The sequence below is a fragment of the Cetorhinus maximus genome, chromosome 8 (genome assembly GCF_964194155.1).
Source record: "Cetorhinus maximus chromosome 8, sCetMax3.hap1.1, whole genome shotgun sequence".
Classification (NCBI taxonomy): Eukaryota; Metazoa; Chordata; class Chondrichthyes; order Lamniformes; family Cetorhinidae; genus Cetorhinus; species Cetorhinus maximus.
This window is the reverse complement of record NC_135886.1, coordinates 98,267,947-98,412,125: the sequence shown is the minus strand read 5'-3', so window position 1 is coordinate 98,412,125 and position 144,179 is coordinate 98,267,947. Positions and strand designations below refer to the sequence as shown.

The following is a 144,179-nucleotide window of genomic DNA, read 5'->3' as shown; positions in this document are numbered from 1 at the left end:
AGCCTTATAAAGGCTCAGCAGCACATCCCTGCTTTTATATTCTAGTCCTCTCGAAATAAATACCATTTACCTTCCTAAGTACCGACTCAACCTGCAAGTTAACCTTAAGAGAATCATGGACTAGGACTCCCAAGTCCCTTTGCATTCCAGATTTCTGAATTCTCTCCCCATGTAGAAAATAGTCTATGCCTCTATTCTTCCTACCAAAGTGCATGACCTCACACTTCCCCACGTTATATTCCATCTGCCACTTCTTTGCCCATTCTCCTAACCTGTCCAAATCCTTCTGCAGCCTCCCCACCTCCTCAATACTATCTGTCCCTCCACCTATCTTTGTATCATCTGCAAACTTAGCCAGGATGCCCTCAGTTCCTTCATCTAGATCATTAATGTATAAAGTGAAAAGTTGTGCTCCCAACACTGACCCCTGCGGAACTCCACTAGTCACCGGCCGCCATCCTGAGAAGGACCCCCTTATACCCACTCTCTGCCTCCTGCCAGACAGCCAATCTTCTATCCATGCTAGTACCTTGCCTCTAACACCATGGGCTCTTATCTTACTGAGCAGCCTCCTGTGCGGCACCTTGTCAAAGGCCTTCTGGAAGTCCAAGTAGATAACATCCATTGGCTCTCCTTTGTCTAACCTACTCGTTACCTCCTCAAAGAATTCTAACAGATTTGTCAGGCATGACATTTAAAGTTCAGCCGTGAGCACACATCTCAGTGGTTCCAGACCATGACTACTGCTAGGGAGATGTCCATGAAAGGCTAAAAGACTGCAGCCCTCAGGTTTAGTGACACATCACAGTTACACCTTTTGGATGCCATGGAGACCCGCCGTGATGTCCTCTACCCCACTCCAGCTGCAGGTTGGGCAATGGCATTACCAACCAGGCTTGGGAGGCAGTGCCAGTGGTGATCAATGCCAATGCTGCACAGAACAGGTTGGCCATCCAATGCAGATGGAGGATGAATGATATCATTGTGCATTCAGGGCATGGCAACCATATCATCACTCTAAACTCACACAGTCAAGCCCAGCACTAATATTTATTAGGGAAGGAAAACTGTCGTCCTTACCTGGTCTGGCCAACATGTGGCTCTAGACCCACAGCAATGTGGTTGACTCTTAAGTGCCCTCTGAAATGGCTTAGCAAGCCACTTAGTTGTGTCAAACCGCTACAAAGTCACAAAAAAAGAATGAATCCAGGCAGACCACCCGGCATCGACCTAGGCACCAGAAACGACAATGGTAAACTGAGCCCTATCGACCCTGAAAAGACTTTCATATGAACATCTGGAGGCTAGTGCCAAAATTGAGAGAGCTGATGTGCGGACTAGTCAAGCAACAGCCTGACATAGTCATCCTCACGGAATCATATCTACCAGATAATGTCTGAGACACCACCATCACCATCCCTGGCTATGTCCTGTCCCACCGGCATACTGGTATACAGGTGGGAGGGAGTTGCCCTGGGAGTTTTCAACATCGACTTCGGACCTCATGAAGTCTCATGGCATAAGGCCGACATGGGCAAGAAAACCACCTGCTAATTACCATGTACTGCCCTCCCTCAGCTGATGAATCAGTGCACCTCCATGTTGAACACCACTTGGAGGAAGCACCCAGGGTGGCAAGGGTGCAGAATATACTCTGGATGGTGAACTTCAATGTCCATTATCAAGAGTGGCTCGGTAGCACCACTACTAACCAAGCTGGTTGAGTCCTCGAGCACATAGCTGCTAGACTGGGTCTGCGGCAGGTGATGATGGAACCAACAAGAGAGAAAAGCATTCTTGACCTCATCCTCACCAATCTGTCTGCCGTAGGTGCATCTGTCCATGACAACATCAGTAGGAGTGACCACCGCACAGTCGTTGTGGAGATGAAGTCCCACCTTCACATTGAAGATAACCTCCACAGTGTTGTGTGGCACTACCACCATGCTAAATGGGATGGATTTCAAACAGCTTTAGCAACTCAAGACTGGGCATCCATGAGGCCATCAGCAGTAGCAGAATTGTACTTGAGCACAATCTGTAACCTCATGGCCCGACATATCCCCCACTCTACCATTACCATCATCCCAGGGGATCAACCCTGATTCAATGAAGAGTGCAGGAGGCCATGCCAGGAGCAGCACCAGGCATACCTAAAAATGAGGTGTCAACCCGATGAAGTTAGAACGCAGGACTACTTGCTTGCCAAATAGCATAAGCAGCAAGTGATAGTCAGAGCTAAGTGATCCCACAACCAACGGATCAGACCTAAGCTCTGCAGACCTGCCACATCCAGTTGTGAATGATGGTGGAAAATTAAACAACACACTGGAACAGGAGGCTCCACAAATATCCCTGCCCTCAATGATGGAGGAGCCCAGCACATCAGTGCAAAAGATAAGGCTGAAGCATTTGCTACAATCTTCAACTAGAAGTGCCGAGTGGGTGATCCATCTCTGCCTCCACCAAAGGTCCCCAGCATCACAGATGCCAGATTTCAGCCAACTCAATTAACTCCACATGATATCAAGAAACGGCTGAAGGCACTGGATACTGCAAAGTCTATAGACCCTGACAATATTCTGGCAAAAGTACTGAAGACTTGTGCTCCAGAACTTGACGCGCCCCTAGCCAAGCTGTTCCAGTACAGCCACAACACTGGCACCTACCTGGCTATTTGGAAAATCACCCAGTATATCCTGTATACAAAAAGCAGGACAAATCCAACCCTGCCAATTCCTGCCCCATCAGTCTACTCTCAATCATCAGTAAAGTAATGGAAGGGGTCATCAACAATGCTATGAAGCAACACTTGTTTAGCAATAACCTGCTCATTGATATCCAGTTTGGATTCTACCAGGACCACTCAGCGCCTGGCCTCATTACAGCCTTGGCTCAAACACAGACAAAAGAGCTGAACTCCTGAGGTGAGGGAAGAGTGACTGCCCTTGACATCAAGGCCGCCTTTTACCAAGTGTGACATCAAGGAGCCCTAGCAAAATTGGAGTCAATGGGAATCAGGGGGAAAACGCTCGACTGGTTGGGCTCATACCTAGCAGAAAGGAAGATGGTTGTGGTTGTTGGAGATCAGTCATCTCAGCTCCAGGTCATCACTACAGGAGTTCCTCAGGGTAGTCTCCTCAGCCCAACCATCTTCAGCTGCTTCATCAATGACCTTCCTTCGATTATAAGGTCAGAAGTGGCCATTCACGACTCCTCAGATGCTGAAACTGCCCATGTCCAAATGTAGCAATTCCTGGACAATATCCAGGCTTGGGCTGACAAGTGGCAAGTAACTTTCATGCCACACAAGTGCCAGGCAATGACCATCTCCAGCAAGAGAGAGTCTAACCATCGCCCCTTGACATTCAATGACATTACCACCCACTATCAACATCCTGGAGGTTACCATTGACCAGAAACTGAACTGGACTAACCACATAAATGCTGTGGCTACAAAAGGTGGTCAGAGGCTAGCAATGCTGTGGTGAATAACTCACCTCCTGGCTCCCCAAAGCCTGTCCACCATCTACAAGGCACAAGTCAAGAGTGTGATGGAATACTCCCCACTTGCCTGGATGAGTGCAGCTCCTACACATTCATGAAGCATGACTCCTTCCAGGACAAAGCAGCCCGCTTGATTGGCACCCCATCCACAAACATTCACTCCCTTCACCACCGACACACAGTGGCAGCAGCATGTACCATCTACAAGATTCACTGTAGGAATTCACTAAGGCTCCTTCGACAGCACCTTCCAAACCCATGACCACTACCATCTAGAAGGGCAAGGGCAGCATATAGATGGGAACACCACCACCTGGAAGTTCCCCTCCAAGCCACACACTCTGACTTGGAAGTCATCAGTGCCAGGCTTCACAGACAGAACCACATCACTTTTAGGAGAGCTCACGGCACGTCTCTACCTAGCAGGTCAGCCATATGTGGGTGGCTTTTCAATGGCTGCAGGACCAGGGCTTGCTTGGCAAAGTGGGGTGAAATGGCCTCAGGCAAAGGAAGAGACTGCAGGGAGAGAGTTGCACTGGGGAAGGGGGGTAGCCCAATGTGTGTGTGGGGACACATGTTGATCTGTGCAAGTGGCACATAACGCCGTTCCTTCACTGTCGCTGGGTCAAAATCCTGGAACTCCCTCTCTAACAGCACTGTGGGTGTACCTACACCACATGGACTGCAACATTTGAAGAAGGCAGCTCACCACCACCTTCTCAAGGGTAATTAGGGATGGGCAACAAATGCTGGCCCAGGCAACGATGCGCACATCCCATGAATGATTTTTAAAAAAACACACACCCACTGGCCTCTCTCTCACTGCCAGCTCAAGGGACATCACCACCCATTCTCACACACATATCCTCACATGTCCACCTGGCCTCATTTCCTATGGAGGCTGCCTCCTCAGCCCTCATCATCTTGAGGCCACTTGCACAGATCAACATGTGCCCCCACACACACATTGGGCTACCCCCCTTCCCCAGAGCAACTCTCTCCCTGCAGTCTCTTCCTTTGCTTGAGGCCATTTCACCCCACTTTGCCAAGCAAGCCCTGGTCCTGCAGCCATTGAAAAGCTACCCACATATGGCTGGCCTGCTAGGTAGAGACGTGCCGTGAGCTCTCCTAAAAGTGATGTGGTTCTGTCTGTGAAGCCTGGCGCTGATGACTGTTAATGCTGACCAAAGCAAGATAGGCAAACAAATCTTGAAGTCCCGAGCGAAGTGCAGCCCACCAAGTGCACGTCGCTTATGTGCTGTTGTGAAGCACATCGACGTGCTTTCCCGCTGAGGGCGGACGATTCAGCTGTGGTGGGGGGCGATTCCAGCAGGCAGGCCTTACAATAATATGCTGATGTATTCCAATGAGGTTCCCGACTCCGATGGCGGAGAACATGGCCCGCTATCAGCGGGCTGAGCGGATGACCGTGAACTGGTTTCACGCCACTGTGAAACCGATCACGCCATATTGTCTCCTCACACCACTGAACATGCCCGACACCGGCGGGCACGGAAAATCCTGGCCATTAGCATCTCAGCTTACCCAACCAATTAAGGCAGGAGGGTTTCACTATTTAAAGGAACCCTGCAAAGGTCAGAATAGAACCATCTATAATTGTGAAAAGAGAGACAAAGCTACTTAAGTCATGGAGTCTCAATGAGGGAAGACTGCTCCATGGTATTCTGATGCACCCCTGAACAGTAAGCGATAGCAGTAAGGGCCCACAGGGAGATTCTGTTCCAGTGAATGGGAGGAAGAATCCTGCCTCGGAGATCAAGGAGGAATGGCTGGAAATGGCTGAGGAGGTCAGCAGCAGGAGTGTGATGCCTCACTCCTGGATACAGTATGGCAAGCGGATCAGTGACCTTATCAGGACGGGAAAGGTGAGTGTCAAACCACATCCAAGCGCAAACCCCCTAAGTCTGACTGCACCAGCCTTCTCCTCTACATCACTCCCCAGGCCAACCTTGCAAGCGCACCCAATCCTCTCTCTTGAAACATCTTCTCACATCCCCATCTGACCACCAACACTGACACTCGTCCTCATGTTAATGCAATGTCAGGCCCATTCCTCACAGTGATCCTGCGCAAATGTCATTCTTTCCTCTCAAAACATTTCATTTCTCTGGCTCATAACTCTCACCTTTCTCCCCTTGCAGGACAGAGTGCACAAAATACCAGCAAGAGGCTGATAACCAGGGGCCCTCCAGTCATTGTGACCCTCACTACTTTGGAAGAGGATAGACTGACCATACGCAGAGTCTCTGTGTGAATGTGCACTGTTCTCCATTGGCAATGGCGAGATGGGGTGTCCCTACTACCTGATGACAGAATTAGACTTCACACAACCACATGGCACAACATTCACTCATGTTGACTTTACGTCAGCGGACAATGAAAATTGATGATCTGCACAGTGAGGACTGAGAGCGCTTTCACCTTATCAGCTCTAATCACACATCACAAGTGAGCAGGTGATAGATACAGCAGGAGACGTTTTGTTAATTTAGTTTAATTGTTTGAACCCAAAAGAGTTACAGCAGGAGAGAGTTTCCGTTAGAGGCTGCAGGACCTGTCAAGCTCTGCTCAACTTAAAGCAGATATTGTGCCTCGGAGAGTTACCCACAGAGAGGAGAATTCTAGAGCAGCAGCAGAAAACATGTGAGGTCCAGTTAGCATTTCCAGAGGCACTGTGCACCATTGCAGTGAGATTAGAGGAGTCTGTCTGCAGCATAAGTGCAGTCTCAGACCCTGGTGTTGATGTCCAGAGAGAGCGGCAACTTGCACCAAGTCTCAGGCACAGTTGGTAACCAAGTGTATGCTGATCTTCAATGGCCTGGAGGAGAGCCTTGCCTTGGCCATTTAGCATCCCGCTGAAGTGTAGCATAGAGCTCGCTAGCCCTTGGCATGTCAGGGAAGTGTGGGTGTGCCATGAGAGAGATGATGAAGAAAGGAGACAGGGAAGTGTTGCGGGGAGGGTGTTTGCTCCACCGAGCTTCACATGCTGCCTCCTGCGCCGACGACTGAGCCTGCCCCTGCACATTTCCAGTGGGGGCTCCATAGGCATTAAACCCAGAGGACATGGGCCATAAACATCTGACTAGTCAGAGAAGGGGAAGGAGCAGCCTGTCTTTAATTCCATTGAAACCACAGACGTTTCATATGTGGGAATGATCAAAAAAGGAAGCAAAAATTGCAGTTGTACAAAGGTAATTATTAGATGGTTAACATTGAATGGAAAATTACATTTTAACAGTGTATATACACCACAGGTTATATTAAAAAGGCCCATTCCAGCCATCCCCAAGCTTGCCTGTCACCTGCCCAATTGTCTTCAGCCTTGGGGAAAATGGTGGAACAAGAAGCTGAGCAATAGGTATCAGTGAGAGGGATGGATTGTTGCCTGTGGGAATATTTTGTGTGGGGGTTTTCGGGGTGGGGATGTGTACAGTGAGTTCATCATTGATATACGAGATGGCTGCACTACCTCAGATTAGCTGAATCGTGCCTGAACAGGCCCATCCTGAACATCCCTGGCAACTCAGTGAGGGGCTGCAGGTGCCCTTGCTACATCAGGTTCCTCCTCCTCCTCATCCTGATCCTCCTGTTACTGCTGCACTTCTCCCTGCTCCTCCAAAAATGCAGAACTGGCAGCACTTCCCTTTTCCTGGAGCTCCAGTCCTCTTTGCTGTGCCATGTTGTGCAATTGGCAAAGCAGACCGCTTACTGGTGCAGACTTAAGGAAGCCCAGCACCACTCCACCCCCCACTCCGATCTGTCCAGACACTTGAATTGCATTTTAAGCATCCTGATGGCTTACTCTGTGACAGCTCTTGTGCTTGGGTGGCTTCAGTTGTAACTTTGCTGAATGTCAGTGGGAGGGTTGCTCATGGATGTCATCAGCCACGTCTTTAGAGGGTAGCCCTTGTCTTCAAGGAGCCATTCAATGACTCTGCTTGGAGGTGTGAATATCTGCGAGAATGAAGGCATTATGGCAGCTTCCTGGGCATGGATGATAGTCTTTTGGTGGTAGCTGAGCGTTAATAGAGTCAAATCTCTTTCACTGGATGAATGCTGCTGATTGATATGAAGGAGCCTTGATTGCCATGCCATTCCTGAAAGGCCTGTCTCTAATATTTAGGCTACATATCCTAGTCCTAGTCTCCGCAGCCACCACTCTTTATTGACCCTACCAGTTTCCCTTAACATCTTGAAAACTTCAAACAAATCTTAATCTTCTAAATTCCAGGGAATATGATCCTAGTTTGTGTAATCTCTGCTTGCAATTTAACCCATGGAGCCCGGTAAATCTACTCTGTACTCCCTCCAAAGCTAATTAATATATCCTTGCCCGGAACCATTCACTGTGCTCCAGATGTGGTCTAACCAACTCCTTGGGGGAGAATTTTACATCCCACGGGTGGGCGGACTCATGCCTGACCTGATCGGGCATAAAATAGTGCGCAATGACGTCGGGTGAGCGTCCCGACATCATCACACACTCGTGCGATATTTTGGTCAGCAGGCACGAGCAAGTGCTGGAGCTGTGCCTGCCATTAATTAAGAGGCCACTTAAGGCCATTAAAAAGCCAATTGAAGGTGGTTTTTCGTTGTCCGTGTGATTTTGCACTCATCGCATGGGCAAAATGGGCAGGCGGCCAGCCAACAATTTCAAAAGTCTCATCCACGGGCGGGTTAAAGGGAGTGAGCACCATTGCCAGTGTCAGTAGTGGGGAGTTTGATACATAATTTGCTGCTGGTGACTTACTGGTATTTGGCAACTTCATCTCTGTTTGAGGCTTCATTCTTAGCATTTCCAGGCTTCATTTCCGGACTCTTTGGTGACTCAAGGCCCCCAGGGGATTCAGACCATGTGGACCTTTCCGGGTATCAGACGGCCTTCCATTACTCTGGTAATGGGGACTGTGGTCTCCGCTGGTGGCACCTTCTCTGAGGAGAAAGAGAGGAGCAGAAGGGAGAGGAGGCCATGTGTCCCTATGCAGCTTCCATGGGAGGGACCTGTGAGAGGGGAGACGCAGGCACTGGGGGTGCAGGACCAGCAGGTAGTCCAAGGCAGAAAGGGCCGCCGAAGACGCCAGTATCCTACTGCCAGGATTTACAGGCAGCGATGCAGCTACCTCAATATGCCTGAGGTGCAGTGCCAAAGGAGGCTCCGCCTCTCAAGGGAGACCGTGACATCCATTTGTCAGATGATCGGGCCTGAAATCAGCTCTGAATTTGTGGGTGGACACCCCATGCCAGTGGCTCTGTAGGTCACGGTGGCCCTCAACTTCTATGCCTCAGGCTCTTTCCAGGAGTCAGTGGGGAATCTGTGTAGAATCTCCCAATCAGCTGTCCACAGTTGCGTCAAGTTGGTGACAGAAGCTCTGTCCAGGCGAGTACTGACCTTTATTCTTTAACGTACAGATGAGACCAGCCAGGCTGAGCAAGCCAGAGGCTTTCAGTGATTGCTGGGTTTCCCCGTATCCAGGGTGCCATCGACTGCACACATCTGGCCATCAAATGTCAGCCGGGTGCTTTCGTCAACAGGAAGGGATTCCACTCCATGAATGTGCAGATAGTGTGTGACCATAGGATGCAGATTCTGCAAGCTCCATTGATGCTTACATTCTGAGACATTCCCAGGTGCTGAGGCTCTTCACTGGTTGGATGGCTGCCCAACTAGATGGATGGCTGCCGGGTGACAAGGTCTATCCGTTGAAGAGGTTGTTCATGGCGCCTCTCCAACACCCAAGAACAGAGGCAGAGAAGCTTTACAATATGAGCCATGCCTCCACAAGGACGGCGATAGAGAGGACCATAGGTCTTCTCAGGATGCACTTCCGATGCCTGGACAGTTCAGGGGGAACACTACAATACCCCCTCAAGAGCGGATGTCACTGATAGTGATTGCATGCTGCGTTCTCCATAATCTGGCACTGGCAAGGGGAGACCCACTGGAGGAAGTGGATCTTGACACAGCTGCACAGGCCACAGGGGATGAATCCAGTAATGAATCAGAAGAAGAGCGCTGAGGGTGTGGAGGCAGACCTCAAAAACCTCCAGGGAGGCAGGGGCACCAGGGACGCCTTGATCCAAAGCTCCTTCAGCTAGGCTGCCAAAGATCAGCTTCAAGCGCAGGCCAGAGCTGCCGCCTCCATCCCGGATGTCTGAAAGGGCCCTTTCATTTGAACCCAAAGAACACTCAGTGTCTGTGCAATAAAGTTCAGAGCCACTCACGTCCAGCATTACATACTGGTGTGCCCTGCACCAAAAAAATAAAAAGGTGAAGCATACAAAGACCATGACAATACAAACAAAATTTGCCTTTTTTTGACAATTCAAAACAATTTACACAACCTTCTCTGGTCTTCACTCCCAGACCAGTATAGATAAAGCAAACATAAGTGAACAGAAAATCACCAGTAAACTGTTCCTCTTGTGCTCATGGTGTCTTTAACTTACATTTCTGAGTGCAATGTCTAGGTGTTCCCCCTTCGCTGGCACCGGCATTGGAGACAGCCTGCTTGGCTCTGCTGTCCTTAGTCTAAATAACCTTGGCGGTCATCCTCTGGCCAGTGGAGCCTGTGCTGGCCCCACCTGGGAGCAAGTAGCCAGTGCCGTGGCTGGCATCTCCCCAGCCATCGCAGCCTCATCAGATGCCATGGTCACTGGCAGAGGGGCGGAGGAGCTGCTGTTGTCATCCAGAGCGCCCTGAGAGGAGCCTGCAGAGACAACAAGCAGCTCATACGCCAACGTGAGGCTGCTCTGGATCTCCCTGTTCATCATTGATGGACGGGCATCTAGCTGGGATACCGGGTGCCTCATCCATCTCCCACACTGGCACTGACCACCTGAGTCAGTGCCTGAGTGAGGGCTTGCAGGTCCAAGCGCTACGCCTGGAACCCCTGATTCTGTCCCTGGAGCTGCCTCTCTATGAGAGTCACCGCTCTCTCAATAGAGGAGGCATTGTGCTTGGCCATGAGAGTCAACGCAGTGCTCATGCTCCGCATGAACCCCTCCACAATGGAGACCATTGCATGCATACCCTCATGGATCTCCGCCAGATCCTCCAGCACATCTCGCTGGACCTCCGCCTAATGGACGACTCCAGAGTCTTATCGTCTGCCTTCGGCTGTGCATTGTCCTGGTCCCCAGCAGTCCTCCTAATGCTGGCCTCCTGGGCACTCTCTGCCTCCGCCTGCACCCCAAGTGAGTGTGAAGTACCCTCACCAATGTGCACCAAGATACTGGCCGCTGATCTAATGCCCATCGAGGTGCTGGTATCTGCACTGGTGCCTGCTTCAGAAAACAGGTGTGACGCAGGTGCAAGTGAAGCCCGATGGTCCTGCGGCATCAGGGGTGGCACTTCAGGGTCCACAGAGCGAACGCGTGCTGGCGAATCTAAAAGGGAGAACAAGGACATGTCATTAGTTTAAGTCATCACACTGACACGGTGCCTGCCAGGCACCCTGGTGAGACATTGGAGGTCTCCATCACAGTGCCATTGTCTTTCAATGATCAAGGGCAACTTCAGGTTCGAGGTTCCCATCAATGAAGGGACTACACTAGAATGGTTGCACAACCCGAATTCCTCACCCCTGTGCACTGTGCTCATAACTTCGTCTGGCACCCCGGCCTCTTCACGCCCGGTTGCATGGGGAGCGTGCCAATTCTCAAGCTCGAGGGCGTCCTGCCCGAACCTGCTCTCTGCTTGGTTATGGCTCGTCTTCTCCTGAAAGGACAGAGGAGCATTGGTTAGTCCACTCTCCACCTCCAGCGCCATTGCAGCCTGGCCAATCCCACCTGAGGAACACTTCGCAGGGCTCTTCCAAGTCGTGGCTCTCGAGCCGCAAGGCACTCAGCCCAAGCAGCCAGGGCTCACCACCTTGGTCAGCTCCGGCATCATTGATAGTTGGCACTCAGACTGTAGCATCCCTGAGGTCGATGGGGTAGGGCCACACCTTAATCCTTCTGCACACTGACCCATGCCAACATGGTAATCACCCTTCCTGAGCACAGCAGATCATTGAAGCGCTTCCGGCACTGCACTCATGTGCGCCACACCACATCATGGTTGCTCACCATTGCTGCCACCTCCCCCCAGGCCCTTTTGGTGAGGTGCAGTGGTCTCCTTCTCCCATCTCTGGGGACAAGGGTGTCCCTCCTGGCAGCCACCCCTTCCAGCAGGATGGCGAGGCGCTCATCCGAAAAGCAGGGGCCGAGTGCCCACCCGACCTGCCCTCCCGCCTGCCATGCCTAGCCACACGTGACTCCATAACTTCAGTATTGACAACTCAGTGGAGACGTTCTTCTGTGGCAGCCTTCCAAGGGCTGCCTGGATCGTTTTTAAACCGGCCATCGGGTCGCCATTGGACCCGGCAGTTGACAGGCCCCCACCCCCGCTCGGCCCTTCCCGACCAGTGACAAGCCGCGTTTCACCCTGGGTGGGCCTTAATTGGCCCACCAATGTGAAATTATGGTCGGGGGTCGATCGAGGGCGGCAGACCGTTTCCCGGCTGCTCCCAGGCTAGCCCACTGCACCCGCCCGACAACCTCAAAATCCTGACCTTGATGCAGTTGAAGCATGATTTCTACTCCCTTATTTTATAGTCCTCTAGATATAAAAGGCAGCATTCGTTAGCCTTTTTAATCATGTCCTGTACCTGTTCATGACATTTTAGTGATATATGTACCGGGACTCGCAAGAGGCCTTTGGGCTTCCACTCCTTCTAGCTTTTCACCATTCTATCCCTTTTAGGTTAAAAATGTCCCCATGGCGTCTACATGACTCAAGAAGCAGTGTATGCCTTGACTTATAATTGTCAATGATACATCAAATGAACAGAATATGAATCCTTGCATTGTTATTTACAATGCATTGGCAATGACGGAATGATCAAGTACAACAAGATCTGAGGTTCAGTTATACTGAGGATGAAAAGTCAGGTAGATAATAAAATTAAAAAGCAAATAGGAAAAAATATATTTTTTGTTCATTCATGGGATATGGACATTACTGGCTAGGCCAGTATGTATTGCTTATCCCTAATTGCCCTTGAGAAGGTGGTGGTGAGCTGCCACCTTGAACCACTGCAGTCCATGTGGTGTAAGAACACCCACGGTGCTGTTAGGGAGAGAGGTCCAGGATTTTGACCCAGCAAAAGTGAAGGAACAGTGATATATTTCCATGTCAGGATGGTGAGTGGCTTGGAGGGGATCTTCCAAGTGGTGGTGTTCAAATGTGTCTGCTGCCCTTGTCCTTCTAGATGGTAGTGGTTGTGGGTTTGGAAGGTGCTGCCTAAGTGCTTGGTGAATTCCTGCAGTGCATCTTGTAGATGATAGACGCTGCTGCTACCGTGCGTTGACGGTGGAGGGAGTGAATGTTAGTCGATGTGGTGCCAATCAAGAGGGCTGCTCTGTCCTGGATGGTGTCAAACTTCTTGAATGTTGTGGGAGCTGCACCCATCCAAGCAAGTGGAGGGTATTTCATCACACTCCTGACTTTTGCCTTGTCGATGGTGGACAGGCATATCCCCCACTCATCCTCTACCACCAAGCCAGGAGATCAATCCTGGTTCAATAAAGAGTGCAGGAGGTAATGCCAGGAGCAGCACCAGGCATACATAAAAATGTGGTGTCAACCTGGTGAAGCTACAACACAGGACTACTTGCTTGGGAATCAAGCGATGAGTTACTCGCCGCAGGATTCCTAGCCTCTGACCTGCTCTTGTAGCTATAGTATCTATGTGGCTAGTCCAGTTCAATTTCTGGTCAATGGTAACCCCCAGGATGTTGATAGCGGGGGATTCAACAATGGTAATGCCATTGAATGTCAAGGGACAATGGTTAGATTCTCTCTTGTTGGAGATGGTCATTGCCTGGCACTTGTGTGGCACAAATGTTACTTCCCACTTGTCAGCCCAAGTTTGGATATTGTCTAGGTCTTGCTGCATTTGGACATGGACTGCTTCACTATCTGAGGAGTCACAAATGGTGCTGAAGATTGTGCAATCATCAGTGAACATCCCCATTTCTGACCTTATGATGGAAGGAAGGTCATTGATGAAGCAGCTAAAGACGGTTGGGCCTAGGACACTACCCTGAGGAACTATTGCAGTGATGTCCTGGAACTGAGATAATTAACGTCCAACAACCACAACAATCTTCCTTTGTGCTAGGTATGACTCCAACCAGTAGAGGGTTTGCTCCCTGATTCCCATTGACCCCAGTTTTGCTAGGGCTCCTTGAGGCTACACTCGGTCAAATGCGGCCTTGATGTCAAGGGCAGTCACTCTCACCTCACCTCAGGAGTTCAGCTCTTTTGTCCATGTTTGAACCAAGGCTGTAATGAGGTCTGGAGCTAAATGCCCCTGGCAGAACCCAAACTGAGCATCAATGAGCAGGTTATTGCTAAGCAAGTACTGCTTAATAGCACTGTTGATGAGTCCTCCCATCACTTTACTGATGATTGAGAGTAGACTGATGGCTGGATTGGATTTGTCCTGCTTTTACTGTACAGGACATACCTGGGCAATTTCCCACTTTGCAAGGTAGATGCCACTGTTGTAGCTGTATTGCAACAGCTTGGCGAGGGGTGTGGCATGTTCTGGAGCACAGTCTTCAGTGCAATTGCTGGAATATTGTCAGGGCCCACAGCCTTCGCAGTATGCAGTGCTTTCAGCTGTTTCTTGACATCACATCAAGTGAATCAAATTGGCTGAATACTGGCATCTGTGATGCTGGGACCTCCAGAGGAGGCTGAGATAGACCATTCACTCAGCAATTCTGGCTGAAAGTCTTGCAAGTGCTTCAGCCTTATCTTTGCACTGATGTGCTGGGCTCCCCCATCAATGAGGATGAGGATATTTGTGGAGCTTCCTCCTCCAGTGAGTTATTTAATTGTTCACCACCATGCACAACTGGATGTGGCAGGGCTGCAGAGCTTAGATCTGATCCGTTGTTTGTGCAATCACTTAGCTCTGTCTATCACTTGCTGCTTATGCTGTTTGGCATGCAAGTAGTCCTGCGTTCTAACTTCACCGGGTTGACACCACATTTTTATGTATACCTGGTGCTACTCCTGGCATTCTCATGCACTCTTTATTGAACCAGGATTGATCCCCTGACTTGATGGTAATGGTAGAGTGGGGGAATATGCCAGGCCATGAGATTACAGATTGTAGTTGAGTAGAATTCTGTTGCTGCTGATGGCCCACAGCACCTCATGGTTGCCCAGTCTTGAGTTGCTAGATATGTTCGAAATCTATCCCATTTAGCATGGTGGTAGTGCCACACAGCACGATGGAGAGTATCCTTAATGTGAAGACGGGCCTTTGTCTCCACAAGGACTGTGCGGTGGTCACTCCTACCGATACTGTCATGGACAGATTCATCTGTAGCAGGCGACACATATTTCAACAACACATCAGTGGGAGTCAAATGGATTATGTTTTTAAAAGTACACTGCTGAATCAACAGAAATAAATCATTGCAAATCATTCCAGCTGTCTCGAGGTCAATTGCAGCAAATTCAAATCGCTGCCCAACCTGAGAGTACCTGACTCAGCAGAGAGCAAGAGTCAAATCTGGGAACTGCCTAGGCTGGTGTATTTACTCACTTAAAGCTGATTAAGGCATTGCATTAGCTCCAAAGTTTCTTATGTCCAAAGACAGTATTATACACTAGCATGAACTGAGCCAATCCAGGTGGTCATTAGAGTCAATGAACAACCCATCAAGATGAAGGTCGACACTGCAGCATCAATATTTATCATAGGGGAACATACGTTCAGACACTTGAATAAAGGAGCCCATCCTTTAAGTTTGGAACAATCGGACACTAAATTAGAAACATATACGGGCGAAGAAATAAGAGTGAAATGGATATGTCAAATCCTGGTGTAGTATGGGGATCAGTCTGAAAATTTACCCCTTACAGTAGTAGCTGGGGTGGGCCCCAGTTTAATTGGTCGCAACTGGCTCAAAAAGATTAAATTGCAATGGGCCGAGATTTTCCAAATCAGAACAAGAAAATTACAGGAATTGTTACAAAAGTGTACTTCCATTTTCAGTGACGAGCTAGGTGGATTCATGAGCTACAAGCCAAATTCCACGTATACCCTAATACAACCCCCAGATTTATCAGAGCCAGACCAGTCCCTTAGACTCTATGGGAAAAGGTCAAGACCAAGATAAACAGGCTGGAAAAGTTGGGTATATTACAACCGGTGCAATTTTCCAAGTGGGCAGCACCCTTAGTACCCGTACTGAAGCCAGACCAAAGTGTTCGCTTATGCGGTGACTGTAAGTTAACTGTAAACAGAGTGGCCAAACTTGATAGACATCAAACACCGAGGAGTGACGAATTATATTTGAAATTGTCAAGGGGCATCACATATTCAAAACTCGACATGAGCCACGCCTACCAGCAAGTAGAGTTGGATGAAGGCTCTAGGGAATTTGTGATCATCAATACACATCGAGGGTTGTATCAATATACTCGACTACCCTTTGGGGTCTCATCAGCATGTGCTAATTTCCAACGTACCAAGGAAAATCTGCTTCAGGGACTGCCCCATGTCATTTTTTATTTGGATAATGTCTTAGTCACTGGACAAACTGACGAAGAACACTCAGCTAATTTGGAGGAGATGCTGAAATGCTTCTCACAAGCGGGGTGTGCTTGAAGTGAGGAAAATGTCTATTCCAAGCCATAGATGTAGTTTACTTGGGCCATAAGGTCAACGTGCAGGGCCTGCATCCCGTGGAAGAAAAGGCCAAGGCTATTCATGAGGCACCTGCACCAAGAAACACTACATAACTAAAGGCCTTCTTAGGCATGATAAACTACTATGGGCAATTTCTTCCAAATCTATCAACCATAATCCATTATACACATTGCTTAAGAAAAACCATAAATGGATTTAGCAAGCTCCAGGATGCGTTTCTGAAGGTAGAGCAATTGTTAAGCTCAACAGCCCTACAGGTCCACTTTGACCCAAAGTAAGGACTGATTTTAACTTGCAAGGCATCCCCTTATGGAGTAGGGGCTGTATTATCACATTGGATGGCGGATGACTCCAAATGACTCATTGGTTATACACCTCGCACGCTCAGTGCTGCAGAGCAATGATATTCTCAAATTGAGAAGGAGGGCTTGTCTATTGTGTTTGGTGTTTGGAAATTCCATCAATACCTCCATGGTCGCCTTTTTCACATTATATATGACCACAAGCCTCTGCTGGGATTATCTGGAGGGAATAAGGCGATACCCTCCATTGCATTTGCTCGCATCCAGAGTTGGGCACTGATGTTGGCTGGTTACAAATACATTTTTATTCACCGATTGGGAAGCCAGATCATACACGCTGATGCACTGAGCTGCCTCCCCCTGCCAGATAACAATGTGAAGGTTCCAATTCCCCAGGAGCTTGTCTTAGTACTAAATTTTTTGGATTCCTCCCCTGCCCAGGCTAAACAAATCCGTGAGTGGACAAGCCAAGGTCCACTTTTATCTCACGTCTGGGAGCAGGTCTTGAATGGATGGTCAGGCAAGCCAAAGTCTGATGACATGAAGCCCAATTTCAATCGCAGATATGAGCTCGCCTGCCAGGATGGCATATTGCCCTGGGGTACAAGGGTTATCGTGCCCCCGAGAGGGCAAAGGCCATTACTGGCCGAATTACATAGCGCTCACCCTGGCATTAGTAGGACGAAGATGCTCACGCACAGGTACCTGTGGTTGCTAGGAATGGACACAATACCAGAAGACAAAAGCCACCCGCCTTAGCTCCATTGCACCCCTGGGAATGGCCACGGCAGCCATGGGTGTGCCTCCACATCGACAACGTGGGGGCCCTTCTTGGGCACCATGTTCCTTTTACTAATAAACGCCCACTCCAAGTAGATGAATGTCTACAAAGTCTGGTCACCCACATCTGCTGCCACCATAGACCGTTTGCGACATAATTTTGCAGTGAACAGGTTACCAGAGGTGCTTGTGTCAGTCAACGGGACTGCATTTGCCGGCGGGGAGTTCCACAGGTTTACAACCCTTAACGGAATAACTCATATGAAAACCACGCCTTATCACCCGCCTCTAATGGTTTGGCTGAGCGGGCAGTCCAAACTTTTAAGTCCGGGATGAAAAAGCTGGACAGGGATTCCATCAGCACCAGATTGTCATGGTTCCTGTTTGCATACTGGACAATGCCACGCACAACTACCGGTATTGCCCTTGCTGAATTACTAATGAAGAAACACCTCCGCACCCGCCTAATTCTTATCAGTCTGAATGTAGAGGGAGTGTGGAGAGAAGCCAAGAGACCCAGAAGGCTAGACATGATGGTCAAAATCATGAAAGAAATTTCACAGTGGGAGACACAGTTCTCATGAAGAACTTTGGAGATGGGCCCAATTGGTTATTAGCCGAAGTGAGTGCAGTGACAGGACCTTTCTCCTATAATGTATCGGTAAATGGCCGAATAATTAAATGATACGCGGACCATCTCCAGAGAAGAGAGACAGTCCCACCAGAAGGAATGCTCTCTTCATTTGTGTTTGAGCGTGCACCACACGTGGAAGAATTGCCACATGATTTGGAAGTACCGGTGGGGCCTGTTGGACCCGAGATGGTTGAAGACACAAACTTGCCCACTTTGACCGAAGAGCCTGATGGACAGTTGATCCCTGAGAAGGGGGTCTCGGAAAAAAACAGCCAAGGCCGTTGAGCTACAATTCTCAACAAGCCTCCTGAGAGACCTGACTTGTAAATAGTTATTCTTGTAAATAATTGGCATGTTGTGAAGCTTGTCAGTTGTATTTTCAAGTAAAGGGGAAGGGATGTGGTAAAGTGGAGTGCTATGTACCTTTAAGAGAATGTAGTTAGTTGACCATGTGACTGAAGTGACCAATTGCTACACAATGTGGGCTTCTTGGGTAACTGTAAGTCTAGGTGATTGAAGAAGCACAAATGGTGTTGGTGCTCTGTTCTTAGTTCCAATAAACCACAAGTGTTTGTTCAGTTAATCGGTCTCTGCCTGTATTGTTTCAAGCACCAACTAATATGTTAATGTCAAGGGCGCAGCTAGCATTCACCGGACAAAGTGAACTTGATGAGCAAAAACATAAAAGTTGCCCTGCAACCTGTTCTGATACTGTTGCCTAGTCCTTAAATAAACTGTTTGAACTTCTTCAAAGAGATGCTGTTTGTCTAGAATGTTCTATGGTTTGAATTGCATGATAAGGAATTCCACCATGTTCCAGTTGTTGCTTGAAGAAGTTGTCTTGTGCCAAACAAGCTGTGGTTTTGTGGAAGTTTTGTTTGTTTTTCAAAAAGAAATCTTGGCTGTTGTCAAAGCACTTTTTTGCAATGAATCAAGAAGCTCCCCAATTTTAAATCACATGCTGTCCCTGAGCAGGAATTTACTCTCTATCAAATTAGTTGCTTGCTTTAGTATAGTTCACTAGCCTGCCTGAATTGAGTGGTGAGTTCAACATTACACTTTGAACTTCCATGGTGTCTTAAAAGGACTCTGGTTCCAGAAAGATCAATTAGTAATTGAGACTCAACTGATCAGTTATTTATAGTAGCAATTTTGACTCAGCACTCCCTGAGAGTGTGCTGGAGGCATATTTAATCCTGGATTTCAAAGGGGAATGAAATAAATATCTGAAGGGAAAAAATATATTGCCGGGTTATGGAGAAAGGGCGGAGGAGTGTAACTAGCTAAATTGTTCTTGCAGAGATCTGGCATGGGCTCAATGGGCCAATCGGTCTTCTTCTGTGCTATAATCATTTATGATCGGATTGGTCGGCAGCTCCAGAGGGTGGGAATTCCTCCCAGTGAGGGGCTGAAGTCCCACTCAGTCATTGTTAATCCTCCCTGCAGCACTTTATGGCTATGAGACAGGTTGACATGGGGCATGTTGGCTCCACACTGACTTTGTTTATTCCACCAATGAATTGGTGTTCATACAGTTTGCCTTTTCTGAAAAAATTGGAAAGATTTTCTTGCCTCATCATTTTTGTGATGCTTTAACTCCCTTGTTGGTGTAGGTTTCCACAAATAAACAAAAAGGAGGCTCGAGCAGGAGAGTAGCCAAAATCTGAAGTGCTGAGCCAGAAAGACTTAGAGAAGGGAATCAGTGGCAACTAAATGCTATTGATGTTCAAGCAAAGGGAATATATTGTGGCAGGGAGAGGAGGAGAATGTACAGGAAGTCAGCAGAGAACAAAACAGCAAAGGTTGGGAGTTAATGTTTATAACTGCAGGAAGTATGTAACTTGTATCGTTGTGTAGACCATTTTGACTGTTTTGACACTATGGCCACACCAGTTAGTTCTTCTTGAGAACACTGTTCCGAAATCCATATAACAATAACATTGGCCGGGATTTTGCAGTCCCGATAATGGCGCCGTGTTCAATATTCACCATTATTGGACATCGGAGAGGCTCTGCAACACCCAGAGTGCGAGCATGTAAATCTGGGAGTTGTGGTGGGCCAACTACTACCCCTGAGAGCTCACTGCTTCTCTCGGCAGGCATGGAACCAGCATGAGTTTGGGCTAACAACAGAAAATGCTGGAAAAACTCAGCAGGTCTAGCAGCAATTGTGGAGAGAGAAACAGAGTTAGTGTTTCAGGTCCGTACGACCCTTCTTCAGCTTCAGCATCTCCACAGATGCTGCTAGACCTGCTGAGTTTTTCCAGCATTTTCTGTTGTTGTTTCAGGTTTCCAGCATTTGCAGTATTTTGCTTTTACCTATGAATTTGGGCTATTTGTCCGCTAATTAAGAATTATTGGCCCGAATTTTGCGGTAACTGCTGACCATGAAGTAAGATCTACTGGGAGATCTAGTGACCACTCTGCTGAGAATTTCTCCTCTCTCACCAATGTGGTACTGGAACTGGTTGCAATGTGCTTTACTGCAGATTGTGGAGCTGTAGCCATACCATCCAAGCAGCCAATCACATTAAAACATTTTCGCACAGACATCCTGCCCCCAAACAGGAAACGAAAAGCATTGAAAATGAAATCACCTTTAAACATTCTTACATGGAATAAATTAAAAATTGGAACTCACACACAGGGTGAAGGTAGAAGTTAAAATATCCTGAAAAAAAGTCATTTTTTAAATTGTTACTAAGAACAAAACTTAGCTTGTAAAATCCACTAATTAATAGCGCTCCACAAATCCAGAATTATTTTTTCAGGGTCTGTTTTGTTGTCTATCAAATTTTATTCAAAAGATTTAATTTTTTCAGCAATAGCAGGGTCTCTCAACACAGCCCATGTCAGAGCCCTGAGTGACAGACAGCAATTTCAAGATTTCCATGCTCATCTACACATGCCTAACATCCTGAATCTACCATCAGCTTCCTAATGACGGTGGATGCTGACAGTTCACCATCAACACCATCCCACCCACCCCCGCACTGCCCCTCCAAGATCTAGCCCAATGTAAAAATTTTAGACCTGGCATTTTCAGGCATTAAGAGGCCTCATCTCATTCCAATAAGAAAAAGTCGAGGGGACGGACACATCTGTGATTAACTAGAAAGATTAAAGGTAGTTTCAAACTTACAGAAAAAGCATATAGTTGTGCAAAGATAAGTGGAAGGCCAGAAGCTTCGACAGAATATAAGGAACAGCAAAGGATGACTGAAAGATTAATAAGGAGGAAAAAATTAAAGTATGTGAGAAGGTTGGCCAGAAACATACAAAACAGGTAGTAAGAGTTTCTATAAATATTTTTTTTAAAAGAGTTGACAAAGTGAGCTCTTAGTCCTGTAGAAAGTGAGTCTGGAGAACAGATAATGGAAAACAAAGAATTGGCAGATGAATTGAACAGGTATTTTGCATCAGTCTTCACTATAGAGGATACAAGTAACATCCCAGAAGCAGCTATAAATCAGGAAATGAAAGGGAGGGAGGAACTCAGGAAAATTAAAATCATCAGAGAAGTGGTACTGAGTAAATTGTTGGATCTGCGGGCTGACAAATGCCCGGGTCCTAATGACTTCATTTTAGAGTCTTAAAAGGAATGGCTAGTGAGATAGTTGATGCATTGGTTTTAATTTTCCGAAACTCCCTAAATTTGAGGAAGGTCCCATTAGATTGGAAGATGGCAAATGTAACTCCATTATTCAAAAGGACAGAGAGACAGAAAGTGGGAAACTAAAGGCCAGTTAGCTTAATGTTTGTCATAGGGAAAATGTTAGAAGCTATTATTAAAGAAGCTATAGCAGGGCACTTGGATACATTCAAGATAATCAGACAGAGTCATCATGGCTTTGTGAAATGGAAATCATGTTTAACCAACTTATTGAAGTCCTTTGAGGAAGTAACCTGTGCTGTGGATAAAGGGGAACCAATGGATGTACTGTACTTAGATTTCCAGAAGGCATTTGATAAAGTGCCTGAGGGTCAGAGAGCCGGTGCAGTGGGCTGAATGGCCTCCTTCTGCACCGTAACAATTCTGTGATTCTGTGAAGTGCCACATCAAAGGTTATTGAGGAAAATAAAAGCTCCTGGTATAGGGGGTAACATATTGGCATGGATAGAAGATTGGCTGGCTAACGGGGTAACAGAGTAGGCTTAAATGGGTCTTTTTTCAGGCTGGCAAGATGTAACGAATGGTGTGCCACAGGGATCAATGCTGGGACCTAAACTGTTTACAATTTATATAAATGACTTAGATGAAGGGTTAGATGGGATGGTTGCCAAATTTGCTGACGACACAAAGATAGGTAGGAAAGTAAGTTGTGAAGAGGACATAAGGAGGCTACAAAAAATATAGATAGGTCAAGTGAGTGGGCAAAGACATGGCAAATGGAGTATAACGTGGGAAAATGTTAAATTGTCCATTTTGGCAGGAAGAATAAAAGAGAAGCATATCATCTAAATGGTGAGAGATTGCAGAGCTCTGAGATGCAGAGGGATCTGGGTGTCTTAGTGCATGAAGCACAAAAGGTTAGTATGTAGGTACAGCAAGTAATTAGGAAAACTAATATTTAATATTGCAAGGGGAATTGAATACAAAAGGTCATTTACATGAATGCATTTTAAAGATCCTTTCCAGTGCGGGCCTCCTCATTAAGCATTTACAAAGATACGAACAAGGAGCAGGAGTAGGTCATTTGGCCCCTTGAGCCTGCTCCGCCATTTAATAAGATCATGGCTGATCTTATCGTAACCTCAAATCTGCAGTCCGCATACCCCCGACAACCTATCAGCCCCTTGCTTACCAAGAATCTATCCACCTCTGCCTTAAAAATATTCAAAGACTCTTTGAACTTCCAAACGAGCAATTCCCATGCTCCCCGGAACCCTCTCCAAAAGTCTCTACCTGTGAGTTAGAGTCCAAGACTTACCTGAATAGTTACCCAGGAAATGTTAGATAGAAAAATCCTTATCTAACTCTTGAGCAGGAACATAGGAAATAGGAGCAGGAGTAGACCATTCGGCCCATCAAACCTGCTCCACCTTTCAACTAGATTATGGCTGATTTTCTACCTTAACACCATTTTCTCACACTATCCCCCATATCCCTTGATACCCTTAATATCTAGAAATGTATCAACTTCTGTCTTGAACACACTCAATGACTGAACCTCCACAGCCATCTGGGGTAGAGGATTCCAAAGATATACCACCCTCTCTGTCCTAAATGGCCTTCCCTTATTCTGAGACTGTGTCCCCTGGTACTAGAACCCCCAGGCAGGGGAAACATCCTTCCTGCATCTACCCTATGGAGCCATGTCAGAATTTTGTATGTTTCATTCTTCTAAACTCTGGAGAATACAGGCCCAGTCTCCTCAATTTCTCCTGACAGGAAATTCTTGTCATTCCAGCAATCAGTCTTTTGAACCTTCGTAGCACTCCTTCTATCCTTCCTTAGGTAAAGAAAGGAAAACTACAGAACGAATCCCCAATCACTCACACTGACACTCTTTACTCCCCCCTCGAAGTCTGACCCCCCCATCTACCCTGCTTGACTATCCCTCTGACCCTTCGACCACCCCTTGATTCCCTGACTGCCCTTTGACCCCTCGACTACCCCCAACCAATCCTGCTAACCCAACCCGACTACTCCTCCCACCCACACTTGTCCCCGACCTGCCAACTATCCCCTAAACCCCACACCAACCCCCCAATCTGACTCGGCTATCCCTCTAAACCACGCTAAACCCCATCCACCTGACTAACCCCTCCCTGACCAGACCTGACTTTCCTCCACCGCCCATTTATACCTTAACCCGACCTGACTGGCCCCAACCTGAGTACCCCACCTGACCCAACTACCTACACACTTGCCCACCTATGCACCTCATACACCTGCTATCCTACCCAGCTACCACCCTACACACCTGCCCTCTACCCACCTGCTGCCCTACCCACTTGCCATCCTACCCTCCTGACACCCTACCACCTGCCACACTATCCACCCTACCCACTTCACTCACCTAGCTGCCCTACCACCCTGCCCATTCACTTGTTCATCCAAAAAGGGGCATGGCTTGTCTTCCCCGGGACTGTACGCTCCGCATTTCTGAAGAAGCCAGTCTCAGATGAATTGACCAGAAATGCAGAGCATTGTTGAGACATTGAAAAATTTGACCAGAGTGGCAATCTGGCAATGATCACCCCTTCGTGGAAGATCTGGACCATTGATTTGTATATTCTTGGCTGTCTATCTATTGTTTGTGCATATTGTTAAATTGCACAAATATCCATAGCAACAAACACTTAAATATAATTGTCTCAAATGACATGAGTAAGGGTAAGTAGTTAGTGCCTCTCTTGCATATATGTCAATTGTAAACAATGCTCAAAGGAAAGTAAATCATTGGTGGACTTCAACATTTTGGGAAATCACTAGTGACGAAACACATTTTATTAATGGTAGTGTAAAATATATGAGTGCATCCTCGTACACAGCATACAGTTCTTCTCAGTGTCACACTTAATTTATGTCACAGTTTCCTCACCACGCTAAGCTATTTTTTATTCTTACATGGGATGTGAGTGTTGCTGCAAGGCCAGCATTTGTCACCTATCCTAGTTGTTCTTGGGAAGGTGGTGGTGAGCCTGCAACTTCTTAAACCTCTGCAGCCCATGTGGTGTAGGAACACCCACCGTGCTGTTAGGAAGAGAGTTCCAGGTCTTTGATCCAGCAACAGTGAAGGAACGGCGATATAGTTCTAAGTCACAATAATATGTGGCTTGGAGGGGAACTTGCAGGTGGTGGTGTTCACATGTGCCTGCTACCCTCGTCCTTCTAGATGATCGAGGTCATGGGTTTGGAAGCTGCTGTCATAGTAGGCTTGGTGAGTATATGCTACCCACTGCTGCCAACATGCGCCAGTGGTAGACGAAGTGAATGTTTAAGATAAAAACAAAAAACTACTGCGGATGCTGGAAATCCAAAACAAAAACAGAATTACCTGGAAAAACTCAGCAGGTCTGGCAGCATCGGCGGAGAAGAAAAGAGTTGATGTTTCGAGTCCTCTGTTGAATGTTTAAGATGGTGGATGGGGGGCTGATCAAGCAGAATGATTTATCCTGGATGTTGTTGAGCTTCTTAGAGTTGTTGAAGCCGCATTCATCCAGGGAAATGGAGAGTATTCTATCACACTCCAGACTTGTAGATGATAGACAGGCTTTGGGAAGTCAGGAGGTGAGTTACTCGCTTCGGAATTCCCAGAGTCTGGCTTGCTCTTTTAGCTACTGTACTTATATGGCTGGTCCAGTTCAATTTCTAGAAAATGGTAATTTCCAGAATGTTGATGACCTCACAGTAACATGGAAGTTTCTGCACAAATAGAGCATAGGTCAGCTTCTTTACGTAACCACACTTGTGCAGCTGCACAATACAATTTAATGGTTCCCACCCATTTCAATGACTAGGCTGCAAACAACAAAAATGTTAGAGGGACATTGGTTGCTGGTACTGTAGTAAGTCTGATATAGAATAATTTCTTAAGAAAACTTAATTGGCTAGTTGTTTTGCTGCTTCACATGAAAGGAGTGTTTGGGCCCTTGGACGTTGAGGAGGGGGGAAGTAAAGGGGCAGATGTTGCACCTTCTGCGGTTGCATGAGAAGGTACCGTGGGAGGGGGTTGAGGTGTAGGGGGTGATGGAGGAGTGGACTCATCCTGGGATTGCACAAAAGGAGCTCGGAGGACTGAGAGGGAAGGGCAGCTCTTGACAGTCGCACACTTGTTGGCATCATGGCTGGTAAGAGGTGGTCGTGCTATGTTGATAGCAGCAATCATCAAGGTGTTGGGTTTTTAATCACTTTTCATCAAGATGGTGCATGCACTCTGGGAAGTTTTAAATGTTAAATTTGGAGAGGGATTATTTTCTACTAACTGGCGTCTAGGTGTTTTTTTGGTTGCTTTACAGAAACCCGCTATAGATCCTTAGAGACGTCATTAAACAAAAACTAAATCCAAAGTTGCATTCAATCACATCGATCTTGAGTTGCTGACATTATTTATGTTTTAGAATTTATCCACCAGTGAAGCTACACTGCTATTAAAAAAATACTTTATATTGCTCAAGCCTCACAAAATTCAAACAGGAGCAACAAACCATACAATGGAATTCCCAGGTTGCAGGTACTAGTTTGGAAACCCTTGCTCTACTAACCTGGGGTGCCACTTTTCAGCATTCCCTGGAACATTGGATATTGGGGCAAACATTTAGCAGGTGAGATAATGAGGTACGACTCTGTTATTTTCTGTAAACTGCTGTAAACTTCACTGAGGAAACCTACAGACTCATCACTCTAGATGAATATCATGGGACTCAATCTGTTCAATCCAAAAGATTCAGCCAGCCTCCTCTGTCTTCTTAAAGGTTAAATATCTTTAATAAAAATATTGTAAAACTAGCAGAGACTCGTAAATCAGTGTGATCAAATTAGTATACTTTACTAATTCCTTTATCTCATTCACTCCCCCCCATGTCTTTTTCCTCTCTCCCAAGCTTTTTCTTCCCTCTCATGCCATCCCATTGCAAGCCATTCCATCTTTCCCATGCCATCTGTCTCACAACATTCCCATCCGATCCCCTATCCCACCCCTTCTTCCTATGTCATCCCCATTCCCTACTCCATCGCTCTCATGCCATCCCTTCCCTTCCTCTGTTCCATATCTCCCATGCCTTCCCTAATGCCATTCCCCTCCTCCTATGCCATCTGCCATGCCGTTCCCCTCTTCCAATGCCTTCCCCCATGCTGTTTTCCCTCCTGCCCATTCTGTTCCCTGACCCTCCAGCAGGGTATGTCATTGTTGGGCTCCCCTTAGCTTCCACTGTTCTCTTACACCCATCAAACTCCCAACCCACTGCCACTGCCACCAAATGTTAACATCTGCAAGTGCCTCATGTGCTCCAATCCTCTGAATGTCCCATGTGTCTCTGAATGTCCCAGACTCCACCCACTAAATGAACCCATCGACCTGTCAAAATAGTACATACAGAAAAACCCTGCATATTATTATTATTATAGATTATTGTACCTAAGGTGTAAAATAATCATTGCTCAAAAAGGTTTTGCATTACACTTACAGCTATAATGTTAGGGGTATCGTAGTGCAGGGGTTACATTCCTGGTCTCGTAATTCAGGGGCCTTGATTAATTATCTAGAGAATTGAAGTTCAAATCCCATTACTGTTGATTGATAAAAGGAGTTCATTTTTAATAAAAAATTTAGAAATAAAAAGCTGATATCAATAACACTGATCACAAAGATGCTGAATTGTTGTAAAAACTCAACTGATCTCCTTCAGGCAAGGAAACCAACCTATCTGGCTTATATGTGACTCCAACCAAACACTACTGTGATTGACTCTTAACTGTCCTCTGAAGTGGCCACTCTAACTGCTTTGTGAAGATGACTCAGTGTCATTCTTCTCAGGGTTACTAAGGCTGAGCAATAAATGTTGGCTTTGTCGATGAGGCCCACAACTCAAGAATGAACATGTGACAAAAGTTGCCTTGTGATTGTCTCAGTTTTATTCCATTTAGGAGTGTCACAACCATTAAAGTGACCCAAAGTTGCTTGTCACTCTAGCAATGCTTGAGCAGGTCTGTATGTGTTGTGACAGCAGAACAGGAAGTTCCCAGGTTAATACCTGGTGTGTGATATCGCTTTTGTGGCAATGAGGCTACTTAGGGTTCAGCTCGTAGAAATAAAAATACCATTCAAGATTACTGCTTGAGTGAGTGCTGCTTGGTGTTACTGCACAGCTGATGGTAAATGCTGAGTTGTTCAAATCCCAAAGGGAAACTTGAAACAACTGCTATAACTTGTTTTGCAATTTGTATAAATTTTGAGATACGCACCTTGAATTCAGTAGTAATAAGACCAACAAGTCTTATAGGTTTTTACAAAGCGAGATCAAACATTTAATAATAAGAGAAATGATTTTAAGCACAAACATAGATTTACGAATTACTACTGTGGCAACTTCTAAATCCCCTACTTAATCTGATTCCCAGTTACACTTTCATTAGGGCAAAGGTAAGACACATAAAGAACCAGGCAGGGTGACACACAATATCCTGAACCAGTCAAATTCAAAGTGAGTTTTCTTAACTTCAGTTCTTTGAAAACAGAAGCTCTTAAGGCATAGATGCTGAAGGCTTTTCACACTTGTTAGATCTTAAAAATGCCTACCCTTTCACACAGCCTTCGCTCCTTTATACATATTTTCCCCTTTGAATGAAAATTCCCATTGTTTCACTATGTCTTCGGACTTTACTTTTCTGAATAATAAAAATCTTTTATAGCATTAAATTTTACCAGTAATCTTTGGGAAAAATAAACACACTGTTTCTAAACTTCACCTGGCTAGGTGACACCTTTCACCCCTCCTTTGAAAACAATTTAGTCTGGTTTATTTAAAAATGCAAATGCCCTTTTACACCTTACATTCTAAATTTTCCCCATGTTTACCATGTTTACATCAAAGCCTTCAGACCAGCTGCCTTTAATCCAATTAAGTATCTCTGCCTCTTTCTCTCTCTCTCACACACACACACACACACATACAGACACAGATACCACTATCTTACACTAAATTCCAATAAAATTATGAGAATGATTATATCATCTGACACTTGGACTGTGTACGGTTGGCCAGCAACCCAGGTTGGCCACAATTCTCCATGCAGTGGAATTATTCACTAATAGGGCAAAAAAACCTAGAACACAAACCCAGATACATGAGAGTGGGAATAAAGGTTAAGAAGGAAATCACATAGTGAACTCTTTTGTTAGAAATTTTTATTTGCGTCATCCAAGCGTAAGTTGAGACAAAAAGGAAATGAGTTTTGCAATGAACATTAAAGAAATAAGTATAGTTCCAACTTTTAAAAATGACAGATGAGGGAAGTCAAAAGACGCAATCATTGGATGGGGAGTTAATGCATATTACTCACACCAAAGCTTCTGCTAAATATGTCCCCTTTAATAACTTCTTTAAAAAGCTGGTGATAAATTTTGGATTGAGATGACTGATCCTCTCATAATTGGAATACTCTAGATCAAGTTGAGTTATTAACATTTGGGATAAATTCAGACTTTGGATGTCCTTGCAAGGAACATGATGGGTAGGTGCCATGGGAAGGGGAGTAGATGATGATAGAAGGAACCAGGGTGTGGGAGAGGGAATGGTTCCCTCATGATGCTGCAAAAGAAAGAGGAGATGTGTTTGGTGGTGGCATCGCACTGACAGAAATAGCGAAGGGTGATATGTTAAATGTGGAGACTGGTGGGATGGAAAATGAGAATAAGGGACCCTGTCATAGTTGTGGGTGGGGAAAGAGTGACAGCAGAAGTGTGAGAAATAGGCAGAACAAGGACCCCATCAACCCTTGAGGGTAGTCCTCAGTTGAGGACAAAGGAAGACATTTCAGCTGCATTGGTTTAAGAGGTGGCATAGAACAAATGCAACATAAAACCGGAAGAATGGGTTATTAGAAAAGTCACAGCTCTGGGTCAGAAAAGACAGAACAAAGGGAGAAAAAAGTCAAAATATAAAGAAATGATGAGGTCAGCGATGATCTGTTAAAAATGGTTTGATATTTGGTGGCAGAGTCATGGTCCAGGGTGATGGAGGAAACGGTGTCAGACCATTTGTGTTACTTCACCACAAGGTAGAGGCCTGCTTGTGAAGCAACAACAGTGCTGCCCTTGTCAGCAGGTTTAATGACAATGAGGGTTAACCATAAGAGTGCAAGGTGCAAGTTCAGAGGGACTCTTTCTGTCGCATAATCTTACCAGCAGTCTGCTAATTTAGCAAGATGCTTCACTGGAGGCTCGAAAGGTGAAATTTCACAGCCTGTCACAACAGGTAACATTATGGCATGTGATCTCCAACTTAGTCAGAGAGGCAGATCTTGTGAAATGTCTTATAGATGGGAGAAGACATGCAGAGGTGAGCCACGAGAAATATTATTGATTGAGGCACAGCAATAACATTGGCCATGATCCAGGGCACTTACAATGGAATATGTGGGGATCCACTCCAGGTGGGCATGAGCAAAGGAACACATCCATGGGTGGAATTTTATGGCCCCATTGCAGTGGGGGTGGGGCTGTAAAACACGGCGAGCTGTTCAGAAGCCCACTGACTTCAGTGGGACCAGGAAATCCTGCTGGTGTAAAATTCCGCCCCTTGTTAGCACTTCACCCAGCTCTGCGTTTCAATTGTTGGGTGGTCGCTCATGTGGTACAAGCTGCACATTCTGTCTTTACTTTTTTTCATGTTCTGTTTCTTTGTACTGAATGGTCTTGCAGGCATTTGATCTCTTTGGCTGTCCTTGTTTGACATACACCAGCGGACAATCAGGAACCTTCAGGAGCCTCTGCATGGTTGTCTCGGGGGTGGGAAAGTAGGTATTTATGTGCAAGTGTTATTGTTTTCTTCCATTGTTATGGTCCATGAGGGGTCTGGTTCTCCCAGTATGACAAGACACTAAGAAGAGAGTTCCTCACGTGAGGCATGTGGAACCATGTGCAGTCAGGGGTATATAAGGTTCAAGTACTCACTAGGCTGAGGTGAGGTGGAGGGGGTGCTGCTGGTGGGTGATGGTGGGGTGATCAGTGGTGACATGAAGCCAATATTCTCATGCTCTGTACTGTGACAGTTGAGAGGTGCTTTTTGAATGCATTTATCTTGTTGATGCCTTTATCTATAATTGCTGTCTTGGCCTGATTGATGCAGGATCCCATTATTTAGCGAACACACCCACAGTCACAGCCAGCATTTCAGCTCGTCACCATGGCATAGAACACAACCCATCCCCTGCCAAAATTGTCCTGCACCATCACCTCATACAGAGGGTGGCCTTACTTGTTGATTATTCCTCATCAATGAGCAACAGTTCAGGAAAGGTCTCCAGACTGGAATGCATTGTCAGTGTCACGAACCTAATGATCTGGATGTTAGTTGCTTCCAGGTCTCCACACACCATCGGCAGATTCTGCTGAATCATCATTTGCTTTGATCCCTGTCTTTGTATTTCTGATGTCCCTCAGGGTTACAGTCCTATTAAATATCTGCCTAATACACTCCATCAGTTTCTTGTTCCCAGCCTGCAACTTGACAAACTCTTCTACCTTCTGCATTTCATCCCAGTTCAGTTGTCATCTCCTGCTGTGGAGCTCTAAACATTCCAGATCCAGAACATGACTGGAATGTACAAGCTGGTACAAAGTCATACACAGCCTGTTCTTGGATGCATTGAATTTCAATGTCATGATGGCCTTGCAGCCCATGGCAAATAAAATGGAAAACCAATGTACAATCCAGAGATTAAAATCTACGAGGTTCTCCATTTGAGTTTGGACCTAAGTTTCTCAAACCTTCAGCAGAACCTCTTTCCCAGTTGTGCATGTGTCAATGATTTGACATCATAGACATCAACACCTTAGGAAGGCTGCAAGTAGATCACAGGTGAAGCAGAATTTGGTGGTCAGTTTAAGATCTAGAAGTGGAAAAGAAATGGATTATTGTAAGGACGGGGAGTGGGGGGGTGGGTGGGGGGAGGGGAGAGGAAGCGTTGGGGGGGTGGGCAGCGAGGGGATGGGGTGTGAGGAAGTCAATTCTTGGCCATGATACACAGTGTAAGAAGATAAAGCTGACAATCCCAACAGCTCTTGGGCAGTAGCGAGAGCCAGTGGATCTCTAGAAGGACCTGAAGAAGTTGAGAGCCATGGTGATCTCCAGTGTTCTGGTATTGGGTCTTAGCTTATCCTGCAGTATGGTGCAGAGATCAGCGACAGCCTCCCTGGAGCTGCAGTCTTTACTGGCACTGCCACTGGGACATTTGGAGAAAGTTCAGATTGGGCGGTACAGTCTCTCCTGGGGATAGGTTCTTCTGTCCATTGGAAGCTGTTGCCATGCTTTTCTATACCCTTATCCACCCTGAGGCTAGATCTGAGGCTCCTGATGTGCTCCTGCTGGTGCCTGTATGGACCTGCCTCCCACTGAGCTCCTAACCAGGGGCCCTGAAGCCTGGTGAATGAGGCCAATAGCCTTATGCCTTCTATCTAGATGCCACCACCACCACCACCCTCCCACCAACCCCCCCCACCCCACCCCCCAGTCAAACCGGAATAAAAGCAAAACACTGCAGATGCTGGAAATCTGAAATAAAAACATAAAATGCTGGAAAAACTCAGCAGGTCTGACAGCATCTGTGGAGAGAGAAACAGAGTTAACATTTCGAGTCCGCATGACTCTTCAGAGCTACAAAGAAGTAGAAGTGTGATGGAATTTATACTGTTTAAGGGGGAGTGGAGCAGGTGAAGCTGGATAGAAGGTCAGCGATAGATGGTGGCTAAGGAGAGATTGACAAAGATATCATGGACACAAGACAAAGGGAGTGCTAATGGTAGTGGTGAAGACTAAAGAAGGTGCTGATAGTGGCATAAAGGTGAGAAAGCAGAATGTGTTAATAGCAGAATAATTCCCCAAATTGTTACCACCACCTTCACCCCAAACCTTTCCCTGAATTATTTCTTTGGTGCAAATGCCATTGCCCCTGTGTGACCCTGGCAGCATGCCACTGCAATGCTGGCACCTATTCTTTCTTCTGTCATCATTTGCCAATGCTCTCTGTGCACCACCCTTTCTGCCACAGCATGCTGGCTCTGCGGTGGCTGGCTGAGAGTGCTGGCACTGAGCTCTTGCTCCCTTGCTGCCTAATCATGTGAGTCTCTGAAGCCCGCGTGGTCTCCGTGCACCATCAATAAATCCGAAAGACGCCATGAAATTCCAGCTAAGTGGACTTTTAAGTGACTTAACTGGTGTTCCCCACCCCACCCACCCACCTGCCCCCGTGTAGATGTGCGAAGTCCGCCCTTCATGATTGCCACTGTTGGTAAAATCGAGAAGCGACATTGTGATGTTGGACTTCTGAGCAAACATGGTCTGCTCCCATTTTACGCTCTCCCCTTTTATGCTCTCCCCCATCTCACCACTGCAACATCCCCCACACCCCCACCACATCCAAACTCATTTCTAAGTAATCCAGTAAAATTCTGACCTCTGTTTCTCTCTCCACAGATCCTGCCCGACCAGCTGAGTATTTCCAGTATCTTCTACTTTCAATTTTGAATTATTTTGTTTCATATTTTGCCCACAAGACCTAAAAGCTGTTAATTCATTTCTTCAGTTTTATTCTATATCTTTCAAACTGCTCCTGAGAGAATAACGAGATAGATGACCCTCTCCCTCCTCTGTCTTGGTGCCTTTATGTGAACGATCTATCAGATGGCACATGTGGGTGTTCAGGAGTGCTTTGTGTCCTAGCTTTCCATCTCTACCTGTGGAGAACCAGTTAAGGAAATAACTGCAGCAGTATCAACACTGGGACACAATCTCTGCCAAATAGCTTAGCTGTTCTTCTGTCCAACTAATTCTGGTAGGGGATATTTGCCAAGTTATTCTCTGAAAGCTCATTAACAAACAGCAGGTGGCTATAGGTTAGGAATGTAAGGCGTATGTAATTGTGAGCACAAGTGATAACTCTAATTTCTCTCAGTTACCATTGTAGAATTGAGTGTATTTATTGTACTACTGTGATTTCTGTAGCAGTTAGCTAGTAAAATCAATAATTCTGGTGGATTCCCTGCACACAGAGAGCTAGCAGAGATTTAAAAGTTCATGAGAGCGTGAAACTGATCCATGAGATTTCATGGTCTATCCCAGTACATAGCATGTTTATTGTGAATACATACATTAACATTTTAATGCATCAATAAATATGCTATTTGCCATCACAGTGAAAGGAATAAAACAAAGGTTTTAACTTCTGAAGTATCTTTGAAGCTACCAAATAAACTGTGACATATTGGTGCAGCTGTGACTCTATGATGTACAAATTCTCAGTAATCTCCACTTCAGTTTGAAAATAAGTCATGAGACTGATGACTGTCTGGTATTTGTCAGAAACCTGTGATATTCCTTTTGATCTGTTGGTTTCTGATGTAAGAAGTACAGTGATGTTGTTTTAATGTGTGCAATGTGTTCATCCCAACAGACTGCTAAAGATTGGGCCTCCTCTGACTCACTGTGTTGGCGAGGTCCCTCTTGCATTCCTTCCGGGCTGATTCAGCAGTGAAGTCATGGGAAGCCGCATCACAGTGAAATGAGACATTGGCAAAATATATGCAGTCAGAAGTTTCCACCTTTTAATTTTTATATGCATGTCATCAAATAATAAATCTTTAATTATAAATATTTCATTGCCCATTATGTCTACCTAAAATACTGAATAAATTACAAGGTTTTAAGTTAATACATAAGGTAATTTTGTATGTTAAGAACAACGGCCTATTCTATTAGAGAAATGCCTTGAATAAGACTTGGCGATGTAAACTTTGTAGTAGAAGAACACATTAACAAACCTGAAGCAGATGACTAGATTATCAAACAGTACTCTAACAGCAGGAGCTATTAGCAGAAAATATTGGAATAACACTGAGAGAGGAGCTTTCTCAAAGCCTGCAGCAGAAATGTCATAACTGGTGACACATTCAGCTTGTAAGATAATACATACTGTGAGCGCAGCAATCCAGACAAGCATACTAGTCCTTCTAGCGTGCCTTACAGTCCTCATACAACGTGACTGCACAGGGAATTGAGTTATGAGAAAAGCTTCTAGGCTGATGCAGCTTAATATTAGAGAACTGACGTAGGAGTTCACTGTCAGGAAACTGTGAATGAGGCCACGGATGAAGTCGTCTGATGCGAATTTGACGTCAACCATTTGGTAGCAAACCTCAAACAAGATGGCAGGCACCAGCATTGCATCTGCTGCTGCCAGGTGAGAAATAAAGACTGCCGTGCTCTTCCTAGATACAGCCTGAGACAAGAGCAAGACTGAGACGTGGAGTGTTCCAAAGGCCCCTGCAGCCAATACCATGATATTTGTAGAAGGCAGGATCATGTACTGTATGTATTTCACAATGAGGTACCTCTTCAGGATAGGCAGGTAATCTGTGTGCTGAGGAGCCTTTGACTGTATAGAGGCCCTGTGAAAAAGAAAAGAAGTTAATTTCTTCTCAAAGATGAATTTGATTTATGATGACCATTTTTAAAAGTTCTTTGCCTGATAGCAATTTTTTTGAAGAAAATCATATCCCCTGTTCTGCATCGAGACATCACTCACATTTGCAGCATTTTTTCAGGGTTAGGTTGTAAAAAGATCTCTCAAAGTTTGTGAGGAGACCAGGCGATTTACATAATGTACTCGAGTGGTTGATATCACATGTATTTTAACAAAGAGCTTAGTCCGGCATGTTCTGTTACATCACCCTTGAAGCCATTGAGTCTAATATCATCAAATCAGTTCATCCCTTTTCCTAGACCCTCCAGTATTTGCTTCATGGTGTCAGCCATGGTTCAGTGAGGACACTCTCATCTCTGAGTCAGAAGTTTATGGGTTCAAGTCCTACTCCAGAGATCTAAACACAAAATCTAGGCTGACACTCCTGTTCAGGGTTAGAGGTGCTGTATTTTCAGTGAGACTTCAAGCCGAGGTCATACGTGGTCTCTCAGGCGGATGTAAAAGACACCATTCTATGATTTTGAAGAACAGAAGGGTATCCTGGCCAATATTGACACCTCAACCAACATATTTAAAACCCATTTTTTGGTCATTATCACATTGTTGTTTGTGGGAGTTTGCTGTGGGCATTTTGGCTGCTGCATTTTCTACATCACAACAATACACTTCAAAATTAGTTACAAAGTGCTTTGGGACAACCTGAGGTTGTGAGAGCCTCTATTTAAATGAGAGCCTTACTTTTCTTTCTCAGACAGCACCAGGAATCATCCATTCCCGTGATTCCAAAGGTAAACATTTCAAGTTTAATATACATTGTTCACTTGGCATTATCATTGTCCAGCAGTAAAGGATGAAGCCATGAGGGTGTTCTTGACACACATTTTTACTATCTGTAGGATTATTACTGTGCCTAGTTTAAGAGGGAAGTCTTGTGGTGCAATGGTAGCCACTCTAACTCTAGGCTAAATGCTTTGGGTTCAAGTCCCACTTCAGGACTTGATGGTCATGGAAGCTATGTTTGTAATGTGGTCAAACAGGTTTATTTCTAACCTGTCAATTTTTCCAATATGCCCATATATTAGGTGGTAAGAAGAGGAGAGTTTCCTGGTCAGCCATACTGTAGAAGGCAGTGCAAACCACTGCAGTATTTTGCCAAGCATAATCATGGACCAATCCAATGGAAATCCATGGTCCCCAACATTCTCTCAGGCATGGTACCTGGAGGAGTTCAAGAAGTCCAAGTTTTTTTTTTGTAGAGGATGCTGATCCCAAGGGTTGCCTTTCAATTGGGAGAAACACACTCCAAGTCACAGCTAATTTTTTTGCTAGAAGCTGTACAATTCCTGTCTGCCGATATTGAAAGAAAAGATCAGAGCTGAATGAAGGAAAATAACATTCTAATTTCCTTCTCTTTTAAAAAAAATGGCCCTTTGCATTATTATGCCCCTGTTAGTTATTAAAAGATCTAAACTCTGTAAAGCTAGCAAGAGCACAGTATCAATAAGATAGATTTCTTGTAAATTTCCCTTTTTGAGCTTCTAACAATGTTAATATACATGTAAGACATCGAGTCAGCCAATGCTATCTAGGTTGGCAGGAACGTGGATTGTACTCCGGCAGTTGGAAATGTTAGCTTTTTAACATTCTGCTGGGTTTTTTTTTCCCCTTGCTGTACATGAGTAGGAGTACAATAACTATTCACATCTGTTTTCTTTGGAATTTGATCAGAAATAGCTTTATTTTCCACATTTGAAATGCAATTTAAAACTGGCTGTGGGACCAATTGCATCTAACTTAGAAAATAGTAATCAGACACAGGTCTGATACTTGGAACTGTAATGAGGAAAGTGAATCATCGCACTTCTTCTGTGAATTAAAATTAAGAAAGAGAACTGAGTCTAATAAGTGCAAAGAGATCTGAGTTATCTAATAGCTTGAAGTAATGTAATTAAAAGTAATACCTTATACTCACAGTCATGTAATTAAGTAATCTCTAAAGGGAGATGTTGACTACGATCAATACAAAATGTGTTTTGTTTCTTAACCAAAATAAATATGTTTGAATTGGTATGGGATTGAGGATTTCCCCCTCTGCCTCTCTAACATTGGAGGAACCTCCATTTACTCACTTAAATGAGGTCTGTGCTTAAATCATGCCACAGAGAGGGAAATACCCAGAGGACATTCAGTTCCACGAGAATTTCGATCAGTCCACTGATGTATTGGTTAAAATGTCTGGTTTTCTTGTGTGTAATGCTTATTTGGTGATCCAACCAAATATCACTACATTTCTGGCTATGTGAGATGGATCCTATATGTAAGTGCAGTGCCTCACCCTGAGTGTGATGCTAACAATTCCAGTCTGTCGGCTCCAATTCCACCAACTCCTACTCACGCACAGTAGCATCCTCTTTAAGGCCCAAGGTGATTGTAAAACCTACCTTATCCCAATTTACAACAGTGAGTGAAGAGCTAAGTTATTTGTGTGTGTGCGCGAGGAGCATTGTGGCACTGTGTGCACATGGAAATGGAGCTGGTCACATGGTTTTCCTGCACCCTTGGAATGCCATTCTGCTAGGTTTCCCAGCGGCCTCTTTGCGGGGTCCCTCTCTTTCAGATACTCAGTATCCAACTGAGGGCCCCGGCATCGCGCAGGGGGTGGCTCCTGAAAGCCCTCCTCTGACCCCCGTGCCTCCTCTCCCACAACCTCTATCCTGTGATGCTCACCTTAATCACCTTTGGTTTAGGATCCTATGATGACCTAGGGCCTCTGGTGGGTGCAGTGCCATCAGCTTCCACTGCTCCTGCTGGCGCTGGTGGCATGAAGAGCTGCTGCCAGGGACCTCAATCGCAGGGAAGGCCCATCAGTGACCACTTAAGTGCCTGAAAGGCACTTGATTCTGTTGGGTCTCCTTCACAGAACTGACAGGGAATTCCCTGCTGGTTCTCGGCCAGTGGGAGAGGACCCATCAGCTTGACAGAATCCTGGCCACTTTCTCTCATACACCCAAACTCGACCACCTTCACACATACACTCACACACCACTCTCTCACATATACACTCTCTCATACAGCCTCACACTTAGCCTCACACACAGGATCTCTGTTACATACTTTTTCACTCTCTCACTTACTTTCTCTCACACAATGTCTCTCACATATTCTCATCCACTCATTCTCACACACTCTCTAAGACATTCACACTCTCTCATACACACTCTCTCACTTGCATATTCTTATGTCCACACACACTCGTAAACAGACACACATACTTCCACTCTTTCTCACAGATATACCCCTGAATTTTTGGTGACAAGCCTTCCACACTTTGCCAAAACAGAAAAGTAGGTGCTGCAATTCACTTTCTGTATCATTGAGACTAGTTCACGAGCTGACAGAAGTTCTGGTACATTAGAGATCAGTCGTCACTTTAAGAACTTCAGAGAGCTAATGGTGATGATATTAATGATATTAGCCACTTTGGATTGTTGGCCAAATGACTGAGTTTTCTGCGATTAAAACATAATACAATATTATTTCATTTAAAACTATCGCAAGACAAATTCTGTAGTCGGAACAAACAGAAAAACAGAGCTAACATAATGCTAATGGTCAGAGAAAGCAATAAGCACTTACACTTTCTTTTGACGGGAACATGCTTCACATAGGTTGCTTAGGTCATCCATTTCTTCATAACAGTGAGGTTTCAGCATCTGTGAAAGATTTTCTTGCATTCACTTTTATATGCCTGTCATCTGGTGTGGGCAGTGATGATGTCATCAGATCATATTATGGTTACTGTTCTATCGCTTCCTCTTGCAAACATTAAATGTTGGCTGGCTTCCCACATTCTCAACCAATCCCGATCACCATGTATTTTTAGACCAGCAAAGCAAATCGCAGTCCTTGATTTTCTTTCCTTAGTTGCATAAAGTTAAAGTACAAAAGTTTCATCAAGTTAATTCCAGCATGCAGGCTCAGGACATGACTTAATCTAGATGAAAATTTCCTTTTGTTTTAAAAGCAGTAGCAATGAAACTATTGGGATATAGTTTGCAGTGGTAGGGCACCCTTGGACATTAAGGTTTTAGATATTTTTTGCGTGGCAAGTTGTAAAAAGTAGGAGCCAATAATGTCACAATGAGGAAAAGCTGGCATCTGGCACCTGGATGAACAGGGCAAACGACTGTGTATCTCCTTAACCAATCATATTGAAGGGTCGTGAAATTAACTACACAAGACTGAGAAGGAAGTGAGTGGGTGAATTCAATGTCAAATCAGATGCAGAAAGAAATAAAGAGAGGGAAAGAAAGATTGGATTAAGAGAAAGACAGAAAGGAAAAGTTCTTCTTTAAAAAAATTCTAAATTTGACATTTTAAAAATCTTCACATCAATTAATACATGAAGGAATGAGGCTCCTCACTTTTAATGGTTAATTTTCAGTGCCAGGGAGGTTGAGCAGCAATGATTAATACTTATTAAGTCTTATATCTCATCTATATGCTGCCTCTCAGTGATATCAACCAAAAGCATAGCATTAATTTTCACGTGAATGCTGACGATGCCCAGCTCTACCTCACCGTCACCTCTCTTAATTCCTCCACTGTTGCTAAATTATTAGACTGCTAATCCGACATTTAGTACTGGATGAGCGGAAATTTCCTCCAATTAAATTTGGGGAAGACTGAAGCCATTGCTTTTGGTCCCCGCTCCAAACTCTATTCCCTAGCTACCAACTCCATCCCTCTACCTGGCAACAGTATGAGATTAAACCAGTCTGTTCGCAACCTTGGTGTCACATTTTGTCCCAAGATGAACTCCTGACCACATAGTCGTGTCATCATAAAGACTGCCTATTTCCATCTCCGTAACATTGCCAACCTTTGCCCTGTCTCAGATCATCTATTGCTGAAACCCTCATTCATGCCTTCATTACCTCCAGACTTGAAGATACCAATGCATTCTTGGATGGTTTCCCGTATGCTACCGTCCATAAACTTGAAGCCATTGAAAACTCTGTTGCTCATGTCTTAACTTGCAGTAAGTCCCATTCCCCTATCACCCCTGCATTCATTGATCTACATTGGCTCCTGGTCAAGCAACATCCTGATTTTAAAATTCTCACCCTTGTTTTCAAATCCCTCCATGGCATCACCCCTCCCTATCTCCTCTAGCCTCTCAACCCCTCAAGATATCTGCACTCATTCTGGACCCTTGTGCACCCCTAATTTTAATTGCTCCACCATTGGTGGCTGTGCCTTCAGTTGCCAATGCCCTAAGCTCTGGAATTTCCTCCCTACATCTCTTTCTCTCTTTACCTCGCTTTCCTCCTTTAAGACACTCCTTAAAACCTTCCTCTTTGACCAAGTTTTTGGCCATCTGCCCTAATATCTCCTTACCTAGCTCAGTGTCATATTTGTTTATTTTGTTTCCTCCTGTGAAGGCCTTGGGATATTTTATAACGTTAAAGGCACTCTATAAATTTTGTTGTCAGCTGCTCTCAGTTGCATCCCCTTGAGGTTTTCTTCACATCTGGATCCTCTGAGAAAAGGGCTCAGTCTTTTCAGTTCTTTTCACCTCACTTTCTTTCAATGTTTCCTTCATACCTCCAATCATGAGAACAGGTCAAACATGGGCAAGGAAACCTCCTGCTGATTTCCATGTACTGCCCTCCTTCAGCTGATGAATCAGTGCTCCTCCATGTTGAATACCACTAGGAGGAAGCACTGAGGGTGGCAAGAATGTACGCTGAGTGGGGTCTTCAATGTCCATCACCAAGAGTGGTTCGGTAGCACCACTGCAGACTGAGCTGGCTGAGTCCTAAATGACATAGCTGCGAGACTGGGTCCACGGCAGGTGGTGAGGGAACCAACAAGAGGGAAAAACATACTTGACCTCATCCTCACCAACCTGCCTGCCACAAATGCATCTTTCCATTTCAGTACTGTTAGGAGGAAACACTGCACAGTTGTTGTGGAGGCAAAGTCCCGCCTTCACATTGAGGATACCCTCCATCGTGTTGTGTGGCACTACCACCATGCTAAATAGGATGGATTTCTAACAGATCTAGCAACCGAAGACTGGGCATCCATGAGGTACTTTGGACCATCAGCAGCAGCAGAATTGTACTCGACCACAATTTGTTACCTCATGGCTTGGCATATCTATCACTGTACCATTACCATCAAGCCAGGGAATCAACAGTGCAGGAGGGCATGCCTACAAATGAGGCATTAACCTGGTGAAGCTATAACACAGGACTACGTGCGTGCCAAACAGCATAAGCTGCAAATGATAGACAGAGCTATGCGATCCCACAACCAACGGATCAGATCTAAGCTCTGCAGTCCTGCCACTTCCAGTCGTGAATGGTGGTGGACAATTAAACAACTCAATGGAGGAGGAGGCTCCACAAATATCCCCATTCTCATTGATGGGGGAGCCCAGCACATCAGTGCAAAAGATAAGGCTGAAACATTTGCCAAGCGGATGACCCATCTCGGCCTCCTCTGAAGGTCCCCAGCATCACAAATGCCAGTCTTCAGCCAATTTGATTCATTCCACGTGATACCAAGAAATGGCTGAAGGCACTGGATACTGCAAAGGCTATGGGCCCTGACAAGATTCCAACAATAGTACAGAAGAATTGTGCTCTAGAACTTGCCATACCTCTATCCAAGCTGTTCCAGTACAGCTACAACACTGGCATCTACCTGGCAATGTGGAAAATTGCCCAGGTATATCCCGTACACAAAAAGGACAAATCCAACCCGGCCAATTACCGCCCCATCAGTCTACTCTCCATCATCAGTAAAGTGATGGAAAGGGTCATCAACAGTGCCATCGAGCAGCACTTGCTTAGCGATAATGTGCTCACTGATGCTCAGTTTGGGTTCCGTCAGGGCCACTCAGCTCCTGATCTCATTACAGCCTTGGTTCAGACATTGACAAAAGAGCTGAACGCCAGAGGTGAAGTGAGGGTGACTGCCCTTGACATCAAGGCGGCATTTGACTGAGCTCTAGCAAAACTGAATTCAATGGTAATTGGGGGGAAACTCTCCACTGGTTGGAGTCATACGTGGCATAAAGGAAGATGGTTGTGGTTGTTGGAGATCAATCATCACAGTTCCTGGACATCACTGCAGGAGTTACTCAGGATAGTGTCCTAGGCCCAACCATGTTTAGCTGCTTTGTCAATGACCTTCCTTCCATCGTAAGGTCAGAAGTGGAGATGTTCGCTGATGATTGCACAATGTTCAGCATCATTTGCGACTCCTCAGGTACTGAAGTAGTCCATGTCCAAATGCAATATCCAGGCTTAGGCTGACAAGTGGCAAGTAACATTCATGCCACACAGGTAACAGGCAATGTCCATCACCAACAAGAGAGAATCTTACCATCACCCCTTGACGTTCAATGGCATTACCCACTATCAACATCCTGGGGGTTAGCATTGACCAGAAACTGAACTGGACTAGCCATATAAATACTGTTGCTACAAGAGCAGGTCAGAGGCGAGAAATCCTGTGACAAGTAACTCACCTCCTGACTCCCCAAAGCCTGTTCACTATCTCACAAGGTACAAGTCAGGAGTGTGATGGAATACTCTCCACTGCCTGGATGAGTGCAGCTCCAGCAACACACAAGAAATCTGACACCATTCAGCCCTCTTGATTGGCGCCCCATCCACAAACATTCACTCCCTCCATCACCAATGGACAGTAGCAGCAGCAGCATTCTACAAAATGCACTGCATGAGCTCACCAAGGCTCCTTAGACAGCACCTTTCAAACCTATGACCGCTACCATCTAGAAGGATAAGGGCAGCAGACAGATGGGAACACCACCACCTGGAAGTTCCCCTCCAAGCCACTCAGCATCTTACTTGGGGATATATTGCCATGCTTTCATAGTCGCAGGGTCAAAATCCTGGAACTCCCTCCCTAACAGCACTGTGGGTGTACCTACACCACATGGACTGCAGCAGTTCAAGAAGGCAGCTTACCACCACCTTCTCAAGTGCAATTAGGGAGGGGCAATAAATGCTGGCCCAGCCAGTGATGCTCACATCCGATGAATGATTTAAAACGAATTCCAATTTATTGTTAGTCTGCTCATCCAGACACACTGAAATCTATGTAGACTGTGACTCAGTCTCTGGATTTTGCTGATTTTATAAAGCCCTTGAATGGTCTGTAATCCCATTATCCAGAGGCTGTATTAAGATTTGTCAGATGGAACAATACAAGTGCCTCAAAAACTCAAGGCATTGCAGTAATTAGTATCTTAAACAGTTTAAGCAGTTCTATGACTAATTAACCATGCAAATATATGTCTACATGCCCATTCAGATAAAATACTGGGCTTTGTTTCTCAATGTATGTAAAATAAACCTGTCAATGTGAAATATATGAGCCAGAGCAGGATGTTGTAAGCTTGTCAAGTTACTGGGTTGCTCTTGCATTTTCCCGATAAATGGTTGTTCTAGTGTTCATTGTTCTCGCACAGATTATGTTTGCTTTCAGTGTTTAAAGCAGCCCCAATTTGCTTACTCCAGCCACACCTCTGCTCATGCGCATTCCCTCAACCTGTCCAGTGACCCAATTTCAGCAGATCTTCAGTCAGTAAAACTTTGTGTCATGGCTCTCGCCGTCCATTCTACTGGCACTTTGGGGGTGGACAAGATTGGGACTTCAGGTTCTTAGGAAACTCAGGAAACTTAGCCACATGAAACGGCTAGTGAACTCCTCCAAACTGTTAGCCATACCATACTGAGGGCTTCAAGGAGACTCAAATGACTCCACCAGATCATGCTGAGCCCAATACTGATGCTCTTCAGCTGAGAAAGAATATAATTTATTTTTCTGGCCAAGAGGTTCCTTCTTTTCCTCCACTAATGCTTATTTTTACCCAGAACTATCTCAATTGCATGATATAAATCTCTCAGGCTGATGTAGCTATCCTTATGAAAGGTGGAATCAGTGCCACAAGGTGCTGAGTTCTTCAAAGCCGGTCTAATGTCTTCCTGCATCTTATGGGATACATACACAAGTAGAATATTAGTAGATGCTCAAAAGTTGGCTCAAGCACCCATTGAGATGGCACTTACATGCCAACATACACTGTAACAGAGCGTCATGCTTTATTCATCCATTGTAGGTGAACTAGCAGAGGGATAAGAAATGCAATATTTTTGTCAATAATGTATCATGGCCCTGGAGCCCTTGTGGAATAAGGGTGGGAAGTGTATCCTGCAGGCAGTGGGTGCCTGTGGTAGTGAAGTGGCCAGGACTGCTGACTGTCACTACTTTTGGCAGAATCTCTTAGAAGTGACAATGGTCAGTGGAGAGCCAACAGAATTGCCCTCCCCAGCCAACTTGTCACATGTCCCTGCCCCAGTGCCTGACAAAATCTTGTGTTCCCTTACTAGAGAAAAAGTACTGAGCAAACTATTGGGATTAAAGGGTGACAAGTCCCCTGGGCCTGATGGCCCACATCCCAGGGTCTTAAAGGAAGTGGCAGCAGAGATAGTGGATGCATTGGCTATAATATTCCAAAATTCCCTGGATTTTGGAACGGTTCCAGTGGATTGGAAAAATGCTAATATAACGCCCTTATTCAAAAAGGGGGGGGAGGCAGAACATATGAAACTATAGACCAGTTAGTTTAATGTCTGTCGTTGGGAAGTTGTTGGAATCCATTATTAAGGAAGTAGTAATGGGGCATTTGGAAAGTCAAAATGCAATCCATCAGAGGCAGCATGGTTTTATGAAGAGTAAATCACGTTTGACTAATTTGCTAGAGTTCTTTGAAGATGTGACAAGCAAAGTGGAAATTGGGGATCCTGTAGATATACCATACCTGGACTTCCAGAAAGCCTTTGATAAAGTGCCGCACAAAAGATTAATACACAAGATAAGATCACAGGGAGTCAGGGGTAATATATTAGCTTGGATAGAGGATTGGCTAACCAACAGAAAGCAGAGAGTCAGGATAAATGGGTCTTTTTCTGGATGGCAAGCTGTAACTAATGGGGTGCCACAGGGTTCGGTCCTTGGGCCCCAACTATTTACAATCTATATTAATGACTTGGATTCATGGATAGAAGGTACTATAGTTAAATTTGCAGATGACACCAAAAGAGGTGGGAAAGTAAGTTGCAATGAAGAAATAAGAAATTTACAAATGGATATGGACAGGATAGGTGAATGAGCCAAAATTTGGCAGATGGAGTTTAACGTGGATAAGTGTGAGGTTATCCATTTTGGTCGGAAGAATAAAAAGGTGACTTATTATTTAAATAGAGAGAAACTTCAGAATGCTTCAGTGCAGAGGGATCTGGGTGTCCTCATGCATGAATTGCTGAAAGCTAGTATGCAGGTACAGCAGGTAATAAGGAAGGCAAATGGAATTTTGGCATTTATTGATAAAGGAATAAAGTATAAAAATAGGGAAGTGTTGCAACTGTACAAGACATTGGTGAGACTGCACCTGGAGTACTGTGCACAGTTTTGTCCCCCTTATTTGAGGAAGGATGTAGTTGCACTGGAGGCGGTTCAGAGGAGGTTCACTAGATTGATTCCAGAGATGCGGGGCTTGTCTTAAGAGGGGAGATTGAGCAGTTTAGGCCTATACTCGCTAGAGTTTAGATGGATGAGAGGAGATCTAATTGAGGTATATAAGATGCTAAAGGGGATAGACAAAGTAGACGTGAAGCAGATGTTTCCCCTTGTGGGGCATTCTAGAACGAGAGACCATAGTTTTAGGCTAAGGGGTGGTAGATTTAAATCAGAGATGAGGAGGAATTACTTTTCTCAAAGGGTCGTGAATCTGTGGAATTCACTACCTCAGAGTGCAGTGGATGCTGGGATGTTGAATAAATTTAAGGAGGAGATAGACAGATTTTTAATTAGTAATAGGTTGAAAGGTTATGGGGAGAGGGTGGGAAATTGGATCTGAGGCCGAAATGAGATCAGCCATGATCGTAGTGAGTGGTGGGGCAGACTCGAGGGGCTGAATTGCCCACTCCTGCTCTTAGTTCTTATGTTCTTATGTTCCAAATACTATGATATCCATCATCTCTAACCAATGATTCAGGATTCACATAATCTGATAGTCCAGTTTGAATGTTAGTGAATGGATGAATGTTTGTGAATGGGTGAGTGGATGAATAAGTAAATAGGTAGGGTGGTAGGTGAATGAGATAAGAGGGTAAGTGGGTAGGTGGGTTGGCCGGGTGAGGAGGTAGGTGGCTGATTTGTATCTTAATTCCATCTACCTGCCTTGGTTGCATAACCCATAATATCCCTGACTAACAAAAATTTATCAATCTCAGTCTTGAAATTTTCAATTGAGCCCCAGCCTCAACAGCTTTTTGCGGGATAGAGTTCCAGATTTCCACTATTCTTTGTGTGAAGTAGTGCTTCTTATCATCACAACTGATTGGCTTTCTAGGCCATTTCAGAGGGTGTTAAGAATCAACCACGTATTGTGAGACTAGAATCACCTTTAGGCTTGATAACGAGATGGCAGCTCCCCTTCCTGAAGGACATGTGTAAACTGTTAGACCAAGCTTCCTCTTTCTCAGGAATCTCCCCAGTTGCTTTTAAGCTTGAATCTGAGGTCTCCACAGTAAACCCTTCGAAACACATTTGCTTCTTTTGTCCAAATTTGTTCCTGCTTGCAGTACCTGTAATATTTTAAAGAATGTCAGCTCAACTCCTTTATTATTTTTCCCTGAAATTCATTGGAAGATCCATTGTACAACACGTACCAAGATCCCATCAACAGATTATTCACCTATGAGTTGAGATCCATTCCTCTCATACCTGGTAGGCAACATACCTGTCTAGTTTCATGGTCATTGCTGAATATCTTGCTGTCTATATCTTCTTATCTTATCATGTCCATGGACAGTCTATACATGGCCCAACAGAACTGGACACACTTTTGTGCCTTGTTGTTGAATTCGGCAAGATCTGCAACAGTGCAGGGTTCCTCTAGCGATAGGCATTGCAGGAGATGTTCCATAGTCTGTGGCTCAGTTCCACATTCACAAGTTGTCGGGCTGGTTATATATCCCCATTTGCTTAGTGGCACCTTTGAACGACCTACACCAGTCCTAAGTCTGTTAAGGCACTTCCAGGTTGCCCAGTTGCAATTAGCTCCTGGGGGAAGGCTTTCATCCGGTAGAATTTCCATTTGCTGGGGGTTGTTTGAGACTGGCGAGCCAGTCTTTCCACAAGGTGATGCGGGCTTCAGATGGGGTTGATTGTAATGGAACAACACTGTTCATGAAGCTCTTCCTTGACTTTAGGCGGCTGGGTGTAGGTGTATGACAATGTAGAGGGTGCCTCTCATCTGATGTTTGACGGAGTCGCTCTTTCTTGCTGGCTACTGTTCTTCTTATATCAGGGGGAGTGATACCCGCCAGGATGTATAGGCTGTTGGTGTTTGTTGGTTTTAAACAACCTGTGATAAGTCGGCAGCTTGCATTCAGAACGGCATCCATCTTCTTAGCATGAGTAGATCTTTCCCATGCTGGGCAGGCGTATTCGGCAGTGGAATAGCAAAGAGCAAGTGCACTGGTTCGCAATGTTTTCGAGCTTGCTCCCCATTTTGTGTTAGTGAGCTTATTCAGGACGTTGTTTCGTGCGCTCACTTTTGCCTTTGTCTTTTCGATGTGGTTCTTGAAGGTGAGGCATCTGTCAAGGGTGACTCCTAAGTAGATAGGGTGCTTGAAATGCGTCAGTGTTGCTCCACACCAGGTTACTTTAAGCTGGAGTTTGGCTTCACGGGTTCTGAGGTGGAATACACAAACTTGCGTCTTTGATGGGTTTGCGCGAAGGTGGTTTTCTTCATAGTAGGATGTTAGTCCCTCCAAGGCCTCAGAAAGCGTTTTCTCCATGGTGTTAAAATCAGTGCTTTGGACAGTGACACATAAGTCATCAGCATATATAAAACGGCGTGTGACACCATCTATAGGTTGGTCATTCGTGTAGATGTTGTACAGCAGCGGTGCAAGCACGCTTCCCTGAGGAAGACCATTCTTCTGAATACGCCACCTGCTGCGCCTCCCACCTAGTTCAACATAGAACCGGCGATTCTGAAGCCTGCTTTCTAACAGCTCTGTTAAGTGAATATCTTTTGTCATCTCTAGGATCTTGCAGAGGAGACGTCTATGGTTCACTGTATCTTATGCTGCTGACAGTTCTACAAAAACAGCACCTGTTACCGTCCCTTGCTCAAAACCATCTTCGATATGTTGTGTGAGGTTGAGCAGTTGGCTTGTTGTTGATTTGCCGGGGCGGAAACCTGCTTGCTCTGGAATGATCTTCTCATCTACAGTTGGTGCTATCCTATTGAGTATCAGGCGTTCAAACAGCTTATTGGCGTGACAAAGGAGTGAAATTGGCCGAAAACTCTTAGGAGCTGAGGGATCTTTTCCAGGCTTTAATAGTGCTATTACATGTGCCTTCTGCCAAATATTAGGTAGCTTGTGTGTTGCCTGGCAGTTGTTGAACAATTATAGGAGTAATTTCTTTGCTTGCTGTCCAAAATGCTTTATCTGCTCCTTTGCTATGTTGTCAAGACCAATTGCTTTCCCGTGTTTTAGACTAGATATACCAGTTTCCAGCTCTTCCATGGTGAATGGTCCAGTGAAGCAGGGTCATCGCTGTACTTCTTCCTATCTAGTTGTGCTCTTGGTTGTTTCTTGTTGATTTTTCCATTTAGGAGCAACTGGTGTGCAACTTGGTTAGCAGACACATTTGGACGTTGGGCAGTTTTCTTGGGATCGCCTCCAAGTTTGCGTATGAGATACCATGTCTTCTTGCTGTTTTTGGTAAGATCTGTTGTCTCTGTCAAGGTGTCCCAGGTGTTTTGACGCTCTTGAGAGATACTTAACATCACCCTCTCACCGGTAGATATTGTTTCCTCTGAGATTCAAACATTGAGACATGCTCCCAGTAGAGTTCAGCATTCTCCTTGGTGAGACCAGAGATGTAGTGTGCTCTACAACCTCGGGGGATCTTCCTTCTGGCTGTTTTCTGGACAGATTTTGCAAACAGGCTGTAGTGCTCAGGTAATGGTTTAATGCGTTTAACCTTGCGGTCAAGTGCTCGTAAGAAAGGAACCAAGGTAGAAGCGTTCACGTCGCAGCCCTGTTTCAACCAATTCTACCACCACCACGCACAGCAAGTAGTGTTCGTACCACTGTCTATTTAAACCATAGGATAAGACAGCACAGAAAGAGAGTATTCAGCCCATTGGGTCTGTCCTGGCTCTTTCAAAGAGCAATCCAGTTGCATTCCAAGAATGGAATCACCCACTAGAATTACTTCTCTAATCTCATTCTGATGTCCCTCCCAAGCTGATTCTTTTCAGTGTCCAGAGATTTCAAAGCCTCTATCTTAACTCCCTTATCATTGGGCTCAACATTTGCCAAAGGCATAATTCTGCCTGGTTTTAATTGACAGCAGCAGTGGTTCCTCATCTTCCTGTGACCACATTCTGTGCTTAACTACATCCCAGTTCCAATTTCACATGGTCTCCACCTTTTTGCTCCGTATAGACAGCTGTCTATAAACAACAACCATTGCAATGCAATGCAACAAGTTACCTCAAGATCAATGTATAACAATGAGAGAATCGATATCATGTGCAACATTCTTGAATCTTTGTCTGAAGGTGATGGATATCTGCTCTACCATTTCTGAAATGTCTCTAGATTCAACTCCTTCAATACTCAGACTGGAAGCCTCAAAAAAGTGTGAGGGTGGAATTCATGAACACTATGATTGATATGTCCTTTCACACATTTTGTTCTTTGGATGGCTCAACATTTTCAAGGGGCGGAGGTAGGGTGGAGATTGTGGGGTTGGGGAGGAGGGAAGAATGACGAGTCCCTGCCTGAATTTCTTTCGAATTTAGTTACCCTTTCAAATCCTCCCCCAATGTTTTGCTACTGGCATGGATACAGATTAATCTTCTGAAGATATGAATGCAGTCATTATGGCTGTGTCCTTTTCACCCTGCAATGAATTGCTCAGGTTACAACAGTCACATTTTGTCTACGCAAAATGTTAGCATTGACAGATTTATTTACTTTTTCCAGAGTGTGGTTGTATTTAATGCTGTTAGGGGAAATCTTTTCACATTGCGGTAAATTGTTATTGCAATGATATGTTTCCTGCTCAAAGTACTAAAAAATGTTCATGGTCAGTTGAGGGGATGGTAGCGTACTGGTAATGTGATTGGACAGCCATCCAGAGGTTCAGTTAAATCCGCTGGAGACATGAGTTCAACTCCCACATGGCAGCTGGGGGAATTTAAATTCAATTAATTATTAAACCTGGAATAAAATTCCTATCTCATTAATAATGGTCACAAAGCTACTGGATTGTCATAAAAAAAACCCATCTGGTTCATTTAATATCCTTCAGGGAAGTGTTACATAAATGCGTTATATGGATTATTAATTTGCAAATTGATCAGCTGGTCATATACATATGTGTGTAGAGAGAGAGAGGGCATTTTCTTTTCAAAAAAGATACTTTGGCTAAACAAAGGACAATGACTTGAAGTAGTTGCTAATTTGTAAAATCACATTCCATTCCATGGAGACACAAAGTCTACAGAGACCGCAACAGAGACAATGGCACACCGCTGGAGGTGTGAACAGCTCCTTCCTATTTCATCAAGCTGGAGAATGGATCATTCAGGAGTTAAATGTCTGGGACATTTAAAAAAAAATCACCTCAGCTATGAAACAATGGCTAAAGGGTGTTGTAAGAAGTGTGTAGTTCAGTAGGTCTCATAAAGAGGTTCTGAGTCTTGTACAGATTAACAGTGAATGTTTATTAACTGCTCAAAACCATGTACATATATATGCAGTAAAAGATCTAAGATAGATCCTCTACACACGTACAAGACTGCCCTCTAGGCTTGGATCATGTGTTCCTTTACATCTCAGCGTGGGTGGTACTGTACCCAGTCTCACATTAACCCTTTCTATGCCAGACCCTTGTAATACACCTTCCCCAAGTCTTTGTCCAACATATTTACAATGCATTCCTATTTACCCAACATATTTACATTACATCTACTACCCCTCCTCCTCCACAATTAAGTCTCTGTGTTTATAGGTTCAGGTGGCCTAGAGGCATTATAATTTTTCCAGATCTTGCCTTTACAACAGTTGGAGGTGTGGTAGACTCTGTTGTGCTGAGGAAACTTTGTTGAATAGGAGAGTGTTTTGGATGTGGTCATTCTAGCATTTGATTGGTTGATTTTAATTCTCTTTCTTCATTCTTTTTGGAGTTGAACTTCTCCTTCTCAACTCCCCATCTGGTGTTATCAATGGTCATTGATTTATCCCGTTCCTTACAGGAAGAACGAACTTGCAGCTTGTCTATAGTGCTCATTCTGTTTTTCTTCCTATGTGCGGACTGCTGTGGAATGGAATTGGAATGGAAGATGCCTCTTCTTGTTGTGTGGGTGTGACATATCAATGGGCGCACCTTGTAGTTTAGCTTTCTGTGCAACAATGTTCTCATTGGTTTGCTTCCTTGCCTCCACTGAGCTGTGCTGCGGTCAGATGATGGCTGCTTCTCTGTTCCAACATCAGCTGGCTAACAGTTTTACTGGCCGGAGGTTGCAGCATCTGTGTCGTGGTGTCTTGAGGTATCTTATCTTATGTCAGAACGGGAAGCTGAGGCTCTTCTTGCTCCTGGTTCATCTCTTGACTGAGGTAACCATCATGGTAACCATCTGAGATGTTGGATAGTCTGACCAAAGAAAACTTCCAGCTCTGCAAAGATTGAAGATAATTCAGAGCTGAAGCCCCAGCTGAGAGTACCTTTTCTGTTGGGGCTCTCAGGAATTTGCCGTTCTGTGTAATCGATGACAGGGGTTGTTTTGACATCTTCTACCATTTTAAGAAAGCTCAGGGCAACATGGGCATCTCTGCTCAGAAGGGAAAAAGGCTGGTTATGGATGATATACATGACTTTAAAGATTTGTTTGTCACCATACCTTAATGGTTCCAGAATCATGCCTATGACTGGAAGTCGGATTCCTCCAGGTCCATAGAGTGGTGCATCCATCATTTGTAGCCAGAAGTCTCTCAGTCATAGTTCCTTGTCCAAGAGGACTGTAGCACTGGCTCCCGTGATCAGTTTAAAGTTTGTGAGGTGAGTATTAATCGAGATATCCGTGTTCCAGAATGAAAATCCCTAATCCTTGACCCCACCCAAGAAGCGTAGTTGCAAATGCTCTTGGCATGGTACCTCGACCTTTTGAATTGTTTTGGAATCATCAGTGCATTTGGTTGTATTAGCTTTGCATAGCTTTCCGAAGTGTCCTATGTGGTTGCAATTGAAACACTGCTGAGACAGCTGGACATTGATCATACCTGTGGGGACGCTTGGCTGCAGAGCAATGGCATGATCGCTCACCCTCTAGTGGCCAGTTAGGGTATTGCTTCCCTTGATAAAAACAAAAAGCTAAAAGCTACTGCGGATGCTGGAAATCTAAAACAAAAACAGAATTACCTGGAAAAACTCAGCAGGCCTGGCAGCATCGGTGGAGAAGAAATCAGTTAACGTTTCGGGCCTTCACGGCCCTTCGGCAGAACTGAAGCATAGTTAGGAGAGGGGTGAAATATAAGCTGGTTTAAGGTGGAGGGGCGGGGGGGGAGAGAGAAGTTGAGGGTGTGGTGATTGTGGAGATAAGCAAGCAGTGATAGGAGCAGATAATCAAAAGATGTCACAGACAAAAGGATCAAAGAGGTGTTGAAGGTGGTGATATTTGTCTACGAAAAGTGCTAATTAAGAATGGAAGACAGGACACTCAAAGTGCAGCTCTAGTGGGGGTGGGGTGGAAAAGACTAACAAGGTTTCAGTTTTAGATTTAAAAATAATGGAAATAGGTGGGGAAAGAAGAATCTATATAAATTATTGAAAAAAAAAGGGGGGGCGGGAGAAACGGAAAGGGGATGGGGGGAGGGGGAGTTTAAGATCTAAAGTTGTTGAATTCAATATTCAGCCCGGAAGGCTGTGAAGTGCCTAGTCGGAAGATGAGGTGCTGTTCCTCCAGTTTGCGTTGGGCTTCACTGGAACAATGCAGCAAGCCAAGGACAGACATGTGGGCAAGAGAACAGGGTGGAGTGTTAAAATGGCAAGCGACAGGGAGGTTTGGGTCTTCCTTGCGGACAGACCGCAGGTGTTCTGCAAAACCGTCGCCCAGTTTGCGTTTGGTCTCTCCAATGTAGAGGAGACCGCATTGGGAGCAACGAATGCAGTAGACTAAGTTAGGGGAAATGCAAGTGAAATGCTGCTTCACTTGAAAGGAGTGTTTGGGCCCTTGGACGGTGAGGAGAGAGGAAGTGAAGGGGCAGGTGTTGCATCTTCTGCGTGGGCATGGGGAGGTGCCATTGGTGGGGGTTGAGGAGTAGGGGGTGATGGAGGAGTGGACCAGGGTGTCCCGGAGGGAACGATCCCTACGGAATGCCGTCAGGGGGGGTGAAGGGAAGATGTGTTTGGTGGTGGCATCATGCTGGAGTTGGCGGAAATGGCGGAGGATGATCCTTTGAATGCGGAGGCTGGTGGGGTGATAAGTGAGGACACGGGGGACCCTAACATGTTTCTGGGAAGGAGGAGAAGGCGTGAGGGAGGATGGGCGGGATATGGGCCGGACACGGTTGAGGGCCCTGTCAACGACCGTGGATGGAAAACCTCGGTTAAGGAAGAAGGAGGACATGTCAGAGGAGCTGTTTTTGAAGGTAGCGTCATCAGAACAGATGCGACGGAGGCGAAGGAACTGAGAGAATGGGATGGAGTCTTTACAGGAAGCGGGGTGTGAGGAGCTGTAGTCGAGGTAGCTGTGGGAGTCGGTAGGCTTGTAATGGATATTGGTGGACAGTCTATCATCAGAAATTGAGACAGAGAGGTCAAAGAAGGGAAGAGAAGTGTCAGAGATGGACCATGTGAAAATGATGGAGGGGTGGAGATTGGAAGCAAAATTAATAAATTTTTCCAGGTCCCGACGAGAGCATGAAGCAGCACCAAAGTAATCATCGATGTACCGGAGAAAGAGTTGTGGGAGGGGGCCGGAGTAGGACTGAAACAAGGAATGTTCCACATACCCCATAAAGAGACAGGCATAGCTGGGGCCCATGCGAGATAATGTCCTGCCCCACGGAACTCATTTCTCGTTATCTTGACTCCCTTCTCTCTCCCCTTGTCCAGTCCCTTCCCACCTACATCCGTGATTCCTCTGACACCTTACGTCACATCAACAATTTCCAGTTCCCTGGCCCCAACCGCTTCCTCTTCACCATGGATGTCCAATCCCTCTACACCTCCATCCCCCACCAGGATGGTCTGAGGGCCCTTAGCTTCTTCCTTGAACAGAGGCCCCAACAATCCCCATCCACCACTACTCTCCTCCGTCTGGCTGAACTTGTTCTCACACTGAACAAGCCTAAATGCTCAATGACAACACGGGCATTCTGTTCAGTTTCAAAATATGGTTGCCGCTGGGGAGGCCGGTGTATAATTCACAGGGAGGTCTCCTCTACATTGGAGAGACCAAACGCAAACTGGGCGACCGCTTTGCAGAACACCTGCGGTCTGTCCGCAAGAAAGACCCAAACCTCCCTGTCGCTTGCCATTTTAACACTCCACCCTGTTCTCTTGCCCACATGTCTGTCCTTGGCTTGCTGCATTGTTCCAGTGAAGCCCAACGCAAACTGGAGGAACAGCACCTCATCTTCCGACTAGGCACTTTACAGCCTTCCGGGCTGAATATTGAATTCAACAACTTTAGATCTTAAACTCCCCCTCCCCCCATCCCCTTTCCGTTTCTCCCGCCCCCTTTTTTTTTCAATAATTTATATAGATTCTTCTTTCCCCACCTATTTCCATTATTTTTAAATCTAAAACTAAAACCTTGTTAGTCTTTTCCACCCCACCCCCACTAGAGCTGTACTTTGAGTGTCCTGTCTTCCATTCTTAATTAGCACTTTTCTTAGACAAATAACACCACCTTCAACACCTCTTTGATCCTTTTGTCTGTGACATCTTTTGATTATCTGCTCCTATCACTGCTTGCTTATCTCCACAATCACCACACCCTCAATTTCTCTCTCCCCCCCCGCCCCCCCACCTTAAACCAGCTTATATTTCACCCCTCTCCTAACTATGCTTCAGTTCTGCCGAAGGGCCGTGAAGGCTCGAAACGTTAACTGATTTCTTCTCCACCGATGCTGCCAGACCTGCTGAGTTTTTCCAGGTAATTCTGTTTTTGTATTGCTTCCCTTGGCCTGCAGTGTCCCTGCTCCTCTGCTGTTTTACTTGCTGGGCAATTTGGGTTGCTCTGTACCTAGCTTGCTTTTTCCCCTCAACATGGGTCTGTCAATGGATTTCAGATTGCTGGACAATTTGAAAGGCTATTTTGAGTTAAATCTTCCATAGCTTGATGCATGTCTGAGAGTGCATCATCCACCACTCCGATAGAAGTGCTCTGTCCCTGATTCGCTCTGATTTCAGGTCACCATAGTCACAGCCTTCAGCCATTCTATACAGCTCATTAATGAAGGAGTCAACATGTTCCCCTGGCTGTTGGACAGTTTGTTAAACTTTGCTCTTTCAAGGATCATGATACTGCTCAAATAAAAATGTGTGTCAAATGATTTTAAAATTTCATCAAAGTTTGCTGAAGATTCATTGATTCCCTTGTTTAGCTATTATATCATCAGTTATTGGGCTGACCAAATAGAGCAATATGTTAACCTGTCCAAAATCTGTCTTTTTGGCTAGACCTGAAGCAATCATGTATCGAAAGGAATCTCTTTCTCCAAAGTCCTCAATTTTATGATTGGTCTGGGCCTTAGATGAGTCCAAAATGGTCTGGTAAGCTAGATTTTTGATCCATGGTCAATTAAAATTAAAAGTGTGTATAGCTTTAAATGCTGTTTGGATATCCAAGATGGCACTGCCGTCCGCTTCTTCTCAATGAGGTTTCCCAAACTTGTTGGTTTTGGTGGGCTCCCGCATTTGCAATGGCATTTGCAGTTTCTGTGTTTTAAATTTACAGCACCAGCTCCCTGGATCGACCTTTTTGAGCCTTCCACGCAGTGACTAAGTATTTTCAGGTCATGAAACCATCAATTCCCAACTTTTGGGTTTTTAACTGCCGGTTATTTTAATTTTTTTTTGATTGGAGTGATCTTGGCTGCCACGTGTTCATGCGCCAACTCAGAACCCAGGGCTGTTCACAATGCATTTTAAAATGACATTTCTGCGGACTTAATAGCTTTTTAAAACTCATTCTGACCAAGAAGTTTTAGCTGACCCCTGCTTGGTCTTCTGACTCTGCACTCTTTGGGTTATGAAGTTCGACATCCACTTGGTTTAATGGAGCCTTTTGCTGCAGCATGGAGTTTTATTTCTGCCTCCTGTGTCCAATCCTGTTTTGGTGTTTTTCTCTGGCTTTCTTCTTCTGTGCCTTCACTTCTGGTGTTTCTTGCAGGTCAAAATCCGATAGCTGCCACCATGCCGTATGATGTTGTGTATAGTTCGGTAGGCCTCATGAAGATATTCTGAGTCTTGTATAATTTAACAGTAAGTGTTTATTAACTACTCATAACTATGTACATATATACAGCATAAGGTCTAAACTAGTAGCTGTCTCCATGCTTGCCTCTACATATGTCTTTGTCCAGTCCAAGGCTGCCCTCTACGCTCCAGCCATGTATTCCTTTACATCACAGTGTGGGCAGTATCGCCCAATCTGACAACCCTTTCTGTGCCAGACCATTATACTACAAAGGGAAGCAATGCAAGACAGGAGCTAGTCCTATCTATTCTTTGGAATGTACAACTGACATGGAGAGAGGTCATGTGATACAACCTTTGGTGCAGATGATGGAATTGGGATCTAAGCAGAGAACACACAGGTTACCACGGGGAGAAGGGGTCTCCCTCTCTGTCTCTGCAACGTTTCATCTAAGCCTGCACACTTGTAGTAACTGTAGCTTTAAGGAATGTAGTGACTGTAGCTTTAAGACTTATTGTACCATGTAGTATCACGTGACAGTGTGAACAAATCAGCCCTAAGTGTGGGGAACCTTGGGATTGGAGTTTTTGACTAGTTGTGGACCTTAATGGAAGCATGTAACTGCTGTTGATGCCCTGTAAATAAAGTTCACTATTTCTTATGAGGAACCTGTCTGGAAAATCAAGTTTATAACAACTTTCCTCCTCCTTTAAATTTTTTTTTACAATTTGTATTTACAAGAACAACTACATTCATGACATTACAAACATATTCACGGGTCATGAAATTATAAGTTCAGTCTCTCAGATGGTTTCCTGATCCAGGTGGAATGTTGTAGCTCCATGACTTTTGAATCTCTTACTGAGTCTTCATTATCTGGAACCACAGCAACATCAGGAACCTCCTTCGGCGCAGGCAATTCAGTGTTATCCACTCCAACAGAGGCAAATGGTATGTCTATCCTTGGCTGATCAGTCACAATGGGGACCACGGATTCTACAATGGTTACAGATGGAACATTGGTTTGTTGGGGTATCTCCCTTCTTCTCAAATGATCCATGCGGTTTCAGGTGATCTGGCCCTCCACTTCTATGTCGTATGACAATGGTCTGGTCGCAGAAACTATTACACCAGGTAATCAACTCGACACACCACCGAAGTTTCAGACAAATACGGTTTCACTGACAGGAAATTCTTGCACTCGACTATGCAAATCATGACTCACTTTTTGATTCCCTTGACTGTTCTCTACCTTCCCCTCCAAATTGGGGAGTACCAGGCTTAATGTTGTACAAAGATGGCTCTTCATAATTAATTCTGAAGGTATTGAACATGTAGTAGTGTGTGGGGTTTGTTCTATAGAGCAACATATCCCCCCCATCGGGGGGGCAGGGGGGGCGGGGGAAGGGGCGGTGGGGGGGTGGGTGGTTGTGGGAGTGGGCACCGGCAGGCGGGTTCCCGATCGTGCCCCCCAATTGGGCGCGCACCGCCGTTTTACGTGGACAGGCCAATTAAGACCCACCCAGCATGATGTCCACCAAGAAGCGCTATGCGCTCCCTGCATGGTGATGGGGGGGGGGATTCCCTGAGCCGGGAGTGCGTTCTTTCCCGCATGCGCAAGAAAGAGCGCACAGATCTCCCTGAGGCAAAGTGCCGCCTCAGGGAGATCGGCTCAAATGTGAAAAGCTGTTTAAACAATAGAAAAAAAATTTCTGTCATGAGTTGGGACATGTTCATAACTTTTATTTTAAAATATTCTGAAATTTTTAAATCCCTCATGAAACCTCATCCTGCTCATGGTGAGGTGCCGGAGGATTGGAGGGTAGCTCATGTTGTTCCGTTGTTTAAAAAAGGCTCCAAAAGTAAACCAGGTAATTACAGGCCAGTGAGCCTGACGTCAGTAGTAGGTAAGTTATTGGAAGGCGTTCTGAGAGATCGGATATATAATTATTTGGACAGCCAAGGGCTGATTAAGGATAGTCAGCATGGCTTTGTGCATGGTAGGTCGTGTTTAACGAACCTTGTAGAGTTTTTCGAGGAGGTTACCAAGAAAGTAGATGAAGGAAAGGCTGTGGATGTTGGCTACATGGACTTTAGTAAGGCCTTTGACAAGGTCCCACATGGGAGGTTAGTTCAGAAGGCTCAGACACTTGGTATCCATGGAGAGGTTGTAAACTGGATTCGAAATTGGCTGTGTGGGAGAAGACAGAGAGTGGTAGTGGATGATTGCTTCTCAGACTGGAGGTCTGTGACTAGTGGTGTGCCTCAGGGATCTGTGTTGGGACCATTGTTGTTTGTTGTCTATATCAATGATTTGGATGATAATATGGTGAATTGGATCAGCAAGTTTGCTGATGACACTAAGATTGGAGGCGTTGTGGACAGCGAGGAAGGCTTTCAAAGCTTGCAGAGAGATCTGGACCAACTGGAAAAATGGGCCAGAAAATGGCAGATGGAATTTAATGCGGAAAAGTGTGAGGTGTTACATTTTGGAAGGTCAAACCAAGGTAGGACATACACAGTAAATGGTAGGACACTGAGGAGTGCGGAGGAACAAAGGGATCTGGGAGTTCAGATACATAATTCTCTGAAAGTGGCGTCACAGGTGACAGGGTTGTAAAGAAAGCTTTTGGCATACTGGCCTTCATAAATCAAAGTATTGAGTATAGGAGTTGGGATGTTATGCTGAGGTTGTGTAAGACATTGGTGAGGCCAACTTTGGAGTATTGTGTGCAGTTCTGGTTGCCTAACTACAGGAAGGATATCAGTAAGATTGAGAGAGTGCAGAGAAGATTTACTAGGATGTTGCCGGGTCTTAAGGAGTTGAGTTACAGGGAAAGATTAAACAGGTTAGGACTTTATTCCTTGGAGCGTAGAAGAATGAGGGGAGATATGATAGAAGCTTACAAAATTATGAGGGGTATAGACAGAGTAAATGCGAGTAGGTTCTTTCCACTTAGATTAGGAGAAATAAACACGAGAGGACATGGCTTTAGGGTGAAAGGTGAAAGGTTTAGGGGGAACATTAGGGGGAACTTCTTCACTCAGAGAGTGGTGAGAGTGTGGAACGAGCTACCATCTGAGGTGGTAAATGCGGGCTCACTCTTAAGTTTTAAGAATAAATTAGATAGATACATGGATGGGAGAGGTCTGGAGGGTTATGCACTAGGTGCAGGTCAATGGGACTAGCGGAATAATATTTCGGCACAGACTAGAAGGGCCGAATGGCCTGTTTTCTGTGCTGTAGTGTTCTATGGTTCTATGGTTCTATGGTTTTTTCAGAATCCCGCCTGGGCTCTTGGCCTGCCCGCCAGTCTTAAGATTGGACAGGCAGGTCCATTAATGATTTAAATTACTTTTTTAAGGGCCTTAATAGGCCTGAAAGGTCCGAGGAATACTCTGGTACAAAATTTCAACACTCGGAGTCCAGAAGCAATATTCAAATGGTTCCTTTATTACGCATGCGGGGAGCAAACCCTGGGCAATCCAGGCGCTTCTCCACCGAGGTTCAAATGAGCACAGTTTATATATCTTTTACTATCAGTTATAACTTAATGGTATTAGTTAGACAAAGGCCACAGCACAATGACCCCCCGGTGGGCTGATAATTGTGTTCCTGGTCAGTAATTGCAGTGCAGAGACTGGGCATTGTCCTTTTGAAGATAGCAAAAAATGTATGTTTGTTCTATACAAAAGGTAAACAGGGGCTGACTGGATTTGGTTCGAAGCTTTCAGACGGTGTTAAATGGCCTTCCTCATTTCATGATCGGGTCATCCCGTGTCGCCGCCGCCCCATTTCCTAATTGCAAATTTACAGCTGAGCCCTTTGTACAAGTTTTTAGCTTTCATGTAAGGCTGTGATTGTCTGCGTATGCTTTGGCACCCTAGCTGCTGGTCCTGGCTGGCATTTTAAAATAAATCCAAATTTTCTGCATCATCAGGCTGTTGACAGGTCGACAGACCAACTTGGCTCCACGCCCGCCGACCTGAAAATGTAAATGATGCGGAGTGATGTTGGGACACCCGCCCGACGTCACCCTGTGTTATTTTTCGCATCGGCGAGCGGGTCCTGCCCCCGTTCGCCGACTGGAAGATGCAGCCCATAGTGAAACAAGAAGCATGAATGTTTGGTCTCCAATCATCATCACGATAATCTTTTCATCCCAACTTTAAGAGCAGAATTTTATGGCTGACGGGTGGGTGGTGGAGCCCGCACATCAACACTTAAAATGTCGCGTGCTAACGTCGCGCGAGCATCCTAACGTCAACGCGCGGCATCGCGATATTTAGTTGGGTGGGCGCGCTATGAAGCATAATACGCACCCGCCATTAATTAAAGGCCTTGTTAAGGCCCTTAACTCAGCAATTGAAGCCAATTTTGAGGAGCCCGTGTGAACTTCAGCTCAGCGCACGGGCCCAAAGGGCAGGCAGGTAACTGATTTTTTAACAAACCTCATCCACGGGCGGGATATGTGGGCTCAGAGGGGTTGTTCATGTTTTTTCTGAAGTATTTAATGCAGAAAGTGTTTTAAACTTGCCTGTGTGATTGTTAGCAGTTCAGATTGTTTTCCAATAGCTTTCTCTTTACTTTGAAGCTTCAGCTCAGCAGTCTGCAGACAGTAATCTTTATCGGGCCTGCAGCTTTCCGGAGGCCTCCATTTAGCCTGGGTATGGGTTCTGACATCTCCACTGGAGGTAGCTCCTCTGAGGAGGAAGGGAGGGATAGAATAAGGAGGAGGCCAGGAGTGGACAATCAGCCTCCAGGGGAGCCAGCTTTGGGAGGCCAGGCGCAGGCATAAGGGGCGCAGGGCCATGAGGTTGTCCAAGGTGGAAGGGGCCGCAGAAGATGCCACTATCCTGCTGCCAGGACATACAGGTGGCGAAGCAGCTACCTCAATATGTCTGAGGTGCAGTGCCGAAGGAGGCTCCGTCTGTCAAGGGAGACGGACAACTATATCTGTCAGATGATTGGCCCTGAGATTTCCCCTAACTGTGTGGGTGGACACCCCATGCCAGCGGCTCTGAAGGTCACAGTTGCCCTCCACTTCTATGCATCTGGCTCCTTCTGGGGCTCGGTGGGTGATCTTTGCGGTGTCTCCCAATCAGCTGTCCACACTTGTGTCAAGCAGGTTACAGACGCTCTGTTCAGACGGGCATTGACCTTCATCCACTTCCGCTGCAACCAGGCAAGTCAGGCACAGCGAGCCAGAGGCTTCGTGGCCATTGCTGGCTTCCCCCGCGATCAGGATGCTATAGACTGCACACATGTGGCCATCAAGGCACCAGCAGGTGAGCCCGGTGCCTTCGTCAACAGGAAGGGCTTCCACTCCATGAACGTGCAGATAGTGTGTGATGACAGGATGCAGATTCTACAAGTCTGTGCAAGGTACCCAGGCAGCTCCCACGACGCCTACATCCTCAGACACTCCCAGGTGCCGGGGCTCTTCAGTGCTCCGGCTCGGCTGGATGGTTGGCTGGTGGGTGACAAGGGCTATCCCCTCAGAAGGTGGCTCATGACGCCTCTCCGCCATCCAAGAACAGAAGCTGAGGAGCGCTACAATAGGAGCCACGGCTCCACAAGGGCTGTGGTGGAGAGAACCATCGGTCTTCTCAAGATGCGCTTCCGTTGCCTGGACTGCTTTGGGGGCGCACTCTAGTACCCCCCAGATCGCGTCTCTCTGATAATGGTAACATGCTGCGCTCTGCACAATCTTGCGCTGGAAAGGGGGGATGCAGTTGATGATGAAGACCTTGACGCACTGGTTGAGGCTGCACATGATGAATCCAGCAGTGGCTCAGAGGTTGAGGAGGCACAGGACAATGATGAGGGGCAGCACGCCAACCCACTACTCTGCTCCAAGGAGGCAGGGATACCCGGGACAATTTAATCCAACGAACCTTCAGCTAGCTCCACACACATGGATCAGCAGGAGCAGCACTGCCTGGCACTTCCACACGTGGCATTTAGGTGCTACATCTTCCACCTCATCAGCTGTAACTAAGGGCTGAGTACACAATGTCCACTCAAACACTCATGAGATGCCTGTGAAACATACAAATGCAGCACAAAGGAAACACACTCAGCCATGGTCAGAAAAGTGGACTTTATTCCGTCCAAAATAAACCACAAACGTCGCTCTGACGTACATAATGATAAATTCCCTAATCTAGGGCCAACACAAAATCACCAGTGAGAAACCCGTGGAGTGCCTAACGTGCCTTATGCTTACGTTTGTGGGTGCTACGTCTAGGTGCCGCCCCATCGCTCGGAGTGGCTTGTGAGACAGCCTGCTGACTCTGCTGTCCTGTTGGTCTCGATGACCTCGGCGGCCGTCCTCTGGCCCGTGGAGACTGTGATGGCCGCACCTGGGAGGGAGTGGCCAGTTCCAGAACTGGCACCTCCCCAGTTGTCGCAGCCTCAACAGATGCAACAGTCACTGGCAGAGGGGCAGAGGAGTTGCTGCCCTCATCCGGAGCGCCCTGAGAGGAGCTCGCAGCGACGACAGGCAGCTGCTGTGCCGACATGAGGTCACTTTCGACCTCAAATACCTGGCTGCTGCACCCCAGCCTCGCAGACACCTGCCGACCTGGCCGCCTGCCTCCTCCCCAGTTCCATGGCCTGCTCCTCATAGGTGGTGAGGCGCTGTAGCATGGCATGAACACCACCAGTCCTCTGGCGGTCCCTCATATTGCTCTCAGTTTTTGCCTGCTGAACAGTGAAGAGCATTTATTGGGGCAGGTCGCTCATGTACTCTGCACGCACACACCGCACCCCAACCACAGTGGCCTATCTGAGGCCTCCAGCGGCTCCTGTCCACACTACTGGTGATCAGTCCCCAGAAAATAGTACGGCTGGTCCCAACCCCCTTCCCCAACGGCCACCTTGGACACATTCGACGTCCATCACTTTGAATAACACACGGGTCTTAGCTCCCATGGCAAGGAGGTGCAACTAGGTGCGGCGCCGAGGCCAGCAGATGGCTCTTGGCCACGACACCTTGAGGCTCCCCTTCCACCATCTCATCACCATCAATAAGACATGTGATGGAGTTCTGAGTATGTGTCTGGCTGCCTCCCCTGCAGGTTGCCCCCAGACTACTCAAATGTGACAAACACCAACATACGCTGCAGGGAGAACCCATCTTCTCCTCAACCACTAAGGCTGATATAAGCATGGTCACTATCTGTTTGTTCACCCAGCGTGCGCCAAATGCCCAATGTAGTAACGACACTAAGACATGGAGGGGGCCTCAAAGGCTAAGGCTACCTGCTGGGTCCAATGGCCAAGGCTGACATGGTACTCACCCTTCCAGAGCGCAGCAAATCATTGAAGCGCTTGCGACACTGTGTTCCAGTGCGCTGCACAGCATCATGGGAGCTTACAGCCACCGCCACCTCCTGCCACGCCTGCCTGGTGACGTAGGAGGCCCTCCTCCCCCTATCCTCTGGAAACAAGACATCCCGATGGTTGGACACCTCTTGGAGGAGGACAGCAAGGCAGGCATCTGAGAACCGAGGGGCACAGTGGCCCCTTGCTGGCCTATCCTGCAGCCTGCCCCCCTCCTCCTTCTCTGCCCGATGACTGGCCATGGTGAACAGCCTAAAGGAGGCTGCCTGGCCGCTCTTTATGCAGACTGCCGGTTCCCCATTGGAACTGGCGGTCTGAACACGCCCGCCGCCAAGTTAATTTTCCCGATGAACACGGGAGTCAGAACCCCGCTGGGTGGGCCTTAATTGGCCCGCCTGCGTAAAATGGCGACACAGCCCGTTCTGGCGGCAGGCGGGCAGCCGATCTCCGCCGCCGAGTCGGTCAGGCCCGCTCACCCGTCAAGCGCAAAATTCAGCCCTAAAAATTTGTACTGCTTTCCTGGCCAATCCATTAGACGATGGATAATATGGTGCTGCCTTTACATATTTGACACCATTTAGACTTACAAATCTTTGAAATTCAGCACTAGTAAATGCAGTGCCATTGTCTTTTCTGAACCATGTTCCATTTCGTTGTCTTCTTTCTACCAAAGATTTTCATCTCATCCTTCATTTTGACTTCACAGTCAGCCAGACTTCTCTCAGGCGAAATCTCAACATGGTTCAGTTCAGGGTTTGACATACCCATGGCTTCATCACCCACTTGCATTTTGGAAAGTTCCACGACTTTTCCTTCCAAATCCTCTTTTGTTTCACTCAGCCGACTCTTCAGCTCTTCTGTTTCCTTGTATCTTTTGGCTTCCTCCTGGAACTTTGAACATTGCTGCGTCTTCTCTGCCAACTGGTTCTTCACTTTGTTCAGAGTGATATTAAATTCATTCTGCTTCTCTTCATAATTTTCCAGAGGTACAAACTTTGACTGGAGGGATCCTTGTAGTGTATAAAGCTCTTTCAACAGGTTTTCCTTTTCTTTGAGAAACTCACTTGCTTTATCTTGAATTCTGTAATTCAATAGAGTCTCCTTGAGTTTCTTCTGCTGTTCTTCCATACTGCTGTTTAAGACAGTCTTCATTTCCTCAGGTTGCTGAATGGCTACACACTCCTTTTGCATCCTATTAAAGTCCTTTGACTCTCCAGGCTCTTTTTGAAGTACCTTACCTTGTTCCTTTTCCAACTCAGGAACTCTTCCTGCTTCCTTTTGAAACCTCACTGGACAATCAAGGTTAGTTTCCCTCAACCAATTATGACCTAGAAGGCTTGACCCTTCAACTTCCTCTACAATCATAGGAGCTGTGCTACCTGGTGCTTGTAATAAACAGGTACAGTGGTAATACCTTTTCACTTGTGTGGCTTCATCAGTATATATTTTCAATTTGGCTGAAGCCTGCTCCAAATTCAATTGTTAAGTACCCTTGTTTCAATATTAACGTGTGTTCCCCCATTACAGTGGTTGATGCACCGGTATCCACTTCCATTATCAAAGGTTTTCCATTGACCTGCAGAGTAACAGTGATTGGCTCTGTTTTCCCTACTTTCACATTAAATAGCGAAGAAACATCGGAATTAGTGGTTTCTAGTTCTTCCACATTATGTATTTTGATTAGTTTAGCTTTCTGCCTGGGATTCTGTCTCAATCTTGCTTTACATTGCTTCAGTATTTGCCCGCTTTTATGACAATAATGCCACTCCACCTCTTTAAAATGGCAAGTTTCAGGTATATGGTTACTTCTACATCAGTAACAATTCATTTTCAGACTTGCTGCTGAGCTGCCTCCTATATATGTTTTAAAGTTTTGAGTAACAGGGACTGTCCCCCGCTTTGCGGCTGACTCCCTGGTTTTGTGCCACGCCCGGCGACCTGTTTCCACCCTAACTGTAAAACGGTGTCATTTTGTGCACCCTGTAAGGCCTGCAAATCCCGCTCAGCACTTTCCATCACAAGCACTATTTCCAATGCTCTTTTAAAATCGATATTTACTTCCGCTACTAATGGTCGTTGTGCATCATCGTACACACCACAGACCCCTTAACATATCATTTAAGGTCTCCCGAAAGTCACAATGCTCAGTTAGCTGTTTCAACTTTGCTACCTATGGTACAATGGTCTCCCCAAGGCTCTTACTCTCAAATTAAATTTGAACCACTGCATGATTGAGGAGGGTTTGGGTTGAAAATCGCCTTTTACAAGCTCTACCAATTTGCTGAAGGTCTTTGAATTGGGATTGTTTGGGACCGTCAAACTACAGATTAAATTATAGGTTTTACTCCTACAGGCGCTTTCGGAGAATTGCTTTCCTTTTCTCCTCCACCGTTATTTTGTTTGCTTGGATAAAGAATCCGGGGCATTGTATATATTTACTCCAATTCTCTGTGGATGAGTCGAAGAGGTCGATCCTGCCAAAAAGTGGCATACCTGGAGAGTATTTTCCCTTTCTTCTGTTTAAACAAGATACTCGCATTCACTGGATGAGGATCAGCGCCAGAACCTATTTATCCACGTCGCCGGTTGTTATAGACTTGATTTTCCAGACAGATTCCTCATAAGAAACAGTGAACTTTATTTACAGGGCTTCAGCAGAAGTTACATGCTTCCGTCAAGACCCACAACTAGTCACAAACTCCATCACTAAGGTTCCCCGTGCTTAGGGCTGATTCGTTCACACTATCACATGATACTACACTGTGCAATAAGTCTTAAAGCTACAGTCATTACATTCCTTAAAGCTACAGTTACTACAACCCTGTTTTGCTGAGGAAAGTGTCTGCAACCCTGTAGCAAATAGAGGTTCCATAAAAAGCCATTGGAAATCTATAACAGTGATACCAGGTGAAAAGGAATCTACCAGCCACAACTTTAAACCAACAGCCTCAGCTGAAGACTCAATGCCTCTGGCTACAATTGGTGAATCTTTATTCACTTCGCCTTTCCATTTGCATTTTACTTGGCCAAGTTTAACATGTGATACTCGGTAAAGTTCTTTTATGCATGCTTGGGGTTTAAATAAGCATTTGCTGGTGTTAATGGGAAGAAGGGTGTGTTTGTACGTTTTTAATATTTTTTACCCTGGTGGGTTTTAATACAATAAAACTAACCCCTTATGTGTTTAACTCAAGAATGCCTGTATGACTTATTTCTTACAAGCCTGCACATGATCAAGAACAAACTGAATTGGCAATATCACATTCTTTTTAAATTCAAGCCTCTGTTAGAACCAACTGGAGAGTGGGAAAGAGAGGAGTCTGTTTGCTCCTCACCTGATCGTAACAGATGGAAATCTGCTGCCTTTACCTGGTCTGGCCTACCCATGGCTCCTGACCCACACCCATGTGGTTAACTCTGAACCCTCTCTGAAATGGCCTAGCAAACCACTCAGTTATATGTGCTACCTGCTCGAGGACAATTAGGGATGGGGAATAAATGGTGGCCTTTTTACTGACACTCATATTCCAAGAGCAATTTTTTTTTTTTAAAACTTCAGTGCTGTGTTTCAAATCATAGAGTTTTCCTACATTTGGCTAGATAATTAATTTACAAAAAAAAATTGTTTTTCAAAACTTTGGTCAAAAAGAATTTTCAAAGGTTTGTTAGTACACAATAGCCAGATTTTTCCCAGCACCGTGGATCCAATTATATTTCTGAGTATCTTGCAATGTCTATCAAGGAGAATCCTAGGAGCTTCTGATCATTCAATAAGAAAATCAAGAATGAAGAAGTGGGAATTCCAAACATCAAAATAGACAATAGAGTTATATGTGATCCTAAGGGTAAAGCAGAAGCACTAAGTGATCAATTTTTTAGTGTATTTACTAGAGAAAATTTAACACACATTCCCAGGTTAGATGGTGACCACTTACCAGACACACTAAACCTCAATATAAGTAAAGAGGGTGTTTTGAAATTATGGCTAGAAATAAATCCAAATAAAGTTCTGGACCCAGATGAAATCCATCCCTCAATTTTAATGTTAGCAGCTGATGAACCAGCTCCAATATTGACTAATCTCTTTCAAGAGTCAATCAACACTGGCTACCCACCAGACCAACGAAGACAAACTAACATCAGTGGCATATTCAAAAAAGGAGCTAAAAGTCAGACAGAAAACTACAGACCAGTATCTCCTAACTCAGCCATTGCTTGAACATATTGTCCATTCTCTTTTATGAAGCATTTTGAAGCTCACAGTATCAAGGTAGATAGTTAGTATGGTATTTGGTCACAAAGTTCCATGAAACGCAGCTTGTACAGGCTGTCAATGGCCTAGCTTCAAGAAACAGATGAAACTCCTCACACAGCAATACTAGATTTCTCAAAATTCTTTGAAAAAGTTCCTCGTGAAAAGTTCTTGTCCAAACTCCAGGGAAACATTATTAAATTGGATCCGGCACTTCCTTACCAACAGAAGACAAAGAGTAGTACGTGATGGGGAATCATATACTCTCAGAGGTGTCCTCTCCAGAGTGCCCCAGGGAACTGTGTTGAGACCTTCATTCTTCTTCACATGCGCAAACGACCTACCCAACAAATTTAAAAAACAGTGTTCAACTATTTGCAGATGACTGCAAAACTCACGATCATATCAATTCACTGCAAGATGGTCTTCTGGAATTCCAAAGAGATGGCACTCAATGCCAAAAATTATGTCATGTGCATATCAGCATAAAGAGAGAAAGAGAGTGGACCCAGCGAGGCTTCATAAACCGGAGAAGGGGGAGCAAAAGAGAGAACGGACCCAGTGAGACTTGAAAAGCAGCACGAGGGGAGCGAGAGAGAGAGACCAGACAGTGAGACTTCATAAAGCAGTGCGAAGGGGACCAAGAGGGAGACTGGACCCAGCGAGACTTCATAAAGAGGTGCAAAGGTAGCGAGAGAGAGAGAGAGAGAGCGGTCCCAGCAAGGCTTCATAAACCAGGGGAAGGGGGAAGCGAGAGAGAGAGCATACCCAGCAAGACTTGAAAGCAGAGCAAGGGGGAGAGAGGGGACCCGCAGAGGCCCAGCCTGTTGACTGGCTGAGTTCTGAGAAAATCAAAGTGTGATGTCACAGAAAAACAGGTAAGCGATTAATTGATGTGTATTTTGCTTCTTTATCTTTCAAAGCTCAAGTAATTCATTAGTAATTGTAAGGTTTTATTGCTAGTAGTAAGGTCTACTGGCAGTATTAAAGCTTATTATTAATAGTAAACTTTATTTACTATGATTAAGAAAAATAAATTAATCGACACATACTGAAGATAGTAGAGTAGGTGAGGTGTTGCAGCTGCCGAATGTGGGAGCTCCTGGACACCACTGTGATTCAGGGAAAACACATCTGCAGTGTCTGCGGCTCAAGGAGCTTCAGCACAATGAACTGGAGGCTGAGCTACAGACACTGCAATGCATAAGGGAGGGGGAAAATTACCTGGACACTTTGTTCGAGGAGACAGTCATACCCATTAGGAAAGGGTTGTCTGATTTTTGTCCAAGGTCAGGGACAAGAGGGTGTTGCTCTGAATGAGGAAGATATGGGGAGTGAGAAGGTAGGATTGGAGGAGCCTCAGCTTTTGCAATTGTCCGACAGATTTGAGGCTTTTGCAGTTTGTATGGATGAGAGCAGGGGCTGCAAGGTGGATGAGTGACCTGACCATGGCACCATGATACAGGAAGCTATTCAAGTGGCGGGAGTAAATAGAAATGTAGTGGTAGTAAGAGATAGTATAGTCATGGGGAGACACAGTTCTCTGCAGCCAAGAGTGAGAGTTCAGAAAGCTGTGTCGCCTGCCCAGTGCCAGGGTTCAGGACATATGCTCAAGGCTGGAGAGGAACTTCTAGTGGGAGGGGAGGATCCAGTTTTCATGGTCCATGTAGGTACCAATGACATAGATAGGATCAGGACAGAGGTTCTGCATGGGGAGTATGAACAGTTAGGGGCTAAATTAAAAAGCAGAATCTCAAAGGTTAACCTTTGGCTTGCTACCTGAGCCACAAGCAAATTGGCTTCGAGTAGATAAGATCAGAGAGATGAATGTGTGGCTCAAAGACTGGTTTGGGAAAAATAGGTTTTGATTCATGGGGCACTGGCACCCGTACTGGGGAAAGTGGGAGCTGTACCATTGGGATGATCTTCATCTGAACCATGCCTGGACTGGTGTTCTAGTGAATCATATAAGTAGGGCAGCAGAGAGGACTTTAAGCTCAATAGTGGGGGGAAGGAATCATGTGAGAGGAGATGTGGTAAATCAAAGGGAAACAACAAGGTAATAGAGCAGGGTAGCAATCTGGGTAATGTCAACCAGTGTGTGACAGGAAGGGAAAGAGTGCACAAATTTATAGTGCACCAGTAGCTAAGGCCATAGATTGCAAAAATGCAAAAAGAAAAGTCAAAGGCTCTGTATCAGGATACCTGCAGCATTCGCAACAAAATGGATGAATTGTTAGCACAGGTGAAATAAATATATATGACCTGATAGCCATTACAGAGACATGGGAGAGAATTTTCTCCCCTTCAGTGGGGGGTTGGACGGGAGCGAGCATGGGCTGCCATTTTACGTGGGCGGGCCAATTAAGGCCCGCCCAGCGTGACGTGCACCTGGAAGCACTGAGCGCTCCCTGTGCAGGTGGGGGGGAGGAGCCTGAGCCAGGGCCTGCAGTCTTTCTGCACGCGAAAGCGAGCAGAAATCTCCCTGAGGCACAGAGCTGCCTCAGGGAGATTAGTTTGATCTTTAAAAATGTTAATAAAGACAAAAAAATGTTTTTAAGGCATGTCCCCTCATGTGACAGTGTCAATGAATTTTATTAAAAAATGTTATTAAACTTTAAAAACCATCATGAAACCTCATCCTGCCCATGGATGAGGTTTCATGATAAATGCAAAGGCTGCTTAGGCTCTTCGCCTGCCTGCCAACCTTAAGATTGGACGGGCGGTTCAGTTAAGTATTTTAATTGATATTTAAATGACCTTTATAAGCATTTGACAGTGCAGTGGGCGCGCAGCCAACTCCGGTGCGCGCCTGCTGAGCTGAATATCTGAAAGACGCACGCCCGATGTCACCGCGCGTCATTTTACGTGTTGGCAAGCGGGGCCCAGCTCCCATTCCCGACCCGAAGATTCTGCCCATGGTTACAAGGTGGCCAAGGCAGGTACCTGAATATTGAATGGTATTTGACATTTCGAAAAAACAAGAAGCAGTAAAATATGGTGGAATAGCTTTGTCGATTAAGAGTGTCATTAGTACAGTAGTAAGAGATGACCTTAGTTTAAAAGAGCAAGATATAGAATCAGTGTAGGTAGAGATAAGAAATAGGAAAGGTAAGAGGTCACTTGTGAGAGTAGTTTATAGGCCCCCTAACAATAGTTACACTGTAGAACAGAGCATACAATAATAAATAAATGGGCATGTAAGAAAGATGCTGCAATAATCATGGGTGTCTTTATTCTACATGTAGATTGTTCAGATCAAATTGGTGAACATAGCTGTCAGTTCATAGAGTGTATCAGGGAGAATTTCTTAGAGCAGTATATTCTAGAGCCAACCAGGGAGCAGGCTATTCTAGATCTGGTAATGTGCAATGAGTCAGGGTTAATCAATAATTTCTGAAGAGGGGTCATATAGACTTGAAACGTTAACTCTGTTTCTCTCTCCACAGATGCTGTCAGACCTGCTGAATTTTTCCAGCATTTTCTGTTTTTATTTCAGATTTCCAGCATCTGTAGTATTTTGCTTTTATTTTAATCAATAACTTCATGGTTAAGGGGCCTCCAAGTGACAGTGATCATAACATTATAGAATTTCATGTTCAGTTTGAAGGGGAGAAGCATGGGTCTAAGGCAAGTGTTTTAAATCTAAATAAAGGTAACTATAAGGGTCTGAAGGCAGAGCTGGCTAAAGTGAACTGGGAACTAGGTTAAAAGAGGACAGTAGAGATGCAGTGGCAGACTTTCAAGGAGACATTTAATAACTCTTGTTATGATGTGGCAGGCAGACATGTGCCAGGCGGACCAAATCCATGAGGGAAACTTGGTCATGCTATCATAATTGTTTTGCAATTTGTATTTATTATGAGATTGTGTGCACTGAATTCAGAAGTAATAAGTCCACCATTAGAGATTTTATAAGTTAAATTAAAATATTTATTAACAAAATATAAAAGATTTCAAGCACATACATAAGACTACAATCACTTACTACTATAATAACCCCAAAAAATCCTAATTATCCTGACCTCCAGTTACACTCCCTTTAAGGCAATGGTCCAAAATAGATTGTAGACTTAAAGCAAACTTAAAACAATACCCTGGACAATGGAATTCCAAATGGCTTTTCCCCAACTTCAGTTTCTCTAGATAGCGGACTTATGCACAAATGCTGGAGGCTTCATTAAGGCTATTTTGCAAATCCTGTTAGATCTTACATGGCCTTCTGGCACAAAGCCTTTCATTCTCCTTTATATATGTTTCTCTCTTTTTTAATATTTAAATTCTATTGTTCCATATGTCTTTGAAACTGTATCTTCCTCACAATATAAAATGTTTCATGTTACCATTATATATTATCAGTAACCTTTGGGAAAAATAAACACATTCCTTAGCCTTGCTTATCTGGATAGATGTAAATGGACTAAGATCCCTTTGAAATTCAAATATACCTTCATTCATCTAAAAATGTAAGTTCCCTTCGCACCTTGCATGCTAAGCCAGCATCCATGTTTACTCATTAGCATGTCAAGCACCTAGCTTCCTTTGATGATTTCAAACTTGTAGTCTACTTGACTCCAAAAGTAATTAAATCACACACAGACCCAACTTTACTTGCCCCAAAAAACCTACTTCACAATAAACCTGAAAAATGTTATGAAAATTATTATACTTTCATCACAGTCTCAGCAAAGATTTATCCCAGTGAGAAAGAAAGGCTCTTTGAGAAGGAGGCATCATCCATGGCTAAATAAGAAAGTTAAGAATTGTATCAAATTGAAAGAAACACTGTACAAATTTGCAAAGATGTGATAGGTCAGAAGATTGGACAGATTTTAAGAACCAAAGAATGACTAAAAATATAAAAAAGGAAAAAGTAGCATATGAGAGAAGGCTAGCTCGTAATATAAAATTATTTAAATAGAAAAATAGGAGCTAAAGCTAGGGTTGGTCCTCCAGAGGGTAATTCTGGGGAATTGATAATGGAAAACAAGGAAATAGTGGAGGCACTGAACAGGTATTTTTTGTCTGTCTTCACTGTAGAAGAATAAGCTATTTGAAAATCAAGAGGTCAAGGGGAGGGAGGAACTTAAAACAATCACCATCACGAGGGAAAACTATTAGACCTGAAGTCTGACAAGTCCCCAAGACCAGATGGCCTACATCCTAGGGTTTTAAAAGAAGTGGCTGCAGAGATAGTAGAGGCATTGGTTGAAATCTTCCAAAATTCCTTAAATTTTTGAAGGTCCCAGCAGACTGGGAAATAGCCAATGTAACACCTTTGTTTAAGAAAGGAGAGAGACAGAAAGCAGGAAACTATAGGCTAGTTAGCCTAACATCTGTTGTAGGGAAATTGCTAGAATCCATTACTAAGGTGGTTAGAAAGCCATAATGTGATCATGTAGAGCCAACATGGTTTTATGAAAGGGGAATCGTGTTTAACTAATTTATTAGAATGTTTGAGGAAGTAACAAGCAAAGTGGATAAACCTGTGTGGTGTGGTGGGGTGTACTTGGATTTCCAGGGGGAAAATTTGCTGCGCACGGCCATTTTAAGCGGGTGGGCCAATTAAGGCCCACCCAGCGTGATGTGCAACCAGAAGTGCTCAGCACTCCCTGTGCGGGCGGAGGGAGAAGGGAGAGTCGAGGCCTGTGCTCTTTCGTGCATGCACGTGAAAGAGCGCAGAAATCTCCCTGAGGCAGCTCCGTTCCTCAGGGAGATTAACTTGATTTGCAAAACTTGAAAAAAATAATTTAAACAAATATTCAGACATGTCCCCTCATGTGACACACATGAGCTGGAACATGTCAATGAATTTTAATAAAAATTTTTATTACAGTTATAAACCCTTCATGAAACCTCATCCCGCCTGTGGATGAGGTTCCATGAAAAATGCAAAGGCCGCCTGGGCCCTTTGCCTGCTGCCAACCTTAAGGTTGGACAGGCAGCCCAGGCAATCAGCTTAATTAGATTATTAACGGCCTTTACAGGCCTTTGACAGTTCGGCGGGCGCGCAGCCGAAACTGGTGCGCGCTCGCCGAACTGAAGATCAGAATGACGTGCAGTGACGTCAGGATGCACGCCCGACGTCACCGCACATCATTTTATGCATCAGTTCTAACCACCCCTGCACGCCGACCAGAAGATTCTGGCCCAGAAGACATTTGGTAAGGTGCCACAAAGGTTACTGCACGTAAGGGTTACAGCATGCTTCACAACTGCCTTTAAAAGGCGTGTACCTGGCGAGCTGAACTTCGAGGGGAACACGGAGGTGAGTGCACACAATCTTGCACAGCGTTCATGAACATTGCCCATAGGACATCAAGGAAGAGGCACAGCACATTTGTGGGGAGGGGGGCACAGAGAAGTCACTTTTTCCTGGCTGGCTTTCAATACAGTGCCAGGGCAAGAGATCATTGCGGGTGAGGCTGGGGGCGGTGGGGGGTGGAGGCAATGCTACACAGACTGAAGGAAATACACAGCCACATGCTAAGGGGTGGGGGCAAATTGAGGCAAGGCAGCACAGACTGAAGGAAGTACACAAAGATATGCCGTGGTGGGTGGTAGTTGGGGGAAAGGGATGGGGAAGCAGCCATGCACTTGGAAAACCTTGTCAAAAGTAAGCATTCTTCTGCAGCTGAGACCATTCAGCTGCACTTCATTGACATGCTTGGAGTCGGACCTCTGAAGCATTTCTGTCCACTCAAGCAACTCAAAAGTGCCACCAAATGCTCCAGAACTTTTCACCCCTTGGGCACCGAATGAAAATTAATGTGCATTTTAGGAGGGGAGCAGAACAATTGACCAACTGGGCAAGTTGTAGAATCCTCTTGTGAAAGGTGTCCATGGTGCAGTCACTGGTGGAGGTGCTCACAGCCCCTTGCAATTAAGGCTTGGACCAGTATCCATTATGGTTCTAGCTAACAGTGCAACCTTGCAGTGTGGGTTAGGAAAATGCCCGTGCCTGAGCTGAAAGCACAGTATGGAGTCTAGTGGGCAAAGCTGCCGCCAATCAGCCAAGTGGAGTGGGGCGGAGGATGGTGGGGTTTCGGAAAGCCAATGAGTGCACTACACACTGACCATCCAAGTGGTGGCCAGCACTTTCCTACATGCGTGAAGGGGCCTTCAGACTTAACCAAGAGGGGTTCTTAGGACACAGGTGCTCACCCATGTGCCCCTCTCTTTCAAACTGCAGGAAGAGAACATCAGGATCATGGACCCTGGTGATTTAGTGGTCTGCCTCATGGCTTACAGGGAGCAGAGAAGAAGGAGATGGGTGTGGCAAAGGCACCTGGCTCAGCAAAGGGAGGAGCACCTCCCTCAAGAGGAAGGGGCAGCAGGTCCTGCTGTGCATGAAACTGATGATCCACAGAAAGCATCGCTCATAGGCACTTCACTAGACCCAGGGTCTAGAGACGGCGCTTGTCATTCCTGCAGATGACTCAGAACCAGTGTCACTGAAGACTGTGCATGTCGAGGGAACTGGTCGGTCACATATGCCACCTGCTGCAGGATTTGGCACCATGGGGAGATGGAGGGCATCCATTGCCAGCGACTATGAAAATGACCGCGGTGCTCAATTTTTATGCCAGTGGCTCCTTCCAGGACTCCACAGGTGACCTAAACAGGATCTCACAAGCCTCCACTCACAAGTGTATCCAGGTAGTCGCAGACATCATCTTCATGAAGGAACAGAACTTTGTGCATTTTGCCCAGAATCAGGAAAGCCAGGAAGCAAGAACACTGGGAATTACACAGGTCTCATGTATCCCACAGGTGCAGGGTGCTATTGACTTCACTCACATGGTGCTTAGATCTCCGTGGCAACAAGCAGTCAACTACATCATCCATAAGGGCTTCCACTCGCTGAATGTTCAGCTGGTGTGCGACCACCATAAATGCATCCTACAGGTCTGTGCATGATTCCTAGGGAACATCATGACTCCTACACCCTTAGCTTGTCTCAGATCCCTGACATCTTCCAGGGTCCACAGAGGCTGCAGGGTTGACTCCTGCAGTCAGAGTGGCGGTAGAGGACTTCACAGGTCTCGGTGGCATCCAGAAGACGTCCCAGAGATGCATCACTGAATCGGGGTATTGCACTCTTCTTGGCTTTTGGGGCCATGTCCTCACCAGTTGTCATGAAATTATAATAATTCTCATAATATTATTGTGACTTATTATAAAAGTGGGTTAATAGTGGGGTTTGGATTAGTTTCTCTGTGTGTATGTGTGCGTGGGGGGTATTTAATTGAATTTGAGAAATTGGAGGCTTTGAGTTATCAAAAAGAAACTAGATTTGAAATGCTAAATGCATAAACATGGCTGAAGTTTTAGAATGTGAGGTGTAAGGAATATTTGCATTTTTAGATAAACCAGAGTAGTTTGAATTTAAAAGAGATGATAAGATGTTACACGTAACCAGAAGAAGCTAAGCCAAATAGTGTGTTTATTTTTCCCAGCGGTTACTGATAAAATTAGTACTATGAAAAGATTTATGTGATGAGAAAAGTAAAGTTGCAAAAACATATGGGAAAAATGGGATTTGCATTAAAAGGGAGAAACATGTATAACAGAGATGAGATCATATGTAAGGGAGAAGGCATTCTAAGATCTAACACAAGTGCGAAAAGCCTCCAGCCTCTGTGCATCAAGTTGCTGCCTACAGGAACTGAGGCTAAGAAAACTCACTTTGAATCTCACTGTCCAGGGTATTGTATTGTTTTGCCTGGGTTTGTTTAAATCTATTTGTTTTTACTGTTGCCTTAACGGAGGTGTAACTGGGAGCCAAATTAATTAGAGCATTTTAGGAGTTACTATAGTAGTAATTTGTAGACCTATGCATGTGCTTAAAATCTTTTCTTTTATTAATAAATGTTTAATTTAGTTTTGTGGAAAAAAACTAAGTCTTGGTGGACTTATTACTACTGAATTCAAAGCATGCATCTCAAAATAAAATACAAATTGCAAAACAGTTATGGCAGCTGTTTCAAGTTTCCCTCTGGGATTTAAGCAGCTTGGCATTTACCATCAGCTCGGCATTTACCATAACATCAGAGCAATCCTAGGCTTCAAGCATTGAGAAGTGTGTGTGCGACTGCATTTTAAACATGGCACCCACGTGAGGAGACGGTGAGGTAACGGCGTGGTGGGCCAATCAGAGGTCGGCCGCCAGCAATCTGGCGTGTTTCCCGTGACTACATAATTTATGAGGTGGAAAGGCAGCAATAAGGTGCTAGAACCCACCATTGAAGCCGGCAGGTAAAATGTCTTTTGTCACTCCCGCTACCGCACTTAATGCAAATCTGGGATGATTCCACCCTTGGAATTGGAATCACTACAGCAAAGGAGTGAGAAAAATAGACTGGCCATGTTCTATCAAATCTGGAATGGACTGGTGGGAATTGACAAAAACCAGAACCTGGTGCCCTCCAGCAATGACAAAACATGAGGCAGTCATTCACACAAACGACAAAGACTATTTATTTCCAAGACAGTGTATCAACAACGTTTCTTCCTCAAGGACAATCCCACAATGGAACAAGTTGGCAAAGGAAATAGCTGCAGCCCCATCACTTGAAATCTTCAAGACCCATCTTTAGATTATTTCCATTTATAAGTTTTCATTATCAGGACCACCATCTCAGCAGGTCACGCTTGGTTTAGTGAGCGCTACCCATATAGATGTTGACATAATACAGATATTAATCTGTGATGCTGACACAACTAAAGCAGAAGCAGAAACCGTGAAGGGGGTGTGGAATTTGAGAAATAAGCACCTTGGGCTTTCCCTGATGTGTTCCTGGGTGGGAACACACAGGTAGCTGCAAGAAAATAGTTAAGCCAATTAGTGATGTGGACATATTGTGAGCAGACTGCAATCTTAATAGCAAGCATCATGTGGGCCCTCTGCTGTGTCTGCACCCCCAGCATTGCATATCATTGACATTTAACTGATAGTGGCAGAAAATGACAAGGTTGCTGTCTTCCCATTGCGTAGCCTCACTATTGAGTATGAATTCATGGAGATGCATGTCCCCAATAACCATGCAACCTCAAGATGTCTAAGCTGCTCTCTTGGTTCTGATGGCAGCTGCAGTGCTTCCCTGCTGCTCAAGCTGCTTGGGCCTCAGCAGTACTCCCTTCCACTGGTCATTCAATGACAGCTGCTGGCCTCCCTTGCAGTGGGTCACGTTGTCCTGAGCTCCCAGATCTGGAGCCAGCCTGTCATCCCTAATTGGTCAAGTGAACACAGGCTTGGGACAGAAAAATGGTCCCAATGTCGAGTTGCCAATGCAGGAAAATTGAGCCCAATGTATTGCTTTGATTCAGCTGGTGGATTGGAGTCAGGATGTCATTGGTTCAAGCCCCAAAACAGGATTTGAGCACGTAATGGACTGACATTTCAGTGTAGGATAGGAGGAATGCTGAACTGTGAAAGGGGTCAACCTTCAGATGACACATTAAGCTGAGGTCTGTTCTGCTGGTTCAAGCGGAGGTTAAGAATCCCATAGAGCTATTTAAAAAAGAAACATAAAATTCTCCTGGTTTCCTTCCAAAATTCCTCCCTCAACCAACATCACCAAAAAATAAAACACTAAGTCGTAACTTATCTAAGTGCAGTTTGAAGCATCCTACCATGCAGAAAATGACTTCTGCACTTACCAACACAACTTGAATTAGCAACATGTTGTATACGAATTGTTTTTAAACATGTCTGGCACCATCTAAAAACAAGTATGTTCTTTTACTCCTAATTTCAACTAGAATGTAAAGTACTGGTCCTGAATTAGCACTGTGGTTATCATCCTGGTCCAATGTGATGATTATGCTCCTGGATTGGTTCAGTGGTTATAGTAGTCCCAGACCATTGTGCTAATTATGGTCTTGGGCTATAGTCGTCCAGAGGACTGGAGTTCAAACCCTGCTTTGGCCAGCTGTGAAATCAAACCCAATAAATCTAGTAATTTGTAGGCTAGAATCAGAATTGATGGCCACAAAACCTGCTCCTTATTTAATCTTTATATAGTCTAGGCTACTTGTGACTCTAGCCCACACTATGGGTAAAGTTGGGTCGCATTTATAAAATCTTTATTATTTTTTTGAAATCTGTTCATCTCCCTGAGTCAGCTCTGTGCCTCGGAGATTTGCAAATGGCTCTCGTGTGTATGTTCAAATGTCATGCTCGCCCCGCTCACACTCCCGCCCCCACCCCCACCCACACAGGCAGCTCTAATTGGCCCGCCAGCATGAAATTGCCTTCCAGCCCCAATTGTGGGCGGGGTCGGCTTCCCAACCGCCCTCACTGAACCCGCCCAACATGGGTAAAATTCTGCCCTATGTGGTTGACTCTTGATGTCCTGCAGAGGAGCCTATCATCTGGGGATGAGAAATAAATGCAGCCTTACCAGCATTATTCATCTTCTAAGAGTAAACTAAACTGTTTTCATTGGTGGAAGAGGAGAGAATCAGGGGATACAGATTTAAAGTAATTGGCAAAAGAATCAAAGGTGGCCTGAGAAAAAAAACGTTTTTTATGCAGCGAGCATTCAGGATCTGGAATGCACTGCCTGACAGTGTAGTGGAGGTCATTGAATATATTCAAGGCTGACTTAGATAGATTTTTGATCTACAAGTCAAGGGTTATAGGGAACAGGCTGGAAAGTGGAAGTTGAGGCCACGATCAGAGCAGCCACAATCTTATCGAATGGTGGAGAAGGCTCAAGGGACTGAATGCCTACTCCTGCTCCTAATTCTTGTGTTCTTGTGTGATTCAATCATGGCTTTCAAAGGGGAATTGGATAAACCCCTGAAGGGAAAGGAAATAGCAGGGCTATGGGTAAAGGGCAGAGGATTGGAACTAAATAAATTGCTCTTGCAGAGAGGTGGCACAGGCTTGATGGGCCAAATGACCTTCTCCTGTGCTATAACCATTCTATGATTTTATAAAATAAAAAAGGATGTCAAAATGGAACGGGATCTGTAAAATGGGTCCTGACTCTGTTCAATTCCACCAATAAAAAAGTTCAGAAAATTTTCACCAATGATTTGACATTATACCATAATCATGGTCTGGGTTTTTGGGGGCATCACGGTCCACGGCCCCTGCTTGCCACCACCTCCTAAAGTTGCTAAGCTTCCTGCATGACATGGCAAGGTAGGAAGTAAGCTTGAAGGGAGCAGTAGGAATCACTGCTGCTTCGCTAGCCCCACCAGCAGTCATGTCCTCGCCGCCCTTCAGCTGAAAATTTTCCTAGGACCTGGGAAACCTAGCCAGACAAGGTTAAGCTGAAAGAGGCACAGAGCTTCATCTAATATTTAAATGGGCAATCTGTCTTCTGCTGCTGTTTTTCAGCATCTTTAATGGCCATGCAGCAGCCTTTGTTCTCCTTACACAAGGATTCAACCTGGCTGGCAGAGTTTCTCATGTCTTTGGAAACCCAGCACCTACAGTGAGGTGAGGACATCATTGGGAAAAGTTAAGTGCCCTTACAGCCCTTCTGTGGACCAGGAGGAGCAGGAGTGCTTCTGCCCACCTCCCCCATAGCTAACTTTCTTCTGTGCTCCTGGTCCACATCATTCTCCTCTCCCCCATTTTACTCACTCCCCTTCTCCTCCTTCAACTCTCCATCTTAAGACTCTGACTTTAGCTGGATACAGTTTTGCAGGCAGCAACCCTCCAGTAACTCAGCCTGCGCTCGGCTTATTCAGGTATCGTCACTGTTGCAATAACAACTGTCAAACCCACTTCACCATTATTGCATCAAGACTGGGTAACGCAAATGTTGAATGTGTAAATACATTTCACCATTTTCTGAGCGACGCAACAGTGAGAAATTGATTGCAAAGCCTGATATAGCCCTCAGGTTAGGCAAGTTGTTGTAACCGTGGAGCAACCCTCCATCACACCCAGCCTTCCTGTCTTACTATCTTATTATTAGCTGGTGTTATGTACACAATGTTTTTACCCGCAAGATTGTGAAAACTCACCCATGACATTTCTGAGAAAGTATAATGCGTTACAGCCTCGAATTTGTAATCCTCTCAAAGGTGTTAGATCTATAGCATCTTGTTGTTTTTGGCCCTTAAGTTTCATCTGGGTAACAGTTGGTCCTTTTAATTAGGATTTCTTACCTGCAAGCTCTCTGCCTGTTGTTTTGTTTTATTGTTCAGGCTGGTAGTTGGAAAATTCCATCTCACTATCACTGTCTTAGTGTTTACAGGACAACCAGCAAATTGTGATGAGTGGTTTTTAGATAGGAACTTGAGACAGATTGAAGAAAGTTCCACCATTTTAACAGCAAATTCTGTTGATTGTGATCTTATTGGGCAGCTTTTCCCGATCAGTGAGCGGGGGCAGGGCCCGCTTGCCGACATGTAAAATGACACGGGGTGACTTCGGGCGTGCATCCCGACATCTCCCCACGTCATTTAGATTTTCAGTTCGGCGGGTGCGCAGCAGAGTCAGCTGCACGCCCACTGATCTGTCAACCGTCTATTAAGGCCATTAAAAAAATAATTGAAATGATTAATGGACCTGCCTGTCCAATCTTGGCGTAAAATGGCAGCCCGATTGGGAACCCGCCCGCCTGTGCCTGCTCCTGCACATCCCCCCCGACGGGGGGAAAATGCTGCCCAATGTTTCTGTCAATGGACCAATGAGATTTTCACTCAAATGTGTTATAGTTGAATAAAGATAAACCATTTTTCAAATCGATTGATTTAAATCTGACATGAAGATGATTGAGTAGAGCATTAACATTCCTTTAGAACAATGAAAAAGTGGACACTGATATACTAGCAAACAAAGTACTAAGGCACTACTTGCAACTGAGTTTCATCTGGAGAGTTGCTGAAATAGATCAAATCATATACAGGAAATGGTAAACGATATTTTCCCCTCCCTCTGTCCTGTAAGGTAGTGCTCATCAAGTCAATTTGAGTTCATCTATCAAACACCAAGAACGAGAAGCACTAGTCTTTCTAACTGTTCCTCCTAACTTCAACCCCTGACTCTTTAGCAGCCTTCCATCTCCTGAGACGATGATTTGCACCTTGCTGGTCAATTCTGTGTTAGACGTCGCCTGGTGTGGCTCAGGAGCCTCACTCTGGCATAGCAATCTCTGCCGCATTTCCTGCAGAGGAAGACAGTGAGCTGAGAAGGCACACCGTTCGCTGCCTTGGTTTTCTCTGGGTCCTCCTCTCGGCCAGCTGAGCGTTCTGTTTCTGCTCACCTCTTCCAATGCCCCTTCGAATAGTCAACCTTCAGCAGTCTCAATCTCTGCAACCGTCTCCCAGCTGTCTCTGTCAACCATCTTCATGCCTCACTCACAGGTATCCTTGTCGCAGAGGTAAGAACACTCAGTTGGTTGTGGCCCAGTGGCCAGTTCACCATACAGAAGATTTTTGGGTATACGGCCGTCATCCATCAGATCAATGTGGCCAGGCCAGCGTAGATGTCTTTGGCTCAGCAATGAGTGTGTGCTAATGGAATTGGCAGGCTCCATAACCTCTGAATTGGTGATTTTTCCTGCCCAGAGATTCCAAGGATACGTCTGAGACAGCAAAGGTGGAAACTGTTCAGCCTTTTGTCCTGCCTAGCAAATGTTGTCCAGGTCTCAGCATTGTAGAGCAGTGCACTGAGAGCCATAGACTTGGTAGATCCAAAGTTTGGTGTTCTCAGACAGGTTGCTGTTGTTTCATACTCCCTTGCTCAGCTTGAACATAACAGCTGCAGCTGCAGCTTTTACAATGCGCGTGTTGATTTCAGCATCAATCAGTGACTGATTGTTGGTGATTGTGGAGCCTAGATACGTGAAGCGATCAACAACCTCCAGAGTCACATAGTTAATGTTGATCGATGGCGGGTTTTTTTTTATTATTCATTCATGAGTTGTGGGCGTTACTGGCCAGGCCAGCCTTTATTGCCCATCCCTAATTTCCCTTGAGAAGGTGATGGTGAGCTGCCTTCTTGAACTGCTGCAGTCCATGTGGTGTACGAATGGCAACATCCTGAACCATGACACTTGTCTTCCTGCTGCTGATGTTCAAACCAAACTCCACTGGTGTGAGAGAATCTGTCCATTTGCCACTGCAGGTGTTCCTCAGTAGGGAACGCCAGTGCAGCATCGTCAGTGTAGAGCAACTCTCTGCTGAGGACTTGGCACGCCTTTGCCTTGTACCTCAGGTGGACAAGGCTGAACAGCTTTCCCTCAGTACTGGTATGTAAGTAAACAGCCTCTGTAGAGGACCTGAATTTATAATGACAGTAACAAAGAGAAGAATATGTCAAAGAGTGTCGGTGCCAGAACACAACCCTATTTCACCCCACTGCAGATCTTAAGGGGTCCTGATATTGTTCCATCTTGGCTGACCTTAGCCATCATGTTATCATGAAAAGAGGAGATCACATTAACAGACCAACAGACTGCTGGGCATTGCACCGAGTGACTACTGGTAATAACTTTGTCTGAATATCCAGATGCCCTCTGGCGCACAGAATGCTAGGGATACGTGCTTGATTTCAGTATTCAGAGTTCAGACAGTATAGCATCATCATGTGGAGCTTTGCCAATGGCAAGCGAGTCAATAGCTTTACTAAACTCCTCTACTGTGCACCACTTTTTGATCCTATCATACGTATCCCTAGCACTCTCTGTTCCAGAGGGCATCTGGATATTTTGACAAAGTTATAGCCAGTAATCATTGGTGCAGTGTCTAGCTATCTGCTGGTCTTTATGCTGAGTGGCTGTTAGTGCATTCAGAGGCTTCTTGCCCGGATCTCTCTCATAATTAATGACAACAGATCACTTGGCTTCAATGACAGGTTCCATTGCAGTGATGTTAGCCTCAAACCAGTCAGCATTATTGCACTCTTGTTTCCCATATGTTGAGAGTGTAAATGTACTGTAAATGGTGTCTCAAAGTGTGTTCCATTTCACTTCTGTGCTCTGTGTGGGAATGCCAGCGAATGACTGTTCAATCGAATCTTGGAACTGTTGGTTCTTAACTGGTTAGGCAGTGCAATGCGGATGTTGTTACAAGGATAATCTTTCTGCTTTAAATGAAAAACTTCAAGGGTTGCACCTAACGCTGATGCATAGCAGGAAGTGATTTGTATTACAGTCAGCAGCTTTGGCAGATGCATGTGTTGTGAATTCTGTTAAGAGTCACATCTGTGATGACCCTAGGGGTGAATCTCATGGCTTTCCCTTAAAATATCTTAATGAAGCTTTACAGACCTCCCCCCAACCCACCCACCCCATCGCAACACTCTGCGATAAATACCATCCCTGGGAATTTATTTCCTTTGAGCACATTTAGCTTTTCTAGTACTTCCATCTCATTAAATTAAAAGTCAAAGTGACTCTCCCTCATTTCTATTGCAGGATACTTATTATTTTGTGCTCATCATAAACAGCCTTAAAGAATTCACAAAGTATTTTACTGCAACATTAGACCTTAGACATTGGACAGCAGAAAATTATCACAAAAGTGATAACTACATCATAATTTTATTGCATAATAATTTTACTCCAAAAAAAAGACTGAAGCTGTGTTGGACAATTTTTACACAATCTTCACATGATCAACAATCTAATCAAGCTTTGTACCAGTAATAGGCTGGCATCAACACGGGGAGTCAGAGATGACATCAGATGATGTGCAAGAACAAAGATTCATTAATAAAGATGAAGGGTCATTGCACTGGGAGTTTTTGCTTGTTTTCAATTCCCAAGCACTTATGACCTTAGAAGAGACAGTCATCATGTACTCACTTAAAACGAATGAGTTCACAAAGTCACTAACCATATCAATAATGTAAATATTTGAATACACATAAAAGTACCCTTGTGCTGTATTCAATAATTGAGTAATGAGTGCATTGGAAGTTAATGCTTTGTTGAGACATCAAAGGGATTTTAGGAGACCTCCTTGTAGATATGAACAGTTGTTTTTGCACTCCTCTATTGCCTTTGAAGCTTTCACAGAAATTGTCGAAGCAAGCTAAGTTTGATTCCCCAGTGACAGAAAAGCTGGTACTTTCCAAATCCCTCACAGAATTATCAATATTAGAAACTTTTTTTAAAAATTAATTTAAAACAGCAAGTTATATTTATATCGTGCCTTCAATGTAATGAAGCACATTTCACAGGAGCATTATAAAACAAAGGGCAACATTATCTTAAAATGAAAAATAAAATGAGGGGTACTTCATGATTATTTTTCTAGATAAATTGCACATACTCCCATACAATTTTTCAGGATTCTGACCCAGGCTCACTTCCAACATTTTGGCCTGGGTTTTGCGGTCAGGAGTGAAAGGGCTAACCTTGAAGAAAGCTGCCCGCAAAGATCGAGCAATCTCTGCGGCATGATTTTCCCCAATTCCTGATGGTCATTAACATCTGACATCAAGTCAAGGGGACGTTTTGTGTTGCAGCAGCAGTGATGACAGCAGAAAGGTAGGCAAGCCAATAAAATTGAAGTATTTATGTGCACCAAACCAGGAAGTTAAAAAAGCTCCACATGCTTCACTTTAATTTAAATTTTCAGATAGCAAAATAAATGATTATGAATGGATTAAGATTGAAGATAAAATAAACCAACTTTCTTACTAGCACTCACTCACTTTTCTAGAACCGTTTCATCCAATTCAGGGCCACAGGGAGTCAGAGCCTACCTCAACAGACAACGGGCACTAGGCGGGGTACACCCAAGATGGGACGCCAGTCCATTACAGAGCACCCACACACACACACACTGGGAGACAACTTACCGTAGCCAATCCACCTAACCAGCATGTCTTTGGACAGTGGGAGGAAACTGGAGCAACCGGCAAACCCACGCAGAAATGGGGTGAATGTGCAAACCCAGAAAAAACAGACACGTGAGGCCAGGACTGAACCCAGGTCCCTGGAGCTGTGAGGTAGCAGCGCTAACCACTGCACCGTCATGCCACCCCAACAAGCTTTCTAAAAACAATAAACATTTTTTTTAAATCTGATTTTTTTTAAAGCCAATATGGGGGAATTTGTTATTCACAAATATAAAATTAGCTTTTCAGGACCAGTGAGGGTGTTTATCACTAATTAAGAAGTTGACAAGCTATTAAAAACATAATTACATCCCAATCATCAATGTGTTACTTTTTCAAGGGTTTTGGCAGCAAAAGAGTAAAATCAATTCCATTGATTTCCCATTGATTGCAGGCTTGGGGGGATACCTCGAAAATGCAACCTGTGGAGAATCACTGACAGTAACTTCTAGATTTGCACCCTATTCCGTACATATGCAGACTCTAGGGGAAGAATTTTGCCCTTGATGGGCGGGCGGGCCCGACCGACTCGGCGGCGGGCGGGCAGCCGATCGCCGCCGCCAAAACGGGCGCTGCCGCCATTTTAAGTGGGCGGGCCAATTAAGGTCTGCCCAGCACGCCGCCCGACGGGAAGCGCTATCCGCTTCCTGAGCGAGCGGGAGGGGGGATTCCCCAACTGCCAGAGTGTGCTCTTTCGCGTATGCGCACGAAAAAACGCACATCTCCCTGAGGCAAAGTGCTGCCTCAGGGAGATTGCTGAAAGGCACTGATACATTAAAAATAGAAAATTTTTAAAATCATTAACATGTCCCCCCTCATGTGAAAATATCACACGAGATGGGACATGTTAATGAAATACACAAAAACTTTATTACAATTTTATAATTCCGATATCAAACCGCATCCTACCACTGGATGAGGTTTGTTAAAAAATCACTTACCCGCCTGCCCGTTGGGCCCGTGTGCCGAGCCGAAGTTCGCACAGGCCCCTCAAAATCCTGGTTGATTGAAAAGTTAATGGCCTTAACAAGGCCTTTAATTAATGGCGGGCGCGTGTCCCACTGCTGTGCGCACCCGCCGACTGAAATATCGCGATGCCGCACGCTGACATCGGGACGCTCGCACAATGTCAGCGCGCGACATTTTAAATGCTGACGTGTGGGCTCCGCCCCCGCACGCCAGCCAGAAGATTCAGCCCCAGAAGTTGCTGGACTCAGAGGAGTAATGATGACGAATGCTGAGTTTTACCAACATTACTACAGCAATCCAAGTCATTAATATCTTTTCTACTGGCCGATATACATTAAAACAGATTTAAATCTGAAATCACTGGATTGATAGTTTTGTATCAAAACATGGCCGGCACAGTCATATTCTCCCTATAATTCTTTCATTATTAGCCCCGACACCAGCAGGCATCGTCGCGGGCAGGATCATAACTTGCAATGGGGACCTGGGACCTTGGTGAATGATGGGGCCAACAGTGCATCTCCTTAACCGATGAGATTTAACGATTGAGATAGAAAAGATCAAGCATTGGAGAAGGAAGGTGAATAGAATCAAACAGAAAGGAAGAAAAGCAATATGTGTTTTGCGAAGAAGCTTGCTTGAAAGTGAATAGTTCCCTCAGTCAATTGGCCCTCTGTAGGCAGCTGCCAGATGATTTAAATGCAGATAGGTGGATGTTTTTGTCCATGGTGTATTACTAGTTCCCCTGGTATTGCTGGCTGGTTTATGCATTAATAATGCTGTGTGTCATGAACTCGCAGTTCAATGACCAATTTGTCCATTAGGTATTCTGAGGACATAGGAAACAGGAGCAGGACGAGACCATGTGGCCCATCGAGCCTGCTCCGCTATTCGATATGATTGTGGCTGATCTTTTGTTTCAATACCAGTTCCCTGCCTGCTCCACATAAACCTTGGTTCCCTGAGACACCAAAAATTTGTCTTTCTCATGCCTTATACATATTTAGACACTTGGTAGTACAGAGTTTGAGTATTGCTGAAAAGAGACATGCTGTTGAAGCTTTTCATCTTGCACTCACCAGGACAGACGCAAGAATGCCAAATTTTCTCATGCAGTACAAATGTTGTTCCCTTTGAAATTTGGCTTTCTTGCACCTGTCCTGATGAGTGCAAGACGAAAAGCTTTGACAGCATATCCTTAAATATATCAACAATGGAGTATCCACAACCCTCTAGGGTAAAGAATTCCAAAGATTCATGAGCCTTTGAGTGAAGAAATTAGTACCTAAGTGTTGACAAGTGATTTTGGTCTTTGCAAATACCTGAAAAGAGGCTTTTTAAGAATCAATGCAGATAGTTGGGGGTAGGTATTAACCTCCAGTCCCGCCCAGTAGAAATGATGCAGGTGGGGGATAAGATTGTGAGGGGGGAATCATGCAGCAATCCAGCCCAATGCTAACTTATTTAAGAACAGGCATGGAAGGGCTACCAATCCTGGCAGCCAGTGACTTACATTACATTGGAAAGTCAAAGTACAATGATAAAATACTATTACAGTGTTGATGTTAAGTTTCAGATTTGGGAGCCCCAAATGGGACCAATCAGCAATAGCTAAACTGTACTAGATTTGGAGAGTGGCCAGAAGAGGCCACAGCAAGTTTAAATAAATAACTTTTGTGTGGTATCCTTATGGACCAGGAGCAGCTGGTCTTAGCTTTACAGGAAATTCTCAGAACTCCTCTGTCCCAGCCTTGACCCACTCTCCCAGTATCCATATCGGGTGACAACTTTCTCTATAACCGAGACATCTTAAATCTCTGAATCATCCTTGTGGTTCTTTGTACTGTCTCCTGAGTTTGAAGATCTCCCTTTTATCTTGGTGAACTGGACATAGCACTTGAAGGCCTGTCTAAAACACTGTGCACTATAAGCACAGCTTCCTCTAACTTGTCTTAATTTGGCTTTGTAGTTCACATTTATTGGCTTTGTTGATTTCTTCTTTCCTTCACTTGGGCATTAGAGTAACAACTCTACAAAGTCTTCAAGGTTCCTTTCCCCTTCATCCTTAGCTATTCAGGACATTTGTGGGACTGAATTTTAAGGCCCCACCAGCGTGAAGGTAGATGGGCACATAAATTAGTTCAGGAAGCCAGCGTGACGGTTCCCCAGATCCATTTTCCCAGAGGCGGATTGGGGAGCAGCAACGTTACCTGCCCATAAGCGATGGGTAGCTAACTGACCTCATTAAAGGCCTATTAAGCCCTAATGTTGGAGGCCAACTGGAATTCCCTGAAGGTGTCAGGGAAAGTTGTAATTGCCTGGAGATGGTCTCCTGGCAAAAGATGGAGAGGCTGGCACTCCAGGTAGGTGTAGAGGCTCTCCCTGCCTGCCCATCTTCAGCTGCAGCCAGAGGCCACCTTGTGGAGGAGCTCCCCCTACACAATGTTGACCAGATTGACTTCTGAGGCTATTCTTTAATTTAAAGTTTAAAAAGTTGTTGAGAGGGCATCTCCATCTTGGTGCTGTCTCCCTCTCGCTTACCTGAAAGGGCAGCCTGCTATTGGCCCTCTAACTTGGAGAGCCCATCCACTGTCCTTAATTGGATGGTGAGCCTGCCAATTTGGGAAAATCACAGCCAGGTGACTGCTTTCACACAGTGTGGCCTTCTGACCCCCATTTGACCCTAACGGTGGTGCTCCGAAGGCCACAGGGAATATCCTGCTCATGGAGTGTGTATGTTGTCCATTTTTCACTCTTTGTACGGTATTTTGCACTTAACAGTGTTGAGTTTTACCTTTCATTGTTCTGCCCAATTAGCTATTTTGGCCAACTCAATCTAATTTCTGGATTGCTGCCTCTGATGCCAGTGTCCTTTCAAGTTTGGTATTATTTGCAAATTGGTAAAAATTTGCATTGTGTTTCTGACTGTAAATTAGCCACAGCAGTGATTCCCAACACTGATCCCTGGAGCACCACACTCACAGTCTTCACAACCGTAAAATCCCCATAAAGAATACTTGTTGTTATTTACCTTTCGTTTGTGAATTTCTTTTGTTTTGAACTAACCCAATAGTTTTTTGAGTGGATGTTTCAAATAGTTCCTGGAATTCCAGGTGTAATGTGATTCATCACAATCGTTGAAAATGAGCATTTGTTTCCCATCTATAGGTATCCACCTCAGTGTAAGCGACACCCATATTGATTGCTAATGCCTCACAAATTTATGCCTCGTGTCCTCCAGCACTTTGGGGCTAAATAATGTCTATTCTTGGGCACTTATTGTTTTTTTTTAACCCTTTTAATATATCTAGAACTTCAACCTGCAGCTGTATTGAAACCACTAATTTTACTGAGGACACCTCTGTTTGGGGAGAAGATATCGCCCTTAACCTACCTCATGAATCCTTGAAGGAAGCAATAATTCAGAATATTTACTATCCTGTGCTTGATCTTTCTTCCATGCCAGTGTTCATTACTAATTGCCCTCCTATGTTTAAGTGGCGAAAGAACATTTGTTTCAAAGCAGCTATGCTTTTCAAAGTCTGCCTGGTCACCTAGGTGACGTGTTTCTTCCTGGTCTTTTCTCATCCCTGTGAATCCTATCCTCTTTTTCCCTGTGGAATCTACAGTTTATTTTCCCCGTTTCTCCCAATGTTGAAATAACTGCAGCGTTTCAACTGAGCAGTTATACAATATTAAGTGTTTCAACATCCTGTAAATTCCCTCTTCTGATGAATAACTTTTTCTTTCTGTCTCTTTTTTTCCCCTCTCTATTTTGCTTTCTGTATGTGGTTTGACAGTGAATTAACTGCAGTATTCTAACATACACTTCCTGGTTTGAACTCTGTGAACAGGATTTTGCTCTCGTCGGGCGGGCTCGGCTGGGCAGGCGGGGGCGGAGTTCCCGACCTCCGCCGCAATTGGGGCCGGACCGGGATTTCACACTGCTGGGCCAATTAAGGCCCGCCCAGTGTGAAACACGTGCTGCAGCGCTCAGCACTGCCTGTGGTGGGGGAGGAGGGCGAGCGGGGAACTCCGCGCATGTGTGCAAGTGTGTGCAGGAAAAGCTCCCTGAGGCACAGAGCTGCCTCAGAGTGATGCAGATATAAAAAATTTAAAATAAAGCATTTTAAGATGTTAAAAAACATGTCCCCTCATGTGACTGTCACATGAGCATGGACATGTTAGAAATTAGGATGAAAATTTTTTATTTCTTTTAATGACGGATCGAAACCTCATCCCGCCCATGGATGAGGTTTCGCAAAAAATGCAAAAGCCACTTGGCCTTTTCACCTGCCTACCAGCCGTAAGGTTGGAAGGGCAGCGAAAAATTTCGTTCAATTATGACTTTAATGGCCTTTTAATTGTTGGCAGGCATGCTGCCAACTCCCGCACACGCCTGCTGACCGAAATATCGCGCGAGTGTACGATGATGTCGGGACGCTCGCCTGATGTCACCATGCGTCATTTTAAGCTCCTTTGGGTCAGGCGTGCACCCGCTCAACAAGTGTAATATTCTGGCCTGTATGTGCCAGTGAGGAGCTGTGTATCTGATTGGCTAAGGGGCCACACTATTGCTTGTTCTCTTCACAGAGGCCACTGTACCCCTAGGATGGAATTTTCCGGCCCTTTTGGCGTCAGACGTCATGGCGGGGGGACGCTATGGCGAGAAAGCCAAAAATCGGTTTCACGCCAGCGTGAAAGCACAGAGGGATCATCCAATGGGGTTTGCTGTGGCGGAAAGGCCGCCAATCCCACTGAAGGCCAGCGTGAACCCCATTTGCATCCCAGTAATGGGATGCAAAGTAAACCCCCACCAGAATCGTTCCCCCACGCCAGAGTTACCGTCATGCCAGAGGGAAAACACGCCAGCCCAGAACACATCTGGACAAGTGTGAGGTGCAAAAGTTAGGCCTTACCATTAGGGTCTTGCTCAGATCACGGACATCTGTGGAGCATAAGATGCTGGAGCCCGACAACTACCAGACCCTGGACATGTGCATTACATGCTGGGTGGGTTCTCATGAACATGGCTCCGCCGCGAAGCAGCTCATGGAAGGTGGGAGGTCTCTGTTGATGCCTTGGGTCTGCTTCGGAACATCACGGTCTTGGCCATGGGCTGCTATGGACAATTGGCGGGGGGGGGGGAGGGAGGAAGGTCCAGCTGTGAGTGGGAGAGGAAGGTGTAACGGGGATGGGAGAGGAAAGTCTAGATGTGACTGTTGGAGGAAGGTATACCAGGGGTAGTGAGGTTGGGGGGGGAGGGATGAAGTTGTCGAGGGTTGAGGTTGGGGGGTAGGGGGACGAAGATGTCGGGGTGAGGTTGTTGGGGGCGAAGGTGTTGGGGTGGTTAGGTTGGGAGGGCGTACAGGGGGAGGAGGCTGTAATGGGGGAGAGTGCAGCAAGTGGGGAGGTAAGCGTAAGACAGGAGGAAGGTGTAAAGGGTGGACGGAGTCCAGGGGGAGAGGAAAGGAGTCCAGTGGGACGATGGAGTTTGGAGGGGAGATGGAGTTTGGAAGGGGAATGGTGTCCAGGTGGAGGAAGGAGTTCGGAGGAGGAATGATGTCCAGGGGGAGGAAGGTGTTTGGGGTTGAGGAGGGAGTAAGGGGGGGTGATTCCAGGTGAATGTGCAAGGGCGGGGGATGGTTTGTGGAGTCAATGACTGCCTCCTGGCGAGCGACTTGAGGGCGAGTGTTGTACGAGGGAATGATGAGTATGAGACGGAGCAGAGGGAACTGGAAGGGTGGAAGGGTGAGGGTGCATCGGTAGTGGTAGAAGGGATGGCGAGGGTGATTGGTGGGGACTCAGAGGCAGACACGGACCCTGGGGTGGTGGGAAGGAGGGGATCAGGGAGGTCAATGTGGATGGGGATGGGATTCTCAGGAAGGTAGGGAAAGTGCATATTCACCTGGATATCCCGGAAAGAAAAGGGTTCTGGCTGGTAGGTGACAGTGGGGAGGTGGAAGGTGATGCCGGGGTCAGCAATAATGGCGGAAAGGACATGGGTGACTAAAGGAGGGAAAGGACGGAGGAGCTGATCAGAAACTTAACGACTACCATGGCTGTCGAAATCGAAAGTGAGCGGAGCCTAGTGTTGGACGGGCACAGATGCTCCGTGGGAGTGTGATCATTGGGTGGGCGGAGATGCCAGTCAGCTCAGATGGACAACTGAAAGAAAGACCCAGCAGGCAGGGCTGAAAATGCTCAGGACAGTAACAAGAGTGTGATGGATGAAGGCTCCATGTGTGTGAAAGAGTGCTTGCACGAGGCTCCAAAAGGCCCTGCCGCGCACACACTTCTCCCTCCAGAATCACTCGTGGGCTGGCTGCGTGCAGATGAACTGCTAGTGGGGGTGATGCAGGGGGAGGACTCACGAAACCTGTCAATGAAGCTGAAAGACACCATTACACATTATTTAGTGAAAGCGAATATATTTTCAGATTATAAAATGACAAAATGTGTTCACCCAAACAAACACCAGTGATCAGGATTTCTTGCCTTTTCTAGGCCTACCACTTCTTCTAGGTGCTGCCCTGACATCTGCAGCAGGGATGGAGACAGCCTGTGTAATGGTTGGCCCTGTTGCCTCTGGTGACATCGGCATGCATCCTCTGGAAAGCCAAGGTCTTGAGGGCCCTGGCTTACCTTGGCTGTCCTCCTGTGAGCCAGCTGCTCCCTCTGTGGTGACAGAGGATGAGGTTGAGGGAAACTTGGCAAAGGGGACTTGGAGGGAGAGGACAGCTTATGAGATTCCTGAGTGGATGACCCAGGGGTGTCCAGCTGCTGCTCCTCTTCCCTTTGGGCGCCCGAGGGCCCTGGCCTGACTCCTTGAGGGGGAGGAGCACCTGGGGAGACATTGAGGTGTCCCGTTTCCCCTTGCATTACCACTGCAGGAACTCACCCATGGCTACCATGATACAGTGCAGGTCTGCGTGCATCTCCATGTTCTGCTGGACCAGGGTCTCCATGGCATCCAACATCCTTCCCATGGAGACCTCCGTGCACAGACATGTGGGCACCAGAGAGCAGGCAAATGCACTCTGAGTCGCGTGCCACTCTGTCGAGGGCTTCCAACAGCTCTGCGTGATCTTCCCCCACCTTCTGCTGACTTACCACGATGAGTTGGAAGGCCAAGTCCAGAGGCTCGTCATCTGACTTGGACCTCACAGATGTCTCTTCCCCAGCAGTCCTCCGAGTGCTGGGGAGCTCAACTGATGTCACACATGTCCATGGGGTGAACACCAGATTGTGAACCCAAGCCTGCTCAAGATCTAGGTCCCACTGAGGCATGTGTCTCTGCGCTGGTGGAAGGGTGGGCAAGTGCTGTGACAGGCCTGCCAGGCTGCTTATTTCCAGCTCTTTAATGCAGGAGGTGTCTTCTTGTCCGGAGGTGAGGACCTGGATGGAGCTGAGGGGCTGAGGGTGTCGGTCACTTGGCAGAGCTTCCTGTGAACCAAAGTAAAGATAATTAGTGCATGGCAGCACAGTTAAAAGCAGGAGAGAGAGCATTTACAGTTACGTTGAGAGAGGGATGATGTGATGCAGGATCCTCACATGTGTGTTCGCCGCTGACCTCACCATCACCGCAAGCACGGTCCATGTCCTCACTAGTCAGCGTGATGGCACGTTCCTCAAAGTGAGTGAGGGGCCTAACCTAATGTGGGCCACTCCACCCCCGGTCTGGGACCTCTCCCTGCTGCTGTGAGCCAGCTTCTCCTGCATGAAAACAGATGGAGAGAGTGTGAGCAGAACGCATGGTGAGCAGAGACATGGATCAGATGAGGTTGTGAGCTCCAAAGGATATGAGCCTGATAGCGATATGAGGGTGTGTGTGAGAGTTAGTGGTGTTGTCCCTTGAGAAGTGAGATCCCTGTGGATGAGTGATGGGTTTGTGAGTGTGTGAGTTGAGAATGATGAGGTGGTTGACTTACTCTGGCGGAACAGATGAGAGCATTCACCCTCTTCCTGCACTGGATGGCTGACCTCCTCTGTGCTCCAGTAGCGCTGACCGCTGCTGTCACTGCCTCCCAGGCAGGACAGGTGACTCTGATGGATCTCCTGCGTCCAGAGCGGGGATAGAGGTCATTGCGGCAGCCTTCCACTGTGTCCAGCAGGCGCCCCAGATAGGTGTCACTAAATTTGGGGGCTGCTGTCCTCTTTACTTTTGGGGCCACCTGTCGCCTGGATCAGTCCTGGTCTGAAGACATGAAATAGGCTGTGCTCTGGTGCGCTTTAAATATGGTTCCCAGAGCGAGGAACCATTGAGGTCACGGTGGGGCAGGCAAATCCGAGCCCGCCTGCTAGCGATCCAGAGGGTTTCCCATGAATGTGTTATTAATGAGGCGGCACACGTCGGGAAAGGGGCAATACGGCGTGGAAACCCGCAAGTGTGGCCGGCGGGTAAAATGACTTTTTTCCCACCCGCTATCGCGCTTTGAGCAAATCTGGGATGATGCCGCCCCTTGTGAAAAGGCCCAGAGAAAGTCTGTGGCCAGTGTAAGTTTAATGAATAACTGGCATTCTTTGTTCACTGCTGATCACAAAATCCAAGTCAATATTTCGTAGGAGGGGGTTGAGGTGTTGACGGTGATGGAGGTGTGGACCAGGCTGTCCTGGAGGGAATGGTCCCAACAGAGGGGGGGTGAAGGGAAGATGTGTTTGGTGGTGGCATCATGCTGGAGTTGGCGGAAATGGCGGAGGATAATCCTTTGAATGCGGAGGCTGGTGGGGTAAAAAGTGAGTTTAGAGGGGGACCCTATCATGGCTCTGGGAAGGAGAGGAAGGTGTGAGGGCAGAGGTGCGGGAGGGCAGAGATGTGGGAGATGGGTCGGTCGGACACAGTTGAGGGCCCTGTCAACCACCATGGGCGGGAAACCTCGGGTAAGGGAGAAGGAAGACATGCCAGAAGCACTGTTTTGGAAAGTGGCATCATCAGAACAGATGCGACGGAGGTGAAGGAACTGAGAGAATGGGATGGAGTCCTTACAAGAAGCAGGGTATGGGGAGCTGCAGTTGAGGTAGCTGTGGGAGTCGCTGGGCTTGTAATGAATATTGGTGGACAATCTATCACCAGAAATTGAGACAGAGAGTTCAGGGAAGGGAAGGGAAGTGTCAGAGTTGGACCATGCGAAAGTGATGGAGGGGTGAAAATTGGAAGCAAAATTGATAAATTTTCCAGGTCCAGGCGAGAGCATGAAGAGGCACCAAAACAGTCATCGATGTACCGAGAAAAGAGTTGTTGGAGGAGGCCTGAGTAGGACTGGAACAAGGAATGTTCCACATACCCTATAAAGCGGCAGGCATAACTGGGGCTCATGGGGGTACCCATAGCCACACCTTTTATTTGGGGGAAGTGAAACAAGTTTAAGGAGAAATTGTTCAGTGAGAGAACAAGTTCAGCCAGACGGAGGAGAGTGGATGGGGATTGTTTGGGCCTTTGTTTGAGGAGGAAGTGAAGAGCTCTCAGACCATCCTGGTGGGGGATGGAGGTGTAGAGGGATTGGACGTCCATGGTGAAGAGGAGGTGTTTAGGGCCAGGGAACTGGAAATTGTTGATATGATGGAGGGAATCAGAGGGATCGCGGATGTAGGTGAGAAGAGACTGGACAAGGGGAAGAAAACGGAGTCAAGATAGGAAGAAATGAGTTCCATGGGGCAGGAACAGGCTGTTCCTGCCCCACTTGATTAAACGAAGTCAAAATTAAGAAGCATCTTTCTTAATTTAGGTCACTTCCAGCTGCAGTTTGTAGTCATTCCAGAATGATCAAAATTAAAAACTTGCCACTTCTTAGCTCCCCCAATAGAGGGAGCACTGCAACTGTGGCAAAGGAGAGTTAGATTACAGCAACTCCTGTAACTTCCAAAGCAATCTTACAAAAGTCTTAATGAGGAACCCAGAGGGTTGCAGCCTTCCAATTAAAATAGCAAATGCTGTAGAGATAAAAAGAAAAGCACTTAAGAATGGTGGAATACACAGTGACCAAAATTAAATTGGAAAATTTTGGCCCTGAGATGCTGTGATGTAATTTGCAAGCTCCATATGGAAGGGCATCTCACTTACATGGTACCATTGGGCATGAATACCCTGATTGCCACATGCTTGGTATCCACCAGAATAGTGAAGCTGGAAAATCTGGCAACCGCCTGGAAGGATGCAGTGGGGTAGGGCAAGGGCATGGTCCTAAGGCACACCCAACTGCCCCTGCCACCTTCTCCTTGCCTAGACCCCATTGAGTACTGACTTGTGTTTTTATGTAAGGGAGGCAGTCATTGGGGGAACAGGAGGTTCCCTGGACTGGAGCCCACTGCTCCACCTCCCACTCAGCTACATATGTCCGCTCATAAGGCCAGCATGCCTTATTAACATAGTGTACAGGCCTCCAGTGCTGACTGAGAGAAAGCGAGGCCTCCTGGCATTGGAAGATCTTGTTGTCATTGGCCTTGTTAGTGGCTGTCAGACGATCCTCCCCTTACAAGACTGGCTGGATAATCCTGAAATGACAAGGACCCTGCCGTTTTCTTGTGGGCTCTGGCTGGATGGATTCCAAGAAAATACAGCGTGGGTATTGATGTCTTTTCTCAGAAATATTTCAGCAATTTCCTACTGATTGTAGAGGAAATGAAAACAGTAATTTTGAACTTGGGTGCTTCTGAGGCCTTCAGGGTGTGTATGCCAATGCAAGAATGTGTGGAGTGATTTTCTTTTGAAAGGAAGAATGAAGGGAAGCATTTTAAACTAAATGGTATCATCCTAAAGGCGTGCAAGAACTTTAGGGGTGTATGTGCACAAATCTGTGATGGTGGCACAAAACGTTGAGAAGGCTGTTAAAACAGCACAAAGATTCCTGGATTGGAATTATGGTAAACCTTTCGAAATCACTGGTTAAACACTACACTTCAGGAAGGGGGACCAGGAATTGGTGAGGTTGCAGAAGAGATTTATTAGAATGGTGCCAGAGATGAGGGACTTACTTCAGTTATTGTGTGCAGACTAGAAGCAAAACTATTCTCCTTAGAGCAGAGAAGGTTTTGATGCAGTTAATGAGGAGAAACTGCTTCCACTTGCAGGAAGGTCTTTAACCAGAGATCACAGATTTAGGTTAATTAACAAACGAACCAGAAGGAAGATCCGGAGAATCTTTTTCATGCAGCAGGTTGGTATGACCTGCAATGCACTACTTGAATGGATGGTAAAAGCAGATTCAACAATAACTTTCAAAAGGCAATTATATAAATACTTGACCTGTTCTAAATCAGTCATATTGTCCATTACACCAAAGTCACAATGTAAGTTATTGGATAACATGACCTGCAGCATAATAGTGATAATGGACAGCTGCTTTACACTAACTCAATTAATCAACTTCTGTTTTTATTAGATGGGATTGTAAGATTTTTACTTATGGTTGCACTAATGATTCTGTCTGATTTTATCGGAAAACCACAAATTTATCAGACAAAGTGCGATTTTGACCAAATTGTTTTTTGACCAAATGTTGATTTTGATCTGGGCAGATCAGGCTATAATATTCTATAGCTTACAACTTCAATTGGAAGAATTAATCAGCTGTACAATTTTCAACCACTCAGTCATCAAGAAGCTACAGCAAAACTATCCTGAGTTATTAAATGCTGCTCAGCTCCCTCACCCGATTCAAAATACACACACAAAAAATTTAAGCTTCAACTTGCCCTTTGAAATTTCAGGCTAGATAGTTAACACAAAAGCAAAATACTGCAGATGCTGGAAATCTGAAATAAAAACAGAAAATGCTGGAAGAACTCAGCCGGTCAGGCAGCATCTGTGGAGAGAGAAGCTGAGTCAATGTTTCAAGTCCAAATGACTCTTCTTCAGAGCTTTTTCTTCATAGGTAGTTAATGTTTTGCAATAACTTTTCACTGTCCACTATTTAAAATAACCAGGTTAATGCCTTTGTTCAGTTATTGAACAGAGAGATGTTATATCAACCTGTGAAATGTTAGTCTGCTATTATTGGCAATTTGAAGCATTGTTTGATTTCTGGATAGTAATACTGACTCTCTTTCCTAGGTACTGTTCCTCTCCTCGTGCAAATCACTTATTACTCTCTAGGCCAAAAGAATAACTGTTAACATCTCAGTCCATGCCCCATTTCCAACATCTCTTTCTCAAAGTCCATGAGCATGTTGTCACCTTTCAAATCAGTGGGAATCTCTCCTGCAGGTCCAAGTTTGAATCTCTTGGAATGCCATATAATTCATGCAAATACTCAACATGCAGGGAACCAATGTCTTTCCAGGATATTGGCTGTGTTTGAATCTCACTTTAACATCGCGTCCAAAGGGCAGGAACTTAATACAGGCAACAGGACTCTTGCTAGCTGGCTAGAGAGTCAGCAAGAGCCCCACATTGCCTCCTTTGAGGAAGGCCCACTGTATTACGTGCCAGTCAGGCATGTAAATGGCCAACCGTGGGCCTTCCCCGGCATCAATGATCCCAGGAGCAGAAATCTCGCCCCGGGGGAGTATGATAGCTGCCAGCAATGCATCCACCTAAGGCCCAGGGTCAGGGAGAGACCCAGGCCACAGGTGAGTAAGGGTTCGATGAAGGTTGCAGGGAGGGCACGCTGGCTAGGGGTGGGCAGGGAGGGTTGGAAGCAAGGGCAGGAGATGGCTTTCAGCACCATCCTCACCTCCCAATGCCCAGTCTCTTGATTGGGTACTGAGTGCCTGACAGTAGCTGGCAAGCAAACCCAACATGCTTTTCAGGCTTCCCACGTGATGACAGCCTGCCTGCCACCAGCACTAGCAGGATAAGGCCCTTAAGTAGGTATTAATTGCCACTTAAGAGCCTCAATTGGCAACAAGGCAAGAGGCCGTCCACGAGCTTCCCACCCTGGACTTAATTGGGGCAGAGGTAGGAAGGCAACAGGAGTCCCCACCCAGCGCCCTCCCACCAATTAACTGCCACCCCCACCAAGAAACCCACCTCAGGGGAAGGCATTAAATTCCGCCCAAAGCTTTAATTGTTTCCTTTTTGTTCACAGGATGTCAAAGTGCACCAGCAATATTCCAGTGGAAACAAGGCCACCTCTGACTGACCTTTAGGGACCAGGGTTACCCACCTCAATGGTGGTTGTTGACCTTGCACATTTGCCGAGAGGCAACTCAGAGGAGTTAGGGATCATGAATGTTCATTGTATGTCTCCTGGTTCCACTTTCCTACTGTACCCATTTCTTAGTGCTTGTACTATGTATTTGTACCGCAGAACATAAATCATGTTGTCAGCATTTCCATTCCTTGGGGTGGGGCAGAATTTTTAAAATCATAAACTGAGATAATCTGAGAAAGCCAATTCTCAGCCATACAGTAATGAATTTGACCTGGATTTTAGATCAATTGAAAAGCTCCTGTATTTTATTGCGTCATTTTAGTCAGATCATTTAATCTTGTTCTACTATAATTTTCTTTGCTCGTGGGCCAAACATTAACTAGCTGATTTACAACCTGAATGCTGGCGTGAAAGTATGTTACTGTGATATGTTTGTTATTTAGGTGAGTTGGGTCTGGCTGCTGTTTTGCCTGGAATGTTGAAATGTTTCTCAGTAACCATTTTACCGTGGTGAACTGGTCCACTGAATACATGTTGCTTTCACTCAGTTCTGCCCTTGCGCTGTGGCTGTGTAGTGTTGTGATAAATACATTTTATAGTCATTAAAATTCTATTATTACTTTATATTCTATCCACATCATATATGTAGCATCTACTTCATAGAGAGATGTATCAATTTACCTTGGGAGCATTCATATAATACAATTATTCAACATTGTATAGTAAAAGCAGGAAATAATCAGCAAGCCAGCAGCATCTGTGGAAAAACAGAAATCAGGCCATACGACCCTTCCTCAGGATTAGACTAGGAGGCTTGAAATGTCGAGTTGAGTGACTTCTGTTCCATAGGTGCTGCCTGAGTCACTGAGTATATCCAGCTTTTTCTGTTTCTGTTTTCAGGACGTCATCTTCTGGAGTATTTTGCTTTCTGTTAAAATTATACAGGTCTGTCATTTCCATGTACAATGTCACAGAAGATTAAATAATAAGCTAAAAAATCCATCTCGACAAAACAAACAAACAACTCCTTTCACCACACACCGGACAGGATCCTACACAGTAAGTCAGTGAGTAAATTAAGTATTTTCTGTGCTTCTCAAAGATGTTTAGTACTTTCAGTAACTCTATGGAGGCTTTGATCTTACTTCTAACTATGTAGGGATAGAATAGAATAGTTGTGACTGGTTCTGTCCTGTTCATACCTATGATAGAATATGTCTAGAATGGTTCAACCAAAACTGTGTTTTTTAAGCTGTATAGTCTGTTATCATGTAACATAACTTGCACAATGGCTGATTGTGTTGAATATTGTGTGAAAGGGCTAATCACCAAATGGTTAACCTAGTTGCGTAAACTGAGAATATCCTGTGATGTATATATGTCTGGCATACGCATCGCAATATTGTGGTATATTACTTCAACTGGTTGGCACAGGAAACAGAACTGAAGGGATTTATGCAATTGTTACCAGTTACATACGACAAATTGTTGGCAGGTTCAACAGAGGCTAGTTTGTTTTTATGCAGACATCGTACTTACCAGTAATACGCCTTTGAGTTTTGGTGGTTTACGTCAATCCTCTCATTCCAGGAATTAGTCCAATTTATTGCATCCCTTCTAAGTCAAGTATATCATTCATTAGTTAAGAAGACCAAAGTTTTACTCTGTGCTCCAGGTGCAGTCTCAGCAGGGCCCTATATAATTGCAACAATTCATCCTTACTCTTATACTCCAAACTCCCTAGCAATAAAGGCAAACATCCCATTTGCCTTCCGAGTTGCTTGCTCTACCTGCAAGTTAATTTGTCAGTGTTTTATTGACCAGATTCCACAAAATACCAACACTTAATTAATACCTCACCTTTTAAAATATATTCTGCTTGTGCTACACGTCTGTAGCCTTTACTGAACTAGTGGTGTCCTCACTAGTGTTTAACTTTTTGCGATGCTTGGACACATCTTTAACATAATGTTATATTTTGTAATGAATACAAGGGACAATGGGTTTAATTTTAATTCAGTCAAATCCCATTCACTTACACAAAATTAAAATTGGTCCCATTGTTTCAGATCCTGTACTCTCAAACTGACTCTTGCTGTGATGTAGGAACATCCAGGCAACATGGAATAGTGCAGTGAATAGTATTTTTAAAATCCATACAATATATAATTGAGACCTGTAAATTTAGTTGTCAATATGCTTCTGGTAAAATTGGGTGGTAATGCCACCCTTTGCTAGATATTGAGTAGAAAATCTGACTATGACATTGGAAAGTGAGAAAAAGATGTTTATGAGCCAGGTGTAGCATCTTTTAATGTTTGATTCAGTGGGAAAATATATACAGTACTGGCAACCTGCTTCAGATTATGATGGATTCCGTCCTTGAGTAAGAATTTATACAGGAGATGGAGTGACATCTTCCAGCAGAGCTGATGTTTTAGGATGGAAAATTTGTGTTATTGGAGAACCGATTATAGTCAGCTTCTCTGTTAGTGGAAATTGGAGTCATTTCTGAAATGCTGATAATAGAAAGCGAGAGATGTAAAAACTTTTAAAAGCGATCTTTCTCTCTTGTCTGATAAAGCTCCTTTGATGCACCTTGGAATGTTTTACTATGTTAAAGGCACTATATAATATAATATAACATAATATATATATACTGTATAATGCAAGCTGCTGTTTTCTGACCTGTTGACTGCTCAACCACCTGGATATGAGCCCAGGCTAATTTTCACCATCCGTCCCCCTGTGTGGGGTAATTTGTTGGAATGGATTGCCTGTCTCTTAAAACATGCTCGATTTACATCCCACTGGTGCATTCTACAAAGCATGACAAAACTGTGGTGATACCCATCTTACAAGATGACACCATCTGATGAGAGCACCTTTTGGAAGTTAGTGGGTTGACCAGGATTTTCCATCTGTTCAAATTAACGGAGGGTAAATCTGACAAGGTCTGATGAGCTTCATTCCTGAAGTACGTTCCTGGGGGATGATCCTCCATATTGGGAGTGTGAATTCACAACACTATCCTTTCAACATCTTTGAATTTCAGTCTTCTCCAATTTTGTCCTGTAACTCTTGCCGAGGAGAAATGCTAGTTCAAGACTCCAGGTGGTGCTCTTGCCAAGGTGCATCGTGATTTGGGATATGGGGCAGAATTTTCAAGTTGGCATGCGGGAGCGGGCCCCACATGCTGACGAATAAAATGATGCGCAGTGACATCAGGCAAGCATCCCGATGTCACCACACGCCATCACGATATTTCGTTGGGCGGGTGCGCGATGATCTCTGATGCGCGCCTGCCATTAATTAATGGGCCACTTAAGGCCCTTGAGGCACCAATTGACAATGATTTTTCAGGGCCCGTGTGATCTTCAGGTCGTTGCATGGGTGCAATGGGCAGGCGGGTAGGACACATTTGTATAAACCTCATCCACAGGCGGGATAAGATGAGTCAGCGAATGTGCTCAGTCAGATATTTAATTTGGAAAGTTACCAATACTTGCCTGTGTGAGAAGAAATACTTCAAAACTCATACCACCTGCTTGGATAGGAGTAACAGCCTTCAGGCCAGGACTCTACAGTGAAGATCGTTTTTGGGGCCTGCAGGTTTCAGGAAGCTTTCCCTTAGTCTGGGAATGGGAGTTGTGCTCTCCACTGGAGGCACCTCCTCTGAGGAGGAAGGGAGGGCCAGAAGGAGGAGGAGGGCAGGAGTCCACATTCAGCCTCCAGGGGAACCACATTTGGGAGGAGAGCGACAGGCAGAAGGGGCACAGGGTCAATAGGAAGTCCAAGGTGGAAGGGGCCGCAGAAGATGCCACTATCCTGCTGCTAGGGTTTACAGGCGGCGAAGCAGCTACCTCAATATGTCTGAGGTGCAGTGCCGAAGGAGGCTCCATCTCTCAAGGGAGGCAGTCAACTCTATCTGTCAGATGATAGGCCCTGAGATCTCTGTTAACTGTGTGGGTGGACACCCCTGCCAGGTCACAGCTGCCCTTAACTTATAGCTCTGGCTCTTTCCAGGGCTCGGTGGGTGATCTTTGCGGTGTCTCCCAATCAGCTGTCCACACTTGTATCAAGCAGGTGACAGACGCTCTGTTCAGGCATTGACCTTCATCCTCTACCGTTGGGACCAGGCCAGCCAAACACAGCGAGCCAGATGCTTTGCGGCCATTGCTGGCTTCCCCCACGTCCAGGGTGCTAGAGACTGCACACACGTGGTCATCAAGATGAGCCGGGTGCCTTCGTCAACAGGAAGGGCTTCCACTCCATGATCTTGCAGATAGTGTGTGACCACAGGATGCAGATTCTACAAGTTTGTGCAAGGTACCCAGGCAGCTCCCACGAAGCCTACATCCTCAGACACTCCCAGGTGCTGGGGCTCTTCAGTGCTCCAGCCTGGCTGAATAGCTGGCTGCTGGGTGACAAGGGCTATCCCCTCAGAAGGTGGCTCATGACGTCTCTCCGCCATCCAAGAACAGAAGCTGAGCAACGGTACAATAGGAGTCACGCCTCCACAAGGTCTGTGGTGGAGAGAACCAACGGCCTTCTCAAGATGCATTTCCGATGCCTGGACCGCTCAGGGGGCACACTCCAGTACCCGCAAGATCGTGTGTTGGTGATAGTGGTAGCATGCTGCGCTCTCCACAATCTTGCGCTGGAAAGGGGCGACGCTGTGGATGAAGAAGATGTAGACGCAGTGGATGTGGTTGCACACGATGACTCCAGCAGTGAGTCCGAGGATGAGCATGCACAGGGAAATGCTGAGGGTGTAGATACTGACCCGGGCATACTGCAGGGGAACAGGGGCACCCAGGAGGCTTTAATCCAATGAACCTTCAGCTAGAACACCAGAGATGGACCTCCAAAAAAAGCCTGTGCTGCAGTCTCCATACTCGATACCTGAGTGCTAAATCTGCCTGAATAGGACTATTGTATAAATGACATAGATGGCTATGTGGGGGGTAGGATTAGTAAGTTTACGGATAACACACAGATTGGCCGGGTGGTTAACAGTGAGGTTGAGTGTCTTGGGCTACAGGAAGATATAGACAGGATGGCCAAATGGGCAGATAAGTGGCAGATGGAATTTAACCCTGTAAAGTGTGAGGTGGTACACTTTGGAAGGAGTAATTTGACAAGGAAATATTCAATGAACGGCATGACACTAGGAAGTTCTGAGGAACAAAGGCACCTTGGCGTGTGTGTCCATAGATCTCTAAAGGTAGAGGAGCATGTTGGTGGGGTGGTGAAAAAGGCATATGGGACACTTGCCTTTATCAATCGAGGCATAGATTACAAAAGTAGGGAGGTCATGTTGGAGTTGTATAGAACCTTGGTGAGGCCACAGCTGGAGTACTGTATGCAGTTCTGGTCGCCACATTATAGGAAGGATGTGATTGCACTGGAGGGGGTGCAGAGGAGATTCACCAGGATGTTGCCTGGGATGAAACATTTAAATTATGAAGAGAGGTTGGATAGACTTGGGTTGTTTTCATTGGAGCAGAGAAGACTGAGGGGCGACCTGATCGAGGTGTACAAAATTATGAGGGGCATGGACAGGGTGGATAGAGAGCAGCTGTTCCCCTTAGTTGAAGGGTCAGTCACAAGGGGACATAATTTTAAGGTGAGGGGCAAGAGGTTTAGGGGGGGATGTGAGGAAAACCTTTTTTACCCAGAGGGTGGTGACGGTCTGGAATGCACAGCCTAAGAGGGTGGTGGAGGCGGGTTGCCTTACATCCTTTAAAAAGTACCTGGATGAGCACTTGGCACGTCATAACATTCAAGGCTATGGGCCAAGTGCTGGTAAATGGGATTAGGTAAGTAGGTCAGGTGTTTCTCATGTGTCAGTGCAGATTCGATGGGCCGAACGGTCTCGTCTGCACTGTGTGATTCTGTGGTTCTATGATTAACTAAGGGCCTTGTCAATAAATTGTGTGACACAATTCACTCAATATCATGGGTAACCATCCACCTGTAGAGAAAAAGGGGCACCCTCAGCCATGGTCACATGTCTAAATTTAATGATATAACAAAATTAACTTAAGGAAACAAAATGACAAAGGTGTTGAACAGCACACCAACTAATCATGACCTCATTGTGGATCAACACAAAAGCACCAGTGAGAAACCCGTGGTGTGCCTAAGGTGCCTTAAATCTACGCTTTCAGGTGTCATGTCTAGGTGCTGTCCCCTCACTGGCACTGGCATCTGAGACAGCCTGCTCACTGTGCTGTCCTGTTGGCCTCGATGACTTTGGCGGACATCCTCTAGCCCATGGAGCCTGTGCTGGCCCTGCCTGGGAGGGAGTTGCCAGTTCCACAGTTGGCATCTCCCCAGTCGTCGCATCTTCATCGAATGCAACGGTCACTGGCAGATGGATGGAGGAGCTGCCGCCCTCATCCGGAGCGCCCTGAGAGGAGCCCACAGAGACGACAGGCAGCTGCTGCGCCGACGTGATGTCATTTCGGACCTCCCTGCTCATCGTAGATGGATGGGCACCAAGCTAGGAAACTTGGTGCCTAGACCATCTCCCACACTGGCACTGACCAGCTGAGGTCAAAGCCGATGTGAGGGCTTGCTGGTCCATCACACCGCCAGGAAGCCCTCATTGGTCTCCTGGAGGAGCCTCTCCACGAGAGTCACCACTCTCTTCATGGAGGAAGCATGGTGCTCGGCCATGAGGCTCATTGCATTGGTGATGGTTCGTGTGGATTCCTCCACCACGGAGACCAAGCCAAGCATAGCCTCATGTATCTCCACCAGATGCTCCCGCACACCTTGCTGGGCTTCCAGCATTTGCTGCCTCATGGACGACTCGAGAGGCACATCATCGGCGATCGACTGAGCCTGTGCCTGGTCCCCTGAAGTCCTCCGACTGCTGGCGCCATGAGCACTCTCCCTCTCCGCTAGTTCCCCCAGCGACTGTAAAGTGCCCTCACTGCCGTGCCCCGGGACACTATCTGAAGATCTAATTCCCACCGAGGTGCTAGTATCTGTGCTGGCGCCTGCCTGGCAGAGATGGAGTGTGACGCTGGTGAGACTTCAGGACCTTCAGGTGTGAGAGGGGTCCTCTGCTGCTCCTCCTCCCGGCCCTGCTCCGCTGATGCTGAAAGGAAGAACAAGGACATTTGATTAGTAAATGTGGAGACAAATGTCCAGCAAAGCACCTATGTGCAGCTCCTCCAGGCTGTCCCCAGAACAGTCATGTCTCAGTGTACCACATGCTGCGGGCGCAGAACCCATCCCTTCCCCACCCTCTCAGGGTGACCTCGGCATGGGCAATATCTGCTGGCCCACCCAGCGAAGGACACATGCTGTCAATGATTCAATGCAGTCACTACACTCAGATTTGAAGTGGGGGGGAGTTTGCAGCCAGGGGGGAAAGTCTACCTGCTGGGTTAAGTGACCAATGTCAACATGGTACTCACCCTTCCAGAGCGCCACAGGTTATTGAAACGCTTGTGGCACTGGATCCAGGTGCGTCGCACCATATTGTGGGAGCTCACTATCTCCATCACCTGCTCCCAGGCATGTTTGGCCATGTGAGGGGGCCTCCTACTCCCGTCCCTGGGAACGAGGGCCTCCACCCGTGCTGCCACCTCCTTGAGGAGGGCAGCAAGGCAACAGTCAGAAAAACGAGGGGCACAGTGCCCCCCTGCCCTACCCTCCTGCCTGGCCTGCTCGCCAGCAGCTCTCTGGGGAACCCTTCCACTGGCCATGATTCACAGCCTTTGCAAGGCTGCAGCAGCTTTTTAAACAGGCTACCGGGTCAACATTGGACCCGGCAGTCATAACAGTCCTGCCACCGCTGCCCATTCCCACTGTCCTCAGGAGCCACGTTTCACGCTGGGAGGGCTTTAATTGACCCGTCTGCATAAAATGGCAGCATGGACCTGATCGCGAGTTGTGATTGTGTCCGCGCCTGCTCCCACACGGCCCGCCCAACAAGCAGAAAATCCTGACCCTGCTTTATATTTCCCAACTCACACTCAAAAGAGCAATTTGTCAAAACTCATTAAATTTTATTTTCATATCTGATTATTTATTCCACTTTCTTTTTGAAGCTCTGTTTAGTTAGAGTTACACATTTTTGTTTGCAACCATGCAACTCCTAATGAATAAATATTTGGGAGCAGAGGAAGGCACAGAGAACTGGGGAGAGAGCAGGGAAGAGGGATTACTTCTGGATTTCTCTAGCAGAGGCCTAGCACATAGCTGGAGGGCTGAATGGCCTCCTGCTGTGCTGTAGATGCCAATGATTTTATGGGCTGATAGAAAAAAAAATGGTAGTAACGAATCGACAGTCCATTTTGCACTCATTGAATTATTGAATCAGGATCAAACTGCACAGGAGGCCATTTGGCCCATCTTATCAGCGCCAGAAATGTTCATTATTTTTACATGGTACCTGGTTTTCTTTTCCATTCGGCGGAGTGCAAGCCAGGCAGTGGATTCACAATCACCAGGTCTACACTGCCATACCTCTGTAACTGTTACCCAGGTAAAGTTCTTCACTACTCCTGCAGCTGTACACTTAAGTGCCTTGGAAGTCTTACTACATTAAAAGCATTACATGAATGCAAGTTGTTGGATCAAAACTCACACGTGACTTACACTTTAGATTACCTATTGATAAATACCGAAATTGAATCACAGGACAAAGCAGCCCGCTTGATTGGCACCATATCCACAAACATTCACTCCCTCTACCACTGATGCACAGAGGCAGCAGTGTGTACCATCTAAAAGATGCACTGCAGAAATTCACCAAGGCTTCTTCAACAGCATCTTCCAAACCCATGACCACTGCCATTTAGAAGGACAAGCCGAGCAGATAGATGGGAACACCACAACGTGGATGTTCGCCTCCAAGTCACTCACCATCCTGGCTTGGAAATACATCGCCGTTCCTTCACTGTCGCTGGGTCAAAATCCTGGAACTCCCTTCCTAACAGCACTGTGGGTGTACCTAGACCACATGGACTACAACGGTTCAAGAAGGCAGCTCACCACCACCTTCTCAGGAACAATTAGAGATGGGCAATAAATGCTGGCCCAACCAGCGAAGCCCACATCCCATGAATTAATAAAAATGCAAAATGAGAGAATTAACAGTCAGCTATAGCCAAGGCTGAATTACCAGTGCAAACAAGGTCTGAATGCAGTACTGATGAATGAGCATTGCCAATTCTTTTATTAAATCTGGTTTTGATCACCCAAAAGGCTGAGAGATTAATTTTCCAGATTATTTCCTCCTTAAATGTTCTGGGTTTGTATCTCGTTGCTCACCTCTCGCAGGAGATCATATCATTCCAGAAGGGGAAGGGAGTGTATATATTGTGATGCCCAAGTTACCCTGGATGTTTGCGAGACAGGCTGGATGGACCAGGGTATCTTCTCCCGTCCATCTCTGTTTGTATGTTATTGGACATCTCAGAGCTGTAGAACTTATGGTATTTATGTATTAAAAACAACAACAACTTATATTTAAGTAGCACCTTTAACATTATAAAATGCCTCAAAATGCTTCACAGCAGTATTATAAAACATGTATGACTCCGAGCCACATAAGGAGATAGTAGGTCAGATGACCCAAAATCTTGGTCAGCGAGGTAGGTTTTAAGGAATGCCTTAAAGGAGGAAAACAAGATAGAGATACAGAAAATATAAGGAAGGGTATTCCAGAGTTTGGAAGGCGCAGCCAGCAATGATGGAGCGATTAAAATTGGGCAAAAAAACAGACCAGAACTAGAGGAGCACAGATGTCTTAGAGGGTTGTCAGGCTGGGGGAGATTACAGAGATAGGGAGGGGTGAGGCCATGGAGGGATTAGTCAGCAAGCACAGCATTGACAGGGGAACAGGACTCTGTGTGAGTTAAGACACAGGCAGCAGAGTTTTTCGGATGACCTCAAGTTTTACATATATTAGAATGTGGGACACCAGCCAGGAGTGTGTTGGAATAGACAAATCTAGAGGCAACAAAGCATGTATGAGAACTTCAGCAACAGAGGAGCTGAGACAGGAACAAACTCGGGCAATGTTACAGAGCTGGAAATAGGCACTCTTAGTGCTATTATGAGATTGGAAGCTCAACCGGGCATCATGTGAACAGACTGGCTTAATTTCACTGTTGCCAGGGAAAGGGATGGAGTCGGTTACTAAGGAATGGAGCTTAGAGCTGGGACTGAAAACAATGGCTTCAGTCTTCTTAATATTTAATTTCTACTCATCAAGTACTGGATATTGGATAAGCAACAATGGAGGAGCTGAAAGCTGGTGGGGTGGTAGCGTCAGCATACATGCAAAAACTAATGTCATGCCTTCGGATGATGTTGCCAAGGGGCAGCATGAAGATGAGAAATAGGAGGGGGCCAAGGATAGATTCTTAGGGGGCACCAGAGGTAACAATGCAGGCTCAGCAAGAGAAGCCATTGCAAGAGATTGGCTACAACTAGATAAATAAGAATGAAATCAGGTGAGAGCAGTCCCACCCAGCTGGACGACAGTGGAGAGGCATTGGAGGAGGATGGTCTGGTGAACCATGTCAAAGGCCGCAGACAGGTCAAACAAAATGAGGAGTAACAAACAAGAATGTAACTAATAATTACATACCCCATCTGAAAGACCAAAGCCTTAATCTATCCAAAGTGAAGAGAGTGCTGTCTAGATGTAATGAGTTGAAAGATCTCTTCTTTTTTCTCTTTTCCCACCTATTTCCATTATTTTTAAATCTACAACTAATACCTTGTTAGTCTTTCCACCCCACCCTCACTAGAGCTGTACCTTGAGTGTCCTGCCATCCATTCTTAATTAGCACTTTTCTTAGATAATATCACCACCTTCAACACCTCTTTGATCCTTTTGTCTGTGACATCTTTTGATTATCTGCTCCTATCACTGCTTACTTGTCCCTACAACCACCCCACCCTCAACTTCTCTCCCCCCGCCCCCCACCTTAAACCAGCTTATATTTCACCCCTCTCCTAACTACACTCAGTTCTGTTGAAGGGTCGTGTGGACACGAAACGTCGACTCTTTTCTTCTCCACTGATGCTGCCAGACCTGCTGAGTTTTTCCAGGTAATTCTGTTTTTGTGAAAGATCTCTAACCTTTCAATTTATATGTGTACCTAGGTATTATGATGGAGAGCTTATTTTATATTCAGTCAAAGTATATTCCTATGCATTGTTTAACAGTATCCCTGCATCAGTGTGCACTGGGACAAGCACGAGTTAGCAATGTCTGGCTTGCAAAGCTCATTAGTGTTAGCCTGGACATTGTTATCTGAGGAGAGAATGTCACTATTTTAAGGGGGATATATTGAATGTGATCATTTTTTGCTCTTCACATTCAACGTTTTAGTTCAAAAGGATCATGTTAGAACATTCTTACAACAGCTCTGTAAGAATTTTTACTCTCTGTTCACATTTTCAAGAAATGCAGGGAAGCATTAAATCTACAGATGATATTTTACAGGTGATTTTATACATTGAGAAAGCAGTAAGAGAGAAAGAATAACTGGAAAGTATATCCAACATCAGTGTCAGTCCTCAGTGGGCAGCTCTCTCACCATTGAGTCAGAAAATTGTGAATTCAATTCTAACTCGAAACTTGAGCACAAAACCTAGTACTGAAGCAGTGCAGCACAGTTTTCAGATGAGGCATTAAACTAAGGCCATGCACACATCTTCCCTTTCAGACTGATGTAAAAGGTCCCACGGCACTATTTAGTTGTTATCCTGGCCAACACTTGTCCAACAACCAATACCACTCCTAAAACAGCTTATCTGGTCATTTATTTCATGACAGTTTGTGAGATCATGCAATGTACAAATTAGCTGCTGCATTTCCTATGTTACTATGGTGACCACAACTTCAATAAATGACATCCCTGCAAATAACTTTTATGTTCTTATGGAATATCCTTAGGTTGTGAAAGGCACACTGTCTTTAGCTTTTGCTAATAGTCCAAATCAAGTCAATTTTCAAAGGACACTTGACAAAGAACACTAATTTTGTGGTAAAGCGTTTCACTAAGTATATTGGTAGTTGGATTTCTCAGTAAATTGTAATTTCAGAAGCTGCTCCCATGAATCATTTATTGAGCCGAGAAATGTGTTTCTGTATTGTTTTAAAGTGGTTTAGTGATAACATCACAGCTGCTGACTGCACATTAACAAAAACCAGGGTTTGACTAAACTTTTGACTAATGAATATCCTCCAGACTTTCATAACGCAAACTCGTTTGCTGAGATCGAGAAAATATAGCAATTTCGGTGGCTAAGTTTGATCCAGCAAAACCAACCCAATTTGTGTAGAGCTGAAGGTTAAGCTGACCTAAATTCCCTATTCCTATGTATACTGTTATGTTAAACCCCTTCCGGGAGCAGAAGTGCACCTGTTAATGGATTCAATGCTACCTTATCAGTGTTAAAGCACCAGGCAAGCCATTAACTGCACTCCTGAGTCCCCAGGAGCAGTTTTTGTCTGAGTTTGTCATATTAACACATATTCTGAATGTTGAGTGAGCTTAGTGAGAAATATAAATTACATTGGAATGAGCATGTTGCAAAGTTGTCTCCAATTCTATCATCTCTTTTGGGGTTTAGAGGTTCATTCTGATAAATTATTGATAATTGAAGTTTTTTTTTATTCATTCACGGGATGTGGGCTTCGCTGGCTGGGCCAGCATTTATTGCCCATCCCTGGTTGCCTTTGAGAAGGTGGTGGTGAGCTGAACCTCTGCAGTCCATGTGGTGTAGGTACACCCACAGTGCTGTTAGGAAGGGAGTTCCAGGATTTTGACCCAGCAACAAGTGAAGGAACAGCGATATATTTCCAAGTCAGGATAGTGAGTCACATGGAGGGGAACTTCCAGGTGGTGGTGTTCCCATCTATCTGCTGCCCTTGTCCTTCTAGATGGTAGTAGTCGTGGGTTTGGAAGGTGCTATCAAAGGAGCTACGGTGAATTCCTGCAGCGCATCTTGTAGATGGTACACACTGCTGCTACTGTGCATCGGCGGTGGAGGGAGTGAATGTTTGTAGATGTGGTGTGAATCAAGCGGGCTGCTTTGTCCTGGACAGTGTCAAGCTTCTTGAGTGTTGTGGGAGCTGCACTCATCCAGGCTAGCGGGGATTAATCCATCACACTCCTGACTTGTGCCTTGTAGATGGTGGACAGGCTTTGAGGAGTCAGGCGATAAGTTACTCGTTGCACAATTCCTAGCCTCTTAACTGCCCTTGTAGCCACAGTATTTATATCGCTAGTCCAGTTCAGTTTCTGGTCAATGGTAACGCCCAGGATTTTGATAGTGGGGGATGCAGTGATGGTAATGCCATTGAACATCAAGGGGCAAAAATTGGATTCTCTCTTGTTGGAGATGGCCATTGCCTGACACTTGTGTGGTGTGAATGTTACTTGCCACTTGTCAGCCCAAGCCTGGATGTCCAGGTCTTGCTGAATTTGGACATGGACTGTTTCAGTATCTGAGAAGTCGCAAATGGTGCTGAACATTGTGCAATCATCAGCGATCATCCCCACTTCTGACCTTATGATGGAAGGAAGGTCATTGATGAAGCAGCTGAAGATGGTTGGGCCAAGGACACTGCCCTGAGGAACTCCTTCAGTGATGTCCTGGAGCTGAGAAGACTGATCTCCAACAACCACAACCATCTTCCTTTGTGCTAGGTATGACTTCAACCAGCAGAGAGTTTTCCCCCTGATTCCCATTGACTCCAGTTTTGCTAGGGCTCCTTGATGCCATACTCGGTCAAATGCTGCCTTGAAAATAGAGTACGAGAGTAAGCTTGCAGGGAACATAAAACTGACTGTAAAGGTTTCTATAGGTATGTGAAGAGAAAAAGATTGCTGAAGACAAATGTAGGTCCCTTACAGTCAGAAAAAGGGGAATTTATAATGGGTAACAAACAAGTGGCTGACCAACTAAATACATACTTTGGTTCTGTCTTCACAAAGGAGGACACAAATAACATACCAGAAATGTTGGGGAACACAGGGTTTAGTGAGAGGGAGGAACTGAAAGAAATCAGTATTAGTAGGGAAATGGTTTTGGGGAAATTGATAGGATTGAAGGCTGATAAATCCCCAGGGCCTGATAATCTACACCCCAGAGTACTTAAGGAAGTAGCCCTAGAAATAGTGGATGTATTGGTGGTCATCTTCCAAGATTCTATTGACTCTGGAACAGTTCCTACAGATTTGAGGGTGGCTAATGTAACCCCACTATTTAAAAAGGGAGGCAGAGAGAAAACAGGGAATTATAGACCAGTCAACTTGATGTTGGTAGTGGGGAAAATTCTAGAGTCCATTATAAAAGATTTAATAGCTGAGCATATGGAAAACAGTGGCAGAATTGGACAGAGTCAGCATGGATTTATGAAATGGAAATCATGCTTGACAAATCTACTGGAATTTTTCGAGGATGTAACTAGTAGAGTTGATGATGGGGAGCCAGTAGGTGTATTTTTTTTGGACTTTCAGAAGGCTTTCGACAAAGTCCCACATAAGAGATTGGCGTGTAAAATTAAAGCGCATGGGATTGGGGGTAGTGTATTGAGATGGATAGAAAACTGGTTGGCAGACAGGAAACAAAGAGTAGGAATAAACGGGTCTTTTTCCGAATGGCAGGCAGTGACTAGTGGGGTACCGCAGGGATCGGTGCTGGGACCCCAGTTATTCACAATATATATTAATGATTTAGATGAGGGAATTAAATGTAATATCTCCAAATTTGCAGATGACACAAAGCTAGGTGGGAGGGTGAGCTGTGAGGAGGATGCAGAGATGCTTCAGTGTGATTTAGACAAGCTGAGTGAGTGAGCAAATGCATGGCAGATGCAGTATAATGTGGATAAATGTGAGGTTATCCATTTTGGTAGCAAAAACAGGAAGGCAGATTACTATCTGAATGGCTATAAATTGAGAGAGGGGAATGTGCAACGAGACCTGGGTGTCCTTGTACACCAGTCGCTGAAGGTAAGCATGCAGGTGCAGCAGGCGGTAAAGAAGGCAAATGGTATGTTGGCCTTCATAGCCAGAGGATTCAAGTATTGGAACAGGGATGTCTCACTGCAATTGTACAGGGCCTTGGTGGGACCACACCTGGAATATTGTGTGCAGTTTTGGTCTCCTTATCTGAGGAAGGATGTACTTGCTATGGAGGGATTGCAGCAAAGGTTTACCCGACTGATTCCTGGGATGGTGGGACTGACATATGAGGAGAGATTGAGTCAGTTAGGATTATATTCGCTGGAGTTCAGAAAAATGAGGGGGGATCTCATAGAAACCTATAAAATTCTAACAGGACTAGACAGGGTAGATGCAGGAAGGATGTTCCCGATGATGGGGGAATCCAGAACCAGGGGTCACAGTCTGAGGATGTGGGGTAGACCATTTAGGACTGAGTTGAGGAGGAATTTCTTCACCCAGAGAGTGATGAGCCTGTGGAAGTCATTACCACAGAAAGTAGTTGAGACCAAAACATTGTATGTTTGAGTTAGGGGGAAAGGGATCAAAGGGTATGGGGAGAAAGCTGGAGCAGGCTATTGAGTTGGATGGTCAGCCATAATGAATGGTGGAGCAGGCTCAAAGGGCCGAATGGCCTACTCCTGCTCCTAGTTTCTATGTTTCTATTGATGTCAAGGGCAGTCACTCTCACCTCATCTCGGGAGTTCAGCTCTTTTGTCCATGTTTGAACCAAGGCTGTAATGAGGTCAGGAGCTCAATGGCCCTGGCAGAACCCAAATTGGGCGTCAGTGAGCAGGTTATTGCGAAGCGAGTGTCACCTGATAGCACTGTTGATGACCCCTTCCATTACTTTACTAATGATCGAGAGTAGGCTGATGATGCGGTAATTGGTCGGGTTGGATTGCTTTTTGTGTACAGGGCATACCTGGGCAATTTTCCACATAGCCAGGTAGATGCCAGTGTTGTAGCTGTACTGAAACAGCTTGGCTAGGGGCGCGGCAAGTTCTGGAGCACAAGTCTTCTGTACGATTGCCAGAATGTTGTCAGGACCCATAGCTTTTGCAGCATCCAGTGCCTTCAGCCATTTCTTGATATCACATGGAGTGAATCAAGTTGGCCGAAGACTAGCATCTGTCATGCTGTGGACCTCCAGAGGAGGCCGCGATGGATCATCCACTTGGCACTTCTGGCTGAAAATTGTAGCAAATGCTTCAGCCTTATCTTTTGCACTGATGTGCTGGGCTCTTCCATCATTGAGGATGGGGATATTTGTGGAGCCTCCTCCTCCAGTGAGTTGTTCAATTGTCCACCACCATTCACGACTGGATGTAGCAGGACTGCAGAGCTTAGATCTGATCCGTCGGTTGTGGGATTGCTTAGCTCTGTCTATCACTTGCTGCTTATGCTGTTTGACACGCAAGTAGTCCTGCGTTATAGCTTCATCAGGTTGACACCTGATTTTTAGGTAAGCCTGGTTTTGCTCCTGGCATGCCCCCCTGCACTCTTCATTGAACCAGGGTTGATCGCCTGGCTTGATGGTAATGGTAGATTGGGAGATTTGCCTGGCCATGAGGTTACAGATTGTGTTAGAGGACAATTCTGCTGCTGCTGATGGCCCACAGCACCTCATGGATGCCCAGTCTTGAGTTGCTAGGTCTGTTCGAAATTTATCCCATTTAGCACAGTGGTAATGCCACACAGCACGATGGAGGGTATCCTCAATGTGAAGGCAGGACTTCATCTCCACAACAACTGTGTGGTGGTCACTCCTGCCGATGCATCTACGGCAGGCAGGTTGGTGAGGATAAGGTTAAGTATATTTTGCCCTCTTGTTGGTTCCCTCACCACCTGCCGCAGACCCAGTCTAGCAGCTATGTCAATTAGGGCTCGGTCAGTAGTGGTGCTACCAAGCCACTCTTGGTGATGGACATTGAAGTGCCCCACCCAGAGTACATTCTGCACCCTTGCCACCCTCAGTTCTTCCTCCAAGTGGTGTCCAACATCAAAGAGTACTGATTCATCAGCTGAGGGAGGGCAGTATATGGTAATCATCAGCAGGTTTCCTTGCCCATGTTTGACCTGATGCCATGATACTTCATGGGGTCCGGAGTCAATGTTGAGGACTCCCAGGGCAACTCCCTCCCGACCGTATACCACTGTGCCACCACCTCTGCTGGGTCTTTCCTGGCGCTGGGACAGGACATACCCAAGAACGGTGATGGTAGTGTCCGGGACATTATCTACGAGCTATGATTTCGTGAGGATGACTATGTCAGGCCATTACTTGACTAGTCTGTGAGACAACTCTCCCAAGAGCCCCCAGATGTTAGTAAAGAGAACTTTGCAGGGTTGACAGGGCTGCGACTGCCGTTGTCGTTTCCGGTGCCTAGGTCGATGCCATGTGGTCCATCCAGTTTCATTCCTTTTTTGTGACTTTGTAGCATTTTGTTACAACTGAGTGGCTTGCTAGGCCATTTCAGAGGTCATTTAAGAGTCAACCACATTGCTGTGGGTCTGGATTCACATGTAGGACAGACCAGGTAAGACTGACAGATTTCCTTCCCTAAAGGGCTTTGGTGAACCAGGTGGGTTTTTACAACAGCCAACAATGGTTCCATGGTCATCATTAGACATTTAATTCCAGATTTTTATTGAATTCAAATTCCGCCATCTGACGTGGCGGCAATCGATCCCGGGTCCCCAAAGCATTACCCTGAGTCTCTGGATTACTAGTCTAGCAACAGAGCACTACACCATCGTCTCCCCCACCCAAGTGCAAATCATAAAAGCCCTCCTCCCAAATTCAGGTCACAAATACATAAAGATGTGCAAGGCCATTTGACCTATCCTAACTCAATCATTTAGAGGGAACATAGAGTCCTCTTAGCGTATTGTCCAGCTGGTTCTTTAATGGGAATGGGCTGGGAACTTTCTGGGAACTGCTCTTGGCATAACTTCAGTGCAAATTCAGTTGAAACATTTTTATACTAATAAATGAGAGTTTCCAGCACACTTCTAGTGAAGTTACAGTGATGGAGTGGAACACTCTGGGAAAATTTTCAGTCAAACATCTTGCTTACCATACTGTATCTGGCAATCCATTCATATCTAGATCACTCTTTATGTGAAGAGGGCTTTCCTGATATTAATCCTAATGTTACCTTTTACTCATTTGAGCCTGTGCCCCTTTGACCTTGTGCCAGAATTTAACTTTGAGCTTGTGTTCTGGATTTAACTTTTCTGTACAATCAATTATCATATATCTCTATAGAATCTCCTTTCTGCTGCTTAATTTCAAGGCTGAATAGCCAATATGTCCCCAGCCTTTCCTTAAAAGCTCAGTTCGCCTGACACTCGGGGTCCATCTCATGATTATTCTCTGCAGCACCTGTGAGGCTCAAATGACTTCTTTGTATCTCAGTGGTCAAAACTGGACATAGTACTCAAGATGTTGCTGTTTGGGAGATCTTGCTGTGTGAAGATTTGCAATTCCAATTCCTATATTACAACAGTAATTATACTTACAAAAGTACTTTGGGATATCCTGTGGTGTGAAAGGTGCTATTAAAGTGCAAGTATTTCATTTTATTTTTACTCTATTGTTTTACTATATACGCCAGGACTTAATTAGCTTGTTGAATATAGTTCTGCAATGAATGATCACATTAAGCACGCAGTCTGTTACTACCTTCTTCTAGGATATCTAATATCCTAGGTCTCTTTCGTATTCACCATTAACAATTCATACAGAAGTTGCGTTACCATTTTGTGTCCCTCTGTGCAGTCAATGATAAATGCAGAAGTTGGTTTCTTTTGCAAAACACCTCAGCTGAACAAAAGTGCTATTTCTGGAATTTCTAAAACTTCACTTGCAATGTTGCTTGTAACAACACATGCTAGGCTATCCGGAATGGTGAATTTGTTTTATTTCCTTCCGGGCCAGAAAGGCTTGGGTTCAAATCATCCTCTAGGACTTGAGTACATTATCTTGGTTGATACTGCATTGTCAGAGGTGCCACCTTTCAGAGGCGTTAAACCAAATGTTAAGCATTAAATGTCAGTTCTGTCATTTCAGCTGGATATTAAAAATGCCATGGCACTTTTCGGAGAGAAGGGAGATTCCGTGGCTAGGATTCCTCCCTTTAAAACACAACCGTTCAATTATTGTTCATAGAACCTTAGAATTATAGAATAGTACCACACAGAAGGAGTTAATTCAACCCATCTCATCTGTGCTGGCTCTTTCAGGAAGCAATCCAGTTAATCCCATTTCACTCCTTTTTCCCCCAAATCCCTGCAAATATTTTTCCTTTAAGTATTTATCCAATTCTGAACGCTACTATTGAATTTGTATCCACCATCCATCAGACAGTGCATTCCAAATCCTAACCAATTGTTCTGTAAAAAGTATTTGCTCATGTTGCCCCTGGTTCTTTTGCCAATTACTGTAAATCTATACCCTCTGGTTGTCAACCCTTAAGTTATTTACTCTATCTAAATCCTTCATGATTTTAAATATCTTTATCAAACTTCATGTTAACCTTTGATAAAAGCAAAATACTGCGAATGCTGGAAATCTGAAATAAAAACAGAAAATATTAGAAAAACTCAGCAGGTCTGGCAATATCTGTGGAGAGAGAAACAGTTAACATTTCGAGTCTGTATGACCCTTCCTCAGAAAAGTTAACTCTGTTTCTCTCTCCACAGATGCTGCCAGACCTGCTGAGTTTTTCCAGCATTTCTACTTTTATTCCTGTTAACCTTCTCTGCTCTAAGGAAAATAACCCCAGTTTCTCCAGTCGATCCAAGTAGCTGTAATTCCTCATCGTCGGAGCCTTTCTAGTTAATCTCTTCCGTACTCCCTCCAAAGTGTTCACATCCTTCCTTAAGTGTGGTGCCCAGAATTGAACACAATATCCCAACTGGGGCCAAACTAATGGTTTATATAGGCTTGGCATAATGTCCTGGCCTTTGTATTCTATGCCTCTATTTATAAAGCACAAGATCCTATTTTTATTTATTAACTGCTTTATTACCCTGCTGTGCCACTTTCAAAGATTTGTATGCAACCCCATGCGCTGCCACACCTCCCCCCCACACCACTGCCCCACACCCCCCAACCCCCTCTCCCTCCGACCCCGCACCTCCCCCAACAACTTCCAGGTCTGTCTCTTCTTGGGATGCCTTTAAAATTGCACCATTCGGCATGTATTCACTTCCTCATTCTTTCTACCAAAATTTATCACCTCACACTTTTCTGTGCCTGTCACATGTTCACCCATTCCACCAGCCTGTCTGTGTCCTCTTTAAGTCTATTACTACCTTTCTCACTATTTACCACATATCCACGTTTCGTGTTATCTGCAGAATTCAGAATTGTGCCCTATACTCCCAAACAGCAGTTGTCAGAGGACTCAATGTTGGGGAACTCCTCACAGTCCAAAAAAAAGCCATTTACTATATCTTGTCTATCCCCTGACTGATGTTATATATTCAATGCCTTTTGAAAGTCCATTTAGGCACAATATTAGCTTGACTGCCTTCATCCACACTCTCTGTTCCTTTATCAAGTTCGTCAAATATGATTTATGTTAGTTCTCAGATGATTCCCAGCTTCCCAGCACCAATGTTAAACTTACTGGCCTGTAATCCTCTCCCTTTTTTGAAAAAGTGTAATGTTTGGAATCCTCCAGTCCTTTGATATCACCCCTTTATCTAAGGGGGAATTGGAAGATTGTAGCCAGCATCTCCACAATTTCTACCCCTACTTCCAACAGCAACCTAGGATGTATGCCATCTGGACCAGGTTACCTATCCACCTTAAGCACTGCCAGTCTGTACACCGCTTCCTCTTTATTTTTATCTCATCCAGTGTCCCGGCAACCTCCTTGTTCACCATGGGCAGAATTTTGCCGTCGGCGAGCAGGGGGTGGGGCCCGCTTGCCAACGCGTAAAATGACACGGGATGACACTGGGGGGGAACCCCCGGCGTCATCCCGCCCCATTTAAATCTTCAGGAAGGCGGGGGCGCAGCAAACTCATCTGTGCGCCTGCCGACCAGTCAATGGCCAATTGAGGCCATTGACAGGGTCATTTAAACAATTAAAGGACCTGCCCATCCAACCTGAAGGTTGGCGGGCAGGCCAGGAGCCCCGGCGGCAAATAGAGAAAACATGAAACCTCATCCACCGGCGGGATGAGGTTTCATGTAGGGATTTTAAAAGTTCAATAAAGTTTTACTGTAATTTATGAACATGTCCCATCTCATGACATTGTCACATGAGGGGGACATGTTATGGATTTTTTTTAAATTTCTATTTTTAATCTTTTTAAAAGTGTAAATGATCTCCCTGAGGCAACACTTGGCCTCAGGGAGATGTGCGCTCTTTTGTGCACATGCGCGAAAGAGTGCACTCTCGCTTTTGGGGAATCCCACCCCCCCACCGCTCACACAGGAAGCGCATAGCGCTTCCCGCCGGACATCATGCTGGGCGGACCTTAATCGGCCCGCCCACCTAAAATGGGGCCTGCTTCTCCGGTGGGGATCGTCTCCCCGCCCGCCAGAGATTGGGTCGGGCCTGCCTGCCTGACAGGCAGAAAATTCTGCCCCATAGCTTTGGAAACTCCTCTTCCTTGGTAAACACCAATGTACCATCCCTCGACCAATAGATCTACATCTACCGCTCCTCTGACAACTATTTTACTGGTTATATGCATATAAAGGATATTTGAATTCCCCTCTTTATTAGCTATAATATATTCTTACACTCTTTGCCCCTCTTACTTCTTTTTTGCTTGTCCATACATTTTATACATAGTCTGATTTTCTCTTGTACCGTTAATGCTCTGAAACCATTCTTATATCAACAAAACCAATCTTTGAGTTTACTGGCTGAAATTAAAGCAAATCAGCATTATTTATTGCTGAGGTTGAAAGGTGTTGAAGGAACTGTTAATCTGTTAACCTTTATAAAGGGTGTTTTTAATGTACCATCGTTATAACTGACAGCACTCTTATTAAATGAATTATCAGCTGAAAATGATAACTAATGCTGGGGTAGAGTTCCACAGGCACCTTCAGTCTCTCACCATCATCATCTTCATATACAAGACCAGAGCAGGCATAGACCACATGGTGCATCAAGCCCGCTCCGCCATTCAATAGGATCATAGCTGATCTTGGGCTTCAACTCCATTTTCCCACCCACTCCCCACAACCCATTAACTCCCCGAGACACCAAAAATCTGTCTATCCCAACCTTAAATGTTTTCAACAACGGAACATCCACAACCTTCTGGGGTAGAGAATTCCAAAAGTTCACAAACTTTTGAGTGAATAAATTTCTACTCGTCTCAGTCCTAACTGATTGGCCCCTTTATCCTGAGAGGTGCCCCCGTGGTTTAGATTCCCCAGCCTATGGAAACAACCCCTCAGCATCTGCCCTATCAAGCCCTTTCAGAATTTTGTAGATTTCATTGGTATCGCCACTTATTCTTCACAACTGCAGAGAATATAAGCACAATTTACTCAGCCTCTCATCATAGGTCCCTCATCCCAGGGACCAATTTAGTGAACCTGCACTGTACCACCTCCAATGCAAGTTTATCCTTTCTTAAATGTGGAAAGCAAAGCTACACACAGTACTCCAGACATAACCTCACCAAAACCCTGAACAACTGTAGGAAGATTTCTTTATTCTTTTACTCCATTCCACTTTCAATAAAGGTCAACATGCAATTTGCCTTCCTAATTGCTTGCTGCACCAGCATGCTAACTTTCTGCACTCCTTGTACGATCACACCCAAGTCTCTCTGAACATCAACACTTACAAATTTCTCGCCTTTTTAAAAATATCCTACTTCCTCATTGCCCATTTGTTACCTACTCACCTAATATGTCTATATCACTTTGCAGCCTCTCTGTGTCCTCCCAACAGTTTATCTTTCCACCTAGTTGATATCATCAGCAAACTTCAATAAATTGCTCTCTGTCTCTGCATCTAAGTTATCAATATAGACTGTAAACAGCTGAGGCCCCAGCACTGATCCTTGCAGCACTCCACTATTCACTGATTGCCAACTTGAAAAAAATCTGTTTATGCCCACTCTCTGTTTTCTATCCATTAAACAATCCTCTATCCATCCTAATATATTACCCCCCAACTGCATGAGACCTTATTTTACCTATTAACCTTTTGTGCGGCACTTTATCGAATGCCCTTTGGAAATCCAGGCAGACTTCATCTGCTGGTTCCCCTTTATTTACCCTACTAGTTACATCCTTAAAAAACTCTAATAAATTTGTCAAACAGGATTTCCTTTAGTAAAACCATGGTCAGAATTTTACATTCAGCATATGGGTGCATGCCCAACACGCACAAGCATAATATGATGTGTGATGACGTCAGGCGTGTCCCAACATCATCGCGCACTCACGCAATATTTCGTTTAGCGGGCGCGCTCTGGAGTTGGCTGGGCACCCGCCGATAATTGAAAGGCCTATTAAGGCCATTAACGAGTTAATTAACTTGAATTTTACGCTGCCCGTCCAACCTAATATTTGGCGGGCAGGCAAAAAGGCCCAGCGGCCTTTACATTTTTTAGGAAACCTCATCCATGAGTGGGATGAATTTTCCTAAAGCTAATACTAATTAAATAAAACCTTTATTTTGAAATTAAAAACATATCCCATCTCATGTGATATAGTCACCTGAGGGGACATGTTTCATTCAGTTTTTATTGCATTTATTAATTCTTTTAAAAAGAGCACGGAGCTGCCTCAGGGAGATTGAAGCGCTCTTTTGCACGCGTGCACAAAATGCGCGAGGCCCGCTCTCCCTCCTCCCCCTGCCCGCACAGGTAGCGGTCAGTGCTGCCGCTCGCGATCCCCGCTGGGTGGGCCTTAATTGGCCCACCCGCATGAAATCGCGGTGCGGAGCCAATCGTGGGCAGTGGTCGGCTTCCCGACATCCCCCGCCCGCTCCCGCTGAGCCCGCCTGACAAGAGAAAAATTCTGGCCCATTTTGACTTATTCTAATCATACTATGCCTTCCTAACTGTATTGTTAAGATTTCCTTAATAATAGATTCCAGCATTTTCCCAACAACTGATATTAGATTAACTGGCCTGTAATTCACTGCTTTCTCTCTCCTTCCTTTCTTGAAAAGAGGTATAACATTTGCTAACTTCCAATCTAGTAGGACCATTCCTGAATCTAAGGAATTTTGGAAAATCATAGTTAACACATCCACTACCTCCGCAGCCATCTCTTTTAGAATCCTAGGGTGTAGGCCATCAGGTCCTGGAGATTTGTCAGACTTTAGTCCCTTAAGTTTCTCTAATACTTTATCTCTGTTGATATTAATTACCCTAATTTCCTCACTCCTTTTAGCCCCTAGGTTATCATCTATTTCTGGTATTGAATTTACATCTTCTACAGTGAAGACAGATACCAAATATTTGTTTAATGCCTCTGCCACTTCCTCATTCTCCATGATAAGTCCTCCTGTCTCTGCTTCTAAGGGGCCAATGTTTACTTTAGTTACTCTCTTCCCTTGTATATGCTTATAAAAGCTCTTACAATCTGTTTTTATATTTCTGGTTAGTTTACTCTTATCCTATTTTTTCCTTTTTATCAACTTTGTGGTGGCCCTCTGCTGGTTTCTAAAACACTCCCAATCCTCAAACTTCCTACTGTTTTTTACAACATTGAAAGCCTCTTCTTTTAATTTAATACTACCCTTAACTTCCTGAGTGAGACACGGATGGGTCTTTCTTGCTGAGCTCTTGTCCTTCAATGGAATGTTATTTCCATTGAACATTTTGAATGGTTTCTTCAAATGTTTCCCATTGTTCACTTACCTTCATACCTTTTAGTCTATTTATCCAATTAACCTTAGTCAGTTCTCCCTTCATACCTACGTAACTGACTTTTTGTTTAATTCTAAGATTTTTGTTTGTGATTGGAATATGTCACTTTCAAACTTAACATGAAATTGTAAGGTATTATGGTCACTATTCCCCAGTGAATCGTTTAGTATAACATTATGAATTAACCCTGCTTCATTACATAATACTAGATCTAAGATTGCTTTATCCCTTTCTCTGCAGAACAGGGCAAGCAACTAAGATACTGAAGGAACAAGAAGCTGAGTGGGTTCCTTTTCTCTTTCCCTCTCTCTCTCCATCCAGCTTGCAAGTTTTTGAATCCTACCTGATGACTTTGACTATCCAAGTGCTGCAGATAGAGATTTTAAGAAGAACTCAACCCAGCGCTATTGTCTCCAGAAGAACAGATAAATCATCAGTCTACAACTTTGAACTGCCAAAAACAGCAGGGCCACTGAGCGAAAGCAGCCAGGTCGTTGAATTCATCCTGAAACCAACCAAGTCATCAGCATTGAAGAGTCGTAAAACTCTTTAATTTTACTGGACTCTAAATTGATTAATCAATCTTCCTCACTCTGTAATCTATTTGTGTGTTTCTGAACTTTGAATGTGTGCCTGTGTGAAAGTCAGAGGGCCTTTTTATTATTTTACTTAGACTGGGTTAAATACAACAAAAACTACCCTCTTTTGGTCATGCCATATTTGGTCACAACACATAAACAGTTAAACACTCATTGAATTGGAATGTGTGTTTTTTCAACGAAGGATCAAATGAGGATATTCTACCCCTTGTCACATGATTGCAACATCAAGCTGACATTTGTCATACTCCCCTTATTCCCCTTCATCCTATCTTCTAACTACTTTATCAGGAAGCTCTATCTTTGGTTATCCTCACTTTCCCCTTGTGGGAATATACCTCGAGCATCTCCTCTTTAAAAGGCCCTCCATTGCTCCATTACATTTCTGCCTGCCAATCTTTGACCCCAGTTGACCCATCTCAGATTCCTTTTGAATTCACTGGAATTGGCCATTCTCCAGTTAAACATTTTTATTGTACATTGCTCATTGTTCTTCTCTGTAACTATTTTAAACCTTATGAAACTATGATCATTGTCCCTGAGATGCTTCCATTTCACCCACTTCATACCCCAGGACTCAGTGGAGAGGAAACATACTGATCAAGAAAATTCTCCAATTTTGAAATTCCTCCTGTTCTGTGCCCTGAACACAATCACTGCCTCGGTCAATAGTGGGGTTGACGAAGTCTCCCATCATCTAATTAGTTCTTGCACCTCCAATAATGTCTTTACAAATCTGCTCCTCTATCATCTCTTTTTGTGGTGGCTTAGAAAAGATACCAAATAGCGTAATAACTCCTTTATTGTATCTTGACTCTAACCAAATAAATTCTCTAACACCTCAAGAACATTCCTTTTTTCTGGCACTGTAATATTTTCCTTAATCAAAACCACTACCCCTTTTTTTTTTCCTTCCCTATCTGTGGTAATCTGATGTGTAATATACCTTTAAGAAGAATGTGATAATGGAAGATCACATGATCTTAGTATCCAATAGTAGAGTAGCACGGACTACCTCCGTAGTCTGTAGTCTATAGTTAGAGTGTAGAGACAGGATTTGAGTTGAAAGCACACTAGTGGGGCTGCCGAATACCTTTGCAAATAAGCACAACGTATTCCACCTAAGAACTGTCTACTGACCCAAAACAAAAACAGAATTACCTGGAAAAACTCAGCAGGTCTGTCAGCATCGGTAGAGAAGAAAAGAGTCGACGTTTTGAGTCCACATGACCCTTCAACAGAACTGAGTATAGTTAGGAGAGGGGTGAAATATAAGCTGGTTTAAGGTGGGGGGCGGGGGGACAGAAGTTGAGGGTGGGGTGGTTGTAGGGACAAGCAAGCAGTGATAGGAGCAGATAATCAAAAGATGTCACAGACAAAAGGATCAAAGAGGTGTTGAAGGTGGTGATATTATCTAAGAAAAGTGCTAATTAAGAATGGATGGCAGGACACTCAAGGTACAGCTCTAGTGGGGGGGGTGGAAAGATTGATTTAAGCGCGATTTAAAAATAATGGAAATAGGTGGGAAAAGAAAAATCTATATAAATTATTGAAAAAAACAAAAGGGAGGGGGAAGAAACGGGGTGGGGATGGGGGGAGGGAGTTTAAGATCTAAAGTTGTTGAATTCAATATTGAGCCCGGAAGGCTGTAAAGTGCCTAGTCAGAAGATGAGGTACTGTTCCTCCAGTTTGCGTTGGGCTTCACGGGAACAATGCAGCAAGCCAAGGACAGACATGTGGGCAAGAGAGCAGGGTGGAGTGTTAAAATGGCAAGCGACAGGGAGGTTTGGGTCTTTCTTGCGGACAGACCGCAGGTGTTCTACAAAGCGGTCGCCCAGTTTGCGTTTGGTCTCTCCAATGTAGAGGAGACCGCATTGGGAGCAATGAATGCAGTAGACTAAGTTAGGGGAAATGCAAGTGAAATGCTGCTTCACTTGAAAGGAGTGTTTGGGCCCTTGGACGGTGAGGAGAGAGGAAGTGAAGGGACAGGTGTTGCATCTTCTGCGTGGGCATGGGGAGGTGCCATAGGTGGGGGTTGAGAAGTAGGGGGTGATGGAGGAGTGGACCAGGGTGTCACGGAGGGAACGTTCCAGGTAATTCTGTTTTTGTTTTGGATTTCCAGCATCCGCAGTAGTTTTTTGTTTTTATCTCTGTGTTTAATTGACTGCCACTGCTCTTCAAGAAATGCCTTCCTTGAAGAAGTATTGCTCTGTTCTCCGACAGGATTTCCGCCTGTCTCTTCTGCCTTGTTCACCTTCATTGCTTTCCATTTCTCTCCTGGTGTTTGACAAGGTGTTTACTAAAACCCGCTTTCACAGCCATATTTCCTTTCTCAGTGACTGTCTCCGTCTCCGACTCACCCCATGTGGATTTCAACTGAAATTCCATCCCTCTTGCTTTGAACCCACCCAGGATTACTGGTATCTCCGGGACATAAAACGTTTCTCGGACTGCTGTTCCCGTCGCATTCTGAGATCCACACTCAGTGCCAAGGGCCGCCATATGAACACACTCGACCTTTCCCTCCAGCAGCACCCTTTTTCAAAGCTGCGCGTGCCCCCAGTTTCATTTTATTCTTCATCTCATCCGACGCCTCAACAAGAAACTTTTTCTCTTTCTCTCAAATGCTAAGGAATGCAAGCTCCAACAACTCATCGACACCAACACCCATCTGGGACCCTCCACCCCTGCTTGTCCCTCCGTCCCCACCCCATCTTCCAATCCCAGCCCCAGCCACGTATTCACTATACCCCCTGACTTTCCCCTTTCCGATGCTGAACGTTCAGTGCTCAGCAAAGGACTTAGTTTCATACCCTTACGCCCTCATCTCAATGAATTTCGGGCTCGGCACGATGCTGAACTCTTCGTCTCCGTGCTCACTTCTTTGGGCAGGAGTCCTCTCCCCGTTCAATGGATCCTTTTGCCCACCTCCAATATTCTCCCTCTACCTGGACCCCTCCCTCTGGATTCTTACCTTCTCTTGATCTTTTCATTGAGAACTGTCGGCGTGACATTAGCCGTCTCAATTTCTCTGCTCCTCTCACCCATTCTAATCTGTCTCTCTCTGAACTTACTGCACTCCGTTCTCTCAGGTCCAACCCCAACATTATCATCAAACCCACTGACAAGGGTGGTGCTGTTGTTGTCTGGCGCACTGACCTCTACCTCGCGGAGGCTGAGCGTCAACTCGCAGTCACTTCCTCCTACCTTTCCCTGGACCATGACCCCACCACTGAACATCAAGCCATTGTTTCCAGGACTGTCACTGACCTCATCTCCTCTGGAGATCTTCCTCCCACAGCTTCCAACCTGATAGTCGCCCAACCTCGGACGGCCCGCTTCTACCTCCTACCCAAAATCCACAAACAGAACTGTCCTGGCAGACCGATCGTGTCAGCCTGTTCATGCCCCACGGAACTCATTTCTCATTATCTTGACTCCCTTCTCACTCCCCTTGTCCAGCCCCTTCCCACCTACATCCGTGATTCCTCTGACACCTTACGTCACATCAACAATTTCCAGTTCCCTGGCCCCAACCGCTTCCTCTCCACCATGGATGTCCAATCCCTCTACACCTCCATCCCCCACCAGGGTGGTCTGAGGGCCCTTAGCTTCTTCCTTGAACAGAGGCCGAACAATCCCCATCCACCACTACTCTCCTCCGTCTGGCTGAACTTGTTCTCACACTGAACAATTTCTCCTTTAACTCCTCTCACTTCCTCCAGATAAAAGGTGTGGCTATGGGTACCCGCATGGGCCGCAGCTATGCCTGTCTCTTTATGGGGTATGTGGAACATTCCTTGTTCCAGTCCTACTCCGGCCCCCTCCCACAACTCTTTCTCCGGTACATCGATGATTACTTCGGTGCTGCTTCATGCTCTCGTCGGGACCTGGAAAAATTTATTAATTTTGCTTCCAATCTCCACCCCTCCATTATTTTCACATGGTCCATCTCTGACACTTCTCTTCCCTTCCTTGACCTCTCTGCCTCAATTTCTGATGATAGACTGTCCACCAATATCCATTACAAGCCTACCGACTCCCACAGCTACCTCGACTATAGCTCCTCACACCCCACTTCCTGTAAGGACTCCATCCCATTCTCTCAGTTCCTTCGCCTCCGTCGCATCTGTTCTGATGATGCTACCTTCAAAAACAGCTCCTCTGATATGTCCTCCTTCTTCCTTAACCAAGGTTTTCCACCCACGGTCGTTGACAGGGCCCTCAACCGTGTCCAGCCCATCTCCCGCGCATCCTCCCTCACGCCTTCTCCTCCCTCCCAGAAACATGATAGGGTCCCCCTTGTCCTCACTTATCACCCCACCAGCCTCCGCATTCAAAGGATCATCCTCCGCCATTTCCGCCAACTCCAGCATGATGCCACCACCAAATACATCTTCCCTTCACTCCCCTTGGCGGCATTCCGTAGGGATCGTTCCCTCCGGGACACCCTGGTCCACTCCTCCATCACCCCTTACTTCTCAACCCCCACCTATGGCACCTCCCCATGCCCACGCAGAAGATGCAACACCTGCCCCTTCACTTCCTCTCTCCTCACCGTCCAAGGGCCCAAACACTCCTTTCAAGTGAAGCAGCATTTCACTTGCATTTCCCCTAACTTAGTCCATAGCATTCATTGCTCCCAATGCGGTCTCCTCTACATTGGAGAGACCAAACGCAAACTGGGCGACCGCTTTGCAGAACACCTTCGGTCTGTCCGCAAGAAAGACCCAAACCTCCCTGTCGCTTGCCATTTTAACACTCCACCCTGCTCTCTTGCCCACATGTCTGTCCTTGGCTTGCTGCATTGTTCCAGTGAAGCCCAACGCAAACTGGAGGAACAGCACCTCATCTTCCGACTAGGCACTTTACAGCCTTCCGGGCTCAATATTGAATTCAACAACTTTAGATCTTAAACTCCCTCCCCCCATCCCCACCCCGTTTCTTCCCCCTCCCTTTTGTTTTTTTCAATAATTTATATAGATTTTTCTTTTCCCACCTATTTCCATTATTTTTAAATCTACAACTAATACCTTGTCAGTCTTTCCACCCCCCCTACTAGAGCTGTACCTTGAGTGTCCTGCCATCCATTCTTAATTAGCACTTTTCTTAGATAATATCACCACCTTCAACACCTCTTTGATCCTTTTGTCTGTGACATCTTTTGATTATCTGCTCCTATCACTGCTTGCTTGTCCCTACAACCACCCCACCCTCAACTTCTGTCCCCCCGCCCCCCACCTTAAACCAGCTTATATTTCGCCCGTCTCCTAACTATACTCAGTTCTGTTGAAGGGTCATGTGGACTCGAAACGTCGACTCTTTTCTTCTCCACCGACGCTGCCAGACCTGCTGAGTTTTTCCAGGTAATTCTGTTTTTGTTTTGGATTTCCAGCATCCGCAGTAGTTTTTTGTTTTTATGTCTACTGACCCACTCTGTCTATTGTACCAACTGGGCCATCCCAAAACAAGCATGCAACCCGGATCCATAAGTCCCGACAAACTGGTGACCAGGATCCAACAAACTGGCGACGAGGAAAAAGCAAGAAAAAAGTGAGGAAAAAGCAAAAAAAAAAGTGAGGAAAAAGAGAAGATACAATAAACTGACTTCAAGAATAAAGCAAGTTAATGAAAGAAATCAAGAGAAACAAGGTTGGGCTGTACCTCGCACGGTAATTGTAAGTAGAATTTCCGTCCAAATCGTCGAAGCAATCCTCTCACAGAATGCCGCATTTCAAAAGAATTGGTCCTTTTGATCCAGCCACGGATGATTGGTTTCATTATATTTGGAGCGCCTCGCATTCTTTTTCCATTGCAGGGGAACAGAAGAGGCAAGCGATCCTCTTATTCACATGTGGCAGTAAAACCTATGGATTAATTTGAAGTCTGATGGCACCCGGTGCCCTAATTCGAAAAGTTTTGAGGAACTGGTAGACCTCGTAAAAGGTCATTACCAGCCAAGGCCCTCAGTAACGATGCAACAGTTCAAATTTAACTGAAGAAATAGACTGCCGGGGGAAACAGTTGCTTGTTGTGTGGCAAGTTCGAAACAGTTAACAGAACATTGCAAGTTTGGTAGATCTGTAAATGACATGCTCAGAGATTGTTTAGTGTGCGGTGTAAATGAAGACACGATTCAGAAGAGATTACTGTCTGAAACAAATTTGAACTTTAAGAAGGTGCTAGAGATAGCACTGACCATGGAAAGCACAGTAAGAGATATAAAAGCCACACAGGGAGCACAAAATGGCACCATCCTCCGGAAAGCCCCAGCCGAAAAGGGCGTGAAAATGTAAGACTTAGTCCAGAAGTGGGAAGCAGCCACTGCTAACAGAAAAATAAAAACTGGTGACATAGCAGGGAAAACATGGAATAATGGCAACAGAGGTGGAAACAGACAACCTTATAATGATTGGCAGTTTAAAAAAATTGAATGTTTTTATTGTCATTGAAATGGACACCTAATAAAGCAGTGTAAGGAAAGAATCAGGCAGGCTTTCAAACAAAAGAAAAAACCCTGTGAGATCTACAATATAGAAGCGTCTGAAGTAACAGATTCAGATATTTATTCATTGTATAACTTGAAGGCTGGAGAACAGAACCAATATATGTAACGGTGAAGGTAAATAACAGACCTATTAGAATGGGACACAGGAGCTTCCACTACAGTGATTGGTGAATACACCTTCAAATATCTGAATTATGGCAAATATAAATTAAGTTTGGAAGGAACAGATGCCAAGTTAAAAATTTACACGGGTGAAGACATCCAAGTCAAAGGCATAAGCAGGGTTACTGTCCATTATGAAAGCCAATCAGCAAAGCTACCAGTGTTGATACTGAGAGGCAGAGGACCAAGTCTACTAAGACAAAACTGGCTGAGGGAAATCAACCTTGATTTGTTACAGAGATTCCAAAAGGAAGCTGAAAGCATTCCTGTTTTGGAAAAGGAGTGTGTAAAGACCCAACAACCTATAGAAATGGAGGATGTTTCAAGCAAAGGCATGGTAGGACAGTGAAAAGAACCAGGAGAGACCATCCTGAGGGACAGAGTCCGGGTTAACCCCCAAAAGAGAAGTGAAAACCTGTCGAGAAACCTTCACACACTACCAGCTTCCCTCCTGTCTAAGTATGTACCTCTGGAAAAGTATGAGAAGAAACAGAAAAAAGTAAAAAGAAGGATGAGTTGGTAGAGAAGACACGTCAATGCTTAAATTTTCCAGGAGGCTGTACACCAATGCAAAAGAGATGGAACAGCTGAAGAAGCAGCTACATGAAGCTAAAGAGGCTTTGGAGACAAAAGTTGCAGAATTTTCCAAGAAGCAGGCAAATGACAAAATTCTGGGAAACTCAACCGCTGAGTTCACTCAAGGCAAGCTTGCAGCCAAGAGTAGTCTGGCCAATTGGAAGACAAAAAGAAGGCCAAGAATAAAGTCAGGGTCAGAAAGAAGAAAGCCCATTGAAAGAAGACACAGAAACACAAATAATACCATTGATCCCGGCAGCGTATGAGTATACTTTCATCCACAGGCCTGGAAGTCAAATTGCAAACTCTGATGCACTGAGTCATTTACCCTCACAAGAGAAAGATGAGTATGTCCCAGTTCCACAAGAACTCGTTTTAGTGCTGAACTTCTTAGATTCATCACCAGTATGTGCTAGTCAGACCATAGAATGGGCGAGTCGAGAGCCAGTCTTATCCAAAGTACAAGAGCAAGCTCTTCATGGTTGGTCACAAGAGTATGTATCTGGCAAACTGAAACCGTACATTAACAGAAGACATGAAATAACCAGCCAGGATGGTATCCTATTGTGGGGAGCATGAGTGATAGTTCCTACAAAAGAAGAAGGCCATTGTTAACTGAACTACATAGCGCACATCCAGGAATTTCCCAAATGAAGACCATAGCACGCAGCTATCTATGGTGGCCTGGGATGGATGGAGAAATAGAGAGTTTAGTGAAGAATTGTGTGCAGTGTCAGCAAGTGCAAAAGTTACCTTCAACAGCTTCGTTACACCCTTGGAAGTGGCCAGGAAGGCCATGGTGTGATTGTACATTGTTCCCATGAAAGGTCCCACATAGTCAATGTTTCTGCTCATTGTTGATGTCCACTCAAAATGGATGGACATATATGAGGTGAAGTCACCAACATCTTCTGCTACAATTGAGAAGCTACGTCAAAGTTTTGCCATTCACGGACTGCCAGAAGTAGTCGTATCTGATAACGGCACGGCATTTACGTGTGCTGAGTTTCAACGGTTTATCAGCCTCAGCGGTATCACTCATGTAAAAACTTCACCTTGCCGTGGTGGAGAGGCTTGCATGTCACAGTGAACCCCACAGTGATGCCATCCGTAGCTCACGCTCCTGGTAGGATCTCCCATGGTGGTAAGGCCCAGGGGGATGTTCCAGACAAAGAATGATCTAAGAAGTCCTCAATAGCAGAGCAGACGGAGGACAGCTGCGGCCCCAACAGTGAAGGCAGAAGAAGTCAACATGGTCCACCATCCCACTGAATCCAGCCATCAACTGCCAAGATCATGTGGAACCCGGATGCGTACCGGAGTCCCCACACCTCCGTCAGGCGAAAAGCCCTGTGGCGATGGAGGATTGGTGACAGGGCAGGGCTGTGATACCTGGAGGTACCCAGCCAAGATTCCGTCCACAGGCGGCGGATGTGGCGGTCATCGGGCACCCATGCCAGGACAGGGGTGCGCCGGGCAGCTGCGTCTGCAATTGAGTAATCCTCTTCAGGATACTCCCTGCTTACCCCAAGTGGGGAGGAGGCTAGAAAAGGTGTCCCAAAAATAGGGTGTCCCATTTCTCCTGGCTGGGAAACTGCACCCAGCAGAATCGCCATCTCTGCATTCGAAACAAGTAAAGACTAAACTTCGGAACCTGGAATGTGAGTACACTTGTTGACAACCCAAAGAGTGATCACCTGGAAAGATGAACTGCCATCGTGGCTCAGGGGCTAGCGAGGCACAACATCGACATTGCTGCTCTTAGCGAAACCCGGCTCGCTGGAGGGGGGGGCAGTTGAGGGAGGCCAGCGGTGGGCACACCTTCTTCTGGAAAGGGAAGTCAGACCGTGGCCGCCATATCCACGGAATCGGTTTTGCCATAAGGAACAGGATAACTGCCGTGCTGTCCAAACTCCCCTTGGGGATCAATGAGAGGCTGATGGCTTTACATCTGCATCTCAGTCATAACCAATGTGCCACTGTCATCAGCACACATGCTGTCAAGTCATACGAAGTCAACAAGAGGTTCTACTCCAATCTCGATGGCTTCCTTGGCTCCCTCCCCAGGAACGGCAAGGTCATCCTCCTCAGGTGACTTTAATGCCCGAATCGGACGTGACCATGAAATCTGGAGTGGAACTATCAGCAAGAATGGCATGGGAAGGCCAATGCCAACAGCATTCTACTCTTGACCAAGTGCGTCCAATATAGTCTGATCGTGACAAACACAGTTTTCTGCCAGAAGAACCAGCTCAAGAACACATGGAGGCACCCGGTGTTGGAGCAATGACACCTCCTGGACTACATCATTGTCTGATGCAGAGACCTGAGGGTCGTGCTTGTCATGAAGGCCATGAAGGGTTCTGAATATTGCTGGATGGACCATCAACTCCTGCGCTCAGTGATGAACATCTGCTTGGTGCCAAGACACCAGAAAACCCAAAAAGCCACCTGGAGAAAGCGGAATGTTGCAGCTTTGAAGGACCAGGGACTGTGGGAAGAATTCCAAGTCCAGTTGCACAGTGCACCGGAGCAAGTACCCACCACTGATGCGATTTCCATCTAGGCATACTGGGAGCAACTCAGGTCTGCTGTCCTAGACACCTGCGCACAGGCTATCAGGTTTGCAACATGACAGAGCCAGAACTGGTTTGAGACCAATGGCAACGTGATCTCCTCAAGCGGAAGTGAGCAACCTTCATTGCCTGGAAAGTCAGCCACGTACCCAGCGAATGACAGCAGTGTGCCACCAACTGAAGGCTGAGGTCTAGCAATGCATGCGAGACATGAAGAACAACTGGTGGGTGGAGAAGGTGCACGAGGTTCAGGCCTACGCCAACCAGCATGACATGCGCAACTTCTTCCAGGCTACCAAGATGATCTATGGACCCCGTTTGGCCAGACAAAACCCTTTCTGATCACAGGACGGCTCCCGGCTCCTCAAGGATGACAACGCCATCCGTCAACATTGGAAGAAACACGTCGAATTGCTCCTCAATTGGACTCCACCGTATCGGAAGAGATCCTGCAAAAAGCCCCACAACACCCTCTAGAGGATTCCCTCGGTGATCCACCAGCCATTGATAAGCTTAAGCAGGTCATCCAACAGACGAAAACCAACAAGGCTTGTGAGCCAGGCGGTATACCCACAGAGGTCTACCATGCTGGCAGCTATCCACTCACATCACGACTCCACCAGTTCATCCTCCACCTCTGGGATGAAGAGGACATCCCCCGGGATCTCATTACTCTCCACATGATGGGGGACAAATCTGATAGTGAAAACTACAGGGGGATTTCCCTCCTGTCCATCGTAGGCAAGATCCTGGCCCACATCCTCCTGAACCATCTTTGTCCAGTCGCTGAGGAGATCCTCCCAGAATCCCAGTGTGGCTTCCGACCATCCCAGGGTGCTGCAGACATGGTCTTTGTGACTAGACAGACTCAAGAAAAATGTCAGGAGCAAAATCAGTAATTGTTCCTCACCTTCATCGTCCTGACCAAGGTGTTTGATTCTTTAAATCCTGAAGCTCTATGGATCATCCTCCAATGCTTTGGTTGCCTGTTGAAGTTTGTCACCATCCTGAGACTCCTGCACAACAACATGACCACCATTGTCCTGAGTGGAGGATCTGAAACTGACACCTTTCAAATCCGGACCGGGGTCAAACAACATTGTGTGATCGTCCCCACCTTGTTCACCATTTACCTGACTGTCATCATCCACCTCATCCAAGATGACCTACCACCTAATGTCATCATTCAGCATCGTCTTGATGGGAAGTTCTTCAGCCTTGGTCACTTCTGGGCAAAAGCAAAACTCACCACCATGGACATCCGTGACCTTCAGCCTCCAGGTGACTGCTGTATGATGGCTCAGCCTGTACAGGACATGCAAAGGATGCTTGACCTCTTCAACACCTCATATAAGAGGCTTGGCCTGTCCTTAAACATCGCCAAGATGAAGGTGCTTCACCAACTTTCCCCAGGCCAGGTGAATATCCCCTGCGCCATGCACATAGATGGGGTGGCTCTGGAATATGTGCAGCACCTGCCTTATCTCGACAGCCACCTCTCCCAAGGGATTACCATCAATAAAGAAGTCCAATACCAAGTCAACAGTACCAGTACTGCCTTCTTCAAGCTGTGCCAATGCGTCTTTGACAGCAGGGACCGTTGCAAGTCAACAAAGGTTCTGGTTTATAAGACTGTTATGTTGACCGCCCTCCTCTACCGCAGCAAAACATGGACTGTCTACCGATGCCACATTAAGATCCTTGAGAGCTTCCATCAGAGGTGCTTGCATCAAAGCCTGGGAATGAAATGGGAAGACCACCAGACTAACATGAGAGTCCTCCATGAAGCCCTGCCCCTGTGGAACCAACTCCGATGGATGGGCCATTGCATCTTGTTATGACGCAGCAGATGATGTGTACCAGGCAGATCAAATCCACGCAGTCACAACGGTTTTGCAATTTATATTTTATTTCAAGATGCATGCCCTGAATTCAGAAGTAATAAGCCTACCAAGACTTCAGATATTTTTAGAAAACTAAATTAAACGTTTATTAACAAAAGAAAAGGTTTCAAGCACATACATGGTCTACAAATTACTACTATAATAACCCTAAAACCTCTCATTAATCTGGCTTCCAGTTACACCCCCGTTAAGGTAACAGTAAAAAAATAGATTAACAGATCCAGGCAAATCAACTCAATACCCTGGACAATAGAATTCAAAGTGGCTTTTCCCAGCTTCGGTTTCTGTAGACAGCAGCTTAATGCACAAACACTGGAGGCTTTTCACACTTCTGGTAGATCTTACAATACCTTCCCTGATACATAGCTTCATTCTCCTTTATACATGTTTCTCCCTTTTAATGTAAATCCCATTGTTTCCATTTGTCTTTGGAACTTTACCTTTCTCATAATATAAATATACTCATGGTGCTAATATTGTTAGTAACCTCTGGGAAAAATAAACACACTGCTTGGCCAGCTACTCTGGCTAGGTGTAACATCCTACCATCTCTTTGAAATTCAAACTGCCCTGATTTATCTAAAAATGCAAATTCTCCTCACCTCACATTCTAAGACTTCAGCCATGTTTACGTATTTAGCATTTCAAACCTAGCTTCTTTTGATGAGTCAAAGCCTCCAGTCCAGCTGTCTCCAATTCAATTAAATCACACACACACATGCACACACACACACACCTAACCCATCCCCACTATTAACGTACTTTTACAATAAATCACAATAATATTATGAGATTTATACTTTTGCGACAATCCAGATGCCCGAAAACTGCCTCCCTCGGCAGGTTCTCTTCTCGCAGCTCTCTGTTGGCCAATGCTCAAAGGGCGGCCAAGGAAAAAGGTATAAGGATATGCTCAAGGTTGCTTTAAAGCACAGAGGCATTAAAAGCACTGACTGGGAGGAGAATGCTGCCAATCGCTCAGCATGGCACCACCAGGTCCATCAAGGCTCAAGCCACTTTGAAGCTCAGCGACTCGACAGCGAGGTGGAACGGCGGCTGCAGAGGAAGGGGAAGGAAGCCAACCTAGGGCTGCGATTTCCACTCCCCTGTGCAACAACGTGCCCACACTGTGGAAGAACATGTGGATCCAGAATTGAGCTCCTCAGTCATCTGAAGTTTCACCAAGCCAGACAGACGTCATCCTCAATTCCAAGGGCCCGCCGTCGATGACTAGGCTGCCACATCTCTTTATTTCTACTCCCACTAGCGTGTGGCACTGGCAGTAATCCAAAAATTATTATCTTTGCCAGCTGCTTTTTATTTCCCTCCTCGGTTGCTTAGAATATTACCACAACACAAAAGCAAAATACTGCAGATGCTGGAAATCTGAAACAAAAGAAAATGTTTATCCAACAACCAATACTGGATGAGCAGAAATATTGACTCCATCCCTCTTCCTGGCAACAGTCTGAGACTAATTCAGACTGTTTGCAACCTTGGTAACATATTTGACTCCGAGATGAGTTCCAGCTATCATTCATGCCATCGCTAAGCCCACCTCTTTCCACTTCTGTAACATCTCCCAACTTCACCCCTGCCTTAGCTTATCTGCTGCTGAAACACTCATTCATGCCTTTGTTACCTCTGGACCTGACTATTTGAAGAAATCCCTGGCGGGTCTCCCATATTCTACCCTCCATAAACTTGAGGTCATCCAAAACTCTGCTGCCCACATCCTTACACAGGTCTAATTTCATTCTCCTATCACCCATGTGTTCTCTGACTTACACTGTTCACAGCAATAACTCGATTTTATAATTCTCATTGTTGTTTCCAATCACTCCCTGATCACACCCCTCCCTATTTCTGTCATTTCCTCAAATCCAACAACCCTCCTTGTTACCTGTGCTCATCTAATTCTAGCATCTTGATCATCCCCAATTTTAATTGCTCCCTTGTTCATGGCTGTGCCTTCAGCCTCATGGGCCTCTTCCCTTCCTCTTTAACTCTTTTTCTTCCTTAAAGAAAAACCTACTTCTTTTGACCAAGTATTTGGCACATGCCCAACTCTTCATGTCTAATTTTCCTTTATAACACCTGAAGGGGAGCTACTACACTCTTCGATTCTGCAACGATCGCACGAGACTCAGGCTTCTTTTAACCAGTTTATTCGAGCATATGCAAGGGAGCTGCTACCATTCCGTAAAATGGCGACCCAGCTGCCCGATCGATTACACTCCACTATTTTTTTACTATTTTCTTATCATAATACATTTGAGTACATTTGAATACATCCAATCGGTAACCAATACATCGGTTCCACACTATCTCTATCCTACTGAGTACATAAACATGTGATTTTTCTACCCAATTATTCTAAAGCGTGTATACGTAATTATACTATCCAATCATAATTAAGGAACGTACACATGGATCTTGATTCTTGCAACTTAAGACTACTTGTGCTTCATCAAAGCCCTCTCTTTGTCCATTGTTAATCTTCCCATATCTAAGCTAAGACCCTCTGACCCTTCCCTGTCGAAGAGCACACTTAATCTATTCTTGATGTCATTCTTTTTGTCTCCAGACTGACTCTCAGGGATGTGTAAGGTTCATCTGGCAATCTTCAACTGCTAATATGCTTAGCAGCCATGTCTGCCTGGAGATTTTAAGTATTTCCAATGAGTTCACACTATATTCTTCTTTTAATAAATTTAATTCCCCCTAACAATCCCCCCTTTTGGCCCTTGGCAAAGCTGGCCACCTTCAGTTGAGAATTCCTCTCCTGGTCCTTCGGTTGGCCAGTCGTCCAGACCGCCAGAGGAATCCTAAACCACTTGGCTATATAACTTAACCTTCCCTTCCCCTATCTTCTCCCTTGGTGGATGCATAGGTCAGAGAGCTGATGCGCAGCACTGATTTATTGCTGTCTGTGTTTTGAGAGACCCTCTCCAGGCCTTCCGTTGGTGGCAGCAAAGCCCAGAACAGCATGATGCCTGTTGCTATCGTCATGCCCATCCTAACTATCTCCCACCAATTCAATAACCTTCCAGCCATAGCATAGGACATAGCTGATTGGGCTAATATCCTTGCCAATTGGGTGGATAAGTTTACTTGCACATGCCCCCAGGTAATTTGTTCTCTAGAAGTTCTTACATTCGATTGAGCTATCCAGGTGCCCCCTCCATGAGTCTCATGCTGGCATAACGCATGCCCTTCCTGTAGCTTGTGATTCAGCTATATCTGTGGTCTGCCTAAGGACCTGTAGCAGACCTTCTCCTTGTATCAGCTGCCAGGGCCTGCTCTGTTCCACGCGCACCTAAGTGCAACCCTCTGGCAGTCTCAGTGACCACCCAGGGAGCATAAATCATTTAAGTCATGGATCTGACCGGAATTAAGTATGGAATTAGAACTCACAAATAACCCTTCTATATCTCCCAGTATGCTTCTTTTTATCCTAGCCTGTGCCTTCGTCCTAACTCTTGGGACAATTCGAAATTTACAATCCGTGATTATCCACTTGACGGAATTCTGGTGGCTGTGACAAGTCGTAAGCTGGACTGGCTGCCCTGGTGCTGTTAAGCATAAATTACTCTTACACCTGTTTGTGCTGCCACACATGAGGTCCGGTTCCCAATTGTTCGTCTGATGTGCTCGTGTGGTGGCTTGATCCATGATCCAGGTGTTGGGCTTCTTTATCCATTCCCCAGTTCCTCCTCGGGGGAGTAGTACATATTGTCCCAGGTGCAGGCAGATGTCATCGTTGACTTAACGGTCGGTGCCTCCCATGCCAGTACTGACACGCCCACGACCAGGATCGTATATGGAGATATTAATGTCGGCTCCCATTGTCCGGGTTACTGCTTGGTGATTCATCATATATCTTTAACTGTGTGTAATGCCTCCATTTATTTCCCATTTTCATATCTACAAGTGCGCATGCATCACCTGCCATAATTACCTCGCATGGCCCATGCCACCTCGGGCAAACCCTGTTCACTCAGGGCTCACCTTGACCATCACCTTATTCCCCACTAGGGGGGTCCCTTGTTGCTCTTTGGATTTATTTGTTTCCATATCTTTAATCATCTGTCAGTCTCTGACTTCCTTCCTTAACTCATGCAATTGCTTATTCATTTCCCTCACGTGGTCTCGCACCCTTCCTTTTAGTGGTCCCACATTTCCCCCTCCTACCATGATTCCCTCGGGTAGCTGCATTGCTCTCCTTGTTATTAGTTCAAATGGGGTGAACCCGGCGGCCCTTCTTGGGGCAGCCCTAAGGTGCATCAGAATATTGGGCAACACTGTTGCCCAACTCTTCCCTGTTTCTTGAATTGCTTTTACTGTTGATGTTTTTACAGTTCGGTTTAGCTTTTCCACAATCCCTGGACTCTGGGGGTGGTAAGGAATATGGAATTTCTGTTTAATCTCCATAACTTTACACATTTCTTTAATGACATTTCCTGTGAAATGAATTCCCTGATCTGAATCCATCTGAGTAGGCACCTCCTCCACTTCTTCCAGATCACTATCTCCTGCTGCTGTCCCACATCGGGCCCCAATTCCTTAAGCTGTCTACACAACTCTACAATGCACCTTCTTATCCTATCTTTCAATGGCTCAGTATCTTCACTTCCAGTGGCAGTTCTCCCTGGGAGCCGCTTAACTCTGCCTGTCATCAGTGTGTTAATCCCATGGTCTTACTTTTTGTAGCTCGCAGGCACATTAATATAGTCAGTAATACATCTATTTAGCCTTTTCCCAGCTTACCCTTTACCTGTATCCATCTTGTGGTAAATTGTTGTTAAGTATTGTTTCTCCTTACCCTTCAATTGCCTCAACTACAGATTCCGAATAGTTTTACCTCTAAGTTTTTACCTTTTTTTCCTGACTACGATCATCCTAAAATTCTCTTGAGGTCAGTTTCTCTATTGTTTTGATCATTTTAAATGTTTCCTTACTCTTTAGGCCATATAAACTATTCCATGTCAACGGGGATCTCTGTCTCTAAATCTTTGCTTATCTCCCCCTGTGTGGTTCCAATATCTCAGTTGATGGCCAGATTATCAAATTAAGTTCCCTTAAAACAGTTTGTATATGGTGTCTTTTTTCCCTAACTCTTTCTCTTACCCTTAATTCTTTCCTCGTGCCATTTTACACATGCAATAGCTACCATTTTATCTTGTTCAGGTTGTCTGGGGAGACTTTAGAGTGCAATAAAGTACTCTCATAACAGTTTTAAAACAGAAATCAGGCATTGACGTGTTTTACTTCCTTATCTTCTTCTCAAACAACATTTTATTGTCTCAGAAGTAACCCACTAAATTGCGTTTGACCCCTTTTTTTAATTATCCCAGAATCATTAACTCAGCCAAAAATTGGATTTCTGCCAAACTTTGTCAAGGTCTTGAGTTTAACTTTATATTTTGGGAACAGACTTACAAATACAAAAAGCTTGCAGCATTTTAATTAGTGTCAATTGCCAAATCTTTTAAAATAAAAATTCCCTTTTGAGAACTTTATCGGGAACCAAACCACAATTTTTTTTAAACTTTGTAAGAACTGTAATTTACACTATCAAAATTAAAACTACCTCTTTCTCATGTGTATTGATTTGTATCCAGATAAAAACTCCCATATATTTATCAACACATTCTTTAACTCGCATAACATCCTAGTTATTCAAATGTAACCTTCTAAATTGCACTGCACTTTACATCTCAAGGTTGTCCCAAATTCAAATTACAGAGCTGTTGGAATGCAGATTTCCTTTCATATTTAATTCATCTCTTCAAAAGAAACCCCTTTTTATCCAGTGGAACTACCTAGGCCGTGTGTTTATGTCTTTTGGGTTTCCTAGAATCCTTTTGAATTTCAGGTAATTTTTTTTTCCCTCAGAATTTTAGATTACCAGCTCGTATGTATCAATCCCAATCAGTTTGGAAGCTGGTGACGAGGGTTAATCCCTACTAATCTGCAAGAGGGTGGTACAAAGGTTGGATCATCTCAAACAAAGGCAAACCCTGTTTCATCTTTACAATACCTTCAAATTGTGAATTTTGCCAGAAATCTCAACTCAAACCTTATACTGAAAGCTTTGGAATGTTTGAGTATACTTTTCCTTTAATCTAATATGGGGCTTTTGACTCTAAAATGCTGAACTACACACACAAATGGCAATTTAGGGAAGGAAGCACATTAAAGCTCACCTACAAATGCTTCCTTGCACACAAACAAACACATATGTGAAGGTATGTATTTAAATTCCTATAATATTGAACTTAACAAATTAAAACTCTCATACCCTAAACGAAACTTCAAGCAGGGGGAAATAAAAGGATCTTGGATGCTCCAGCTTTAGGGACTATCAAACTGACTGAAGCTCACATTTTCTTTGCTACTGCCTGTCACTATCATTAACACCCCTTGGGGTACCCCCTTTCTCCCTCTCTCTCTCTCTTGCTTCAGATCAGTAACTTAGATCAATTCATTTTTTTAAGTTACAAAAAATTCAGTAGGGGTCCTTTCAGGTCCCAATCATCCTGACACACATTCCCATTCTCTGTTGGTGGTCCCTGAGAGAAATCGATCTGCCACTGCGACCGGCGCAACTCAAACAAAATATTTTTGTATTAGTTTAGTTTGTTACAGATACAAACTCAAAATGAATATTGTAGCTTTGTTGGTTTTATCATTAGTCTGAGCTTTCCACCATTCCTTTGAACGTAGTGATGGGTCGCTCAGCTGCCGACATTGTTGTTTCATTTTGCTGATCAGCTTTTTATGCTTCCTGGTGAGGTGAAGGGACATTGTTCCTTCACCTCCCCATTCTGCAACGAACTCGAGTTTGGTTT

At 45.4% G+C, this 144,179-nt stretch overlaps 1 long non-coding RNA gene across 1 annotated transcript; it reads right to left on the bottom strand.

Annotated features, from left to right (window-relative positions):
* Positions 1-33,716: 33,716 nt before the first annotated feature.
* On the bottom strand, positions 33,717-86,172 carry LOC144683826 (uncharacterized). The gene is made up of 3 exons (XR_013577339.1): positions 86,039-86,172; positions 38,740-39,022; positions 33,717-35,068 (listed from the first exon to the last, which is right to left on the bottom strand). It is a non-coding gene; the product is annotated as an uncharacterized LOC144683826 (long non-coding RNA).
* Between the last annotated feature and the right edge of the window lie 58,007 nt (positions 86,173-144,179).